This window comes from Leucoraja erinacea, chromosome 9, assembly GCF_028641065.1.
Source record: "Leucoraja erinacea ecotype New England chromosome 9, Leri_hhj_1, whole genome shotgun sequence".
Classification (NCBI taxonomy): domain Eukaryota; kingdom Metazoa; phylum Chordata; class Chondrichthyes; order Rajiformes; family Rajidae; genus Leucoraja; species Leucoraja erinaceus.
Window position 1 is genome coordinate 10549719 of NC_073385.1, and position 127791 is coordinate 10677509.

At 43.7% G+C, this 127791-nt stretch overlaps 3 protein-coding genes across 5 annotated transcripts in view; 2 read left to right on the plus strand and 1 right to left on the minus strand.

The window, feature by feature from the left end:
• Positions 1-13923, plus strand: part of LOC129699994 (ribosomal protein S6 kinase-like 1) — a 24844-nt gene extending 10921 nt beyond the window's left edge. The window contains exons 6-9 of one of the 2 annotated variants that reach the window (XM_055640118.1): positions 2242-2324; positions 4569-4664; positions 5968-7662; positions 8912-13923. In XM_055640118.1, coding sequence (XP_055496093.1) covers positions 2242-2324; positions 4569-4664; positions 5968-6084 — 296 coding nt within the window. In that variant the 3' untranslated portion in view covers positions 6085-7662; positions 8912-13923. The remainder of the gene's footprint in view (positions 1-2241; positions 2325-4568; positions 4665-5967; positions 7663-8911) is intronic. The other variant, XM_055640120.1, reaches the window with a different exon arrangement.
• An 18426-nt stretch (positions 13924-32349) lies between these two features.
• Positions 32350-70280, minus strand: dlst (dihydrolipoamide S-succinyltransferase). Of its 2 annotated transcripts, XM_055640121.1 has the most exons (15): positions 70147-70280; positions 59998-60034; positions 57681-57729; positions 55043-55104; positions 54178-54252; positions 51910-51965; positions 50877-50988; positions 50630-50782; positions 49153-49235; positions 48202-48299; positions 41653-41783; positions 39929-40002; positions 38880-38963; positions 35772-35939; positions 32350-35322 (listed from the first exon to the last, which is right to left on the minus strand). In XM_055640121.1, the coding sequence occupies exons 1-15, from the start codon at positions 70213-70215 to the stop codon at positions 35188-35190; spliced, it is 1386 nt and encodes a 461-aa protein (XP_055496096.1). In that variant the 5' UTR covers positions 70216-70280; the 3' UTR covers positions 32350-35187. The 2 variants fall into 2 exon arrangements, with proteins under 2 accessions (XP_055496096.1, XP_055496097.1); XM_055640122.1 differs by lacking the exons at positions 57681-57729; positions 59998-60034; positions 70147-70280 and adding an exon at positions 56836-56891.
• A 2012-nt stretch (positions 70281-72292) lies between these two features.
• On the plus strand, positions 72293-96806 carry LOC129699996 (prospero homeobox protein 1-like). Its single transcript, XM_055640123.1, has 4 exons — positions 72293-77889; positions 85675-85776; positions 89806-90000; positions 96131-96806. Exons 1-4 carry the CDS (start codon positions 76135-76137, stop codon positions 96314-96316), a joined length of 2238 nt encoding a protein of 745 aa, XP_055496098.1. The 5' UTR covers positions 72293-76134; the 3' UTR covers positions 96317-96806.
• The last annotated feature ends 30985 nt before the right edge of the window (positions 96807-127791 follow it).

Consider the following 127791-nt stretch of genomic DNA (forward strand, 5'->3'; position numbering starts at 1 on the left):
GATCGATCTCGGGTCTCTGGTACTTTAAGGCAGCAACTCCACCGTTCTGCCCTAATGTGAAGGGAAATACCAGCTGGAGATCATCATACATTGGTGTTGAGAGAGAATGAATCTTGGTATTTGGTTAAATCAAACCTCTTTCGGCTGCCTTCAATAATTAAAGGCATCTCCTCAAAGGATTTTATGTCGTTTAAATGTCAAGCGAGATGATCTCCAGATTCTAAGAAATGGCCCTCGAGATCTGATGTTAGTAATCTTACGTAATGCACAGAATTGTACACTGGACACTGTTTGGTGCATCAAGCCTCTGCATCCACTTTAAAGGAGCAATCCATCGCACTGTCCCTTTCACTGCCCCGCCTGAAACAATAGCGCAGAATAGTAATAAAAATAATATTTAAACTTAATATAAAGGTGACCACAGATACATGTACATTTGTAGATATTTGGACAGGTACATGGATAGGGAAGGTTTAGATGGGTACGGGCTTAACGCAGGAAGGTGGAACTAGAGTATAGGTGGAGCATCTTGGTCGGCAGGGGCATGTTAAGCTGAAGGGCCTGTTTCCATGCTGTATCTCAAAAGACTAAACATAGAACACTACAGCACAAGAATAGTCTGAAGAAGGGTCTCGACCCAAAACGTCACCCATTCCTTCTCTCCAGAGATGCTGCCTGTCCCACTGAGTTACTCCAGCATTTTGTGTCTTCCTTCAATTTAACCCAGCATCTGCAGTTCTTTCCTACACAAGAACAGGTCCTTTGGCTAACAATATCTGTGCCGAATGTGAAGCTAAGATCATCACTTATCTACCTGCACAAAACTCATTCCTGCATTCCCTGCAAAACCATTTCTAAATCCAAATCTACACCATCTACACGCATGACTGCACCCCCGCCCACCACAGCAACACCATTGTCAAATTTGCGGATGACACTACAGTGGTGGGACTCATCTCCGCGGGGAACGAGTACGCCTACCGGGATGAGGTGGAGCAGCTGACAGTGTGGTGCGAAGAAAATAACCTGCTCCTCAACACCTCAAAGACGAAGGAGGTAATAATAGACTTCAGGAAAAACAAAACGGACATGGTACCACTGACCATCAGAGGGGACTGTGTAGAGAGGGTGGCGGATTTCCGCTTCCTGGGAATCCACATTGAGGAGGACCTGACGTGGAGCGTGAACACCACTGCGCTGCTGAAAAAGGTCCAGCAGAGACTGCACTTCCTGAGGGTGCTCAGGAAGAACAACATCACTCAGAGGCTGCTGCTGTCCTTTTATCGGTGCTCCATTGAGAGCATACTAACATACTGTGTATGGGTGTGGTACACCAGCTGCACAGCGGCTCAGAGGAAAGCGCTCCAGAGGGCCATTGACAACGCCCAGAGGATTGTCGGCTGCCCTCTCCTTACCTTGGAGGACCTACACAGTTCCCGCTGCAATAAAAAAAACCCAGAATATAATAAAGGACATCTCCCACCCCGGACACTCCCTGTTTGAACTGTTGCCGTCAGGCAGACGGTACAGATCCACAAGGACAAGGACAAATAGACTAAAAAACAGTTTTTACCCCACTGCTATAAAAGTACTAAATGTGGCCGCCAAGGAACGCAGGGGCGATACAGACTAAGGGACTGTGGTAACGGTGAAATCGACAGAAGGATGGAGGGTTGGGTGTGTATGCGTGCTTTGTCTGTGATTTTTATTTATTTGCTTATCTTTATTATTTTACCGTGGATGTTTCGTTAGCTTTAGAAATGTTTGAATGCTGCACTGACTGGCTGACATTTTAAATTTCGTTGTACATGGCCCATGTTACAATGACAATAAAGAAACTATTCTATTCTATTCTATTCTATTTTATCTCTAAACTAAACAAAACTAAACTCTGAGTGATCTAGAATTATAATGTAAGGCTTTTTTTTGTTCGCCACAAATCCTAGTTGAATGTTAGAACAAACTTCTGCCCAGCTATGGATGTCACCCACCTGACGATAAACTAAAGAAAATATTGTCCGCAAAATAGTATTAGCTCCTTAAAGCATTGACTGAGGTAGTTAAATGGTTAATGAACAGCAGAATCTGCAAAAGGTAATGGGGAGAGTGGGTGTATGAAGGTGACAGAAGGGTTTTTAGTTTTGAGGTGGATTGTGCAAAGGACATGTGTACCATATTAAAGTATATAATTGCAATGTTGCTCTCTGTTGTTGTACCTCATAACTGTTTTGATTCTGCCAGAAGTCGGTGGGGTTGGAGAGGTAACAGAGGCCTGTGACTGGTGGAGTCTTGGCGCGTTGTTGTTCGAGCTTCTAACTGGGACGGTAACTGTTCTTGTTGATACTTTTGTCTTCTCCTGATCTCTTGTAAACATTTACTGTATTAGATTTTGTTTATTACCTTAGTATCAAAAATATCCCTTTCACATTTCAGCTCAAAGAGCTTTTCTCTTGATAAGGTTTTGCAGAGTAGGAAACTGAATAGTGGGCGGCACGGTGGCGCAGCGGTAGAGTTGCTGCCTTACAGCACCGGAGACCTGGGTTCGATCCTGATCACGGGTGCTGTCTGTACGGAGTTTGTACATTCTCCCTGTGACCGCGTGGGTTTTCTCCGGGTGCTCCGGTTTCCTCCCACATTCCAAAGACAGGTTTGTACAGGTTTGTACGTTGATTGGCTTCTGTAAATTGTCCCTAGTGTGTAGGATAGTGTCGGTGTACGAAGTGATCACTGGTTGGCGCGGACTCGGTAGGTCCACACTGTATCTCTAAAGCAGGGGTCTCCAAACTATGGCCCGCGGGCCACATCCGGCCCGCCACGAGATTTTATCAGGCCCGCAGCATGCTCTGAGCTCTGGGCTCCCCCGGGTCCTAAAGTCCGGTGACTCAGAGAATTTGTGGCGTGTTTGCAGCATTTTCTCTCCACACAACAGATCGGAACAGATCTTTGGAAGAATGTGTTCAAACCGAATTCCCAGTTCCAGGTGGGAGCCCGTTAGGCTCTGTCTCTCTCCCTGTAGTCAGAATACGTAGATCATTCCTTGTTTCAGTCGCCGCCAGACCCTTCCCTCACCTCTCTCTTAAGATGCATCATGTCTGTATCGGTGCTGCTTCCTGCTGCTTCACCGTTTTAACGCTCATCTCCCTCACTGCCAGTTTCCAACCAGCTCCCACTTTCCTCTGCTCGAGCCCCGACACTTCACTTCACTTTCTCCCCGTCTCTATCTATGACTCAGAGTAAACGCGAGTGACTAAAGTCCATTCCAAGCCCGCGGACGCCATCGGCTACCTTTTCTATCCACTACCCCTGTTTGTGCATCGGAACTGGAATATTCCCTCTAAGATCAGGTCCAAACAGCAAAACTGACATTTCTTTCCTTCTGCAGTTGTATAGGGCCCCAGTGAGACCACACCTGGAGTATTGTGTGCAGTTTTGGTCTCCAACTTTGAGGAAGGACATTCTTGCTATTGAGGGAGTGCAGCGTAGGCTCATGAGGTTAATTCCCGGGATGGTGGGACTGTCATATGTTGATAGAATGGAGCAGCTGGGCTTGTATACTCTCTAATTTAGAAGGATGAGAGGGAATCTTATTGAAGTATATAAGATTATTAAAGGTTGGACACGCTAGAGGCAGGAAACATGTTCCCGATGTTGGGGGACCAGGAACCAGGGGCCACTGTTTAAGAATAAGGGGTAGGCAATTTAGAACGGAGATGAGGGAAAACTTTTTCACACAGAGGGTTGTGAATCTGTGGAATTCTCTGCCTCGGAAGGCAGTGGAGGCCAATTCTCTGGATGTTTTCAAAAGAGAGTTAGATAGAGCTCTTAAAGATAGCGGAGTCAGGGGATATGGGGAGAAGGCAGGAACGGGGCACTGATTGTGGATGATCAGCCATGATCACAGTGAATGGCGGTGCTGGCTCGAAGGGCCGAATGGCCTACTCCTGCACCTATTGTCTATTGTCGTTTTTTCCTACAGCCCACTAAAATGTGCCAAATATATAATGTGGCCCTCATGCTGAAAAGTTTGGAGGCCCATGCTCTAAAGACTGTGCTGTGCTTTATGTTTTATAAGAAGCAGAATCTTAAGCAGCATATTTTGATCCACTTGCATGAACTTGACAGTAAACAAGAGTATCTGCTGAATGTTGTTTGACCACAATTAAAAATAGTTGTGGGGTTGATGTTGAGGTTTGAAATATCAAAAAAATGCAGTACTTCCTATTCTTCCTCAGAGATTCCTAAAGACCCATCTGTTTTCTACCCAGAAACAAATTCTTTATCCATTCCCAAATCCAAATCTTTAAACATTTCATTGAAGTGAAACTTTACCAAATGTCTTCAGAAGTCTTCATGTAAGTTGGTCTTAATCATTTTTAATTGAATAAGGAAAAAAAATCAATTGGTATAGTTTAGAGATACAGTGTGGAAACCAACACTTCGGCCCCACCCATTAATGGAAGGTAAAAACTTGTCCTGACTGAGCCAGTAAAATCAAATTATCATGAATCCTAATTTATGTGTTCCCCACTGTTGTATATTCATGTTCTATATCTCTCTGTGTGTGCCAGACCCTGTCTCAATGCTACCCATCCAGAATCCATCCTCACACCCAGCTCCGACTCCCAGACCATCTCAGTCCTGCAGCCGTGTCTCTTCTGCAACAGGTGAGGAAAATCATGAGCGTAATAGATCGGCTAGAAGCACAGTCTCTTGCCCAGAGTAGGGGAATTGAGAACCAGACAACATAGGTTTAAGGTGAAGGGGGAAAGATTTTATGGGAACCCGAGGCCTAACTTTTTCACACAAAGGGTGGTGGGTGTATGGAACGAGCTGCCAGAGCAGGTAGTTGAGGCAGGGTCTATCCCAACGTTTAAGAAGCAATTCAACAGGTACATGGATAGGACCAAAGGCAGGAAGGTGGGACTAGTGTAGATGGGACAGGTTGGTCGGTGTGGGTAAGTTGGGCCAAAGGGCCTGCTTCCACACTGTATCACTCTATGATTCTCTCTATGGGGAGACCAAGTGGCAATTCGTGCTGTGTGCAACCAGACTTTATGTGAGGAAACTGATATCTATTCCAGACGAGGTGATCAGGAAAAACCATGTTCCAGTTTCACTTGATGTAACTTGATCCAAAATGTAGGTGAAAGAAGAGACGTCCATTTATATATCAGGACGTCTGTGCTTCACGGTCAAGGGTGAAGAATTAAGTGTCGTCCCACCAATAGGTAGATGTTACAGGCAATTTGTGCATGGAAGCAACAAACATCGTGACCTGCTTTGGTACTGTAGGTTGAGATAAGAACATGTAAGAATCCTTGTCATTCCTCACGTAGCATGGGGTGTTTGTGTCGACAGCTGGAAGCACTGCGGCACTCGCCAACACTGATGAAATATCAGAGGATAAGAAGATTATAGACAGTTTACACAACCAGATTTTACTCCCAAGGTAAACACAAAAAAAATGCCGTAGTAACTCAGCGGATCAGGTAGCACTTCTGGAGAAAGGGAATAGGTGAAGTTTCGGGTTGAGACCCTTCACCACACAGTCTGAAGAAGGGTCTCAACCCGAAACGTCACCTATTCCTTCTCTCCGGGGATGCTGCCTGACCCGCTGAGTTACCCCAGCATTTTGCTTCTATCTTCGGTGTAAACCAGCATCTGCAGTTCCTTCTTAAGGACATCAAAGATTACAGTGTGAAGACAGGAGAATGGGATTGAGAGGGAAAAATTAGGTCAGCCATGATTGAATGGCAGAGCGGAGTTGATGGGCCGAATGGTCTAATTCTGCTCTTGTATCTTATGGTCTACTAACCCAGGAAGTGCTTTAGCTAGTTAATGAATATAGTCGCTGTAATGTGTTGCTGGTAATGGGCTGTATAGCGCAATGGTTATTACCAGTGATTATCTGCATTTTCCATGTGACTAAGACTAACCTGCTGCCTTGCATTTCTCCTCCTCCTCCAGTTGTTACAGTGGGATTATCGCTGTCGCCTTGGCTCCAGAGAGAACGGAACGCACAAGATAAAATCCCATCCCTTTTTCAGCTCTATACACTGGAACAAGTTGAATGGGTATCGATGAGTTACATGAGTGTGTGACGAACATCTCAACAAGAGCGGACCAAGCAGATCTGGAAACACAAGAGACTACGGGTTCCACAATCTGGAGCAAAGAACAGACGGGTGGAGCGAGCCAGCGGGTCGGGCAGCAACTGTGGAGGGAAACGGACAGGCAACATTTTGGGTTGTGGCCCTTCTTCAAGATTGGCGTAGACCATAAGACGTAGAAGCAGAATTGGGCCATTCTGCTCAGTAGAGGGGAGATAGCCAGTGGAAAGACGAGAGAGGAAGGAATAAGACGAGAGCTGGCAAGTAACGGGTGGATCCAAGAGAGAACAGGTTGATTGGCAAGTGAGTCATGTTTGAGGGAGAAGGGTGGAGATGGTGACGAAGGCCGGAGATGATAAATGGTGAAGCCTGGTGTGACTATCTCCCATCTCCTCCACCCGACTCATCTGAAATCAACCCTTTAGAGTCACAGTGATACAGTGTAGAAACAGGCCCTTCGGCCCAACTTGCCCACGCCAGCCAACATGTCCCAGCAACACTCGTCCCACCTGCCCGCGTTTGGTCCATATCCCTCCAACCCTTTCTTATCTGGATCTACTACCTGCCTTACTGGATTCACGGTTCCATTGGGAGCTCCCTTCCCCTCACTTCTTTCTACCAGCTATCTCCCCTCAGTTAAGTTTATTGTGTATTGTCACGTGTACTGAGGTACAGTGAAAAGCTTTTGTTGCGATATAACCAGTCAGCGGAAAGACAATACATGATTACAATCTATCCATTTATAGTGTATAGATACATGATAAGGGAATAACGTTTAGTGCAGGGTAAAGCCAGCAAAGTTTAATTAGGGATAGTCTGATGGTCACCAAAGAGGTAGATAGTAGTTCAGCACTGCTCTCTGGTTGTGGTAAGATGATTCAGTTGCCTGATAAGAACTGGGAAGAAACTGTCCCTGTATCATGTCGTGTGTGTTTTCACACTTTTATACCTTTTGCCTGATAGGAAAGGGGAGTAGAGGGAGTGGCCAGGGTACAACTCATCCTTGATTATGCTGCTGGCCTTGCCGAGGCAGCGTAAGGTATAAATGGAGTCAATAGAAGGGAGGTTGGTTTGTGTGATGATCTGGGCTGCGTCCACAATTTGCTGCAATTTCCTGCGGTCTTGGATGGAGCTGGACTCAGCTGTACCTCTACGCAGTCTCGAAGAGGGGTCCCAAGCCGAAACATCGTCTGTCCATTTCCCTCCATAGCTGCGTTCCTCCAGCAATTTGTTCTTTGGGAGCGGGTCTGGAACTTGTGTACCTGTCCTGAGCCACTAAGCAATTTGAGGAACTGAGAGCAAACACCATCAACAGAATTCAGTCTATTACCACCTACAAGCTGGTACACATGGTTCAATCAAGCTCAAGCACACTAGGAATGAGTGTTTGGTCCCATTGGGAGAGTAATGTGCTGTTGATAAAGAGCTTGTACAACACTTGTGTTAGGCAAACTCCTAACCTTGAATCGCTAACCGTGCAGACGTCTATGTTGTGTGGCACATTTAGTAGTGATGTATTTTCATGACTGACCTACACGGGTGGCTCGGGGGCGTAGCGGTAGAGTTGCTGCCATACAGCGCCAGAGACCCGGGTTCGATCCTGACTACGGGTGCTTGTCTGTACGGAGTTTGTACGTTCTATCCCGTGCCCTGCATGGGCTAAACCTGTCTTTGAGCTTTATCTACCTCTGATGTGGGGATTATTTCCTGCACTCTATCTATATCCCTCATAATTTAATATACTTCAATCCTGTCTTATTTTAACCTCCTCCATTCCAGGGAAAACAGATCTAGTTTCTCCAATCTCTCCTCATGTCTGAATTCCATCACAGGCAACATCCTCTGCACCGTCTCCAGTGCTGTCATGTCCTTCCTGTATTGAGGTGACCAAAACAGCGTGCAGCACTTTAGCTGAGGTCCAGCTAGTGTTTCACAATGGTCCTAAGTGGCAGAAGCAGAATTAGTCCATTCGGCTCCTCAAGTCTACTCTACCATTCAGTCATGGCTGATCTATCTCTCCCTCTTAACCCCATTCCCTAGCAATGTTACACAATTTTGAGATTTTAAAAATCAAGTCTGCAATTTATCCCATCAGATAAGGCACAAAAATGTGGTCCCTTGGCACAAGGCAGCAGTTTTTGAGAAGAGAAAGATTATCTTTCTCAGAAGAAAACATGATTTTCATGCTGAGTCCAAAAGGAGAAACAGTTGCGTTAGGTCCTCTAGTTAAGCATGAAATACATTTTCCAGAGTACTTTGCATTTCCCTTCTACATGTTTGAAAATGACTGCCAGGATACCCGACCAGGTTTAAACTCTGACCAAGGTGGATGAGACTTATGGGCTGTTATCTATGCTTCTTAATATCATATATTGAGCCTTTGGTGCCCAGCTGCTTCTTTAGACTTTAGAGATACAGCGCAGATACGGGCCCTTCGGCCCTTCAGATCCGCGCCAACCAGCGATTCCCGTACACTAGCACTATCCTACACACTAGGGACAATTTACAATTTTACTGAAGCCAATTAACGTATAAACCTGTGTAGGAAGGAATTGCAGATGCTGGTTTAAATCGAAGATCGGGAGAAAACGCTGGATACCCTTGAAGGGTCTCGACCCGAAATGTCACCCATTCCTTCTCTCCAGAGATGCTGCCTGTCCCGCTGAGTTACTCCAGCATTTCGTGTCTATCTTTAACCTACAAACCTGTACGTCTTTGGAGTGTGGTCACAGAGAGAACGTAAAACTCCGTACGGACAGCACCCGTAGTCAGGATCAAACCTGGGTCTCAGGCGCTGGAAGGCAGCAACTCTGCCACTATGCCACCCCACTGTACTTTTAATGAATTAACTTGAGCCTTGTTAACAAACTACTTGAACATGTGCAAATGGATGAAGAGCTGTACTGTTATGGCTATTAATGGTACAGGTACTATCATTGATTTCTCTCTGTGATTGCTCCTTTCAGGAGATGGGAATGATTGATATTGACCCTAATATTAATGGCCATACTATCTGTCCTTCATCTTTTGCGCTGTCCCCCCTACGTTGGCACTCTTGCAAGCAGATAGAATGCAAGATTTTATTTTAGCAAGTTCTGCCAGGACAGGACAGAAAAAAATAGTTTTAAACCAGTTTAGTTTAGAGATACAGCGTGGAAACAGGACCTCGCCCTCCGAGTCCGCGCCGACTAGCGATCCCTGCACACTAACACTATCCTACACACTAGGGACAATTTACAATTTTGCCAAGCCAATAAGCCTACAAACCTGTAGTTCTGTGGAGTGTGGGAGGAAACTGGGGCACCCGGAGAAAACTCACGCAGGTGATGGGGAGAACGTTCAAACTCCCGTAGTCAGGATTGAACCCAGGTATCTGGCACTGTAAGGCAGCAACTCTACCTCTGTGCCACCCTTTCTGTAGCTTGTCTTGGACAATACAGACCAGATGTAGACTGACCAAGCATCCCTGTCTTAGAAGCCAAAACATATGAACCACTTGTGCAAGTCTGCTCTGTGTTTGTGCAAGGAACCTTTTTACTTGTTGAGCATTGTATACCCGGAGTCTTTGTGTCTGCATCTGTGGTAAGGAATGATTCTTGTAATGGCTAATAAGTTATGGTGCACATCTCTGTATCCTCCCCTTTCTTATTCCTACCGTAACAATGTCTGTTGCAGTCTCATTGTATAACACAATTATTTCTAATTTTAACAATGTATTAATTGACGAAGTTCGGGGGAATCCCTTACAGAAAAATGACAGTTAAGAAAAAGTGCAACAGTGATGGCTCTCTGATTTAAGAGTCAGTCTACCTACCTCAGGTTGAGACCAATGTTAGCTGAGGTGGCCAACACTTCCATTCTGCCACTTATTATATTTTAACATGGTGTTATATAAAAGTTATGGTATCTAGTGTGATAGGCATGTTAATCGTGTGTTCTGCAATACATTGTTCTGCCTCCTACATTGAGTTAAAGTTATCCGTTCAATGTCTCAGAAGCTAATACCTGCTGCTGGGACTTGTTTGCAGATTAATAGTGATTTGTACTTTGGCACAAAGAAACCAAGAGGTATTCTCATTTTATATTTTTGTAATATGCTATTTGTCTCTAATCTGATGTGATTAGCTGCTATTTTATGACTGGTGCCATCAGGTGCAAGCATGCTATACACGTCCAAGTTTAGCACTTTGACCAATGCATGCGAGATATATATAAATATATTTAACGTCTATCCTGATAAAAATATTTTTTCTTCAGATTTTTTTAATAAGTTATTGACTTCTTCTAGTTGAGGAATGGTTATACCAGTTATTCATAGTGGCAGTTATTCATAGTTATCAGAGCTTTACACAACAGAATAGGTTCCTTCAGTCCAACTTGTCCATGACGATTATGGGCAGCACGGTGGCGCAGCGGTAGAGTTGCTGCCTTACAGCGCTTGCAGTGCCTGAGACCCGGGTTCGATCCCGACTACAGGTGCTGTCTGTACGGAGTTTGCATGTTCTCCCCGTGACCGTGTGGGTTCTCTCCGAGATCTTCGGTTTCCTTCCACACTCCAAAGACGTACATGTTTGTTGGTTAATTGGCTTGGTGTATGTGTACATTTATCCCTCGTGTGTGTAGATAAGGTTAGTGTGCAGGGGTCGCTGGGCTCAGTGGACCGAAGGGCCTCTATCTCTAAACTGAACTAAACCTACCTGACCAAGCTAGTTCCACTTGCCTGATCATGGCCCATATCTCTACAAACTTTTCCTATCCATGGAACTGTCCTGGTGGCTTTTAAATATCATTACTGCAAGTTAGTAGATGTGCTCTTCCTAAACCAGAGCCATTATGGACAGATTTGTGAGACATAGTGTCTCACTTCAGGAATTCACACTTGCTCTCTTGGTTAGCTAATAACCTTCCAGCTGCTTAATAACTTCCCGACCATTGATATAAAATTGACGTGCATATAGTTATCTGTCGAATCCCTTTTTAAATATGGACACCTGCGCTGAACAGAAAATTATAAGCATACCCTGGTCTTTGAAAGTACCCAGGCTAACTGCAACGGCCTCTTTTTGGAAGAAAATGGAAAGTTCCTTTACCCCTGCTATCCTACCCCGCACCCCTCAATCCATTCACTTCCTACCCATCCCTCCATTATCCTAGCCCTATTCCCTTCCACCATTATCCTTCCCTCTGGTTCTGCAGGTCACTCCCCATCTTCCTTTTCAGATTGCATTATCTGCACCCTTTTCTCCACATCACTCCAGCCTCAGTTAACTCCATTCATCTCTTCCCCCACCTGTCTCATCCGCTAATCAACTCCTCCTTATTTAAAATCAGGCATCACTTGCCAGTTCTTGCCCCCACCCCATCTCCACACTGCTGCCTAACCACTTTACTCCATCAGCCTATAGAAAGGTCCTGACCCGAAATATCTGTCCATTTCCCTCCAGAGATGCTGACTGACCTGGTGAGTTCCTCCAGCAGTTTGTTTTTTATAAATAAGGGAAACATTTGAAAGGGTGGCTTAGTCTGCTTGTGATCTCGCTGATGTAAAGGAGGCCACATCAGGAACATTAAAGGGTAGATGAGGTCTACCTGTCTCCCCTGGAAGGACTGCCGAGGTCCCTGGATAGATGTGAGGAGGAGGTATGGGGGCAGGTGTTACATCTCCTGCAATGGCAGGGGAAGGTACTTGGGGAGAGGGTGGTTTGGTTCGGGAGGGATGAGTGAACCAAGAAGTTGCGGAGGGAACAGACTGCAGAATGGGTTGGATGCAGAGGCTGGTGGGGTGAAAGTTAAGGAGCAGCGAAACACTATCCTTGGTACTGACATTGTCATCCTTTGAAATGACAGAAAATTCCACATCACGGCTTTGGGACTATTGGCCATGAAGAAAGATAAAACCAGAAGAGTTTAAAACACATCCAAGCCACTTCTACTCCCAGGTTGAAAATCTGTCAAAATGTCCTTCAGTGTCTCCAAGTTTAAATCCTGAAATTGTGTCCACAACACTTTTCCAAATGCACCATCATCAGAAAGAGAGCAGTGATTAGAAAACAGAAAAATAGATGCGGCCCTTTGAGCCAGCACCGCCATTCAATATGATTATGGCTAAATCTAACTCTTGAAAACATCCAGTGAATTGGCCTCCACTGCCTTCTGTGGGAGAGAATTCCACAGATTCACAACTCTGGGTGAAGAATTTTTTCCTCATCTCAGTCCTAAATGGCCTGCCCCTTATTCTTAAACTGTGACCCCTGGTTCTGGACTCCCCAAACATCGGGAACATTTTTTCTGCATCTAGCCTGTCCAATCCTTTAAAAATTATATATGTTTCTATAAGATCCCCTCACATCCTTCTAAATTCCAGTGAATACAAACCCAGTAGGTGACCTTCAAAGGCCATTACCTTTTCAGAACGTTAGGGCCGGGTGGCAAGTGAGATCCAGAGCTTGTAAATGAAAAGACTGAAATATAGGTTGAGTCGGCTAGGACTCTATTCTCAAGAGGACTCAAGGGTCTGAGCTGTAGGGAGAGGTTGAATAGGCTGGAGCTCTATTGCTTGGAGCGCAGAAGGGTGAGAGGTGATCTTATAGAGGTCTACAAAATCATGAGAGGAATGGATAGTATACCCACACAGAGTCTTGCCCAGAGAAAGGGAATCGAGAACTAGAGGACATACAGTGGCTTGCAAAAGTATTCATACCCCTTCAACATTTCCACATGTGTGCTGAGTTCCATCTTGTATACAATATACACTTATGACAGCACATCAACACACAGTACAAACAGGATCATCAAGTTTGTGGACGACACGACTGTGGTGGGACTGATAAACAACAAGGACGAGTCTGCCTACAGAGATGAAGTCCAAAAACTGACTGGTGTACCAAAAACAACCTGGTACTCAACCCATCGAAGACAAAAGAACTGGTCATTGACTTCAGGAGGAAGAGGAGAGAGGAACCTGCTCCTTTACGCATCAAAGGAGACATGGTGGAGAGAGTCACTGGCTTTAAGTTCCTGGGAATAAACATCTCCCAGGGCCTCAAATGGCAAATGAACACCGTCACTCTCGTGAAGAAGTCTCATCAGCGGCTGTATTTCCTGAGGTCTCTGTGGAGAGCAAACGTCTCACAGCCGCTGCTGCTTTCCTTCCACCGATGCGCCGTGGAAAGTATCCTCTCCTATGGCATCCTGGTGTGGTTTGCTAGCTGCACTGTGGCTGAGAGGAGGGCGCTGCAGAAAGTTATAAAAATGCACAGAGCATTACAAACGCTCAACTGCCCTCCTTGGATGATATATATAGGGCCCGATGCTTGCGCCCGGCCACAAACATCAAGCAGGACACATCGCACCCTGCCAACCACCTTTTCACTCTGCTACCCTCTGGGAGGCGATTCAGGTCTCTGAAGGCTCGCACCGGTAGACTAAAAAATAGTTTCTACCCATGTGTGATAAAAGAACTTAATTCCAACAGAGAACACTGGGGAAGCAAAATGTAATTCCAAGAAATGCAACATCCTTTTAAAATTATTTTTACTAAGTGTACATATGTGTCAATGGTTGTTGTGTTTGTATTTTTTAACCGGAGGAGATGCAATGGAATTTCGTTGCACAGTATTGTGCAATGACAATAAACTTATTCATTCATTCATTCATTTTGTCACGTTACAACCACAAACGTAAATGTATTTTATAGGGATTTTATGTGATAGACCAACACAAAGTGGCGCATAATTGTGAAGTGGAAGGAAAATGATACATGGTTTTGAAATATTTTTGCAAATAAAAAACTGAAAAGTGTGGCGCGCAAAAATATTCAGCCCCCTTTACTCTGATACCCCTAAATAAAATCCAGTGTAACCAATTGCCTTCAGAAGTCACCTAATTAGTAAATAAGAGTCCACTTGTGTGTAATCTAATCTCAGTATAAATACAGCTGTTCCGTGAAGGCCTCAGAGGTTTGTTAGAGAACATTAGTGAACAAACAGCATCATGAAGCCCAAGGAACACACCAGACAGGTCAGGGATAAAGTTGAGGAGAAGTTTAAAGCAGGGTTAGGTTATAAAAAAAATATCCCAAGCTTTGAACATCTCACGGAGCACTGTCCAATCCATCATCCAAAAATGGAAAGAGTATGGCACAACTGCAAACCTACCAAGACATGGCTGTCCACCTAAACTGACAGGCCGGGCAAGGAGAGCATTGATCAGAGAAGCAGCCAAGAGGCCCATGGTAACTCTGGAGGTGGTGCAGAGATCCACAGCTCAGGTGGGAGAATCTGTCCACAGGACAACTATTAGTCGTGCAGTCCACAGATCGGGCCTTTATGGAAGAGTGGCAAGTAGGAAGCCATTGTTGAAAAAAAGCCATAAGAAGTCCCGTTTGCACTTTGCCACAAGCCATGTGGGGGACACAGCAAGCATGTGGAGGAAGATGCTCTGGTCAGATGAGACCAAAATTGAAGTTTTTGGCCTAAATGCAAAACGCTATGTGTGGCGGAAAACTAACACTGCCCATCACCCTGAACACTGTGAAACGTGGTGGCAGCATCATGCTGTGGGGATGCTTTTCTTCAGCAGGGACAGGGAAGCTGGTCAGAGTTGATGTGAAGATAGATGGAGCCAAATACAGGGCAATCTTGGAGGAAAACCTGTTAGAATCTGCAAAAGACTCGAGACTGGGGCGTAGGTTCACCTTCCAGCAGGACAACGACCCTAAACATACAGCCAAAGCTACAATGGAATGGTTTAGATCAAAGTATATTCATGTGTTAGAATGGCCCAGTCAAAGTCCAGACCTAAATCCAATTGAGAATCTCTGGCAAGACTTGAAAATTGCTGTTCACAGACGCTCTCCATCCAATCTGACTGAGCGTGAGCTATTTTGCAAAGAAGAATGGGCAAAAATTTCAGTCTCTAGATGTGCAAAGCTGGTAGAGACATACTTGAAGCTGTAATTGCAGCGAAAGGTGGTTCTACAAAGTATTGACTCAGGGGGGCTGAATACTTTTGCACGCCACACTTTTCAGTTTTTTATTTGTAAAATAATTTGAAAACCATGTATCATTTTTCTTCCACTTCACAATTATGCACCACTTTGTGTTGGTCTATCACATAAAATCCCAATAAAATACATTTACGTTTGTGGTTGTAACGTGACAAAATATGGAAAAGTTCAAGGGGTATGAATACTTTTGCAAGCCACTGTAGGTTTAAGGTGGGAGTGGGGGGGGGGGGGGGGGGGGGGGGGGTGAAGATTTAATAGGAACCGGAGGGGTAACTTTTTCACGCAACGGGTGGTGGAGGTTTGGAACGAGCTGCCAGAGGACGTAGTTGAGGCAGGGATTATCACAACGTTTAAGAAACATTTGGACAGGTACATGTATAGTACAGATTTAGAGGTATATGGGCCAACTGCAGGCAGGTGGTAGGTGGGACATATTGGCCGGTGTGGGCAAGTTGGGTTGAAGGGCCTTTTTAAACGCCGTAAGACTTCAATGAGATCCGGTTGCTACCCTGTTCTCAGAGTCGGTTCCTGGCCTGCTGATCACAAATCAGCTCAAGAAGAGTTGAGGCCGGCATAGACCAGCTGCAATCATACTGAATGGCTTGTGAGGACTGGTGGTCTACACCTGCTCCTATTTTCTTGTGTTCTTGTCTTCAATCATCTACTAATTACCTTAAAGGGCCTGTCCCACTGTAAGAGGTAATTCAATAGCTCTCCCGAGTTTTAAAAAAAATCAAACTCATGGTAAGCACCTAGAATGTACGTAGCTGGTACATCGGAGGTCGGGACGTCTCTTAGCAGCTCGTAACGCTAACGGCAGGTACTCGGGAAACACGGTGAGCTTGTGAAGACTCGTGAAGATTTTTCAACATGTTGAAAAATGTCCACGAGAGCCCCGAGTACCTCCGAGAGGCCATTACCATAATTCTCCGAGTTTGAATCGGGGGGAAACCCGGGAGAATTTAATTAGCTCGTACAGTGGAATGTCACCCATAAGTCTAGGCCCATAACTTCCAAGTGTTCAGGTAAGTTTCTGCAACTGCGTTACTGAATTCAGAGACACAAGAAACTGGATGGAATCTTGAGCAAGGCACAAAGTTTTCACACAAAATGCTGGAGTAACTCAGCAGGTCAGGCAGCATCTCTGGAAAAAAGGAATAGGTGACATTTCAGCTCGAGATCCTTCAGACCTGAAGACCCTTCTGCAGAGTCTGAAGAAGTGTCTCATAGAAACATAGAAATTAGGTGCAGGAGTAGGCCATTCGGCCCTTCGAGCCTGCACCGCCATTCAATATGATCATGGCTGATCATCCAACTCAGTATCCCGTACCTGCCTTCTCTCCATACCCCCTGATCCCCTTAGCCACAAGGGCCGCATCTAACTCCCTCTTAAATATAGCCAATGAACTGGCCTCAACTACCCTCTGTGGCAGACAGTTCCAGAGATTCACCACTCTCTGTGTGAAAGGAAGTCTCGACCCAAAACGTCACGCATTCCTTATCTCCAAAGACGCTGCCTGACCCGCTGAGTTACTCCAGCTTTTTGTGTCTATCCTTGTTTTAAACCAGCATCTGCAACTCCTTCCTACACAATGAAAGTTTTGAGTTCCTCTGGCACTTTGGGTGTTACTGAATAAAGCTGCTTAGCCAGCAGAGGTCGCTGTGCCCTGCATATCCACTCAGAGAATCTCTGACTCAAACTGTTGATGCCTCTCCCTGACTAAGCTGCAGGCTCAGGATAGAAAGACGGAGGGGAGGGGGGGGGGGGATTGACAGAGATTTTAAAATCTAGAGCCTTGGGGAAAATTCAAGCTAACACAAAATAGCAAGGAAGTATCAATCTGTTGAGGCGTTGTAACGCATGAAATGCAAAACTGTGCCACCCCTACACATAAACACTGCTGCAATATTTACCAGGTCATTTGTTGTGATGGCATTGGCTGTGCGCTAGTTATTCGTCAGTTCACCGGGGATCTGTTGTCTGCATGCCTTCAAAATAATGCATCTGACTTTTTTTCATGCCTAGCTGGGACAGCAGACCAAGTTCAACATCTTATCTGAATGAAAGCAGCTCAACAGTACAGTAATGTTTTGTGGGAAGGAACTGCTAATGCTGGTTTACACTGAAGATCGACATAAAATGCCGGAGTAACTCAGCGGGTCAGGCAACATTCCTGGAGAAAAGGAATAGATTATGTTTCGGGGTCGAGACCCTACTTCATGCTCTCAGTTTGAGAGCCTATTCCTTTTGCTCCAGAGATGCTGCTTGACCTGCTGAGTTACTCCAGCATCTACTACAGTACTCTTCCAGTCCTGCAGAGAATTATCAGCTGGGATTTATGTACTGGTGTCTGACGAGAGATTTGAACCTTCAGACCTCTGCACCACGTCATTGGCCATTGCCCGACTTTTCAAAGCATTTCCAAAACAGTAGAAGTGTTTAAAACATATTTAAAACTGAATTCATTCATTTTCTTTAAGAATTAAAATAGAGTATATTAGAACACTTTAATTATTTCAAAAGCCAAGTCAAGTCAAGTCAAGTTTATTTGTCACATACACATACGAGATGTGCAGTGAAATGAAAGTGGCAATGCTCGCGGACTTTTGTGCAAAAGACAAACAACAAAACAACCAAACAAATTATAAACACAATCATAACACATATATTCTTTTACATAATAAATAATAGAAGGAAAAAACGTTCAGTAAAGTTAGTCCCTGGTGAGATGGGCGTTTACAGTCCGAATTGCCTCTGGGAAGAAACTCCTTCTCAACCTCTCCGTTCTCACTGCATGGCAACGGAGGCGTTTGCCTGACCATAGCGGCTGGAACAGTCCGTTGCAGGGGTGGAAGAGGTCTCTCGTGATTTTGAATTGAATATAAATACCTTACCATTGGGCTTGTCTGCTAAGTGCTTAGAATTGAAGGATTTCATTTTTCACCAGTGTATATTTTTGAACTATTTACAGGTTTAGATGTGTGCAGAGTATGGATCCTTAAAACCTTCATCAAAATATGTGTGCTTGTCAGTATTGCCCAGGTTGGAAACTTTGCTGGTTGTGATGGTGCTGCATGAATTGAATTTAGGCCTGTGCTAAGATGGCTCCCAGTCTACGAGTCACTAAGATAAATTAACAACAATTCCTATGTGACCTCTCGGTTGCTAAACACTTTAATTCTTCTTCCCATTCCCACACTGACCTTTCTGTCCTAGGCCTCCTCCAATGTCAGGGTGAGGCTAAACGCAAATTGGAGGAACAGCACCTCATATTTCACGGGTAGTGAAACGTTTTTTCCTCCTTTTATCCACAGTTGTTGAAGATTTTACTTTCAACTTGTTCTTTTAGTTTAGTTTAGAGATACAGCGTGGAAAGAGGCCATTCGGCCCACCAAGTCTGCACCAACCAGCGATCCCCGCACATTAACTCTATCCTACACACACTGGGAAAAATTTACATTTCTACCCAGCCAATTTACCAACAAACCTGTGCGCCTTTGGAATGGGGGAGGAAACTGAAGATCTCGGAGAAAACCCACACGGTCACAGAAGAACATACAAACTCCGTATGGACAGCACCCGTAGTCGGGATCGAATCCGAGTCTCTGCCGCTGCAAACGTTGTAAGGCAGCATCTCTACCGTTGCGCCACTGTGAACCATTGGATTTCAACTTTTTTCTCCTGTCTCTTACTGTTGGTACGTAAAGTAGTATTTCTTTGGTCTGCATCGCACACACATCCCTCTTGTTCTCCCCACTTCTTCATTCTGCAACTTAAAACAAGCCTGTTTCTCACTCTTTCCCATTCTGACAAAAGGTTATTGCTCTGAAAAGTTGATGGGTTTTCTCGGAACTGAAGCTACCTGACCCACTATGTGCTTCAGGCTGTTTGTTCGGTACCATTCAGATCAAATTAGTCATGCTTTTCTGAGAACTCGCTTCCTCTTTTAAGACGTTCCACAAAGCTCATCTCTTGACCAACATTTTAGTTACCTGCTTAATATATCTCACTGCGGCTAGGAGCTCAATTTTGTTGCTCGTTGCTATGAGAAGTTCTTGGGGCAGTTTCTTGCATTAAATAGGTCCACTGAGGATGCCATCGCCACTGCTCTTCACACTGCACTGACCCACCTTGAACACCAGGAGGAGATGAGACAGCCTACAGGGATGAAGTCCAAAGACTGGCAGCGTAGTGTTCAGACAACAACCTCATCCTAAACACCACAAAAACAAAGGAAATTATCATAGACTTCCGTAAGAACAGTGTAGCCTCCAAAACCCTATTCATCAATGGGGACTGTGTGGAAAGGGTCTCAGACTTCAGATTCCTGGGCACACAAATTACGGAGGATCTCTCCTGGACTACAAACACCACCACAGCAGTCAAGAAGGCCCAGCAGCGACTCTACTTTCTGAGGATCCTCAGGAAAAATAACCTGGAGGAGAAGTTGCTGGTGTCCTTCTACCGCTGCTCCATCGAGAGTGTGCTGGCGTACTGTATAACCACATGGTATGCCAGCTGCTCTGCAGCGGACAGGAGAGCCCTTCAAAGGGTCATCAACACCGCACAAAAAATCACTGGCTGCCCACCCTGAAGGACATCTTCAGCTCTCGCTGCCTTGGCAGGGCAGCCAACATCCTGAAGGACCCTTCCCACCCTGGACACAACCTGTTCCACCTGCTGCCCTCTGGCAGACGGTACAGGTCTTTCAAAACTCGCACAAACAGACTCAGAGACAGCTTCTACCCCATAGCCATACGTGAACTTAACAATGCAAAATAAGAAATAACACTCACATTCAACTGAATGGTTCTACCTCAGCTGCTATTGTTATTTATCTGTAATTCTTTTTTAAATTATATGTATATATTTTTACCTTTTCTTATATATTTAAAATTGCTCTTGTGAATCGCACCGTGGGATTGACTTTTAAATTTTGTTGTACCATGTGCAATGACAATAAAGAGATTCATTCATTAAAGAAGCTGCGTAAAGACAAAATGTGCAGGAAGACAGTGCAGATGCTGGTTTAAACCAAAGATAGACACAAAATGCTGGAGTAACTCAGTGGGTCAGGCAGCATCTCTTGAAAGGTACACAAAAATGCTGGAAAAACTTAGTAGGTGCAGCAGCATCTATGGAGCGAAGGAAATAGGTAACGTTTCGAGCCAAAACCCTTCTTCAGGCTGAAGAAGGGTTTTGGCCCGAAACGTTACCTATTTCCTTCGCTCCATAGATGCTGCTGCACCCGCTGAATTTCTCCTGCATTTTTGTGTACCTTCGATTTTCCAACATCTGCAGTTCCTACTTGAACACAGCATCACTAGAAAGATGGGATAGGTGACGTTTCAGGTAGAGACCCTTCTTCAGAGACTGAAGAAGGGTCTCGACCCGACACGTCACCCATTCCTTCTCTTCAGAGATACTGCCTGTCCTGCTGAGTTACGCCAACATTTTGTGTCTATCTTGCTGTATAAAGATGTTATTTTTATTAATTAGATTGGGCACATTATTGGTACTTAATTCATCTGAAGTGCTATGGTTTTTTGGATGAGAATTGAAGTGGTGCTATAAAAAAATGAGACACTTGGCAAGTCCGGCAGCATCTGTGCAAAGTGAAATAGTAAAATGGTTTCATGCTTCCGTTAACAGTGAATGGGAAGAGTAGATACATTTTCCCAGTGTTTTCAAATATAAAAACAGATTTCCTACTGCCATTTCAACCAATATAAGATTATAAGTAAACACAAGTGGGGTACAGATGGACAGATTCATTCACTACACAATGCTAAAGCATGCATACACACCCATACAAACACATCCTCATTCTACACACACAGCCACAAACACACACACACACACACACAGACCCCCCACTAAAAGTATGCACAAACACAGATTAATCAAAACTGTTGATGTCAGGCCTTACCCACAGAGTCATACAGCATGAAAACTGACCCTTCAGCACAACTTGCCCATGTTTGCCAAGAAGCCCCATCTACGCTAGTCCCACCTGCCAGCGTTTGGTCCATATCCGGTAGGCGGCGCGGCTCTGGCCAGCAGCGGCCTCTGCAGCCTGTCCGCGTTTTTATTATTTTTTGTCTGTGTTTCTGTGTAGTTTTTGTTATATTTTGTGTTGGGGGTGTGTGTGTGGGGGGGGCGGGGGTGGGGGGGGGGAGGGGGGGGGAAACTTTTTGAATCTCTCCCTGCACTGGAGACCCGACCTTTTTTCTCGTCGGTCTCAGGTGTCGTTGAGGCCGCAACGAGGAGCGGCCTCCAACAGGAGGAAGCCGGGGACTCAGGTGTCGACTCACCGTTGCCGTCGCGGAGCTGGCCGAGTCCGGAGCGGGTGGAGCGGTGGAGGAGCGCTGCTGCTGCTGCTGCTACCGGAGAGTCGGAGGCTCCAACGACGGGTCTGTGGACGACGGCACCGGGAGCCCACGGCTCCCTGGAGGGAGACCGCTTCTCAGGGCTCCTGCAACGGCGACTTCTCCCGCCCGAGTTGCGGGGTCGAACAGCTCCTGGAGCGGGGCCTGACACCACTGCCCCGCGCGGCTGGAATGGCCGCGGACTCTGCGAGCGCACACCGGGGGCTCTAACACCAAGACCCGGTGTGCGACCTCGCACCACCCGGCGTGGCTTTAATGGCCGCGGGACAATCGCCATCGCCAGCCGGGGGCTATGACTTTGACTCTGACATCGGGGGGGGGAGAGTGCAGTGGAGAGATAAGTTTATTTGGCCTTCCATCACAGCTATGTGATGGATGTTTATGTTAAATGTAATTATTGTTGTGTCTGGGGTCTATTTGTATGTAATGTATGGCTGCAGAAACGGCATTTCGTTTGGACCTCCAGGGGTCCAAATGACAATTAAATTGACTCTGACTCTGATCCCTCTAAACCTTTCCTATCCACACCCTCGACCAAATGTTGTTATTGTACTTGCCTCAACTACCTCCTCTCGCAGCTTGTTCCATTTACCCACCACCCTCTGTGTGGAAAAAGTTGCCCCTAAGGCATAGGGCGAGGGAGTGGGAAGTAATCAGACCAGCATGTGGAGGTCTTCAGCTTTGATCCCAGAGATCAAACCCCAAACGGCAGCAGCAAAGTTTGAATTTAAGTAATTAACTAAAGTGACTAGTTGGGTGCTGCAAGGCTCAGTGCTGGGACCCCAGCTGTTTACAATATATATTAACGATTTAGACAAAGCAATTAAATGTAATTTCTCCAAGTTTGCGGATGACACAAAGCTGGGTGGCAGTGTGAGCTGCCATGAGGCTGCCATGAGGCTGCAGGGTAACTTGGATAGGTTGGTTGAGTGGGCAGATGCAATGGATAAATGTGTATAAATATGAGGTTATCCACTTTGGTGGCAAGAACAAGAAGGCAGATTATTATCTGAATGGGGTCATTTAGGAAAAGAAGAGGTGCAAGGAGACCTGGGTGTCCTAGTACATCAGTCACTGAAAGTAAGCATGCAGGTACAGCAGGTAGTGAAGAAAGCAAATGGCATGTTGGCTTTCATAGCAAGAGGATTTGAGTATAGGAGCAAGGAGGTTCTACTGCAGTTGTACAGCGCCCTGGTGAGACTGCGCCTTGCACCTGCAGTTGTACAGCACCTGGTGAGACAGTATTGTGTGCAGTTTTGGTCTCCTAGTTTGAGGAAGGACATTCTTGCTATTAAGGGAGTGCAGCGTAGGTTCACCAGGTTAATTATATTCACTGGAATTTAGATGGGATGGGATCTTATAAAAACATATAAAATTCTTAAGGGAATGGACAGACTAGACAATATGTGCAGGAGTAGGCCATTCAGCCCTTCGAGCCAGCACCGCCATTCAATGTAATCATGGCTGATCATCCCCAATCAGTACCCCGTTCCTGCCTTCTCCCCATATCCCGACTCTGCTATAAGAGCCCTATCTAGCTCTCTCTTTAAAGCATCCAGAGAACCTGCCTCCACCACCCTCTGAGGCAGAGAATTCTACAGACTCACCCCTCTCTGTGAGAAAAAGTGTTTCCTCGTCTCCGTTCTAAATGTCTTACTTCTTATTCTTAAACTGTGGCCCCTGGTTCTGGACTCCCCAACTTTGGGAACATGTTTCCTGCCTCTAGCGTGTCCAAGCCCTTAACAATCTTATATGTTTCAATGAGATGCCCTCTCATCCTTCTAAACTCCAGAGTTTACAAGCCCAGCTGCTCCATTCTCTCAGCATATGACAGTCCTGCCATCCCGGGAATTAACCTTGTAAACCTACGCTGCGCTCCCTCAATAGCAAGAATGTCCTTCCTCAAATTAGGGGACCAAAACTGCACACAATACTCCAGGTGTGGTCTCACTAGGGCTCTGTACAACTGCAGAAGGACCTCTGCTCCTATATTCGATTCCTCTTGTTATAAAGGCCAACAAGCCATTCGCTTTCTTCACTGCCTGCTGTACCTGCGTGCTTACTTTCATAGACTGATGTACAAGGACCCCCAGATCCCGTTGTACTTCCCCTTTTCCCAACTTGACACCATTTAGATAGTAACCTGCCTTCTTGTTTTTGCTACCAAAGTAACCTCACATTTATCCACATTAAACTTCATCTGCCATGCATCTGTCCACTCCCCCAGCCTGTCCAAGTCACCCTGTATTCTCATAGCATCCTCCTCACAGTTCACACTGCCACCCAGCTTTGTGTCATCTGATGCAGGAAAAATGTTCCCCATGTAGGGGGAGTCCAGAACCAGGGGTCACAAATTCTTGGGATGGACCATTTAGGACAGAGATGAGGAAAACCTTTTTCACCCAGAGAGTTGTGAATCTGCGAAATTCTCTGCCACAGAAGGCAGTGGAGGCCAATTCACTGGGTGTATTCAAGAGAGAGTTGGATATAGCTCTTGGGGTTAATGGAATCAAGGGATATGGGAAGAAAGCAGGAACGGGTTACTGATTCTGGATGATCACCCATGATCATACTGAATGGCAGTGCTGGCTTGAAGGGCCGATTGGCCCACTCCTGCACCTATTTTCTATGTTTCTAAATCAGGAATAAGAATGTAAGGTCTGTAATAATGACCACAAAACTACCATAACCCTTCCATTTCATGAATACACCTCAGGAAAGGATCCTTAACTAGTCTGACTTGTATAATAATAATAATAAGAATACATTTTATTTATGGGCGCCTTTCAAGAGTCTCAAGGACACCTTACAAAAATTTAGCAAGTAGAGGAAAAACATGTAAGAGGAATGAAATAAATAGTAGAGACATGACTAGTACACAAATTAAATACTGAATTCAATTTGGAACACAATATGAGGCAATTCAAGCACAGATGAAAAGGGAGGGGGACATGGGGCTAAGGATAGGCAGAGGTGAAGAGATGGGTCTTGAGGCGGGACTGGAAGATGGTGAGGGACACGGAATTGCGGATCAGTTGGGGGAGGGAGTTCCAGAGCCTGGGAGCTGCCCTTGAGAAGGCTCTGTCCCCAAAACTGCGGAGGTTGGATTTGTGGATGGAGAGGAGACCGGCTGATGTGGATCTGAGGGACCGTGAGGGTTGGTAGGGGGAGAGGAGGTCAGTGAGATATGGGGGGGGGGGCAGATGGTGGAGGGCTTTGTAGGTGAGGACCAGGATTTTGTAGGTGATCCGGTGGGAGATGGGAAGCCAGTGAAGTTGTTTGAGGGCTGGAGTGATGTGATGCCAGGATTTGGTGTGGGTGATGAGTCGGGCGGCTGCGTTCTGGACCAGTTGGGGTCGGTTGATGTAGGTGGAGCTGATGCCAAGGAGAAGTGAGTTGCAGTAGTCCAGTCGGGAGGAGATGAAGGCATGGATGAGTCTTTCAGCAGCGGGAGGTGTGAGAGAGGGTCTGATTTTGGCAATGTTGCGGAGGTGAAAGAAGGAGGTTTTAATGACATGGCGGATGTGAGGCTCAAGGGAGAGGGTGGAATCAAAGATCACGCCAAGGTTGCGGGCCTGGGGAGATGGGGAGGCAGTGGTGCCGTCGATGGTGAGAGTGGGGTTATTGATTTTTCTGAGTGTGGATTTGGAGCCTATGAGGAGGAATTCTGTTTTATCGCTGTTGAGTTTGAGGAAGTTATGTTGCATCCAGGTTTTTATAGCTGACAAACAGGAGTATGCGTCTCCATTCATCCCAAAGCCGCAGCAAGCAGTGTTACAAGAGCAACAGTCCAATCTGCTGATTTCTCATCCAAAGGAAGAGATAAAACTCCAATCCAATCAACAAGGTACTGCTCCAACTAAATCTAATTTACATCAATGAACTGGTTAATCCTTGCAGATAATATTCTGGTACTTCTTTGATTCTTTCATTTTATTCCGAATGAGTAAAGGTAATTACCTTTATGTTTTGTGTGAACACAAACAAAATGTACAGGCATACTTGGATTAAATTTATGATACTGTTCCCTCTGCACAACATACTGAATTTGAGGGAACGGTTAAAACATGTTCGCACCCACTGACAATATTGAAAATATAGAATCATAGAGTATTACAGTGCGGAAACGGGCCCTTCAGCCCAACTTGCCCACACCAGCCAACATGTCCCAGCTACACTAGTCCCACCTGCCTGCGCTTGGTCCATATCCCTCTAAACTTGTCCTATCCATGTACCTGCCTAACTGTTTCTTAAATGTTGGGATAGTCCCAGCCTCAACTACCTCCTCTGGCAGCTTGTTCCATACACCCACCACCCTATGTGTGAAAAAGTTACCCCTCAGATTCCTATTAATCATATATTTTTATATTATATCATAGATCTTATATATCATATAGAAATTATATATTTTTCATTCTTTTCCTTCTGCCATACCTGGGTGACTACACTCTGAAGTCTATGCTTGAAGCCAATCTTGATACCGTCAGATTTTGCCCCTAATAAAATAGATGTGAATAATTATTTTCCTTATCTGCAAATTAAATGTTTTGAACCCAAGGTTGCAGGGGTGAAAAGGGCAAGGACTCCAAAACTCATTGTGCCATACATTCAAACCAAGTTCCATCATTGTTTGAAGACACAAGTAACTACAGTTACTGAAATCGTGAGCAGAACACAAAGTGCTGGAGGAACTTAGTGGGTCAAGAAGCATCTGGGGAGGCGATATTTCATGTCAATCTAAAGAAGGGTCCCAACCGGAAAATTGCCTGTTCTTTCCCACCCAGATGCTGTCTGGGTTCCTCCAGCACTTTGTGTTTTGCTCCTTAATTGTTGGCATGAATTCATGTGTTGATCTGAGATAAAGGGTTGCCGTCCAGTGCTTTAGTGAGGTCTTTATCTTGTGCACCTCAGGTGGACGCTCAGGTGGATAAGAGATGAAAGGGCAGAGTTCACCTTGTTACAATAAAATTAAACTTTGCATAATACAAAGGTTCTGAGTTGACACCAAACAATTTCCCGATCATTGATGTTGGCCTTCCATTTGGCATGAACAAAACCAGATACTTCCCACAGAAGTGCACATGAAAACACCATCATTGGATTGATTTCTTTTTTTTTTAAATGAATGGTTGATGCAATATTCTACCTTGGTGCCAATTTTTAAAAGAACACAGATGTTTAAATCAATAAATTAGTATCAAAAACACCTTAAGCTGCGATGGCCACATTAATTACCATCCCCTAGCTAATGGAACTTGAAGAGGTGCAATTGAAAAAGCTAAAACAACATATTGTTCATTCCACATGTCCATATAAGAGCTATATCTATTCTTATGCAGATTGAGTATTCATCTCTATACTGGGCCTAATGAATAGCGACCCTTTCTTTATCTGCCAGCACATTGTGTGCAACGGAGCAGTGTGGACTCTAGTGACAAAGGGATTCATTTGAATACATCAAATCTTTTTTTTTTAAGTACACAGATGATTCAGTTCACCTCACAGCTGTGTTCACTTGAGATGTATTTTGGGGAGGGTTAAGAAAGGAAACTTCTTTCTTGGAAAGGAAGTGGACTTGCTGTTCTTCATTGATATGCGTTTCAGAAGTGGTGCAATTATGCACTGCTCGCTCATGGACAACTGCTTTAAGTGATGTTGAAACAGAGAACTGCAGGTGCTAGTTCACCAAGGAAAGATGCAAAATGCTGGATTAACTCGGCGGGTCAGGCAGCATCCCTGGATAGGTGATGTTTCAGGTAGGGATCCTTCTTCAGACCAGTGATCCGAAGCGTCACCTATCCATTTTCTCCAGGGATGCTGCCTGGCCCACTCAGTTACACCAGCAATTTGTGTCTAACATTAGGGTGACAGAAGGGGAGTGCTGGATTGTAATTGATAGTTGTCCCTTCTCCATTCCTCTGCATCCACGTGCAACTAAGAAGGAATACCGTTCAGAGTTATAAGATCAAATTGACAAGAATAAAAACAGGACGCATCTTTCATAATTCAGCAAAAGAAGATGGGAAATTGACAAAAGGGAGGGAAAGTAGAATATGAGGGTAAACTGACGATAAATGTAACGCAGACAGAGAGCTTCAGCAACAAAACAAAATATGCTGGAACAAGGAATGGGGCAGACAACATCTGCAGGAAGAAAAAGAGAGTTAATGTTTCAGGTTGAAGAGAAAGTGGGAGAAGTGATGGATAGGAGAAAGAAAAGCTCTCTGGCAGGATCAGATGAGGAGACACAAGAGACTGCAGATTCTGGAATCTTGAGATAAACAAAACATGGTGGAGAAACTCAGAGGTCAGGTAGCATCTGTGGAGGGAATGGACAGGCAATGTTGGATCTGAGGAAAGGTTTTAGACCCAAAACATTGCTTGTCCATTTCCATCTGTTGATGCCGCCCAGCTCACTCCGTTCTTCCATCACTTTGTGTTTAGGGTAAGGGGAGGATGTAGTCATCCAGTCAATGGCTGATGGGAAAAATGGAGACACAAGTTGTAACTGATAGTAGTCATCCAGTCAATGGCTGATGGGAAAAATGGAGACACAAGTTGTGAAGTGAGGCTGATTAAAGAGTTAATCCACAGACAGAGAAATGTGAAAAGGTATGACGAGGGGGGAGGGCACATTTACTAAAGATAGGTGATATCTTGGATGTCTTAGAATGGAAAACCTTGTCTTGGGAGATGGTGCAGTGGAGACAGATAAATTGAGTAGGAGGTGGTGGCTTTGCATGAAGGTGAAGTGAAGTCCAGGGAAATGTGGTAGTCTGTGGACTTACTCCCTCGCACCTGTATTCACCTATCACTATGTCCTGTCCTTATCTCTCCTCCAGCTTTCTTCTCCACTCTCACACTGCAATCAGTCTGAAAAAGAGTCCTGATCTGAAACCTCACCTACGCACATTCTCCAGAGACGCTGCCTGACCCACTGAGTTACTCCAACATCTTGTCTTATTTTTAATACACTAGCATCTGTATGGTGACCACAAATTTCACTGTACCATATTGGTGCATGTAACAATAAATGTCTCTTGTCTCTTGTCTTGTCTTACAAAATAATCAACCTTGCATTATGAAGGTGAAGTTTCTAATTAATCCTTTGGGGAAATCAAAGTTTTCTATTTCTGAATGTTATCTTATGGAGAAGTGTTTTATATATATCATTAAAGAACAAGGTCTAGGCAGATTAATGCAACTCTCCAGACTCCCAAGAAAAAAACCGCACTTGCAGGATGTCCCAATCTCTGGATTACTGAGAATGAAAAATGCTACAGTTCCGGGATTACATGGCTTCAACCGTCTTTCAGTTTTGATCAATAGCTCAACTAATAACTGTACAGTATATTAGCCATTATTTAACTGAGGTGGAGATGGGAATGGGGTGAGGGCTGGAATTGAGGTGGCACAGCAGTAGAGCTACTGCCTTATAGCGCCACAGACCCAGGTTCGATCCTGACAATGGGTGCTGTCTGTATGAAGTTTGTACGTTCTCCCTGTGACTGCGTGGGTTTTCTATGGGTGCTCCGTGTTTCCTCCAACACTCCAAAGATGTGCAGGTTTGTAGGTTAATTGGCTTCTGTAAATTGTGTGTAGGAGTGCTAGTGTACGGTGTGATCAATGGTCGGTGCGGACTCGGTGGGCCGAAGGGCTTGTTTCCTCGCTGTATGTCTAAAGAATGGGAAGTCTTTATCTCTAACACTTTCTTTTCAGCACTGAATGAATGAATCAATTGTCACATTGTCACTGTCAGTTACACTGATAGTTTAAAGAAAGCGAATAGTTCTAAGAGATAGATATATAGATGATATGCCATTTATTGTCACTATACATGTACAATGAAATTAAAAGCTGCTCGTACTCAGTGCATACATATAATTTAGTACAAAAAAAACAAGAAACAGAAAACAAAAACAGAAGAGGTTCACATTGCAGATGTGGCTCTTCATTACAATACATTTTGAATGACCAGGACTTACCACTTGCATACTACATTAGTCCCTTACTTACCTAAAGCGACCCAGAATGATGATCTCGCTGGGCAACAGCCTCTTGTAACCATTGGGTTTGGCCATATGACACTACTCGTTACTAAGCCCCATTCATAAAACATGTTTGTGTAGGAAGGAACTGCAGATGCTGGTTTACACCAAAGATAGACACAAAATGCAGGTCAGGCAGCATCTCTGGAGAAAAGGAATAGGTGACATTTCGGGTCGAGACCCTACTTCAGAATGACGAGCCCAAACCCCAAACATCACTTTGACCCCAAACGTCACCAATTCCTTTTCTCCAGAGATGCTGCCTGATCTGCTGAGCTACTCCGGCTTTTTGTGTCCATTCATAATAGTTGGGTAAATCTGTTAGGTAGCGGCGGTGGCTACTGTGAAGTGTGTCAAACCCACTGAACTTTCTTCTGTGTTTCTGAATGATGAATTAAAATACAAACATTAAAACACACTTAAAAATCACAAATACCGTTACAATTCGAGAAAAACAACTAACGTATCACCTTTCTTCATCATGGGCAACTCTAATCCGGCTCAGCAGCGGGGCTCTGCCGCTGGGCTTGGTGCAGAGTCCATCAGCAGGAGACGGTTGCCCACCTCTTCACAGAGTGTGGATTTGCAAAGAGAGTCTGGAGAGGTTTGCAAGGATCCCTGTCACGATTTATTCCGAACAGCTCCATAACAGAGAACTTTGATTTACGGACTGTTTCCAGGGCCACATTCAGAGACTGACATCGAGTGCTGCTGGAAGGTCATCAACTCGGTGAAAGACGCCCTTTGGTCTGTCAGAACTTTGTTGACCTCCCTGCAGACCGAAGTGTCCATCGGGGAATATTGCCGACTGGGTTCCCCTCCAGACTGCAGGTGTACACGCAGAGGGATGCAGCCAACACCAAGGCTCTGTGGGGAGGACCACAGTCTAGGGTCCTTCCGCTGCTGCACATTTGGGGGCAGGGTGTGGTGGAGGTGCCCCTCTAATAAGGGAAGCGATTTCAAAATAAAATTGTGTGATTTTTGTAAACTGCATGGAATGTATGTACAGCCTCTGTTAATGTGGGAAGAATGTTTTGCACGGTTCCCTCCCGTATTGCACCTACTATGTACTTCAATAAAGTTCATTTTTATTTATTTTCCTAAGTGGCATTTTCACAGGCACACCGCAAGCTCAAGACCACGTTCTCGTTGACCCATAGGTTAAGACCTGACCTTCGGGCTGCAGAAGGGTCCTGACCCCAAACGTCGACTATCCATGTTCTCCAGAGATGCTGCCTGGCCCACAGAGTATCCCTAGCACGTTGTGTCCTCTGCTGTTGGTTATATTGGCTAAAACCCAAGCAAACTCTGCTTCATAAAAGAAGTTACCTTTGGATGAAGCAGACTGTGCCATAGAAAAACTCTTTCCTTTAGAGACGTTTTTAAGTTTAGCGTCACATACATGTGGAGTTCAAAGTGGGTTATTGTGTCATGTACCCAAAGGGAACAATGAAATTCTTACTTGCAGCTTTACAAGAACTTGACATCGAGTGCTGCTGGAAGGTCATCAACTCGGTGAAAGACGCCCTTTGGTCTGTCAGAACTTTGTTGACCTCCCTGCAGACCGAAGTGTCCATCGGGGAATATTGCCGACTGGGTTCCCCTCCAGACTGCAGGTGTACACGCAGAGGGATGCAGCCAACACCAAGGCTCTGTGGGGAGGACCACAGTCTAGGGTCCTTCCGCTGCTGCACATTTGGGGGCAGGGTGTGGTGGAAGGAAACTGCAGATGCTGGTTTACATTGAAGATAGACACAAAAAGCTGGAGTAATAGAGCAGGTCAGGCAGCATCTCTGGAGCAAAGGAATAGGTGTTGTTTCGGGTCGAGATCAAAGGTGTAGAGAGACGTGTGGGGATGGGGGGGGATTTGTAACTTTGTAAGTGCCCTTTATGGGTGACTATTTGCAAAGAATTTCACTGTGACTTGTCACACAGAGCCATAGAGTGATACAATGTGGAAACAGGCCCTTCGGCCCAACATGCCCACATCTTCCAGCTACTAGTCCCACCTGCCTGCGCTTGGTCCATATCCCTCCCAACCTGTCCTATCCATGTGTTTCTTAAACATTGGGATAGTCCCAGCCTCACTAACACCTCTGGCAGCTCGTTCCATACACCCACCACCCTTTGTGTGAAAAAGGAGGCAATATTCAATTCAATTCCTCAATCTAAATGTTCAACTTCAATCCCAGCTGAATGAAAGTCCAGTGCGCAGGAGGCCGAGGGGTGACCTTGGAGGTGTCCAAATCCTGAAGGGTGTGGATAAGATGGTCATTTTCCCAGGATAGGGAAGTGGAGAACTAGAAGGCAGAGGTTTAAGGGGAGAATTTAAGAGACCAGAGGGGCAATTTCCTCACAAAGATCATTGTTGATTTCTGTACATAGAACGGACTGCTAGGGGAATCTGTAGTGGTGCATGCAATGGTGACATTTAAAACACATTTCGACATGGATAGGAAAGGTTTAAAGGAGCAAATCTCTAACTGCTGGAGTAACTCAGTGTGTCAGACAGCATCCAAGGAGGGAATGGTTAGATGATATTTCAGTCAAGATCGTTCTACAGATGAGTCAGTGTAAGTGCATGATGTTATGAAACTTGATCACCATGGATGTGTTGGGATGAATGGCCTCATTTCGGCCGAATGACTGTAACAAAAATATAAACGATTTTAAATCAATGCCAACATGCAGGATTTTTACACGGTGCAAGAGTGAAAAGCAAAAAGGGGAAAGGAATTTCACCCACCTCCCATTCAGAATAGCCAGCACCCTCAGATCGAGACCAGCCGAAAGAGGATTTGAATAGTCATTTATTGATTTCAAATACCATTACATTGCCAATTCTCCTTTGTGACATTTCAACTTATTGCCTCATTTTTGGTTAAATGCTTTGAGCCGTTTGGAATAAAATTAACCGATACGAGTGCTGCAAAGTGAAGATGTACATCCGGGATATCTATAAATGCCCTGCCTGGAAAAGCACCCACCGGCTGTACAATCAACAATGAACCGTCACACAACTGTATCCAACTGACACAATGCTTAGGCTTGCATGGCAGCAACCCACAGTAGACCCACTAAGAATTTATTCTCTTTAGCTTATTTATTTAGTTTAGAAATGCGATGCGGAAAAAGGCTTTTCGACCCACCGAGTCCGCACCGACCAGCGATCCCCGCATATTAACACTATCCTACACACACCAGGAACAATTTACACTTCTACCAAGCCAATTAACCTACAAACTTGTACGTCTTTGGAGTGTGGGATGAAACCAAGGATCTCAGAGAAAACCCATGCGGTCACGGGGACAACATACGTACTTCGTACAGAGAGCACTAGAAGTCAGGATCGAACCTGGGTCTCTGGCGCTGTAAGTGCTGCAAGGCAGCAACTCTATCACCGCACCACCTTACGTAACTGATATATTTTTCAAGTATAGGTTATCGCTTCTCTTGCCAATGACTGCACTGCAGTGCAGGGCAGCATTTTTTGTTTAAAAGTACACATATCCAACTAGTGCTGGATGGAAACAGCCAGTGAGCTAGTGTCACAAATGAAATTAATGGTGTACAACATGCATCAAATTTTTCAAAGTTGTACAGGTTGAGAGAAGCAATATTAATCACCGTCAGGAAAGTCTGGGGAAAATGGATGCAAATCTGTAGGAGCAGCATCTCTGATTGCGTTCTCATGTATATTTGTGTCTCAGAAACACAAAGCCAAGGCTGGGGCTCACTAACACACAATAACTGCAAGGTCATTTGAATCTTGCTAGCTAAAAATACATTACTAACTCAAAATTATCGACACCTTTCCCACCACACTCACCTGGTTCTCATTCCTAATGCATATTGCCCTATGTAGTGTGAAACAGCCGACTGACAGTTCTGTAAAGAGAACAGGGTTAACTTTATTGTCAATTTGGAATTGTCTGCCCGCTACTCTGTAATCCATTTATATAGGAAGGACATTTCATGCCAGGAAGCTGCTTTCAATAAAATCACTTTTCTCGCTACAATACAGAAAGTTCCACATTGATTCATAATACATAATATCTGACCCGATCAATATGTTTACCAACACTTATATCGTGCTAACTCCAATACTGTCTGTACACACCAATAGAATATAGATTTTATAGATTGTGCTCACACCCATACTGTCTATAAACAGAGTACATTTCAAAAGAAAGTTGTGCACATTTTTCAATCTCAAAAGACTGCTTAATTCTCAGAGGGCAAGGAACTTCTTTGCTAAGGAAACAGGATTTGATTTGAACAGAATATGTTGTTGGCAAAGTCGGTTTGTATTAAGCTGGTCCCGTGATGCACATGCGGCAAAATTGGACAAACGTGATGCTGCACAGCTGGTAGCGAAACAGCGGCCTGCATTCTTGAACAAAGATACAACTGTAACAACATACTAGCTGGACAATTTGGGTTGTGAAGGGCGGTGAGAAAGGGAAAGATAAATGAACCTGGTACAAAGACATCAAATGGAGAATAGACCAAAACTTGCAAAGACATCTTAATATTTCAATTTACACCCATCTAAAAGCAACAGAAACACCTTATACTCTAAAGTTGTGCTCCTGCAGTCTTCGGCCATAGTTGTATAATTTAGGTTTCCAACTTTCTCAACTTCATATTGTGTTTGCGACAAGGGTTTATTTTCATTGTTTGTCTTCAAAGGCCGTGCTTGGCAACAGGTAGTAATTATTGGAACATGGTTAACCTGAAGCCTGGTGTTACGGGCATAAGGAAACTACCATATTCGGAATAAATCCTTTCATGGCCTCCACTCGAAAAAGTAAATAGATTTTTTGCGTCTAAAGTTGCTGAAATTAGTTCAAAGGGCTGCATTCGCTTTGACCTAGTTGGGCAGCAAATATTGTTGGAACAGTACTCTTTCAGAAAATCAGTGCATTTTTATGATCACGATGAAGATTTTAAAGGTGGGGAATGAAATTTGCTCTCACAGATGTGGAACACTCCCAAATCAAAAGCAGCATTTGTTAGAAGCAAGGACTCTGTAAACTGCCTTGGCAACATACATCACGATAAGTATCAGATAAGGAATTAGTATTGAAGGTAGACACAAAATGCTGGAGTAACTCAGCGGGGCAGGCAGCGTCTCTGGAGAGAAGGAATGGGTCTACCCATTCCTTCTCTCCAGAGATGCTGCCTGTCCCGCTGATTTACTCCAGCATTTTGTGTCTATCTTCGATTTAAACCAGCATCTGCAGTTCTTTCCTACACATAAGGAATTAGTATTTCCAGATCCAATACCAGTGAGTCTTGATTTCTTTTGTTGCAGTGCCAGTTCAGGCTCTTTAATACCAAATTGTGAACAAGACTACCCAAAGCTGCTCCCTCCATCTCAAATATCAGTGATGATTTACCCTCGCTAGTAAGCTCATTTGCTGACAATATAAATTCGCTGCCAAGTCTCGGACATGCCATCTCTTTCCGTTAAAATCGTTTCCTACAGAATTGCAATTCGTCCATAAAACATTAATTTATGATTTTTTTTTTTTAAACATCAAAAAGGTAGAACAATTATTTAATATGAAAATGCATATGACTTTGAGTATATGTGGGTTTTTTTTTAATAATTGTATATTAATTGAATTTAAATGTCAAGCAGCAGCAAACGAGGGTCTTCCACTGTAGCTTTAATTTTTCGGAGGAAAAGTACTGCTTCTCTGCCGTCTATCAAGCGATGGTCATAGGTTAGGGCCACATACATCATGGGACGGATCACAACCTACAGTAAGAGGAAAATAGTCATGAGATGTTGCAGCTTGAAATGACAATTATGTGGCATAAGTTAATTCAGTGTACTCAGCCAACAATAAATCTCCACAAGAGAGACACAAAATGCTGGAGTAACTCAGCGGGACAGGCAGCATCTCTGGAGAGAAAGAATGGGAATCATTCTTCTCTCCAGAGACGCTGCCTGTCCCGCTGAGTTACTCCAGCAGTTTGTTTCTATCTTTGGTGCAAGCCAGCATCTGCAGTTCCTTCCAACACAATAAATCTCCACAAAACAGGCCAATGCACCTAAACAGGTAGATTCAGATTAGTCAATACACATGAGTCTCCTAAAATTACATCAAACCAGCAACAGCAAGTTGCAATCTGATTTGTAACATAAGGAGCAATAAAATCGTTTCCGCTCAATAAATGTTACAATATAATGAGATTTATGCTTACCTGTCCCTTGATTGCAACCGGCCTCTCAAAGATACCATGCATACCCAGGATGGCAGACTGAGGCGGGTTGATAATTGGTGTTCCGAACATAGAGCCAAACACTCCGCCATTGCTGATTGTGAAAGTTCCTCCATCCATGTCTTCAATAGCCAACTCGTTCTTACGGGCCTAGAGAGGTGCAGAGTCAAGAATGTTTTATTGTCATATATCCCTGATAGAACAATTAAATTCTTGCTCGTAGCAGCACAACAGAATATGTAAACATAGTACATTGCAAAAAAATATAATAAACAAGGGAAAAACGTTCAATGTGTATATATACACACATATATAAAGATCACATATATATATATATATATATATATATATATATGTGTGTGTGTGTGTGTATATATATACACATGCAGACATACGTACAAACAAAAAACAAACAGCTCATTTGAGGTTGTAGTGTTTAATAGTCGAATGGTTGTAGGGAACAAGCTGTTCCTGAACCTGGACATCACAGTTTTCAGGCTCCTGTACTTTCTTCCCAACGGCAGGGGTGAAATAAGTGTGTGGCCAGGGTGATGTAGGTCTCTGATTATGCTGGCTGCCTTTTTGAGGTAACGTTACTGGTAAATCCCTTTGATGGTGGGGAGGGCAGAGCCAGTGATGGACTGGTTCACAACTTTTTGCAGTCTTCTTCACTTCTGGGCATTCAAGTTGCCGAACCAGGCCGTGACGCAACCAGTCAATATGCTCTCTACCGTCCACCTGTAGACGTTTAAGAGAATCCTCTCTGACATACCAAATCCCCATAATTTTCTCAGGAGGTAGAGGCGTTGCAGTGCTCATTAGGTCCTTTAAATATGCCAACTGCTTATTTGAATTTATCCCATCCCACTTTGGATCATTCAGGATTTCAGCATTGTAACAAAATTCAGCCTCAGTATTTTGTCTCTACTTTCCATTTGATATTTTAATACTCATTTCAGTTCTGCAAAAGCTACTTTGCTCCATAGAAAGAGAATCAATTCTAGCTGTAACATTTAGTCTGATTGTCTTGTTAATAAAGGCTTTGGTTTGTTGTTTCCAATGCAACTTCTGTTCAAAATATCAAAGCAGCATAATTTACATTGAGGAGAATCAGACACAAATTGTAACACTGTCCGAACAAACAGAACACCAAAGCTCAAACCACAAGGACTTAAGGGCCTGTCTCACTTAGGCGATTGCCGACGACTAGGCTGTCGCCGGGGTGTCGCCTGTATAATCGTGAGTAGTCTCCTCAGTCCTCAGTCGCCCAAAGAGTCGGAGACCGTGGGCTTGTCGTAGCTTGTCTTCTGCTGATGTAGGTGCTGTCGTAGTTGTCATCAGGATGGCGTAGGTTGTCGCCAGGTGCTGACATCGGTGAATTCCATTCTCGTATTCACCGGCAGTCGCCTAAAAAATCGCCTAAGTGTGACAGGCCCATAAGTTCAGTCGCCAGTTTATCAGCGACCTGCTACGACTATGACAGTCGCTGGCAGTAGCCTAATAAAACGCCTAGTGGGACAGGCCATTTAATAACAAAAAACAAAACACTAAACAATCTAAAAAATGTTGAAAACTTTGAATCAGGTAACAAGAAATAAGAGCGAATACTGGGGAAAAATTAGAGATTGAAAAACAGAATTTTAAAAATTGTGAATCTTACATTTCTCAGATAGAAAAAGGAAGAATGCAACATACAGCAGATCGAAACATACATGCAAAGAACTGGGTGGTAAGGTTGATGGGAATGTGGGTAGAGTAGGCTTCATGGAAAATTTGTGGGAGAATGGGATTATGCTATGAATCAACATAAACTCGACTGATTCAATGGCCAGTGTGGTAGGGAAATAAGCGATACGGTTCTTGACACTTTCAACAAAGATCTTAGAGCAGAGCAAGATGGCCTACTCCTACACAAAACACGTAGTACGGTCATGGGCAGATTCATGGGTGATTATAGGACCCATTTTAGCAAGCAGCCTCCACCATCTTGTTCCGCCATCTTGCTTCCAGCCAAAGATCGGATCTTTGCTTCCGCTTCCGCCCCCGTATCTTCGCAAGTCTTTTGACGCTTGGGGAGAGGGGGAGCGCGGCCCATGCAGGGGGGAGGCCTGGGGCCTAGGCGGGGAGAGGGGGGGTGAGCGGCCCGGGGCAGCGGGGAGAGGGAGATGCGCGGCCCGGGGCAGCAGGGAGAGGGAGGGAGGGGGGTGCGCGGCCCGGGGCAGCGGGGAGAGAGAGGAGGGGAGTAGTGCAAGTGGGGTAGTGGTGGTGCAGGAGAGTAGGGTAGGGGGGCCGGGGGAGGGAGAGAGCAAAGATCTTATGGCGGAGCGGGGGGAGGCAAGGGAATGCCGGGGGGGGGGGGGGGAAGGGAGAGTTGAGGGGTGGGATAGGGCCTAGTGTGTGTGGTTGCGGGGAGGTTTACAATGTTTACTATTTAATGTCCCTTGTCTAGTCTGAAATAAAGTTCATCATTGGATATAAAAATCAGAAGAAATATAATTGTGTGTGTTATATGATTATATACATTTATATCACATTCATGTATGTGTGTTTATAAACATTTTATTCTTTAACAAGAATTAACAGAAGTATGAACTAACAGAATTATGAATCTAACCCTATATCACGCACAAAAACTGTTCCCCTGCAACGTTGATTACACTACGAGTTGGGTCGGGTAGGTTCCGGTTACTAAAATGGGCGGGGAAAAATGCCCAGGATCCCCTCCGTAGTGTACTACACGTTAGCTCATTGCATTTCGCAGGAGTAGCCTATCTTGCTCGGCTATAGGATCTTTGCTTTCAGTGTGAAAAATTTCTCTACAGATAATTTGTTGATGCTGCTCACACATTTATATACCTTTCTAAGAGCTCCTCAATCCCCTCTGACCAAAGAACAATCACTTCAGTCTATTGGTCTATTCATGTAAATTAAGTCCTACATCATAGGAATTATTCCAGTAAATTTCTTCTACACCATTGCCAACATCTACACAGTTTTCCCCAAAGTACTGTTCCCAGAATTGGACAGTGGATGCCGTAAATGTGAACAAGTGCCTGATAATATTGGAACACAAAATGCTTTAACAATCACCTTCTCTCCTAGCTCATTGATTGCTTTCTCAATATCAGCATAGTTCATGTTTTCAACATTTCGGATTACAGGTACCACCAGCCCCTATGGATGGAAGATAAAATAAAATCACACATTGTTCTGCCTATTACTGAAGTAAACATTTCAAGCTCTTTCTACCTCAGAGATTTAAGAAAATGAACATGTAAAGCAAAATAAATAATTTTGGCCAGAACAAACAAAAAAGTCCATTCCTATCAATATAGCAATTAAAATGCAACTAGAGAAACAGCACCTCATATTTTCCCTGGCCTGCAACCCTTATACGGTGAACATCGAATTATCCCATTTCAGGTAACCATGGTCCTTATTGGTCTCTCTCTGTTAATTTCTTTACAGTTTAGTTTAGAGATACAGTGCGGAAACAGGCCCTTCGGCCCACCAAGTCCGTGCCGGCCAGCGATCCCCACACATTAACGCTATCATACACAAACTAGGGACAATTTACAATTTAACCAAGCCAATTAACTTACAAACCTATGCGTTTTTGGAGTATAGTAGGAAACCGGAGCTCTGGGGGAAATCCCATGCAGGTCACGGGGCGAACATACAAATTCCGTACAGACAAGCGCCCGTAGTCAAGATCGAACCTGGGTCACTGGCACTGTAAGGCAGCAACTCTACCGCTGAGCCACCGGTGTCTCCTCTCGTTCCTTTCTTTCCATAAAACCCCTATCACCACGATTCTTTTCCCACTAATCCATCTACCCACCCGCCCTCCCTCCTGCCACTGGATCCCCTCTCCCACTGCTCACCCCTCCTGTCCTCTGTTGTTCCCCTTTGCCAACCTCATTCAGCTCCATTCTTCACCTTCCCTTCCTAGAGATTCCAGAATCTGCAGCCCTTGGTTCTCCAATTATCACCTCCCAGCCTCTGTTACTACGTCCCCCCTCCCCCCCTTAATCTAACTGGTGCACAACATACTTCAAGCACAAACTGTGTTAATGCACAGAAGTTAATAACTATACTATCCCTCCCTATGACTAATTCAGACCAAAACAAATGCTTACCTTTGGTGTAGCTACGGCTACGCTGATGTCAATATAGTCCCTGTAGATCATTTCTTTGGTTGTATCATCAATAACTAGACAGCAACAATAAATAAAAACATTGAACTAATTCTTTAATTTTTTTTAAAGTGATACATTCCAATGGAATCATATGCTGAGGGGATAGTTTAGCTACATTGATGAAGAAACTTCCTACAAAACGGTCCAAGCTAAATATTTAAATTCTAAGATGAAGTCTATTCACGGCATTTTCCAAATATTCCGTTTTGAAAGTCTCCAATTTCTTTGCACTTCGAAATTTTCTCCCAGTGCTGTCCGTATCCTTGCATCGCTTCCTTATCACCTCTTCCCAACCGCCAATGGGTCATTATAGGCTCCACCCTCGGTTATCTGTTGCCGGCCCGGATTTGTTCTGGCCTTTTCCTACCTCCTGTTCCCTCCCCTTTACTTTCAGTCTGAAGAAAGGTCCCGATCCGAAACGTCACACATCCTTTTTTTCCAGAGATGCTGCCTGGTCCTTTGAGTTACTCCAGCAATTTGTGTCTATCTTAGCCACAATGTCAAAGTGATTCCAAGCCTCAACTCATTACTACAGAAATATCTTACCCTGTTTCTCAATTTGTTTTTGTTTCTAGCTTAAGCAGGAGGTCTAGGAATACATCTTGGTGTGCATCATGGTACAGGGCTTGGCATGGAACAGTTGCAGCAAGAAAAGGGCCAAAGGGGTTATTCTATATTTTAAATAAAAAGCTGCTGCCTTCAAAGACAAAAATTCCAGAGATCGATATTTGATTTTATATCACTAAGTCTAACAATAAAGAAAATATGCTGCTGCAAGGTGCAGTTTTACATTTAAAGTTTCACCAATAAACTGAACTTTATGGCTGTTTGAAATGGAAACAATAAATGCTGGAAAACCTAGGTCAGGGAGCATCTATGGAAAAATAAATAGTTAACGTTTCGGGTCAAAAACCTTTCTTCTGTACTCTGGCATTTGCCGTTTTTTATGTCAGATTTCCATATTCACAGTTTTTTGATTTTCATTATGGGTATCGCTCTGAGGATCAGTCAGAAATCTGCACCTTTCCACTGCTCACTTTCATTACCGATATCTCATTGTGAAGTACTGGCAGCTTTATGTTTCGAAATAGGAGGGGGAACACTTATTCCAGTCTAAATGGCTGGGAGGGATTACCCTGACAATTACAGTGGTTTATTTATTAGCCAACTCTTTTCTAAATTCACCCAACCTTTCTTCATTTAAACTACTGAACAACGACTCCACCTGCCTTGATGTAGATCCTTGGGTTCTACCATTACACTGGAGTGTTCTGAGAATCGGAAATAGACTTTAACTGCCTTTTGCTCAAATATTTATTTTCGAGATACAGTGCGGAAACAAAGCCTTCGACCCACCGACACTGCGCCAACCAGCGATCACCATTATCACTATCCTACACACACACACTAGGGACAATTTACAATTTTACCGAAGCCAATTAATCTACAAACCTGCACGTCTTTGGAGTGTGGGAGGAGAACGGAGATCCTGGAGAAAACCCACGCAGGTCACGGGGAGAAAGTACAAACTCCATACAGACAGCTTCCGTAGTCAGGATCGAACCCGGGTCGCTGGCGCTGTGAGGCAGCAACTCTACCGCTGCCCCACCTTGTCGCCCAAATATGTGTGGCAATATTAAACCCCATCCACTATGTTCACTCACCAGCGTTTACCACTGGCTGATTCTGCAGTGCAAAACTGGACGCTTTAACAAATGCAGACATGAAACCTAGCTTCATGTTGTGTTTCTTGAGGAAGGTTTCTTTGTGCAAGGTTCTCATTTCTTGGATGTTGCTGCAAAGAAAAGAAAAGCAATTTGCCAACAATGGTCTTTGGAACTAAACCGCTCCACGAAGCACGAGTGTCAGTAGGGTTTTCCCACACAGCGCTGACTAGCACGGCAACTCACGGCAGGCAGATTTCTACCCACTATTCAACATAAGATAATTGATTTGATGGTCAATCACAAGTTTAAACATTCTCCATACTTCGTTTTAAACAAAATGAGAGCATTTATAGGCTGTTTCAATAAATTAAGAAGTCTTCTGAAAACAAAATAAAGCTTGAGGTCGATTCATAGTAAGAGAAGTGAAGAGATTGAGTGCAGGCGCATGAGAACCCAACTTAAAAATGAACCAAACGAAAAAACGATGCCAATGTTATAAACAATCTAGATGGAAACAATATTGAAAACCAGCGGTGAGCATCTCTCTAGAACAATCAATATTTCAGGTGTAACTATTATCTCCGCCACAGTATATTCAAAATGACATATTTCAATTGCAGGTTCATTCACGATTCCACAAGGTTCGAACAATTTGGTTTTCACAATTGAATTAGATTTCATGCCAGGTCTTCTAATTAATCATGACCAATCATCCTTATTTGTTTCGGTAGGAACTGCAGATGCTGGTTTTAACCGTAGACACAAAAAGCTGAAGTAACTCAGCGGGTCAGACAGCATCTCTGGGGAAAAATAATAGGTGACCTTTCAGGTCGAGTCCTATTCCTTTTCTCCACTGATGCTGACTGACCCGCTGAGTTACTCCAGCTTTTTTTGCTATCGTTATTTGTTTGTTTAGTTTAAAGATACAGCATGGAGACAAGTCCTTCAGCCCATCGTGTTCACACCGACCACCGATTCACGCTAGTTCTACGTTATCCCACTTTCTCATCCACTCTTTACATACATGGGGAAATGAGCAACAGGCACACAGCAAAACAGAATACTTTGTGACACGGGGAATAAGACAGCTAATGAGAACCTGTAACGTCACATTATATTCGGAAGTGTTATAGGAAAATTAATCATATATAATCTAAAAATGATTTGATTTCCCAGATCAATTGATGCTGGTACATCAACCATGTCATGATTACTAACAAGACAGGCTGGTGATTTTAATTGCTGAAACTAATTTTGATGAGATTTTCAGGCCACTCATACACACTCTACAATTTCTAATGGGGTCTAGGTTTGCAATTGGCATTTCAAACAGCACAAGTGAGGAGTAGATAAGGGTGGCAGAGTATTCCCAGAAGGCACACTGGAGCTCTTTATTTACTCTTGGCTCCGTAAGAAATAGAAATGGAATCCTTAGGCACACAAGGTCTTTTCATTTTGATGCTTTTCATCTGTCCAAAAGAAACCTAGTCTGGTCAAGGTAAATAATAAATCTGTGACCCATCTCATATATATCAAAGAATATACATGCTACAAATGAAGACAAACAAGGCCCCAGCGATCTCAACTTACAATCCACAGCATTACTGGTGCCTGAATATTTGATGCCGGATTAAAACGTGAAAAGTGCAACGCTTGTTCCAAATCCTAGCGCTGAGGTGAAACCTTAAACTGACAAGAGTTCCCTGCAGATGCAGATAGTACGTGTGTCACAACATTTCAAATGAAACTAGCAATGAAATGGTTAAAAGCTGGTGAAAGTGGATAGTGTGCTCACTGGCCCAATAAAAAGGCATCTATGTCTGTGTTTTCACCTTAACCCTGTTTGTTTTCCTGCACTTAAGCTCATTAAATCTAGGATTACTTAACTAACACTATTATGCATCCCCAAGATGCAAGAACACCAGAAAAGGAGCCAGAAATGATAAAATCTTCTGGTCTAACAACATCAAAATTCCATTGCCTCATCATTAAACTGCTTTCATTTGAAGACCAAGGTTCTCCCTTGGGGGTTTATCTCTCTCCCCCATCTTTTCTTCCTTCTCTTCAGTCTCCATGCAGATGTTAGTCTTGCAAAATGCATTCTTCACTAATCTGTTTAAATAGGTATTGTTACAGAACACAACACTATCCAGAAGAGCTGTAACCAAAACTGGCTTATTAGACCCTTAAAAGAAATGTTAAAAGCATTATTTCTAACACAAGAGACAAATATTTTCCCAAATTAACATGATGCAATCTGTGCAACTTACAATAAAAAGCACTTTAGGAGCAAATATTTATACTTGCTTGTCGTTAAGTGGAGTTGATTTTCCCGTTAGCCATGGAGTTCACACAGCATTGGAAGAAAATTTCCTAATGACCTTTCAAGATGTAGCAGTTACTTTCAATTTGAAGCCAGCACATTGCCCTGTAACCTTCTGCGTGTGCATTTCCACAAGATTAATATGAAGACAGAAAGGCCAAGGAAAGAGGAGAGCAGAGGACCAAGCAGCAAAATCAGGGTTTAGATTAGTTCCTGGAGAAGGCCCATCATGTTGCACCACACTGCTGTGCCCAGCATGTCTTCGCTATCATGATTTACAACACATATTTGGCAATCACAGCTATTTTACCACAAAAAGTCAATGGTTGAGAATATTTACTGTATAATGCACCAGATATGAACCAGAAAAACTTACTGCAGCTTCACAGGCACAATAGACACAACAAGAATTTAATTGTCCTATCTGGGACACATGACAATAAACTCTCTTGACTAAATTATCTTTATTCTAAGAGCAAAAAACAAAGCATGCATCAGAACCATAGTGGTGCAAAGCACATTCTACTTTGGTGTTGAGATAGGGTTGTGCATGGAGGTTCAAGAACCTGATAATTAATGGGAATAAAGTGTTCTTGAACCTGAAGGTAATATCTTCCAGGATCCTGTAACTTCTTCCCGATGGTGGCAGCAAGAAGAGACTGTGGTCAGGGTGGTGCAGCTCTTATGATATTGCACACAATACTCCAGGTGTGGTCTCACTAGTACAACTGCAGAAGGACCTCTTTGCTCTTATACTCAATTCCTCTCGTTATGAAGCCCAATATGCCATTTGTATTACAGGTGCACAACCTTTTATCCGACGATCCAAATAACGAAAACCTCCGAATAACGACATTTTTTCGGTCCTTGAAGAAAGGTCCTTGAAAACGTTCACCGAGGGCGGCCCGCAGAGGTGACAGTTGAACCTCCGGTCGGTCCTCGAAGAAAGGGGAACTAAATCCCCATTCATAAAAGAGAAGATGAGGGTATATTGCGCGGGAGGGTTAATAATTGACAATATGCTGCTACCTGCCAGCTGCGTTAAAAAGTTCCCACGGTAGACTCACGATACACAGTGTATCGTGAGTCTTGCGTGGTAACTTTTTAACTCAGCGTGCAGGCAGCAGCAGATTGTCACTCCCTTCAGTTTCACCCCACCTACACCCCTCTGCTTCCCAGCCATGTGTGTGACCCCTTCCCTCCCCTCTCCAGCTCCCCGCTCATTCCACCAGCGCAGGGGCTTTGTACTGTCTTCACATCGCGATGCTAGCAGCACAGTGCCAGTCACCGGAGACGTCAGGACCAACGGAACACCGACCCCCAGGCCCACTGCAAGCACGGAGATCCCAGATCAGCAACTCCAGCCCAGCCCCGTTCCAACTCCAGAAGAACACGCTCCCCGTATGGGCAGAAGCTGATGGTGTGCAAGAATAACGTCTTGTTCTTGGGTCGCGCAGCTCGGGCTGTGGGCGAACTGCCACTTGTCGCCATAGCGGCCCATCGGGGAGCGGATTCCTCTGGAGTTGGAGGGGGGTATTGTGCTGTTTGATCGCCCCCTACTATTCCAGGGACAGGGAGACAGGACGTTCACCGAGGGCGGCCCGCAGAGGTGACAGCGGAACCTCCGGTCGGTCCTCGAAGAAAGGGGAACTAAATCCCCATCCATAAAAGAGGTGAGGGTATATTGCGCGGGAGGGTTAATAATTGACAATATGCTGCTGTCTGCCCGCTGAGTTAAAAGTTCCCACGGTAGACACGATACACAGTGTAGGCTGCAGCAGATTGTCGCTCCCTTCAGTTTCACCCCACCTACACCCCTCTGCTCCCCGGCCATGTGTGTGACCCCTTCCCTCCCCTCTCCAGCTCCCCGCTCATTGCACCGGCGCGGGGGCTTTGCACTGTCTTCAAGTCGGCGATGGCTGCAGGTCAGTGCAGTCACCGGAGACGTCAGGACCAATTGGACGTCGACCACCCGGTCCACCGCAAGCACGGAGATCCCAGAGACCCACAGCCAACAGCAGCCCAGCCCCGCTCCAACTACAGGGGAACCTGGGTTGCGGATGACGGGGCGCAGCTCGGGGCGTCGTAGGGGCCCATCGGGGAGCGGGTTCCTGTTGGTCCTGACGTCTCCGGCCACCTGCTATCCTCCGGGAACTGTACCGCCCTTGCAGGAGAGTGGGGTTGTTTGCAGTTGCAGAGGGAGGGGGCAAGGGCGGTACAGTTCCCAGTCTCAGCTCCAGTCCAGGGGGGTGGCCGGAGACGTCAGGACCAACGGGACAGCGACCCCCAGGCCCACTGCAAGCACGGAGATCTCAGAGACCCACAACCAGCAGCAACTCCAGCCCAGCCCCGCTCCAACTCCAGAGGAAAACGTAGGGGCAGAAGCTGATGGTGTGCAAGGTGTTCTTGGGGTGGCGCAGCTCGGGCTGTGGGCAAACTGCCACTTGTCGCCGTAGCGGCCCATCGGGGAGCGAATTCCTCTGGAGTTGGAGGGGGAGGGGAGTATTGTGCTGTTTGATCGCCCCCTGCTATCCCAGGGACAGGGAGACACAGCGGCTTTTTAGACTGATGGGCAATCACTTCCAAAGTTCTGCCCACACAGTCAGTACACCTCTCCTACACTGCATTTCATACAAACATTTATTCTGCAAAAAAAAACCACATTGAAGACTCAAGCTCGCGACCGAGTAACTGCCGGGATCAAGGCGCAAACTCGCGACCTTGCGGATATGAGCCGAACACTCTACCACTGAGCCAGCCATTAAAATCTACGCAAAAAAATTTCCATTCCGAAGACCGACAAATTCTGAATTACGAAAAGTGTCTGGTCCCAAGGCTTTCGGATAAAAGGTTGTGCACCTGTAGCTGCGTTATTGGGACAACACTTCATACAGATTGTTTGGAGGTCAGTTCTTGTCCTCCACTTTCCGCAGCCTCTTTCATTCTTGAACACCGAATTTCTACACCAAGCCATAATGCAACCTGTCAGTATACTTTCCACCGTACATCTCTAGACGTTCAATAGTGTATTTGGCAACATACTGAACACATAGAGATGTGCATGCCCAGGAACTTGAAGCTGCTGAAAATCTCCAGGTACATGACCCCACAGAATTCCCTTCATGAAATCAGCAAGCAGCTCCTTGGTCCAGACTAAGTTGAGAGCAAGATTGTTTTTTCTAGAACCACAACCAGAATCAGCGATCTCCCTCCTGTACTGACACATTGTCACCCATTGTTCATCCAACAACCAGGGTATCACTGGTGTTAGAGCTGTCTCTGGCTAGAGTTATGGATATGGAGTAGAGAATGATGCTGAGCACACAGCCTAGAGATGCTCCTCTATGGTCAATGAGGAGGTATTGCTGCCAATCCATATTGGTTGAGGTCTGCCGATGAGGAGGTTGAGGATCCAATTAAATAGGGAGCAGCAGAAACCAAGTTCCCCAGTTTGGAAGATACGATTCAATGCCAAGTTGTAGTCAATGCATAACAGCCTGATGTACATGCATTGTCCAAGCGGTGGAGAGCAAGGGAGATTGTATCTGCTGTTGATCTATTGTGATAGCAAGTGCATTAAATTGGGTCCAGGTCATTACTAATGCGTCATAACCAACCTCTCCAAACACTTCATCACGATGGATGCCAGTGCCACCATTCGACAGCGTTGTCACCTTGTCCTTACAAAACTGGAGGAAACCTTGAACCGTGCAGCGACAAGTTGAAGATCATGTCTATGAAAACTCCAGACAGTCCATCTGCATAATAGTGTGACCTCAGCAGTATCCATATAAATAGTCACAATGTTGAAGCTAAATTTGGTTACCGCCAATTACAATAGGAGAACCAGGAAAAGCATTAATGGATGTAAAAGAAAAAGTATAGAAACGTCACTCACAACCCTTCTATTCCCCAACACAATGTGACATGTTTCCTATGTCTGCTTATAAAGCAAAGAATGAATAGGTTTCGGCAGTTCTCGCTTATGCTTACAGAAGTGACACAATATAGTGGTGCCGAACCTCAATAGGAATAATGGGCATTCACAGCTCCACTATTCTCGGAGCAGAAAACTTGCTGTGCCTGACATCATGCAGTAAAGTGCACTTAAAAGCAATGGTTTTATATTTAATCTGTGCAATCAAACAAACAGGCGCACAAAAATAATGAAAATGATAGCCATGCATGACTTGTGCTGACTGTAGCTACAGAATCCATCTTACCTCATATCGATCTCATTAAATGTTGTCAGCATGGCACAAGTATTCTGAGCCTCCTTTAGTCGCTGCGCAATTCGCTGTCGCATTCTATTAATTTTTACCTAATTTGAAATTCAATTACGTAATCATTCAATTTTAAATGGTTAATAACTTGCACATACATAGCAACTTGCATGTTGCATTACATCCCAACGTGCTTCAAGGACAACATACCCAAATAAAATTTGATATTGTGTCACTCAATGAGATATTAAGGCATAGACACAAAATACTGGAGTAACTCAGCGGGAAAGGCAGCATCTCTGGAGAGAAGGAATGGGTGACGTTTCGGATCGAGACCCTTGTTCAGACAGAGTCAGGGGAGGGGGAGATACAGAGATAAGGAAGTGTACGTGTGAGAATAAGATATCAAAGGCGGTGGACATCAAGGAAACAGGGTAGAATAGATCATTATTAGCTAGAAGAAGGTAACAACAAAGCAAACAGAGATAAAATGTAATCAGGGAAAGTCAGACTGGTTAGAAAACTGGGAAGGGGTGGGATGGAGAGATAGGGAAAACAAGGGTTACTTGAAGTTAGAGGTCAATATTCATACTGCTAGGGTGTAAGCTGCTCCTCCAAATTGTTCCTCCAATTTGCACTGAGCAGCTTAAATACACCTGAGCAATTACAAATGCCTGTGAAGCCATGTGTCCCAAACAGTATGGTGCCCTGAAATGGGGGGGACTATGTATAAACACAGCTGTAATTTCTACATGGTGAAACCAAAATATGTAAAAATCGCCTTTAATAAAATCTGACAATGTGCACTTTAACCACATGTGATATTTTCTATTACAAATCTCAAATTGTGGAGTACAGAGGCAAATAAATAAATGATGGGTCTTTGTCCCAAACATTAGGGAGGGCACTGTATCTAATATCACACCATTTTATTTGGCTCGTCATACATACCCTCTGCTCTGTTCTGAAACCTTTTAGTCCCATGTCTGCGGCTGTGTGTGCAACAGGAGCGGCAGTAGGTTTCACTGCTGATACTGGGGGAAAAGAATTACAAGGCAATGTTAGAAACTAAATATTCATTCTACCCTCATTTAAATTCTGTTCATATTATCTCATATTTTGCAGATAACATTGCAAAACCCCATTTAAGCAATAAAGTTATAGCAAGCAACATAACCACGCTGCCACTATGTACAAACAAGTCTGTAAGCAAACGGTCTGAAAGAGGGTCCAGACCCTGAATATCGCCTGTCCAGTTTTCCTCCACAGATATTGCCTAACCTGCTGAGTTCCTCCAATAGTTTTTTTGCTTTAGTCACCAAATACATATGTTAGAAGTAATTGATGCATGACTGTAAAGAAAATATTCTAAACAGTCAATGGCAGCCAATTATCCAGACTAACAACCTTTTGTTTTCACTGTTTTGTCTCAACGGCATACGCCTGCAATTGGAAAGTTACATGTGGTTCAATGTCCGTCCCCAGATGGCCAACATAACCATACATTTTAAAAGGAAAATAACTGCTTGCATTAATGTCACACCTTTCACGACCTCAGCACACTCCAAGATAATATAAAAGCCATAGAAAACTTTTGAAGTGTGTTCTCTATTGAAAAATAGAATATGTAATTGCCAATGTGAACTTGTTAGAACGGGTGTAATGGGTTATGGTGAGAAGGCAGGAAAATAGGATTAGGAGGTAGAGATCTGCCATGATTGAATGGCGGAGTAGACTCGATAGGCCGAATTGCTTAATTCTACTCCTATAACTTGTGAACGTGCACACAGGCCCCCAGGTACAAAAATGAGACAACTAACCAGAAAGTCTGATTGCTTTCGATGATGTTATTAGAAAGATGATTGACTGTCAGGACAATCATACTTGTCTTTGAAAATGCATCCAACTGAGAAAAGATGGGCCTTGGCTTAACATTCCATCAGATCCATGACAATAGAGAATTATTTCAGGATTACATTGGAGTGTCATCCAAATTGCTAATAGCAATCTGCTCGAGGAACTTAGCGGGTCAGGCAGAATCCGCTGGGTGGAGAGAAATGGCCAAACTGATATTTCAGATTGGGAACATCCATCTGGTCCAGTACAGAAGACGAGTCTCATCCTGAAACACCATCTGTCCATTTCCCTCCACAGATGCTGCCTGACCCCAAGTTCCTTGAGCATATTATTTCTCATTCAAGATTGCTTCATATACAATCTCTCTTGTCAGTCATTGTAAATGACTGCACTTGAGACTGTAGTCTGAGACCTTTAATCTGAGGTGAGAGGGCAACCCACTGAGCCAACTCACAGGGGAATTCAGCATGCCACCCGAGGAGTCATTTTGCTTAAGATGCGACTTCGATTCAACGTGAAGGAGTACAAGATATTTGAGTTATGACGCTAATATATTTTCGTTAAAACTCACCGGGTTTACTATCCATGGGTTGTGTTTTTACAGGTGGCACGGGTGGCATTGTGGTCGGAATTGCCCCTGCAGTTGCCGCTGGGGTTGGGGGTGGGGTTGGAGCTTCTGGTTTGGGAGCAGAAGCGGCTGCTGATTTGGACTTTGCAGCACCACCTGGAAAAAAAAGAGGGAAATAAAATTATTTTAAAGCATATTTTTATCTCCAATTTATTTCAAAACATTGTACCACGTGCAGGATATACTCCACCTTCTATCTTCCTGAGTTTAAAAAGAGGGGTTCCTCCTTCCACTTTACCCCCGTCAGGGACCAGGAGCTCCTCGATGATACCAGCATGTGGAGCAGGAACCTGCATCGCTGTCTGCAAATAGGCAGTATTTATTTCAGAAGTTAAATAATGTAATAGTGAAGCTGACTTCATCAGATCCTCAGAACATTGCAATAAACAACAAACATTCTACTCGCAAACATCTGTTGAAGACAGAACAATCAATTGCAAATTTAGAAAGGAACTGCAGCGGCATCAGTACCCACACAAAACCAAGTCATGTTTATTTGCTAAACTGCAAATATTACAATTAATGCATTTGTATTCCATGGCTCTGCACCATCATTGTACTTGCGCTTCTGTCTTCTGGGGCAAATTGACCACTACTTACCAACAAATCAAAATGTTGCTCAAATCTCAGTGATAAACAGGAAGTATCTATATTATTGTCAAGTCTATATTTCACTTGGCGTCAACAGCTGATAGGCTTGGTTAATTATCAGCAACAACATGTGCCAAGGTGGCACGGTCTTAATGTGGAAGCGGCACTTCCTATGGTACAAAGGAAATTTCACAAACTTTTGAGTACAAAAAGAGAGCTTATTGTAGTGGAATTGTTTATCATTATAAAGTATGTTTTATTACGAGTTTGAAATGGTTTGAAATTTTAAATAGGGACCATTTGAAAGGCAACATTGATGATGGTAAGGATTACGTGGTTCAATACCCATCTCTGGATAAGTAAGTCTCCAACAATGCAAGGCCAGAGAGACAGAAACAGAGTCGGGAATGTACTTTGCGACAAGTTTTCACTTTATCTGCTCCAAATCTGCTAACAGATTCCTACTGGTGCAGCAAAATTCAAAGTTAATTCCCCAGTGAAGGGAAGTTGTGGATTACAAGGTCGTATGTTCTGCAGCTCACTTCCATTGTAACTTTCTCTTCAATACGTGTAAATAGATGGAGATCTATTAGATTATGTAATATTAATTTTTCTAGAAAAATATTACTAACCTTATCAGTTTCAATCTCACATACCACTTCATCCTCACCCACTTCATCACCAACAGCTGCAAAGAAACACAGGAATTAATGCAAGGGAAGAAAGATTGTAACTATGGTTAGCTGGATTGGGTATATTAAAATCAAAACCTCATCCTGAGTCTTAGATAGCTTCTGAAACAAATGCTTGTCAAATTTACAAATACTCTTCGTACAAATAGATTTCTACCTTTTAACTACATGCTAATTGCTTAGGTACACCAGGCAGTGAAGAAAGCGAATGGCATGTTGGCCTTCATAACAAGAGTTGAGTACAGGAGCAAAGAGGCCCTTCTGCAGTTGTATAGGGCTAATGAGACCACAGCTGGAGTATTGCGTGCAGTTTTGGTCCCCTAATTTGAGGAAGGACATTCTTCCTATTGAGGGAGTGCAGCGTAGGTTCACAAGGTTAATTCGCAGGATGGTGGGAATGTCATATGTTGAGAGAATGGAGCAGCTGGGCTTGTATACTCTGTAATTTAGAAGGATGAGAGGCAATCTTATTGAAACATATAAGATCATTAAGGGTTTGGACACGCTAGAGGCAGGAAACATGTCCCCGATGTTGGGGGAGTCCAGAACCAGTGGCCACAGTTTAAGAATAAGGGGCAAGGCATTTAAAACTGAGATGAGGGAGCACTTTTTTCACACAGAGAGTCGTGAGTCTGTGGAATTCTCTGCCTCAGAGGGCGTTGGAGGCCAGTTCTCTGGATACTTTCAAGAGAGAGCTTGATAGTGCGCTTAAAGATAGTGGAGTCAGGGGATATGGGGAAAAGGCAGGAACGGGGTACTGATTGTGGATGATCAGCCATGATCACATTGAATGGCGGTGATGGCTCGAAGGGCCGAATGGCCTCCTCCTGCACCCATTGTCTATTGATATTTTTACATTAAAAAATAAGGAATATGAGGAGTTGGCCATTCAGTTCCACAAGCCTGTTCTGCCTTCCAACACGATTACCAATGATCTACCTCAACATACTTCTCTTTCCTTTACCATAGCCCTTGTTTCTCTATTATCTAAATATACATCAGTTCTGAATGCAATCAGTGGCTGGGCCTTCTGGTCCACTGAAGTAGAGAACTCAGATTCACCAGTCCCTGCATGAAGACATTTCTCATTTCAATCCTACATGGCCTTGGTATTATTTTGAGAGTGTGCCCTCGTACCAGACTCCAAAGTCACAGGAAACATTCTCCAATTATTTACCCAGTACTGCCCTCTAAAAAGAAATTGGCACTTTTCAAGTGGTCATCTCTTCTTCCTCTTAACACTAGAAAATAGAAACATAGTCCAATCAATCTCTCTACATATGGCAGACCTGACGTGCCACAAGCCAGTTTAGTGAATTTTTGCTGTACACCTTCAGTAGCAGGCACAACGTGCCCGAAGAGAACCAAAAGTACACAATATTGTGTGTGTTGTGGCCTCATCAAGATCTTATATAATTGTACTCTACTCTTGAACAGGTTATCTTACAATAAAGGCCATCGTATAATCTTCATAACCTCCTGCTTCACCTAAATGTTAGCTCCATTCAAGTATTATCTCTACACTCATATTTCTATTGAGTGCATGCTGCCAAAAACCAGAACAAATACAAGACCTCCTCATCTCCAATTTTAATCAAATGTTGTCAAGAAACTCACAGATAGCTAAGAAAATAGCTTTGGCTAGCCCATTATTAATTCGGAAAAAAATCTGCCCATCTACAAGATGTCACACATGAAGAAATTGGAGGAAAAGTAAAACTAGGATATCAGCACATGTCAGATCTAACTTGTCTTACATTTATGTCACTATGGGGAAGCTTGCTAATAAGAAATTGAAGACAGTTAATCATAGAAGCTTCGAGAAGCTACAGAGGAAATAGAGTGAGCAGGATGTGGTAAATGATTTAATGTCTACCTTAAGATTGGTAAGAATTAAAGTAGATAACCTTACATCAGAAATGACCAATTCTGATACAAAATGGACATCTGAAATTGTTAAATTCAATGCAATAGTCCGTGGGACTCAATGTGTCTAGTGGGAAGGCCTTGTCCCACCTACATTAGATTTCACTGGAACAATACAAGAGGGGTCATTGTGGGAGTGAGATGTAACACTTGTTTTATAAGGAACACGTTTATGGCTGACGGTGGTAAATATTTAAAAGATGGTTTCAAACACTGAATCTAGTGTATATCAACTATTCAATCCGTACAACTCCATTCACATTACTGTAAAATGTACTGTACCTTTTTCCCACCTGACATCTCCCTCTGTGACAGACTCTGCAAATGCTGGTGTATTCACCGTCATCACGTCATCATCTGCGAAAGTAAGTCAGCAACGGTTCAAAACTAGCGTGGAAAAGGCACTAATTGCAAAATAGATAGTTTGACACACTACTTGTTCTTTAAACTTTTCAACAAAGATGATTTCAGGCACCGATATAATATATTACATTCTACATTTATATTAAAGATTACAGACTATAAACAGGAATATAAAAAATAATAATTTGAGAGGAAATTTCTACATACTTAATAGGCCCTTGAACAGCAGAAATCATTGCATAGCTAATGTTAAGTATATTAATGATCACATTGGTCAACAATATGACTCAATGGTAATAGTCTGGCAGAAGTAAGTTGCATGCAGAAGATACCAGCCAGATGAATGGAAGAATAAACATGATACAAGGAAAAAGGCCAAGACTGTATGTCAGATAAACATCCAATATGTGTTCTATCTCTCAATATCAGCTTGCCTTTAACACAAAAAATGAACAAACATACACAAAGGCTCTATACATTGAGTACCTGTTGGAAAGAGTTGTAAATAAAAGATTAAATTTGTGCAGATTAAGAATACAACTAAAATACAACGGAAGCACTTAAAATTAAGTGAAACAATTTAGGATCCTAAATTAGATCTTTTCAAAACTTGTGTCTTTTGGTAAAGAAAATTACAGGACAAAGTTTTTAGGTCACACTAACGATTCCCCATTCTGAATGGTGGAGATGCTTCTTGATGGAAGAGTAACATTAAAAAGGTCAGAGCACATGGATGGTCTCGAGTATACAAGGTGGCCTTTCACATAGAACAAATCATACTTACTGAAAACTGCTGATGTTCGGAAGTGCTGTATGTGGAAGATACTGAATTTGGAGCCATTTTCACTAAAGATAAATGAACGTAGTTAGAACAACAGTCTACAAATTGGTCGGATCCATGATAAAATTCAAGCTTCACTCACATCTATAGAAACTCAAAATATCTTAAAATCCTCCAAAGTATTCCCGATCTTGATACCAGACCTAACAGTGGCACAGATTGATATAGGAGGAGTAGCCATCTTGGTGAACGGCTGCTAACCAGCAGCCGTCCGTTTAATTCGCTTTTTTTAAAGGTTTTAGTTAGTTCTGTGTCTCGTCCATTTGGAGAAATGGACATTTAAATGTGGGGGGGTAGGGGGCAATTTTGTTTCTAGGTCCCTACCTGGTCGGTGAGGCAGCTTTTTCTCCGGGCTGCCCGTCGACCCGTCCTCGTGGCCTACCAGCGGGCTTGGAGCGCCGTTTCCTGGCGGGGACCACCCAGCACCTCGGCCTCGGTGGCGGCACAGCGCTGGAGCGCTATCGTGGAGCGGAGCGGGCGATGCCTTGCCTGGGTCGCCACGCTGGATCGACACGCTGGAGTTCCGGTAAGTTGAGACCGCCAAGTTCAACATCAGGAGCCTGGGAGCTCCAAACCGGCGCGGCCTTGTTGGCTTCGGAAGCCGCGGTCCCCAGTCAGGAAGCGGCTGTTCCAGGTGGCCCAGCCACTGAGTGGACTCTCCCGACGCCGGGGCAACAACACCCGGTGAGAACGGCCAGGAACATCGGGCCTCCATAGAGGCAACTGCGGTGGCCTCAATAGGCCTGACTTTGGGTGAACTTCGGGTTGGGGACTGGACAGTGTGCCTTCCCCCAAAGTGGTATCCATTGTGGGGGGATGATTTTTTTTGGCTGTACGTAATCCTGTTAGTCTTTGTCCAAGATGGCTGCCGTGAAGGGAGAGTGGACGCTGGCGCGCTTTAGCTGCCGCTGCTCTCTCTTCACATTGTGTTTTTGATTTTTTGTTTTTGGACTGAATTCTGTTTTTAATTTGTGTTTCTGTGATGTCTTTATTATTTATTTTATTCTGATTATATGTTTTTTATTCCTGTTAATCTTTGTAAGGTGTCCTTGAGATGTCTGAAAGGCGCCCAAAAATAAAATTTATTATTATTATTATTACAGATTATATTACTGGATATGAAAAGAGGCTCGAGAGACATTTGCTTATGCATAATCATATTTTATGGTTCTAAGAAAGCGATAGTGCTTATCAACTATAGGCATAAATTGTTTATCTAAAATTAAATACTCCATTAACAAAGTATTAGTTAGAGTTACAAAATCCATTCACTCCCTTTCACATAATGCAGCTTCATAAACAATCTAATCGTTTTGAGCAATTGCTTCCATTACTCTTCCTCTGAAGGTTTGTGATTCACTTTGTTTTAAACATATAAATGCTAATAAACTGTGTCAATTTTTCGCCATTCTATTTCTGTACATTCTGAAAGGACCAAGAATAAAAATGGCAAGTCCTAGGACATGCCGTAAATGCTTTAGCATCCTTGAAAAGTATTATTAGTTTGCATTCCATATCTGACAATTATTTTCAGAAACATTATCATGTCCTACTTGCCCCTTTTGTAAACCATTTTCTCTTTTACTGATGGATGTGAGTAGCAATGCAATAATTACCCAAGTATTTTGTGCATAGAGCATATGGAACTAAGCTCCTTTGTTATGTTATAATGTATGATGAACGGTTGACAGCTCCTGGAGTTTAGACGGGTGAGGGGGGATTTCATTGAAACTTACCAAATAGTGAAAGGCATGGATAGAGTGGATGTGGAGACGATGTTTCCACTAGTGGGAGAGTCTAGGACCAGAGGGTATAGCCTCAGAATAAAATGACGTACCTATAGAAAGGAGATGAGGAGGAATTTCTTTAGCCAATGGTTTGTGAATCGGTAAACTGACGCCTGTGGAGGCCAAGTCATTGGATATTTTTAAAGTGGAGATTGACAGGTTCTTGATTAGTAAGGATGTTAAAGATTATGGAAAGAAGGCAGGAGAATGGGGTTGAGAGGGAAAGATGGATCAGCCATGAGGCAGAGTGGACTCGATGGGCCGAATGGTCTAACTCTACCATGACTTATGAACGATTATCAGGGAAAGTACCCAAATTCATTCATGTTATAAAGAAACACCATCCTCTTTAAATTCAAAGCCTCAGCAAAGGATTAATATTCCTTTGGGCAGGGAACATCACAGAAAGTAGCAACAAAGAAACTAATCAGATCAGAGAAGGACACAAAGTACCGGAGTAACTCAGCAGGTCAGGCAGCATCTTTGACTGAAGGGTCCATACAACAAAATGTCATCTATCCATGTTCTCCAGGGACACTACCTGACCCGCTGAATTACTCCAGCACTTTGTATCCTTTTGTGTAAACCAGGATCTGCAGTTCCTTGTTTCTAAATAATCAGATCAGAACTTGGGTCAAAATTGCCTGCCATTTGCAGCTGATGAGAAGAAAAAATTCAAATTTGGGATGTTGGATTAATGGGCAGGGGCAACGAGGAAAAATAGATTCACAAATAAAGATCATGAGAACTGAGAGCTACGGCATTAATTTTCAATTCATAATTTTTGTACTTACAGAAGCTGCCTGCTTTTACCATAAATGGATCGATGGCACACTAAAAGACCTAGAAAAGACAAATTTGTTTGTCTTCATAGCAAACAATGTCACATGCAGTATTTAGCAACAAAAATGAAAGAATGACCCTTATAAAAGGATAATTAGTTCCTAATTTCATCAATTATTTGTGAAGTGCTTAGATTATTTTTAGACAGATTCAAAAATGCAATTTAGGCCTACTGCCGATTTTCTGGCAACTGGTGGTCCTGCACTTCCGTTAATCTGGACAAAATACCAAAGCACACTTGAACCCCCCCCACCCCCAGAAGTCCCCCTGAAAAAGGTGGCATCTAGGCCTGGTGAGGCAGCTGATCTCGACCTCGTCTTGACTTCTGTGGCCAGAGCCGGCATTTCCATTCCCATAGCTGACTTCCGTGACCAATTGGCGGGTAAAATTTTCCCTCTGGAACTACATCCCGACCGGAACCAGCAGATCCGTTCTCAATTCCAACTTCTGAGGCCAGGTTTGCCGGCTGGTATCTCGGCCCCTCGGCGGGCTGTTCCAGTACCGTTCGACTCCTCTCCGAGGCCGTGACCTCTGTTAGTTCAGCAAAACAGATAATCCATAAAGGCTCTGAAACGGAGGGTGCCGGAAATCTGTGGTGGACCTGTATTTAGTATATAACTTCTAAATGTCAGTTGGAGGGACATCACCAATGCCCTGCTCTATGGGGAGAATCCACCTCTGACCGAGAAGATCAGGTGGAGAAGGACGAGGCTCGCTGGTCAGAAATGCCAGCAAACAAGGTTGTTTTGTGGGAACCCACTCATGGAAGACGTGACCCGGGACAGCCAGTGAAGACAATGCTGAAGTCGTTGAAGGAAGACGCATGTGTAGAGACAAAAGAGGAGCTTGCCAGCTGCATGGAGGACAGAGATGTGTGGTGCGTCCATCACCATGCCCATCGGAAACCAGCACCACTGCGTCGCAAATGTTTTCAACGATGATGAATGAATTGATAACCTTTATGATTTAGAGAAAGATGATCAAAGTCTGCCAAAGAGACCAGGAAATAAAGGAGACCAACTCCACTGAAATGCTGTCACATTTTCAATGTTAAGAGCATGGAACGAGGCCTAATGATTCCTGTTGTTAATTATGCTCCACAAACATTACCCACTTTTTATTGCATCTAACCGTATCCAGGCAATGTGCAATATTTCTTACCCTTTCACCCACCTACATCATAAGGCATTTATGCTTTCGCCCTCACATTCTAATTTTTGTACAATTTATTTTTAATATGGCGATTTTGGACTGTTCCCACGATTATGAAACTTTCTACAAATTATTTAAACATGCCATTTTTATAGCTGAAGTTCAAAATATGGGTTTTTCCAAGATGCAGTTTACAGTACCCAAAGTAAAGCAATTTACACATTATGAACTTGAAAGCAACATTAATTTTATACACAGGATAGTGAGGAGAAGTGGCCTGACATTTATTCACCATCAATCTCATTATAAGGGGAGAGATTCACCTGCAATGCCTGCTCTAATTGAAAAGGTTAATGTTTTTAAATAATAAAGATACATGGTGGGATACTTGACTAGGTTGCAGCTTGTATTTCTTCTCAAGCAGGCTTTCTCTAGTGGAAAAGTACCAATTGACAAGAGAGAGGTGGATATATATTGAGACAATGACTAAATGCCTTTGGAAGTCCCAAACATTATGGTGCCCTGAAATGAGGGGGACTATGAATAAACACTGTTGTAATTTCTACATGGTGAAACCAAAATGTATAAAAATGGCCTTTATTAAAATCTGACAATGTGCACTTTAACCACATGTGTTTTTTTTAAATTACAAATCTCAAAATGTGGAGAACAGAGGCAAATAAATAAATAATGAGTCTTTGTCCCAAACATTATGGAGGGCACTGTATATCGGAGGGATATAGACTGAACAAAGATATTAAAACCATTTATACACATCAGTCTGGAATCTGAGAACTGATTAAATATTCAACCAAAAGACTTAACTTATGAATGTCATACCTATTTTCTGCTGTTTTATTAAAGAGTCGGCATTCAGATTTTTTATTCATTTCAGTTCAAAATCTAGTCCATCCTCTAACTTACATGAGTAAATCTTTCGACCATGAGGCTTTCAGATTTCTATAATTAGTAGTACTAATCCTAGGCAGGATATAATCACTGCAGGTTAGAAGAAACAGGACCAGAGAGAGAAAATGCTAATAAACAAAGAAAAAGTATAATGTAAAGAAAGTCAGAACTACTATATATATTTCCACTAAATAATATAAAACTTACCAGAGACACCTCTAGTGCCTTGTGAGCCATTACCACCCTGTGAAGAAAGAGGAAGGAAAAAATGTTTTATTCTGAATATGAAAAATTTTTGTTTTAGCTATCCAAAAATAATTGAATAATTAAATACCAATGCACTGTTTTAAGTACGTATCTTAACTCAATCCTTGAAATGTCTAACTAAAATTTCGAATTGGTCTTCTCTCCAATTCTGCACAGGATCTCAATTTTTTTCTTTGTAAATGTATTTCTACCTTTTGTATGCATCCACTAGCTTGTCCCTCGTTTAATATGGTGCAATCACTGAGTTTAAAAAAAAGTATAGAAGAGTCGGTGGCAGCTACTACACTTCCATGAAATACTGACTACTCAGTTTTGCTGAACACCTCCTCTCAGTCCACCTAAACCTACCTGATCTGCCGCTTGCAAAACACTTTTAACTCCCTCTCCCAATGCCACACTGACCTTTCTATCCTGGGCCTCTTCCAATTGTGAGGCCCAGCGTAAATTGGAGGAACAGCACCTCATATTTCACTTGAGCAGGTTACACCCCAGTGGTATGAATATTGACTTCTCTAACTTTAAGTAACCCTTGTTTTCCCTCTCTTCATCCCTCTCCCTTCCCAGTTCTCCAACCAGTCTGACTGTCCCCAATTATGATTTATATATATTCTACAGTTTCCTTGATCTCCATCTCTTTTGATGTCTTGTTGCCACACTATAACCCTTCCTTATGCCTGTGTCTCTCTCTCCCCTGACTCGCAGTCTGCAGAATGATCTTGACCCGAAACATCACTCATTCCTTCTATCCAGAGATGCTGCCTGTCTTGCTGAGTTACTCCAGCATTTTGTGTCTATCTCATTTTCTGAGTTTGTGGTACCCATTGTATTTCAGAGTTTCCAAATTCATGATCATTTGACTTCAATCTGTGTTACATCATTCATCCGTCACACACTATGGCATAGCCACTCCCTAATATTGTAAAAGCATTCTCACTTGGTTTGGTTGTCAAGGTCATGACTAATGTTATATAACTGCAAGAACGTTGTCAAGGAAATGTATGTCTTGATCCACCCAGTTCGACCATATAAGTCTTGCTAACTAATTTTCTTTACGTGTATATTACAAGTCTTGATGAGGTGGTTACAAGTAGTTGTGGGTTTGGAGGCCGGCACACCTAAACGGTGGCACAATGATGGGGGAGTTGTGTTAGCGCACGCCTGCACAGTTGCTTGCCCCACCAGCAACCTGAGCTGTTGAACTGTAGCAACCGATCTAACTGAAGTATCTACCTGGCTTACTCTCCAGTTCAGTACAGGGCCTCATTTTTTTCCACATAACATGCAGTTAGAGTCTCATTTTCACACATCTTGCTCCCAAAACATGGTCCAGTAAGAATTATTCTTTGTGTTAATTACGTAACTCCTTTAAACAATTTGACTACTTTGATGAGATCTCCCATGAATTTTTCTGAATACAGCTGTGTTTCTCGGTATTTTCCTAGCAATGCTTTTTGCAAATGGCTCTGATACCTTCCGCATAAGGGCATTGCCTGAACATCTCACAATATTTAAGCCATGCCCTAGGTAATACATCAATTTGTTTTTCCATTCAATACCCAGAACATTTACTTTGTTTAAATTCCGCATGTCACATACATATTGTTGTGCCAAAATTATAACTTTTAAAGCTGGCATCTGATGAAAAGATCTTAGCTTTATTGAAAATCTTGATTACAAAGTAAATGTAAAAATGCTTGCACCTTGCACAAAACACAACCCAGCAAGACACAAAGTGATCAATCGCAGTCAGACTCTCAGAAAGACTCCAAGTCTGACACTCGGGGACCTCAGATTATCATGCTTTTCCAGGATACACACAAAATGATGGAGTAACTCAGCGGGACAGGCAGCATCTCTGGAGAGAAGGAATGGGTGACATGTCGGGTCGACACCCTTCTTCAGACTGATAGTCAGGGGAGAGGGAGATACAGAGATAAGAAAGTGTAAGGTATGAAAACAAGACAAAGGGGATCGAGATCCTAGATCCTCTCCCAAAATGGCGGCGGCGCGGGCACACCGCGACGCCCTGTGTCTCCCTAGAATGGGAAAAATAGCGACGATCTGAATCAAGGAAAATGTAGAATAGATCATTGTTAGCTCGGAGAAGGTGACAACAAACCAAACAGAGATTATATGTAATTAAGGACAGTCAGACTGGTGGAGAACTGGGAAGGGGGAGGGAATGGAGAGAGAGGGAAAGCAAGGTTGAAGTTTGAGAAGTCAATATTCATACCGCTGGGGTTTAAGCTGCCCAAGCGACATGTTCTAACCCGTTTCCAGGGTTTGGTAAGGAATTAAAACCCATTTCCAAGAACCAACTCCCTTTTAATTCTGGAAAAAAGGAACAATGGATCCATGTTCTCGAGATATTGCCTGATCCACTGAGTTACTCCAGCACTCTGTATCTTCCCTCTTATTCCTTCTCTTCACCACTAAAGAGATAGTACCATCAACAGTCCAATCCATGCCTAATGCTTTCCATCCAGCTTTGCCTTGCTGCAGTTGGACTATTGCTTGGCACAGCATCACCTCCTATTTTCCACTTGTCGTACTGAATTAGGCAGTCACGGTGGCGCAGCGGTAGAGTTGCTGCCTTACAGCAAAATGCAGCACCCGAGACCCGTGTTCGATCCTGACTGCGGGTGCTGTCTGTATGGAGTTTGTACATTCTCCCCGTGATCCTCAGTTTCCTCCCATACACCAAAGGGTACAGATTTGTAGGTTAATTGACTTGATAAAAATGTAAAATTGTTCAAGTTGGCGATATGCAGAGTACTGCCCTGCCTACTACAAAATTCAGAAAGTTCAGAAGGGGACTTCTTATTTTCTGCATTCTGCCCAAGCAAGTTTGTCATGAAGATTTTACATAAATCATTCCAAAACATGCCTGGTTTATCCAAAAAATATCATATCAGATCAATCTCAGGATAAATAAGAATCTTGTAATCTCAGCAACACAAGCAATTAAGCAAAAGTAATGTGTCTGTCCTACTTAGGCGATTTTTCAGGCAACTGAAAAACTGGCGACTGGAACGGCGACTGTCAGTGTTCCACTGACACACACATCGCTTTTTTCACCAGCCCGTTATGCAGGCGGTGGACAGGGCAAGCGGGGGGAAACGCTGTCTGAGTGAAATTCACACGGTGCAAAGCCAATGTGATACAAACACTGTGATGAACAGGAAGATTGGTGCTGTAATTAAGACGGTGAAAGCACAGTGTATGGGAAGGGTCACGCAAGTCCTTTAAGAGGAGGGGGGGGGAGGAGGGGGTAGAAGGAGTGGAGACAACTTTTAAGAAGCCAGAGATACATGGCTGTGAAGCTTACCGGTCAGTTATCCTTGGTTCTGAAAACTACTGCTTACGTTTTTTTCCCCAATGAGCCAATGAAATTCACTGGTCAGCACAGGGCTACCACCTACAAGATCCTTCGTCCTTCTGGCAACCCACTAGGACGTCCTGGCGACCCATCTACCGCACGAGAATTCTCGCTACTCTCCATGGCGGCTTCATTCGGGTCATCGCTAATTTTTCAACATGTTGAAAAATTTGCGGCAACCATAATGAGGCCGTGACTAGTTCGCAGAACTCCTCACGACCATGAAGGCGACTACCCGGCAACCACCTGCGAACATGTGGCGACTGCATAGTCTCTTGCAGTCGCCTAAAAAGTCGCCTAAGTGGGACAGGCCCTTAAGTCAATTAAACAGTATTAACATTTTGGGATGGCATTTTTTTTTCAATCAGAGTATTTCCAACATCATCTTTATTTCAGATTCCAGCACTTGCCACTTTTTGTTTTGTCATTATACCTAGTCATGCTTATAGAAACATAGAAATTAGGTGCAGGAGTAGGGCCATTTGGCCCTTCGAGCCAGCACCGCCATTCAATATGATCATGGCTGATCATCCAACTCAGTATCCCGTACCTGCCTTCTCTCCATACCCCCTGATCCCCTTAGCCACAAGGGCCACATCTAACTCCCTCTTAAATATAGCCAATGAACTGGCCTCAACTACCCTCTGTGGCAGAGAGTTCCAGAGATTCACCACTCTCTGTGTGAAAAAAGTTCTTCTCATCTCGGTTTTAAAGGATTTCCCCCTTATCCTTAAGCTGTGACCCCTTGTCCTGGACTTCCCTAACATCGGGAACAATCTTCCTGCATCTAGCCTGTCCAACCCCTTAAGAATTTTGTAAGTTTCTATAAGATCCCCTCTCAATCTCCTAAATTCTAGAGAGTATAAACCAAGTCTATCCAGTCTTTCTTCATAAGACAGTCCTGACATCCCAGGAATCAGTCTGGTGAACCGTCTCTGCACTCCCTCTATGGCAATAATGTCCTTCCTCAGATTTGGAGACCAAAACTGTACGCAATACTCCAGGTGTGGTCTCACCAAGACCCTGCACAACTGCAGTAGAACCTCCCTGCTACTATACTCAAATCCTTTTGCAATGAAAGCTAACATACCATTCCCTTTCTTTACTGCCTGCTGCACCTGCATGCCTACCTTCAATGACTGGTGTACCATGACACCCAGGTCTCGCTGCATCTCCCCCTTTCCCAATCGGCCACCATTTAGATAATAGTCTGCTTTCCCGTTTTTGCCACCAAAATGGATAACCTCACATTTATCCACATTATACTGCATCTGCCAAACATTTGCCCACTCACCCAACCTATCCAAGTCACCTTGCAGTCTCCTAGCATCCTCCTCACAGCTAACACTGCCCCCCAGCTTAGTGTCATCCGCAAACTTGGAGATATTGCCTTCAATTCCCTCATCCAGATCATTAATATATATTGTAAATAGCTGGGGTCCCAGCACTGAGCCTTGCGGTACCCCACTAGTCACTGCCTGCCATTGTGAAAATATACAAGTATAGTCAGCTATAGGTCGTATGAACAGCTTGCTGGCAGCTGCATCACAGTCTTATTGTTAGAATAGTATTGATAAACTGCAAGATAGACAGAAAATACTGGAGTAATTGTACTCTTCAGATTGTCAGAGATCAGCAGTCTGGAGAAGGGTCTTCTTCATCTTGCGTATGGCGTGCACAGCCTAAAGTTATAGGGCAACTTGTTCTATTTGATCTATTTGATCTATTTTGATTGTGTACACCAGGTTGATTGCATTCGTCGAAACAGGGCGGACCACGTGAAGGTTGCAATCTCCCACCCCGGTCGAAGGGTCGAGACCCGAAAACGTCACTCATTCCTTCTCTCCAGGGATGCTGCCTGTCCCGCTGAGTTACTTCAGCATTTTGTGTCTATCTTTGATTTAAACCAGCATCTGCAGTTTCCTACACATTTTGATAAACTGCAAGGTAGACAAAAGTGCTGGAGAAACTCAGCGGCAGCATCTACGGAGCGAAGGAAATAGGCAACGTTTCGGGCCGAAACCCTTCTTCAGACTGATAAAATGCAATATTTGAATATGCAAATGTTATGATTTTGTTAAATGATAAGCAATGAATATTAAGGCTGATTCACAAAAATTAATATCATACTTTTATAATAATATATTAAATAGAGAATCACCCTCAACAGAAGCATTAAGGGAAGATTGGGAACAAGAGCTAATGATAAAGATCTCGAAGGATAGATGGGAAAAGTATTTGATGAATACACATAACTGTTCTATTAATGCAAGACATAATTTAATTCAATTCAAATTATTACATAGACTATATTATTCAAAAACGAGGTTGAATAAATTTTATCCAAACGTCTCTCCCAGATGCGATAAATGTTTGTTTCAAAACGCTAATATAACACACTCATTTGTTGGATGTACAAAGTTGAATAAATTTTGGAGTGATATATTTGATATATTTACAAAGATTTTCAAGTCAAGAATAGAACCCAAAACGGAATGGATTATATTTGGAATAATAGGAGAAGATACCAATTTAAATAAAGATCAAAATGTTTTTTTCAATTATGGGTTAATAATTGGAAAGAAATTGATACTTAAATTTTGGAAAAATACAACCACACCAACTGTTAAAATGTGGATTAGGAATATGATGGACATAGCACGCCTTGAAGAAATGAGACTCCGACTAATAGATAAATATGACCAATTCTTAAAGAGTTGGTCTCCTTTCATCGACTTTTTGGAATCATGTGATGCAGCGGTGCCGTAAGGATTGCTGATTTCAGTTCATGACGCGGATAGAGCTTCATCTCCGAATACAGATTTGAAAAATTCTCTTTTAAGGGGCCTTCTCTTCTATTTCTACTTTCCTCTTTCTCTCTTCCTTTTTTTATTTTTTATATACACACTTCACGTTTTTCTACTCTCTACCATCTATTTTTCCACTTTTTCCCCTTTCTATTGCTTTCTTTTTCTTGTTCTGCTTACTTCTTTCTTATAACATAAAACTAGAAGTCGTACATAGAATGGATTACGGTATTACATAGTTGGCACCTAAAATTAGGTGCCACTGTACTGTTTTGTGCTGTATTAACTTCTAATAAAATAAAAAAAAAAAAAAAAAAAAGCAATAATGACCCATGCTACGGCCATGTTATGATAATTTTCAGTACACAGAAAACATGCTTGCATCAATCTGTAGTGTGCATGGTTAAGCATATATGTTACCATGGTCCAGGATTTATTGACACAGGTTGATCATAGGCTGAATAATCCAACCACATTTTTGTTTGGAAGTGAAAAGAAATAAAAGAAATTGCATTAATTGCAATGTGTAAAAAGAGTTGAGACTATATTATAATTTTGCTGCATGTCATTGTGGTATATATCATGTCTTGATTGGTGAATATGTTTAGTTTGTGACTTTATTTTGAAGCAGAAATAATATGTGAATGCTCCACTGGACATAATTCTGACTGGTAACTACGCACTTTGTCCGAGCACATTATTGCACGCGTCATGCAAGCCGTCTTAAATGACCACCTAAACTGTCATTTGGCAACATAAAAAGCTGCCTAGGTTACCCGGCTGGCAACAGGGAAAAAAAGTTAAGTGAGAGCCCTGACTTTAAGTGACACACAGTATAAAACACTGTGCAAATCTTTGTTCATTGGTGGTGCGGTAAAGTCAAGTGTCTATTGCTTACTTGACTGGTGTATCCCCGTCACTTCCGCCGGCTGATGATGAGTAAAGCTTGAGTTGGTTTACCTAACGTTTTTGCGAGTTGTCTGTTTTTAAAGTAATGAACCGTATCAAGCTATGTAAAGTAATTGCCTCAACTTTGCCTGTGCAGTTAAGGGTTTGACTAAAATAACATATATCTTTCGGCAGCATCTCTAATAAATGCACAGATTTGGCAGAATAGTGGATAACTTTATATATTTCCACATTATATCAATTTGTATTGTCCGTATCCATTTATCTGGCCTATCTACAACTCCTTGTAACTTCTGTATCCTTGCTATGATTCACACTATTAACAATAATCAGAAAAACATCACCTTGATTCGTTGATAATCAACTCAGCTAATGGCATAATAGCTTAAATACGTGCATGTTTTCCCAGTGGCCACATGTTTTTGCCTTGGTATTCTTGTTTCTTCCTGTATGCCAAAAATGTGCCAGTAGATTAAATGGCTACCAATTATACACAACGTGGCTGGATGGCAGTTGAATCACAGGGTCATATAAAAGGAAACGGGTTACATGAAAATACGTATGCGAGAGGGAATATTGATGGGACATATGAAAGGGAATATGAATAGGTTATATAATATACACCTCCGGATTTAGGGACACTTTCATCCCAACCGTTATCAGGCACTATCAGTTCAGTTGTCAGTGGCGGGAAACAAAAGAGTTCCCGGCATGGGATACTTTGTAATTTTGGCGACCCCCTTTATGTCATGACTCTTTGCATACCTTGGGTGTGATAATAAAGCATTCATTCATTCTTTTATCCTTTCACCAACTAGAGAGCAGTCCTGACCAACCAGCAAACTGATTGGTGACCCTCGGACTATCATTAATCAAGTTTTACCTTGCATTAAACATTATTTCCTTTATCCTGTGGACGGCTTGATTGTAATCTTGTATAGTCTTTTCACTGACTGGGTAGCACGCAACAAAAGCTTTCCACTGTACCTTGGTATATATGACAATAAACTGAACTAAACTATTATATATATGGACTCTGGGGGGGGGGGGGGGGGGGGGGGGGGGGGGTTATGGGATTGCTTTCGAGACTGAAGGGAAAGACTGAATGGGTTCATCGGACATATGGCCATGGAACATTAAGTAAGCCATAGGTAGACACGAAATGCTGGAGTAACTCAGCGGGACTGGCTAGAGAATGAATGGGTGACGTTTCGGGTTGAGATCCTTCTTCAGACTGAAGAGCTGTCGACCCGAAACGTCATCCATTCCTTCTCTCCAGAGATGCTGCCTGTCCCGCTGAGTTATTCCAGCATTTTGTGTCTACCTTGGATTTAAACCAGCATCTGCAGTTCTTTCCTACACATTAAGTAAGCCATGGAGTGTTGCGTATGTGCTGGATATTCGTTATAGTAAATCCCACCAGCCCATGTCCTCCTCCACTCACACTTCTCTATGACTCGCCCACACGGACGAACATATTCCATCTATACTAGTACGTTGTTCCGGTGTTTGGCCCATATTCCTCCACACCTGTCCTATCAATGTATCTAATTGTTTCTTAAACATTGCGATAGTCCCTGCCTCAACTACCTTCCCTGGCACCTCTTTGTTTACATTCACCACCCTTTGTGTGAAAATGTTACCCCTCAGATTCCAATCAAATCCTCCCCCCTTCACCTTGAACCTATGTCTTCTGCATCTCAATTCCCCTACTCTGGGCAAGAGACCAAACATCTACCCGATCTATTCCTCCTATAATTTTGTACACTTCTATAAGATCACCCGTCATACTCCTGGACTCCGAGGAATAGAGTCCCAGCCTGTTCAACCTCTCCCTATAGCTCAGACCCTCGAGTCCTGGCAACACCCTCGTAAATCTTCTCTGTACCCTTTCCAACTGGGAATAGATCGGGTAGACGCACAGTCTCTTGCCCAGAGTAGGGAATCGAGAACCAGAGGACACAGGTGTGTTACATAGAAACACAGAAAATAGGTGCAGGAGTAGGTCATTCGGCCCTTCGAGCCTGCACCGCCATTCAATATGATCATGGCTGATCATCCGACTCAGTATCCCGTACCTGCTTTCTCCCCATACCCCCTGACCCCTTTAGCCACAAGAGCCACATCTAACTCCCTCTTAAATATAGCCAATGAACTGGCCTCAACTACATACAGTGGCAGAGAATTCCAGAGATTCACCACTCTCTGTGTGTCCACTGTTGAGAGGGAGAGATTTAATAGGAACCTGAGAGGGTGACCTTTTTTACACAAATGGGGGTAAGTGTATGGAACGAGCTGCCGGTGGAGGACATTGAGGCAACGTTTAAGAAACATTTCGACAGGTCTATGAATAGGACAGGTTTAGAGGGACGTGGGCAGGTGGGAGTAGTGTAGATGGGGCATGTTGGTCGGTGTGGGCAAGTTGTATGCTGTATGACTATAACTCGACAATGGACATTAATTCTTTCAAGTCCATTGCAAGCCAAGCTCAGGATCTCATCAGGCTCAAAGGGCGAAGGACAAGGGAGGCTGGCAAGCTGGTCTTCAACACGGCAGCTCCACAACACGGCGGGGGTGGAGAGAGGGGGGGTGGAGGGGAGGGATGGAGAGGGGGGGGGTGGAGGGGAGGGGAGGGATGGGGGGGGGGGGGAGGGAGGGATGGAGAGGAGGGGGGGGGAGGGGAGGGGAGGGATGGAGGGGAGGGGAGGGATGGAGGGGAGGGGAGGGGGGATGGGAGGGGAGGGGGGGGAGGGGAGGGGAGGGGAGGGATGGAGAGGAGGGGGGTGGAGGGGGAGGGGAGGAGAGTCTCGGGCGGTGGGGAGAGTGGGCTGAAGGAGACTCTTCCCCTCCCGTCTGCCCTTGAGCCGGGCTTCGGGCCTAGCGCTCCCGGTGACAGCGGCCGCGCTCTCCCGCCGGGCGGGCAGCCGACCCTCGCCTCGCCGTGCCTCCCCTCGCCGTGCCTCCCCTCCCCTGCCCTGCCCCACGGCCGCTCACCTGCAGGGCCGCGGCCAGGCGGCTCAGGCGGCTCAGGCTCCGGGGCAGCCACCGTGAGCGGGCGAACATGGCGACGCTGCAGCGAGAGCCGACTCCGGGCGGAAGTCAGCTGTGGCACGGCCCCGCCCGGAAACCCGGGGAGGAGGGAGGGAGGGAGGCGACAAATGCACATCTGACTCTGACACAAACTCCAGCACGATGGAAAATGCACCGTTATCAATGCACATCTGACACAAAACTACACTCCTCATGCATTGATGGAATGAATGCATCGCTATAAATGCATCTCCGACACAAACTCACACTCCTGCACTGAGGGAATGAATGCATCGCTATAAATGCACATCTGAAACAAACTCTGGCACCAAGGTAACAGATCATTATAAATGCATACCTGGCGCAAATTCACACTCCAGCACAAAGGGAATGAAAGCATATCTGACACAAACCCACACTCCTGCACGAAGGGAAATGCATCGTTATAAATGCATATCTGACACAAACTGAAACTTCTGCACTAAAGGGGGTGAATACATCGCTATAAATGCATATATTATGCGACTCAAACCCAAACTCCAGCATTAAGGGAATGCGTCGAGGTAAAAACATCGTTATAAATATGTTATAGACATCGTTATGTATATCTGACACAAACTGAAACTCCAGCACTGAGCATTGTTGTAAATGCTTCTATAAAGCATCTCTGGGAGTTTAGGGATTGCTTGCCAGAGGAATAAATGGACATTCTCACTGGGGTTAATCTAAATGTCAATATATTCACACTTTCCATATAAAAAAATAAAAGTGCGAGATGTCAAAATATCAAGTGTGCAAGTAAAACTATTTAGGCGTACTGCATTCTGGAAAGCCATTCCTCACATATTTCGCTGGGGCAGCTTATAACCCAGCGGTATGTTTGATTTCTCTAACTTCAAGTAACCCTTACATCCCCTCTCTCTCCGTCCCTCCCCCACCCGAGTCGTTGTGCACGTTTCATTGTCGTTTCACTGTTTTTATCACTCGTTATCTCCTTCCCAACAACCAACAATAGACTATTGTGGGCTCCACCTCCCCTTGGTCATCGTTGCCGGCTTTGGTCTGTCTTTTTACATTTCTTTCATTCATTTGTCTATTGTACCTTTTCAAATTTCTCGGTCCCCTCTCCCCTGACTCTCAGTCTGAAGAAGGGTGTCGACTCGAAATGTTACCTATTCCTTTTTCTTCCAGAGATGCTGCCTGACCCGTTGAGTTATTCCAATTTTTTTCTGTCTATCCTCCCACTACCCAGAATGGTTTGCTTCGAACCAAACTCTTTATTTGCAAATCTGTCTATCAGCTATCTTTCCTGTTCTTGGACTGGTCGACGGTGCCAGGCTCCTCCCTATCCTTATATGGTTTGAAAAGGCGTGACATTGAGGGTTGGCAATTGATGCAGACAGGTGCCGTGCCGAGTGACTGAGCCTCTAGCACGGAGGAAGTTGTAACGCTAATGTGTAGTATTATTATTATTATCATCATCATCATCATCTCTGTATTTTCCAATGCACAAAGCTATGTGTTGTTTTTTTTCCCCCTGTTTAGCAGCATTAAGTGTAGGGAGGGACTGCAGATGCTGTTTTAAACCGAAGATAAACACAACACGTTGGAGTAACTCAGCGGGACATGTAGCATCTCTGGAGGGAAGCAATTGGTGACAAGGTCTGAAAAGGGTCTCGACCCGAAACGTCACCCATTCCTTCGCTCCAGAGATGCTGCCTGACCCGCGGAGTTACTCCAGCATTTTGTGTCGATCGAGCAGAATTAAGTTTCAGGTTTCTTTCAGACCGAGTTTACAGCGTGAATAATAAATTTGTATCGTATGCTTCTCAAAACGGACACATTTATGTAAGGGAGAATGAACAGGATTTTGGCCTTGTTTCGTTGCATTCATTGCATTAACCTCTGTTCCTCTAGGTTAACGATAATGGAAAAATCTTGAATTTCATTCCTTAAAACAATAATTCTAGACGTTGTCCTACATTCGTTCTAACCCACCAAAGGGGTGTTTTTTTTTTTTCTGGTGAAGCATGATAATTCCTATTTTAATTATAATAAATAAAGGTTAATTAATCTTCAGAATGAGCAACTTTATTCTCATGCTGAATTTTGCAAAACCGTTCAATAGACTTGAGAATATAGATTTTTCTTAAATCGCCTTTGGTACATATATCAGGTTTGTGTGAGCGGATCGTTCATTAGTAATGATGAAGTAGTCTCCAAAATATGTTTGATATATACAGTAATTAAATGACTTTGTGCGATGGTATTCAACTCGATTAAAACAAAATAAACTGAAGTTGATAAACACCCGGTTATTATTGGGAGTGTTAAATCTCCGGTCAGAACCGATTTTTTTTTTGTTTAAATCTTGGTGCAATTGCACTGCTCGGTTTTATGAAATCGTCGTTCGTTTTGCATGCGATGCTATTTGAAGGCAGGAAATATTCGATGCATTGACAAGATCAAAATAATGGTCACGGATTAGTGCAGGAAGGCAGTGGTTAAAGGGGTTATTTTAGTTGGTTTGTGATCACTTTTATCTGCTACAGGTTTTGGATTTCTGATGCAACGAATAACAATCTGTTGCTGGTTCCATTTCTGGAAAATTCAGAGATTCGCTTGTTTTTAATAAATAGCTTGGGTATCTTGACGGCGCGGTGAAACATGCAGAATTTCAGGTGAAATGTTTGAAAGCGGAAACACCCGAAGACAGTGTAAATGTAGCAAACCGGTGTGTATGTTCTCTAAAGTTCGCGAAAATAAATGGTCCCCCCCCCTCATGATGTAGATCATTTGTGATTTGTAGGATCGGAAAAGGGCAGAATGCAATAATCACCATCCTTTTTGACTACATTGCAGAAGTAACCTGGTCTAATTATGGGGTCAACTGTGGCATTGGGATTGGGTCACGGATAAACATTTATCTTGTGTGTTTGCTAACATGGAGATAGCTTATTACTGAACATGGAGTTGGTTATTGTCCTATAGCATAAGGGTATATAGGTAGTTTAGATACTAAAGATAGACAGAAAATGCTGGAGTAACTCAGCGGGACAGGCAGCATCTCTGGAGAGAAAAAATGGGTGCGTTTCAGGTTGAGACTCTTCCTCGTCTCGACCTGAAAAGAGATGCTGCCTGTCCCGCTGAGTTACTCCAGCATGTTATGTTTATCTTCGGTTTAAACCAGTATCTGTAGTTCCTTCCTATACATAGCTTAGATACGACTTTGGCATTGGGGTTGGTTTGGTTGGTTGAGCGCTTGTGTTGGTGTTATAGCACGAGCACTTTGCGTTTTAACAGTAATCAGTAATATGTGTTCAACTGATTCTTCCATTTTACTCACGATTTTGTTAGTTAGTTGGGATATTATATTGTCACTTTATTATCACTTTAAAACAAGTGGTCGCTAGGTTGCTTGATTATAAAGAGCCTCAGGGTTGTTCACCAGCATCCTCTGTCTTTTCTGGCTGACTTCTTGCGTGGCTGTGAGTTTAAGCCCTGTTTATCCTAGGGCTCCCACACCACCGCCTTCCATTGTTAAGGGGAAATAGAGAAAGATGGCTTTTAGCAGTGGGTGCTAACAGGCTATTTGAGCCTGAATGGTGTTAGAACATCTTGTAAGTCTGATTTGGTCAGTTTATATCTAGATATGTAAGTGCTTCAAGTGGGGATCATTAACCGTCTGAATAATTTACACGAGACGCGAGCGCCTATCAAACTGCAGCTACTTTATTCACAACAACTTGTCAGCAAAGGCGAACAGCCAAGCGAAAGACTGCTCTCTCGATTCATAGCATGCAGAATTTGTATATTTTTGATAGCGTAGGAGAAAGGTTAGTCACGTATATACTTGTTTACAGGGTTAACTATTGTGATCCAGCATTCTGTAACCTTCCACTGAAAATCCGGCTATTGTCCGTGTGGAAAGATTAGGGTGCCTTGATTTATCCTTAAGTTCATATGTTATTTTTTTTGTCCTTTGCGGACTTGTTTTGTTTTATCTTAAGGGCCACTTGCAACAGGCATGTTTAGCCTAGTTCTCAGAGGGTACATTCACTGGAATAAAGTTTGATTCCTGTGTAAGAAGGAACTGCAAATGCTGGTTTAAACTTCAGATAGACACAAGAAGCTGGAGTAATTCAGCGGGACAGGCAGCATTTCTGGAGAGGAGGAATGGGTGATGTTTTGGGTCGAGACGGTCTGAAGAAGGGTCTGGACCCGAAACGTCACCCATTCCTTCTCTCCAGAGATGCTGCCTGTCCCGCTAAGTTACTCCAGCTTTTTGTGCCTATCTGAAGTTTGATTCCCACAGAGTGGAGTGCTGCCCAATGGAAGAACAGACCAGTTCTGCCCACAAAACCAACAAAACGGCACTTCCTAAGTCATAGTCCTGAACCAGCTCATTATTGGTGATGGTTCAAGGAAACATCAACTAAAATTAAGTAGAAAGTTTAACTAAGGACTTCACTATTATCAAAGAAATTATCAAAGAAATTTAGGACCGAGATGAGAATTAGGACCGAGATGAGGAAAACATTTTTCACACAGAGAGTGGTGAATCTGTGGAATTCTCTGCCACAGAAGGTAGTTGAGGCAAGTTCATTGGCTATATTTAAGAGGGAGTTCGATGTGACCCTTGTGGCTAAAGGGATCAGGTGGTATGGAGGGAAGGCAGGTACAGGATACTGAGTTCATCTTTATTTTCCTCCCACACTCCAAAGAGGTACAGGTTTGTAGTTTAATTGGCCTGGTATAAATGTAAATTATCCCTAGTGTGTGTAAGATAATGTTGATGTGTGGGGATTGCTGGTGGGCACAGACACGATGGTCCAAAGGCCTGTTTCCGTGCTGTATCACTAAACTAAATGAATGTAAGATTGATGTAAATGGTTGTCAATGTGGATTCGATGAGCTGAACAGTATGTTTCTATGGTGTATCTCTCCATGACTGCATCCTATTCACTGGGATTTAGAAGGATGAGAGGGAATCTTATAGAAACATTTTAAATTATTAATGGATTGGACAGGCTAGATCCAGGAAAAAATGTTCTCGATGTTGTGGGAGTCTAGAACCAGGGATCGCAGTTTAAGAATAAGGGGCAGGCCATTTAAGACTGAGATGAGGAAAAACCTTTTCACCCAGAGGGTTACAAATCTGTGGAATTTTCTGCCACAGTGGAGACCAATTCACTCCATGTATTCAACGGAGAGTTGGATACAGCTCTGAGGGCTAACGGAATCGAGGGATATTGTGAAAAAGCAGGAATGGGGCACTGATTCTCGATGATCAGCCATGATCATGTAGAATGGCGGTGCTGGGTCAAAGGGCCAAATGGCCTGCTCCTGCACCTATTTTCGATGTTTGTATGTCTCCACTTTAGAAAATGAAGACTGAGCTATGACCTGGGAGAGTTTGAGATTGAATAGGCATGGAGAACCCAAGCGGCAGCAGATGCTGGAATGTGGAGCAAAAATCCAATTGCTGGAGGAGCTCCAAGGGTCAGACAGCATTTGTGTAGGGAAATGGAAACATGATGCCATGAGTCGGGATCCTCAACTTGACTGTCCAGATGTAGAATCTCGACCCAAAACGTCGACTGTGCATTTGCCTCTACAGATGCTGCCTGACCAACAGAGTTCTTCCAGCAGTTTGTTTTTGGGCATGAAGAAAGGTTTTCATTGTCGGGTAGTTCAAAGATTTTGTGTTGCATAAGATGATCACTAATAATTCCAATACAAATTTCAGGAGAAACTTGTTATGGAACACAGGAAGGTTGCGAGCATAAATTACAGCCTGGATTTGTTGGGCTGAATGGTCTTGATGTGTGTTGCAGTTGATGTAAGTGCACAATACATTCTCACAGAAAATAACATTTCTTTTAAACCACCCAGGTCCCCTGGTTTTCTTCTTCCTGACTTTGGAAGGGTGTGTCAACAGTTGTCAAGTTCATGGCAATGCCTGAATACTGTAGTTCGTCTCTCCTGTCCTTGAAATCAGAACAAAGGAGCTTCAACTCTCAAGTCGGAACTCCCTTTAATCATTGTGTCTCCAGGCAAGGTGCTGAACCCTCAGCCTATGCAATGAACCTCAGCGTGCCTGAACAAGATGCAGCCAATCCCAACAACTGCTACAGAGAAGGAAATAAAATAAACCAGCTTCAAACACACCTGAAAAATAATTTCTTTCAAGACCCGGTGCCACCTTATCCCAGCAGGGCCATTATTTCACAGTTCCTGGAGAAAGCTTCGAAGAAGAGGAATACAGCAGATCAAGAGGTAACCTTCTCAGCGAGGAATCTCTCCCATTCCAATGCTGACTCCCTTCAGCAGGAGGGAAACACCAACTTCTCTGAAGACGGTGGGCAGGATCTCAGCTCGCCTCTCAGTCAGCATCACCCTGTGAACACGGGTGAAGGGGATCGATTGTTTAGTGAACACCTGCGAGCAAAGAGGGCAAGAGTAGAGAACATCATCCGAGGAATGAACAGTTCTCCAAATGCCAACCTTCCCAACAGTGAGGTGGAGAGGGAGAGTGATCATGGGCGAGAGAGTTTGATGAGCCTGTACAAAGAGAATAAGCGGAAGCAGAGACTTCCACAGCAGCAGCAACAGCGGGAGGAGAATCCCAGGAAGAGTCCCAGGCTAGCATCATCCCTGAAGCAGCTTAGAAAAGAAGAATGCCACAGGCTGAAGCAGCAACTCCAGGAAATGCAGGGAAAGCTCCTTGAACTTCAGGAAAAGTTTTTCCAAGTGTATGATGATGGTGAATCGGAGCATGAGGACCAAGACGATGCATCTGACTCCACTTTCCATTTGGGTGGCGTTGAGAATGTAGGAAACCCTTCAGAAAGGTATCATGGTGGCCTCTCCGATGTGGACCAAGGTCTCTATGGGGACTATATTCAGACAATTAACCATGCGGAAGAACCGAAAATGGGAAAAGAAGCAAATAAACATCATAATCTGGACCAAAAATTCAAGCATTGTAACCATTTTGGTTTCTCTTTAGTGGAGGGTGGATATCTGGCTGAATCTTTAAAGTATGAACTAACCAATGCAATGGCTCACATTGTTGACTCAGCGGTACAGTTGTTCTCTGTCAAACCTTCCACCGCTTCTTCGCAGGCACTTCAAAGCCTGCCAACCACCAGGCTCAAGAATATCACACAATACCAGAACACAAACCTGAAAACCACGAGTCATGAGTTTCAGTGCCCCCCAGATCCAGTGATGATGCACAAGTATTTTGACAACTGTCTCAACACTTGTCCCTTCAAAGTTTACGATCAGACGGAAGCAATACCATTGGTGGTGAGAAAGTCACCTCAAAGCCAGCCGAGTCTTGTCGGTCCGATTATTAAACAGACCTGTCAAATGCCTCACGATAAGCCACCTTTAACACTAGTCTTGGATTCCCAGATGTCTCTAACTGAATTGCCCAAGCCCATTTTGAGGTACAACATGCAGAATGACATGGGACGTACCCTCGCCGTAACTGCGAAGGACACTGTTGCTTTTAAGCCAACGTGTCTTTCATGGGACGCTGTCAAACTAAGGTCAAAAGTTACCTCGCATCATGTAGCGCATAAGTTGTACCCAAGCTTTCAACAAGAACCAGCAGAGAACCTCGATCTTTCTCACATCAAGTCAGAATGTGGGGAGCTGCAATCCATGGTGGAGGTCACGTCTTACTCCTCAGCTAATGTATCCTTTCTAAATGTGTAGGAAGGAACTGCAGATGCTGGTTTACACTGAAGATAGACACAAAATGTTGGAGCAACTCAACGGGTCAGGCAGCATCTCTGGAGAAAAGGAATAGGTGGCGTTTTGGGTCGAAGACATGTCTCAACCCAAAACATCACAGATTCCTTTTCTGCAGAGATGCTACCTGATCCGCTGAATTATTCCAGCTTTTTGTATCCATCCTTTTTAAATGTTACAGAATGCTACAAACACCTTCCATGTGTTAGACACCGTTGGAATTTCATTCTGCATATTATTGGGTGTAGGTTTATTATTTACGTGTGTAATGAGGTACTGTGAAAAGCTTTTGTTTGCGTGCTATGCAATTAAATCAGATATTACTAGACATGAATACAATCAAGACAAGTACAAAAAGTAGAGCCCCGAGGAAAACAAGAGTGTAGAATTTAGTTCTCTGTATTGTAGTGTAACAGTTCCAGAGAAAAAGTCAGACATCCGCATTGAGGTAGGTTGGAAGATGGGGACTGAACCCTAGCTTATAGAGCAAGGGTTCCCAACCTGGGGTAAATTCACCCACAGGGGTAAATTTCACCGACTCGGGGGGTAAATTTGTTGATTCTGGATTTGTACATATTTTTTCTCGATTTGACTGTGTTTGGTTCTGGTATACCAGTATCTGTTCATCATTAGTTGTTCATAAATAAGTTAAATAACTTTGTTATGTGCTATTAAAGTTGTCAGGAGTAAACTGGATGAAAAGGTTGTGAACCCCTGTTATAGAGGGACTGTTCAGCTGCTTGATAACAGAGGGGAAGCAGCTATTCCTAAGTCTGGTGGTATGCTTTTTCAAGTTTCTGTAAAGAGAATATTGTTAGAATAGCTAGAAATAATAATTTACAAGTTGAAAAGAGATTTAAAAGAGTGGGGTGATTGCATTAGATAATAGTAGATACTCCTCTGGGACCAGCATGCAAAGAGCCCAATCCTCTGGTGCCATCTTGCGCCTCCAACACGACTAAGAAATTCCATTTGCTTGCTAATCCACTTGCTTCTGAATCCCCAAGGCTTGGGCAATGATACCGAAAGTTCAGCACGTTGGCACAGCGGTAGAGTTGCTGCCTTGCAGTGCTTGCAGCACCAGAGATCCGGGTTCGATCCCGACTACGAGTGCTGTCGGTACCGAGTTTGCACGTTCTCCCCGTAACTGCGTGTGTTTTTTTCCGAGACCTTCAGTTTCCTCCCACACTCCAAAGACGTACAGGTATCTAGGTTAATTGGCTTGGTTTTACATAGAAACATAGAAACATAGAAATTAGGTGCAGGAGTAGGCCATTTGGCCCTTCAATATGATCATGGCTGATCATCCAACTCGGTATCCCGTACCTGCCTTCTCTCCATACCCCCTGATCCCCTTAGCCACAAGGGCCACATCTAACTCCCTCTTAAATATAGCTTTAAATGTAAATTGTCCCTAATTTGTGTAGAATAATGCTATCACTGGTCAGTGCAGACTCGGTGGGCCAAAGGGCCTGTTTCCTTACTGAATCTCTCGGCTAAATTTACCAAATGTGTGTATTTTATTTTTTTTAAAGCTGAAATTCACCTTTTTTCTGCAACTGAATCAGTGTATTGGCTAAATTAGATTAGATTAGATTAGATAGCCTTTATTGTCATTCAGACCGAAGTCTGAACGAAATTGCAGCAGTCATACATATAATACAATAAAAACAACACGTAGTAGTACTTGGTGACGTCGGCAGTTATCTGGCAGATGTGGAATTGGGCTTCGGCCTGTTCAAACCACACTTGGCGTTGTGATGTCCAGAAATTGGGCAGTTTGAGTGAAACCGCGTCCTGCTGATCTGGGTTGTCTCCTCCAGGTATGATGAAATCCAAAAGAGGCCGTTTTGGATCGTTGCCGTCACCACTGAAGAGGTTCACGGGTTGTATAAAAAATATATAAAAATATAATATTTAAACGATACAGCTCAACAATTAGTACAAAAGGGCAAGGTGTGTGTGTGTGTGTGTTAACGTGTTGACTGTGAAGTGAAGACTAGCCCCGTCATCTGCTGCACCCCCTCATGTTCACCTAGGTCAACATTGATTGGTCAGGCCAGATCACTGGATGGCGGGACTGTCATATGCTGAGAGAATGGAGCAGCTGGGCTTGTACACTCTGGAGTTTAGAAGGATGAGAGGGAATCTTATTGAAACATATAAGATTATTAAGGGTTTGGACAAGCTAGAGGCAGTAAACATGTTCCCGATGTTGGGAGTCCAGAACCAGGGAACACTGTTTAAGAATAAGGGGTAAGCCAATTAGAATGGAGATGAGGAAACGTTTTCTCACATAGTTGTGAGTCTGTGGAATTATCTGCCTCAGAGGGCGGTGGAGGCAGGTTCTCTGGATACTTTCAAGGGAGAGCTAGATAGGGCTCTTAAAGATTGCAGAGTCAGGGGATATTGGGAGAAGGCAGGAACGGGGTACTGATTGGGGATGATCAGCCATGTTCACATTGAATGGCGGTGCAGGCTCGAAGTGGCGAATGGCCTACTCTTGCACCTATTGTCTATTATCACGCCAGGTCCATGCGAGCTCGATGAACGACGGTTTGAGACCAAAGTGGCTCGGCTGCCACAACCAGATTTTTATGCAGCATCTTGCATTGAAGCTTCCACCACAAAACTGAATCATACCACTGCTTGCATTAATTGAACACATTTTGAAAATGTAAAACATGCTGAGAAGCTTAATCAGATAAAGTTAACATTAAATCAAATGAGCAGATATTAGGCTAGAGGGACGGAAGCATTGTGGCTATGTTACGAAATCCAGAGGACACAGCATTTGCATCACATGAATCAGTTAAAAAAAAAACAAAAAAAACACAACTGATAAATTTAAGAAGCTAACATTTCAGGGAGAGATGAGGGTTATAGTCTTAGACCTATTGTGTGCTGTACATTTCCTTGATTATCGAAGATAGACTCAAAATGCTGGAGTAACTCAGCGAGAGAAGGAATGGGTGACATTTCGGGTCGACCATCTGTGATTTTTCTTTGATTACCATTGCTTTTTGCGTATCTTCCATTCATTTCTACCGTCTATATCTCTCGTTCCCCTTTCCCCTGACTCTCAGTCAGAAGAAGGGTCTCAACCCGAAACGTCACCTATTCCTTTTCTCCAGAGATGCTGCCTGAGTTACTCCAGCCTTTTGTGTCTGTCATAGATTGGGATTGGCCTGACACAAATGGAAGACGTGACCATTTCTGATCTGGTCGGTCAATCCTAATCAAGTGGGGGAATGTAGTTTGTCTCGACGTGAATGACCATGGGTAGCATTGTTGAACCCCAACAGAAACTTTCCTCCTCTGCCTGTTCATCCTCCAGTCCATGGCTCCCTCAGAACCTCAACTCTCCACACACTCCCAGGTTGATGTTCCCATGTCTGACCCTTCTCTCAACCCATATGTGGGAACAGTCAGCTTACCTTGTGAGGTCAATTCAACCTGGCAGAAATCACAAAGGAGCCACATATTGAATGGCGGTGCAGGCTTGAAGGGCCGAATGGCCTACTCCTGCACCTAATTTCTATGTTTCTATGTAAAAGAGCCCATCCAGGGTGCACCTCCAGGACCTTCTCTTACCCACCAGCTTTTGAAGTCATTGCCAGGAGAGTTTGAGAGGTTAAAAAGAAAACCTCTTTTCCCAAAATAAAACGGTACTTGTTAAAACTAATGAGTCTAGAATGGAACTATCTTACTCCCTGATCGCAATGCTCTGAATGTTGACAGGGCTTATGTATAATGAAATCATCCTTTGAGTAGGACCACAACAAGCTCCCAACACGAAGCAAATGGTTATGCCAGGTTCTTTAGTCCGTTTAAATGGTACATGCCTGACTTCTTTCGTTCTGAAAAGGAAGTTACCTCTAAAGAAGCAGAGAGCTGCCCATTGTTGGCTGAGCCATTATGGACTCCACTCTTCTGAGGTCATCTGTTGCTGACCCTGATTTGTTCTGACCATTTCTCACCTCCAGTTACTTCCCCTCCCCTCTCAGTTTGAAGAAGAGTTCTGACCCAAAACAACACCTATTCCTTTTCTCCAGAGATGCTGCCTGACCTGCTGAGTTACTCCAGCTTTTTGTATCTATCTACCCATCATATACCTGCGGTCAGGAATTCAATGCCAGGAAGGAGGTTGACGTGGTTTGATCTCTCGCCATCCTGTGGTGCTGTTGGGACTGAGATTAGAAGAATTCTCTACACAATGGGCCATGGTGTCTGATTCACAGAATCAGAACATAGATGTGTACATTTTTGGAATGTATGCATGGGGATTGGGCAGTGGGGATAATGTATGAGAGTGGAGCTGAGGTAGGGGCCCAACTACGATCTAATTGAATGTGTAGCTGGAATGAGAGGCTAATTGGCTTAATCCACGTGCTCTTGCTTGGGTTTTTTCATTCTTACTCGGAGCTGGGAGCGTGGAGCAGGAAAGAAGGGAGAGGATTTTTTTCCAAGCAACCTCTCTTCTATTTACTCCATTTATAACTTGCGAGGCCAGCAGCATAGTCAAGGACGAGTCGCACCCCGGCCACTCCCTCTTCTCCCCTCTCCCATCTTGCAAAAGGTACAGAAGTCTGAAAACACACACCTCCAGATTCAGGGACAGTTTCTTCCCAGCTGTTATCAGGCAACTGAATCATCCTACCACAACCAGAGAGCAGTGCTGAACTACTATCTACCTCTTTGATGATCCTCAGATTATCCTTGATCGGGCTTGCTGGCTTTACCTTGCATAAAATGTTATTCCCTTATCATGTACCAGTACATTGTAAATGGATTGAATGTAATCATGTATTGTCATTCTGCTGACTAGTTGGCACGAAACAAAAAGCTTTTCACTGTACCTCAGTACACGTGACAATAAACTAACCTGAACTGAACATTCAACACTTCTTACAAACGGGAAGTTGTGCACCTGTTTGCTTCTGTCTAATTAAATATTTTCTTCACTCTTTGTATCGACAAAAGACCAATTTTCCTAAAGCAGTTTCCTGTGGGAACACTTTGGAAAGCAAATCTTTCATTTGTTTAAAGATGCAAATTTAATGAGGAGAATTCTATTGCAAATGTTTGGTCATGTTACTGGAGTTAGTAGTCATGTCAAACAAAAAAAACAGGCACTACTTATTTAGTGTCACTGCTGCTTATAAGTGTACAGATCAATTGTAAAACTCCTTTGCAAACGAGGTGGAAGTAATGACCCCCTTAGAGACGGGTCTTCTTTAGCATTAAAGACTTTTCAGCAAGCAGTAACATTTTAGTCCAGTGCTCGTGTAAAATTCAGTACGAAAGCTGGTTACATTGGGTCATAAGACTCGATTCAGTCAAAATGACCCTGAAAATACCTGAACCTGAGAGCATGTTATCCAACAGAAAAGAAAGACTCATTTTTGTAGTACTTTTGTCATCCATTTCATAATGCCCTACAGTGACTTACAAACAATGTAGGAAATATGATGAAAAATGTCATGGTGCTGGAGTAACTCAGTGGGTCAGGCAGTGTCTTTGGAGAACATGGAGAGGTGATCTTACTTCTGAATGAAGTCTATCCGTAATTTCCAGAGATGCTGCCTGACCTGCTGAGTTACTCCAGCATTTGGGGGCTTTTCCTTTTGTAAATCAGCGTCTGCAGTTCCTTGTTTCTCAGATATATGACCAGGTTTTTTAACAATATGTTCCTGCAAATAGCAATCTGATAACAAGCAAATCTTTCTCTTTTAGTTTTAACAAATGAAGGATAAATAATCTCCAGGTTACCGCAGATAATCTTTGTCAGTTTTTTAAATGAATAATTTTTCCAACTGTCTGAACGAGCAGGCAGGGCCTCGGTATAACATCTTGTCTGATAGCTGGCATATCTGACAAGTGAAGTTATTCCCCGCTGATGTACTGGAACAGCGGGGAACTGATGTAATGTGGCCAATGGCTGGATTGTGACAAACTGGCTTTCTCATTCCTTTCAGATACCACAACCCTAACAGGCAGCTTGATGGTCATGGAATAGATGGGGACAAATTCAGCTTTTTTGTTTTAGTCTTAGAGGTACAGAGCGAAAACATGTGTCGTCCAACTGAGTCCGAACCGACCAGCGATCCTACACACACAATTTACAATTCTACTGAAAATTAAATCACAAAGCTGTATATCTTGGAGTATGGGAGGAAACTGGAGCATCCAGTGAAAAGCGGAGAATATACAGCACCCTTAGTTGGGATCGAACCCTGGTCTTTGACGCTGTAAGGCAGCGACTCTACCGCTGTGCCGCCTCATGTTTCACATGAAACATTCTCTCAGCAATCTCTAGTCCTCTTACTTGTTTAGAACATAGAACATGGAACAATCACAGGAATAGGTCCCTCTTTCCACAATGTCTGTGTCAAGCATGATGCCTAGTTAAACTAATCTCCGCCTGCACGTATTCGATATCTCTCTATTGTCTGCATATCAATGTGCCTATCCATGAGCTTCTTAAACACCACTATCGTACCTACCTCCACCACCACTCCTGGCTTTGCATTTCAAGCACCTACCACTCTGTGAAATAAAAACTCGCCCTGCACATCTCCTTCAAATGTTATCCCTGTCACCTTAAAGGCTAATTGAAGACTTCACAGCAGATCCAGCTAATTAAATGTAAAGACAGCATAACATTCTATACTGCCAGGCCAACAACATGTTACATGCAAGAAGAATGGAAATATTTTTAATTTAACTTGACACTCCTGCACCCTGGTATGTACCCACCCAAAGTTTTTTTTTTTTTTGAAACTGCAAACGAAAGCAAGGAAACATTCAAGTGGGGAAAAAAAGAACAACTTAAAACAGAAATCCATTAAGTGAATTATATTCCCAAACTGATTTGCAAAGTCCTTTATTTTCTTGTTTGCTTAATATGTAAATAGACATCATTTCATTAAAGTGGATTGGGCATCTGTAAATGAATGGATTGTGTTGCTATATTAAAGAAGGTTCTCGGGTGCTCACAAGGAGATATGAGTGGTTGTGAGCCTTTCATTGCCACTTAGTACTCCAGGCCCACTATTGTTCCAAAGAGTTTCTGATACTAATGCAGGCAATATCCACTACCTCCCAGCTGCCAATATCCTCTTACACACTCAATTGCAGAGAAGCAATGTAAAAATATATGTGGCTACATTTTTCTTTGTTTGTAACGTAGCAGTCTCTGCATGACACTCATAAAGCCACTCATCATAAAGCCATATGTAAAAAAACTATAAGTGCATACGATATTAATATTTATCAAGTTGAAGTTAATATTTATCAAGCAAGAACAGCCCATTGAAACTTTCAGATGAATCACACTTAAACAGGACAAATCAAGTAAGAAACAAAATTTGACACAGAACCAAGTTTAAATAAACTTTAAATAAAAATTCATATGCTAATGTACCTGACGTTGTTGTTTTCTGGTTTGAATCTATTGCATGAGAATAACATGAAACCGAGTTTCCATATGTGTCCTGATGTTTGAAACAATATCTCTTCAGCCGTTCTACTATTTTTGGTTGGCATGGGCAAGATGGGGCGAAGTGCCTGGTTCTGCGCTGTATGACTCTATATTAGTGGAATGAAATCTTTGAAGCAGAGCATAATAGTTATATATGAACATACAGTAGTTAGAGATGTCAATTAATGCTCTCAAGCCAGGTTGACTACTTTGATTGAATGACCTTAACCAGTCTTCCAATTCAGGAGGGATTAACACCTAATCACCTGAAGAAAGCCAAGCTGATGTTTTTCTATACACGATACCCCAGCTCAACCACACTGAAAACATACTTCTCCGATGTTAAGGTAGGAAGAACAACTTTATCACTGTTTCCAAATAACAACAACTGAGGAGTATGAGAGTATTTCAAAGAGACTTGTGTGTTGGAGACTTGTATGATGAGGGACAGAGTCTTAGAGAATGGGTGGCATTGTGGCGCAGTGGTAGAGTTGCTGCCTTACAGAGCCAGAGAGCAGGGTTCTGTCTGTACGGAGTTTGTATGTTCTCTTTCTGACCGCGTGGGTTTGTAGGTTAAATCACATCTGTAAATTGCCCCTCTAGTTTGCAGGATAACATAGTAATATGAGGGGGAACTTCTTTACGCAGAGAGTGGTAGCGGTGTGGAATGAGCTCCCAGTGGAAGTGGTGGAGGCAGGTTCATTGGTATCATTTAAAAATTAATTGGATAAGCATATGGATGAGAAGGGAATGGAGGGTTATGGTATGAGTGCAGGCAGGTGGGACTAAGGGGAAAAAAATTTGTTCGGCATGGACTTGTAGGGCCGAGATGGCCTGTTTCCGTGCTGTAATTGTTATATGGTTATAGAACTAGTGTGATTATTGGTCAGTGTGGACCTGGTGGGCCGAAGGGCCTGTTTCCATGCTATACCACTGAACTAAATGATCATGTGTTGAGGAGTGTGTGCGGATATGTCACGTGCTGAGCTGTTCGTGGAATACCAGCATGTGGATGTGATAACCTACAAGACACAGGCTGAATGAAGGTGCCTCTTGGGAGGTGAAGGGATTTGGTTCAAACTGCACGGAACTACTGTACATTTCATTCCAGTCCCTGTGAATGACTACGGTCCTCAAAGCCCTTCCAGGAGGTCAAGGAGTGCCTGTGGATGAGAAGATGGAGTTAGTGCTTCAAGGAGATCATATAATGTGGGCACACGAGCCTAAAGCCACAGTTAGAGGAAGGCTTTAGGAGAACCCAAAGGAGAGAGTTTAAATATAGGTCTTTGGCTGTTGAAGGTCGCTGTCTATGGCATTGTGATCGCTCTCAACAAAAACAAGATAATTATTCCCTTTGATGATGCAGCTGATTACTAGATCCCTCTTCCTTTTGTGCAACTTTTTACCCCTTTTGAAAAGATGGTCCACCTCCAGGTAAAGCAAGAACGGAGATTGAGGATTAGATCTCCACTGGAGTACTTGCACTACAGGCCAAAAACAGCAAGGATGGGCTCAAACTAAATGAGATAAGATTTCACTAACTTCTTGGTGGCAGGAGAGAGATATCCCTAGCAAGAGAGGATACACAAGTTGTTTGCAGTGGATCTAAGAGAACAACCCGCAAAATTCCTCGCTAAATATTGAAAATGCATCGATGTTTGATCTTGATCTCTTCCTTCTCGACCTCCTGGCAGTGATCCCAATTTTTCTGCATCATCAACTCGCAAGGTCAATGCCAGGTCATGCATTAAGCTCACTTCCCTTCGTCATCCCTGCAATTCAGTGTGTGAGAGAATCTTTGAGTACAATGGGAAACTAATCCTGGGTGTCCGACTCAATTCCGTCATGGCTGTTTTACCTCACTGTTTCTTTATATCAAGGAGAAGACATCCACGGCTGTATTTTCGAAATATGAACAAGAATTTTTGCAGTCTCAAGCATTGCCCTTCATGCTCAATAATTTGTAACTGGGTAGGTACAAGTAATTGCTCGCCCCAGGCAGGTGCTGTTCTAGGATTCCTGGGTTTGAAGATCATGTTTATCTATGGGGGGAAAGCAGGTACTCTTTGCAACCCTTCCCAACATCTAGTTACCTTGAGGCCAATACATATATTGGGGTGGTAGCAAAATGCCCCACTAATGCTCGAATAGTTGTACAGTGCCAATCTTAGACACAAGGAACTGCAGATGAAGAGTACAACAATGTAGGAAATACGATGGGAAAAACCCCCCAAAAAGTGCTTCGGTAACGCAATACGTTACTGTAGAACATGGATAGGTAAGATTTTGGGATATCTCCGATGTTCCAGATTAACCAATCCAAATCTGATCAAACCCCTTAACCCAGGCATCATTCCAATAAATCTCTTCTGTACCTTCTCCTAAGGTTTGGCATCCTTTACTCTCCTGGGGCGACCAGAACTGCAACCCTCCAAATGTGGCCTAACCAAAGTCCTATAAAATTGCATCATGGCTTTCTGGCTCTTGTGCTCAAGATCTGGGATGAAAGATTTACTGCCTTATGGTCTTATTAAGCCAGTTCCTCTCATTCTATCCCAGCCCTGCGTCCTCTCCTACTGAAAATTAAATTGCATCTCTCTCTTTTCCAGTTGTGATAAAGGATTGGAATCCTGAAACTGTCAAAAGTTTCACTTTCGCACAGATGCTGCATGACCTGTTGAGATTTTCCAGCAATTTTTGTTTTACCTCAAAATCTATTTCTTGAGTTAAAGCAGTTGGGGTGTCCTGAGGTGTCCAAAGTTATTTTTTTTTTTCAATGTCTTTTTTGCATCCCAACCAAAACCCACATTAGAATAAAAGTCTTTCATTTCTAAAGCATTTCAGAACCTTTCAAATTCTCAAAGAATTTTACAGATGCTGATGTACTTTAGAAACTTTGTACTCTAAGGCAGAACAGTGGCGCAGCAGTAGAAGTTGCTTTTTGTTGTGTGCTATCCAGTCAGTGAAAAGACTATGTGATTACAATCGAGTCGTTCTTAGTGTACAGATCCAGGATAAAGGGATTAACATTTAGTGCAAAATAAAATCCAGTAAAGTCTGATTAAAGATAGCCCAAGGGTCTCCAACGAGGTGGATGGTAGCTCAGGACCGCTCTCTAGTTGGTGATAGGATGATTCAGTTGCATGATTGCAGCTGGGAAGAAACTGTCCGTGAATCAGGAGGTGTGTGTGCGTTCACACTTCTGTACATCTTGCTTGATGGGAGAGGGGAGAAGAGGGAGTGTCCGGGGTGAGACTTGGACATTCACAGGCCACTGACTATTTATTTCACGAGCCTTCCCATTTTGTGTCTGTGAAAACCTCAGACCACAGCATTCATTTCTGTGCTCAGTAGCCTCCATTTGCTGTTGTCCAGGGTTGGTAAGTGGCTGCAATACCCACATTTAATGAGAAGCAGTATAGCGCAGAGGGCCACTTTATACATGACGGTGTGAGTGTATATTTTTAAAATCTCGCAGAAAGAGCGTAAAGTTATTTTTACAGCAGTAAAATTGATGCAGAGTTGTAGTGAAATACCTTATGGTAAATTTAGTTAAGGATGTAGTTAAACCACGCAGCTAACTTTGCGTATGAGATTGCCACTTAAATCTAGACAAAAAAGCTAAAATCATGCTAAATTCAAGTTTCACATCGGTTTGAAAGGATAGGGCAGATCTTTTGTTGAGCCGAGCTTGTTAATCGCTTGCCCTTGGACTGTGCTGCTTCCTCTGATGCAGTCTCCAGCCTTCCTCTCCTGAGGAGACTCTCAAGTGATGGATATTTATTTATTTTCACATATGCAATTAAACATTACACGGCAAAATTAATTTTGCATGTAATGCCGGCACCCCCATTTCATCAAGTTCACAGCCCAGGCTGAGCCAAGCATAGCCGTGGTGTCCTCCGCCGCTGTATGCCGCGTCCGGTCCACGTGCTCGGCCACTTGGAGCAGCGTGCGGTCCAGCCGAGCCCCAGGCTGCTGCAGAGCCTCCAGCGGCCTACTCCTCTGTCGAGGCTGTGCACTCCCTCCCGCAGTCGGCCTGCTCACCGGCACTCACCCTTACATTAGTTCCATCCTACATCCTAGTGACAATTTATTGAAGCCAATTAACCTACAATGTGGAATGTTGAAAGAAACTGGAGCACCCGGGAAAAAACCCACACAATCACAGGGAGAACATACAGACTCTGTTCAGAGAGCACCCACGTCAGAATCGAACCAGGGTTTCTGGTGCTGTAAGGCAAACAACTCGACCGCTGTAACACTATGCCGCCCCAAACTTCAGTAATACGCATTTAATTAAAAAAGGATGCATCCTGCTACAGAGCAGAGCCAAGTCTGACATCCAATGGATTTTATCTTTGCTTCATCCCCAGTTTAACAGATGCATCACCTCTCAGCTTATCAAATGGTTCAGCAACTTCCGTGAGTTTTACTATATCCAGATGGAGAAGTTTGCTCGACAGGCTGTGAATGATGGTGTGACCAATGCCAAAGACCTCAAGGTGACCAGGGACTCTGATCTCTACCGAGCTCTCAATGGGCACTACAACAAGGCCAATGACTTCCAGGTCAGTGTTTCACATCTGCGTTCAACATGCAGTGCTTATTTTTACTTTGTATAAAAACTGTAGGCCACCATCCCATCACCCCACTCCGTTGCCCCAGGTCTCTTCATCAAACTGTCCAATGAACCCCCAATGAAACACAGCAATCAATGGACGAAGGATGGATAGGAGGATAAGAACAATATCTCACATGACATTGAAGTTGTAGCACAGAAATCGGTCACTGATGCATGCCGTGTTGATGCTTCACATGACCTTGCCGCCCAAACCACCAATCTTCATCTCACCCTATCAACATAATCATCCTGTCCTCCCGCATATTGCGGGTCAAACATCTTTAAATGCATGTTTGTTATTTGCCTCATGCTTGATAATAGGAGCAGGAGTAAACCACCAGCCCGTCAAGCCGAGAAATACCCCACCATTCAATCCAGGTTGATCTTCTCCAAGCCTCAACTCCTGTTCTGTGCCAGATCCCCAAAGCCCTCCATCTCCCGATCTTTCAGAAATGTATCTGCATCCATTTCAAATACTTCCAATGATCCACTCTCCTCAACTCTCTGGGATAGAATATTCCACAGGTTCACAACCCTCCGTGAGAATAAATTCCTGCATACATTGGTTTGAAATGGTTGCACCCTCATCTTTAAACTATGTCTCCTCATTCTCCCACTAGTGAATGTATCACAACATCTACACTGTCACACTCTCCTGGAATCGTGTATGCTTCAGTATGATCACCCTTCATTCTTCTAAACTCCAAAGAAAACAGTTCTAACCATTATACATCCTTTCTTGATATGAACATCCTCTTATTCCGGGGGTTATTCCTGGTGACTCACGTTTGGACTGCTTGTACTTTTATTACATCAGTTTGAGCGGATTTTGTTAGAAAATGGTAGTTTGAATTTAGTTTAGTTTAGAGATGCAGCGCAGAAACAGGCCCTTCGGCCCACCTAGTCCGCACCGACCGGCGATCCCCGCAACTTAACACTATCCCATGCACACTAGTGACAATTTACAACAACCAATTAAACTGCAAACCTGTACGTCTTTGGAGTGTGGGAGGAAAGTGAAGATCTCTGAGAAAACCCACGCAGGTCACGGGGAGAACATACAAAGTCCGGACGGACAGCACCCGTAGTCGGGATCGAACCCGGGTCTCCGGCGTTGCAAATGCAGTAAGGCAGCAACTCTATTACCAGGCAGCAACTGGCAGCCCAAAAATCTGAAACCTGGAGAATGCCACCAAGAGCACGTTCCCTTTGCCTCCCTCAGTGAAGAAGCTTAATGTGGACATTTATGTTTTGCTGGCTAAAGGTATCAGAATTAGTCCAGCCCTCACCCACTTAACACCAACTATCCCATACGCTGTAAGTAGATTGATACACTGTAAATGGATTGATTGTAATCCTGTTTTGTCTTTCTGCTGACTGGTTAGCACGCAACAAAAAGCTTTTCACTGTACCTCGGTACACGTGACAACAAACTAAACTGAACTCAACCCTGATCCATCCCTGTCCCCACTTTCTAGTCCCTCCTCAAACCCACTATCCTGTCCCCCCCCTCCGCCACACTTCTGTTCCTCCCCACTCCCATTCTCTGGCCCCTCCACCTCACTCTCCACTCCCCTCCACCACCAGTCCCGTCACCCCTACTTTCCTTTTCCTCTATCTCCATTCCTCCCCCATCGCCACCCTCCTGATCCTCCCGACCCCCATTCTCTGGCCCTACCACCCGTAGTCTCTTGTCGTCCCACCCCACTCCCCTGTCCACCCATCCCCATTTTCCATTCTATCCCCATTCTCCTCCTGTCCCGTGCACTACCAGTCTCCCATCCCTCCCCATCCTCACTCTGCTGTCTCCCCAACCCACATACATTCTCATATCCCCTCCATCCCCCATACCACCACCCTCATGTCGCTCCCCAACCCACATGTTCCTCCCCCCCCCCCCCCCCCCCACACCACACTCCTGTCTCTCCCTATTCCCACTATCTTGTCCCAACCCCGCTCCCCTATCCCTGTAAACCCCCCCTATCCACACTCTCGCATCCTCCACACCCCCACTCTTCCTATCCCCACTCCTTTCCCTATTCCCACTCTCCTCTCTCTTTCTATTCCCACTCTCCTGTCCCAACCCCCTTCTCCTGTGTCTCCCATTCCCACTCTCCTGTTCTCTCCCCCCCCACACCCACACTCTCCTCCTGTCTTCCCTGCTGTCTGGGACAGGGCTGCATCAGATAGCCAGCTCACTGATGTCAGGTCCGTTCCTGATAATTAGCCGCGATGCAGTCAACGGGCAAAGTGTGGGAATCGGAAGCCACACAATCACACTAAAACAACCCGGGATTAACCGATCCGCATGCCTGAGTGGGTCTGAAATAAGGATTGGCACCAGATGCTGAGAAACGACTCTGTGCATTCTTACAGTGGGAAGATTGCAGGCACAGATTAGGACTGTTTGCTTTAGCTCGATCTAAGACATTCCATTCCCAGGCACTGCTTTGTAAGAGCAAAGGGTGGACCGACGGCCTTTGCAGCAAACTGTCTGCACGTGTTAAAACAAATCCAGCGTGATGCATGTTGGAGCAGTGGCGAGGGTGGTGTACAGAGTGAAGATTCAACACATTGATCTCCAAAATATGTATTAAAAAAAAATATTTACAAGAAGAGAAAATGGAAAGAGTCCCATCCTAGAGACTTGAGCTTTGGCAGGAGGCGAAGGCTGCAGAGGCCAATGACAACCTCATCAGAAGGTCGACAACCTCATCAGGAAGGCTGGCTCCATCCTGGGGGCAGAGATGGATTGATGGGAGGTTGGTCTTGGAGGGGAGGATGCTCCTCAAACTGCGGAGCATCCCGGACAATACAGCTCACCCCTCCCATGACACACTGGTCAACCTAAGGAGCACCTTCAGCAACAGGCTGGTCCCACCAAGATGCAGGACAGAATGCCAGAGGAGATCCTTCTTCCCTGTGGCTATTAAACTGTACAACTCCTCCCCTTTCTTTCGTGGGGTAGACAGACTGACTCCCTTCCCGTTCCCCCCCTCCCCCCCCCCACCCCAATCTTTGCACATCCCCAATCCTTTTCACTCGTCACTTTAATTTCATGTTTCATGTATTTTGTGTTTTTCTGACCATTGGCAGATTAATTTCTCTCCTGGGATAAATAAAGTTTGATCGTATCATCTATCGCATCGTATACTTCAGTACAGGCCTGAGGGGGTTGGGAGTGGCATCTTTCGAATGAGATATTAATCTGGGGACCAGTCTAACCTGTCTACCCTGTAAGGTAGAAACAAGGAATTGCAGATGCTGATTTACAGAAAAGGACACAAAGTGCTGGAGTAACTCAGCTAGTCAGGCAGCATCTCCAGAGAACAGGGATAGGTGATATTTTGGATCAGGAACCTTCTACAGCCTGACCTGAAACACCAGTCTGAAGAAGCGTTCCAACCGGTCTGAGCATGGGTGGAAGACACAAGAAATTGAAGATAGAAACATAGAAAATAGGTGCAGGAGTAGGCCATTCGGCCCTTCGAGCCTGCACCGCCATTCAATATGATCATGGCTGATCATCCAACTCAGTATCCCGTACCTACCTAACTGGCATCAACTACCTTCTCTGGCAGAGAATTCCACAGATTCACCACTCTCTGTGTCAAATTTTTTTTTCTCATCTCGGGCCTAAAATATTTCCCCCTTATCCTTAAACTGTGACCCCTTGTTCTGGACTTCCCCAACATCGGGAACAATCTTCCTGCATCTAGCCTGTCCAACCCCTGAAGAATTTTGTAAGTTTCTATAAGATCCCCCCTCAATCTTCTAAATTCTAGCGAGTACAAGCAGAGTCTATCCAGTCTTTCTTCATATGAAAGTCCTGACATCTCAGGAATCAGTCTGGTGAACCTTCTCTGTACTCCCTCTACGGCAAGAATGTCTTTCCTCAGATTAGGAGACCAAAACTGTACGCAATACTCCAGGTGTGGTCTCACCAAGACCTTGTACAACTGCAGTAGAACCTCCCTGCTCCTATCCTCAAATCCTTTTGCTATGAATGTTAACATACCATTCGCTTCCTTCACTGCCTGCTGCACCTGCATGCCTACTTTCAATGACTGGTGTACCATGACACCCAGGTATCGTTGCATCTCCCCTTTTCCTAATCAGCCACCAATAAGATAATAGTCTACTTTCCTGTTTTTGCCACCAAAGTGGATAACCTCACATTTATCCACATTATACTGCATCTGCCATGCATTTGCCCACTTACCCAGCCTATCCAAGTCACCTTGCAGCCTCCTAGCAACCTCCTCACAGCTAACACTGCCCCCCAGCTTCGTGTCATCCGCAAACTTGGAGATGTTGCATTCAATTCCCTTGTCCAAATCATTAATATATATTGTAAATAGCTGAGGTCCCAGCACTGAGCCTTGTGGTACCCCACTAGTCACTGCCTGCCATTGTGAAAAGGACCCGTTTACTCCTACTCTTTGCTTCCTGTTTGCCAGCCAGTTCTCTATCCACATCAATACTGAACCCACAATACAGTGGATGCTGGAATCTTGAGCAAAACACAAAGTGCTGGAGAACTCAGAAGGTCACTCAGCATGTACTAATAAGGAACATCCAGATGCTAGTTTATACCAAAGAAAGGCACAAAATGCTGGAGGAACTCAGCGGGTCAGGCAGTAACGCTGCAGAACATGGGTAGGTGATGTTTCGGGTTGGGATCCTCTTTAGACTGATAGAACGGGTAAGAAAACAGGAAGAGAGGAGGGTCAGGACAAAGCATAGCCAGTAATATAGCAATGTTACAAAATTTTGAGATTTTAAAAATCAAGTCTGCAATTTATCCCATCAGATAAAGCATAACAATAAGTTTAATTTGACACCAAATTCACTTTCATATCTCAAGTATTAAAAAAGTTATGGCCATTTTCATACTCGGAAATTAGCATCTTGTTCCCTATTGATTTTCAATGGACATTACAAAAAAGCTGTGATCTTGGATAGTCAAAAGCCCATTTCTTAAGGAAAGATTAACATTTTTAAATAGCCTAAGTGTCCAAAGATTATTCCCAAATATTTCACAATATAACACGATTTTTATATCTAATTTACATTAATTTATAGGCCAAATGGAAGGAATTTAGTGTTCAATTGAAAGTGAATTAGGTGCCCATTTAAATTTCAACTCTATTGCCGCATGTGAACGCGCTGGTTTAGAACGTTCACATCGCGCTGGATTATAAAAAGCCCAAAATGAACTACTCGCTATAGATAACTTTATATACAGGGTTATATATATGCCCCATTTAATGTAAAACTGTGTACATATCTTTAAATAAAACCTTGGGGGAGGTTGCACATGTCCAGTAATTTTAAAACTTATAACTATATTATCGAGGACTAATAATACCTTTTGGTGGGTCTTGCAGCGATTTTTCACTGATTTACTAGGCTGAACATCTGCGGAACACACCGTTTTAAAAACCCGCCCCCGCCCAAAATCGCGGACATGGCTTTGGGCAGATTCCCAATGACGATTCAGGTAGCTTTTGTAACATACCTAAGTAATATGTAAACACAGGAGAGGGGGCCAGTCAGCATATGTGAAGGGAATGGATAGAGGACATTTCAGGTCGGGAATTTCTAAAGTCACAATGTTGTTGTGCAGTAGTTCAGTTGCAGAAGGCGGAAGGTGGAAAGTAAGTTACATGTTACTGCAAAAACATGTATCTGAGTGTAGACTGTGAATCAAACTTGGGACCACACAGTCCACAGTACTGTGTACTGACCAGCTAAGCTCACTGGTAGACACAAAATGATGGAGTAACTCAGCGGAACAACCAGCATCTCTGGTGAGAAGGTCTTCTTTCCTTCTCTCCAGAGATGCTGCTTGTCCTGCTGAGCTACTCCTCCAGCATTTTGTGTCTACCCGATTCAAACCAGCGTCTGCAGTTCTTTCCTACACAGGTAAGCTCACTCACTGAGTGGTCCCAATTCCGGGAAGAATCCAACAAGAGGGATGAAGTTACTTCTCACAGCCATGAGAGAGGCCGCTGTCTTGCAGAGTTTGTTGCGCTTAAATCGATTGCCTTTGCAACTCTGTTTTCTTTCCACAGATCCCGAAGGAGTTTCTGGAAGTTGCGGAAGTGACACTTCGAGAATTTTTCAATGCCGTCATATCCGGGAAAGACTTGGACCCTTCGTGGAAAAAAAGCATTTACAAGGTGATCAGCAAACTGGACAATGGGGTCCCTGAGATGTTCAGTTCTCAGGGGTGCCTGCAAGACATCCTGTATGACTAGAACTGTGGATTGCACCAGCCTTAAGCTCTGTTTTATAGCATTGGCCAAATGGTTGCTTTGCCATAGAACCTGACAGACAATTGGATCTTTCAACACTGTTTGTGTTAGGTAAGGGCAACAAGGAGAACTGATGTCAGAGAGGCATAGATAGTTTAGACAGTCACAACTTTTCTTTCCTAGGATAGAGGAATGACATACTAGAGGGCATAGCTTTGTGAGAAGGGGAAAGTTTAAAGGAGATGGGTGGAAACTCTTTTTGACCCAGAGGGTGGTGAGTGCCTGGAATGCACTGCCAGCATTTATGGTTGAGGCAGATATGATTGTGGCATTTAAGCGATTTTTGGATAGACAACGGGATATGTAAGATATGGAGGGATATGAATTATACACAAGTAGTTAAGAGATAGTCTTGGCATCATGGTCATTTTGGGTCGAAGATCTTGTTCTTGTGCTGTACTGGTTTATAATCCTACACTAATCCCACTTCACTCTCCCCACATTCCCATCAGCCCCCCCCCACCCCCCTCCCCAGTTTCTGCCACTTACCCTCACATTTGGGGTGATTTACAATAGCCAATTAACCTACCCATCTGCATGTCTTTAGGATGTGGGAGGAAGCTGCAAGAAACAGAAGGGACTTGCATGGTCACAGGGAGAACATGCAATCTCTACGCAGAAAGTTGGCTGTGATGGTGAGCACTTTGGAGGAGTTGAATGTATTAATCCTGTTGCGGTGTTCACCCTTCACAAGTAGGAGATCACATCACTAGGAATCTCCCTGCTTTAAAAGATGACAACTCAGTTTGTGAAAAAGAAGTCTCCAGTAGACTCTCAAGAAAGTTGTTATAAAAGCAGTTGTGCATTTTTAGTGATAACTATTAACGTTTGCCTTTTAATTAAGTTGTCTAGTGGGCAGAGCTGTGTATTCAAATACTCTTTAAGTGGTGATCAGGGTGGAATCATTGACTTCACCCCCATGGTGCCAGGTTCCTGATGGGAGACCAAACAAGGAAAGTGTCTGAAAATGAGGGAACATTAGACCTTGAATATATTAATGATTTGGACGAGAGGATTGAAGGCTTTGTGGCCAGGTTTGCGGATGATATGAAAATGGGTGGAGGGGCAGGTAATGCAGCGAAAGCAGGGACTCTGCAGAAGGACTTGGACAGGTTGAGAGGGAGGACAGAGAAGTGGCAGATGGAATATAGTGTAGCAAAATGGACATGCATTTTCATAATCATAATAGTACTTTATTAGCCAAGTATGTTTTGCAACATATGAGGAATTTGATTTTCCATACAGTCATACCAATAAAGAGCAAGACACCCAAATAAATGTTAAACATGAACATCCACCACAGCGACTCCCCCACATTCCTCAGTGTGATGGAAAGCAAAACAAGTGCAAACTTCTTCCCTTCTTTCTTCTCCCGCGGTCGGGGCACTCCAACCTTCTGTTGTCGGAGCGATCTTGGCTCCCGCAGACAGTGGTCGGGCCCTCTGCATCGGGGCGATCAAGCTCCCGCATCGGGGGATCTCAGCTCCCCCGCGCCGGGGGATCGGTCCCCAGGTTGGGGCTGGTCGAACCTTCTGCGACTTGGAGCTTCCCAACATCAGTCTCTACCCGAGACTGCGAGCTCCGTCGATGTTCAAATCCGGCGGATTTGAACATCGACGGAGCTCGCAGTCTCGGGCAGAGACTGATTTTGGGAAGCTCCAAGTCGCAGAAGGTTCGACCAGCCAGGGATCGCAGGCTCCGATGGTAAGTCCACCGCCCCGCGGTGGGGCTCAAAATCAGTCCTGAGCAAGGCCTCCAGCTCCATGATGTTAGGTCGTAGAGCGACCGGAGATATACGATCCGGAAAACAATCACATCCCCGGCAAGTTAAGAGAGTGGAAAAAAGTTTCCCCCGACCCCCACCCCCCACATAAAACAAACCAGAGAACATTAACACATACTTTTAAAACATACTAATAATAACAAAAAAGATGAAAAGACAGTCAGACTGTTGGTGAGGCTGCCATCGCTGACGGTGCTACCGGTGGAATGGCAGTAGGAATCACGGCGTAGAGTATTTTCTAAATGGGGAGAATCCAGAAATCGGAGGTGAAAAGGGACTGGGGAGTGCTGGTGCAGGATTCCCAAACAGTTCATCTGCAAGTCGAATCAGTCGTAAAGAAGGCAAATTCAATGCTAACATTTACTTCAAGAGTGCTAGAATACAAAAACAGGGATGTAATGCTGAGGCTCTATAAGGTGCTGGTTAGTGCGCATTTGGAGTAGTGTGAGCAATTGTGGACACCATATCTGAGGAAGGATGTGCTGGCCCTGGAGAGGGTCCAGAGGATGTTTACAAGAATGATCCCAGGAATGAGTGGGTGAACTAATGATGAGCGTTTGATGGCGCTGGAGTTTAGAAGAATGAGGGGGACCTCATTGAAACGTACCAAATAGTGAAAGGCTTGGATAGAGTGGATGTGGAGAGGATGTTTCCATTAGTGGGAGAGTCTAGGCCTAGCGGCCATAGCCTCAGAATTAAAGGATGTTCCTTTAGGAAGCAGATGAGAAGGAATTTCTTTATTCAGAGGGTGGTGAATCTGTGGAATTCTTTGCCACAGAAGGCTGAGGAGGCCAAGCAGAGATAAATTCTTGATTAGTATGGGTATCAGGGGTTATGGGGAGAAGGCAGGAGAATGGGGTTCGGAGGGAGAGATAGATCAGTCATAATTGAATGGCACAGACTTGATGGGCCAAATGGCTTAATTCTGCTCCTATCACTTATAACCTTAACGTAGGCTGCATGGCTCAGATCAATCAGGAAACTCCACATGTAAAGGAGAGGGTGTGGACCCTTCATCAGATACTCTTCCAAGTGGCAGCAAGGCGCCAACTTCTACCTGGGAAAGATGGCGAGAGTTGGAGCCTCATTCCAAGACAAACTCCCGGTTTCTGCTGAGAAACTCTGTGCACGACCTGGTGACAGGTTACGGAGTTTAGTTTAGTTTGAAATATAGAGCGCAAAACAGGCACTTTGGCCCACCAATTCTGCGCTGACCAGCGAACCCCATACACTAGCACTATCCTGCACATGAGGGACAATTTGCAATTTTTACCAAAGCTAATTAACCGGCAAACCTGGTAGGTCTTTGTAGTGTGGGAGGAAACCGGAACACCCCCAGAAAACCCAAGCAGGGCATGGGGAGAATATACAAACTCTGTACGGAAAGAACCCATAGTCAGGATTGAATGCTGGTCAATGGGGAAAGGCCAGTTCTAATCCAGGCTTCTTGGTTGAAGGAGACGAGATGAATCTCTGGAACTCTCTGCCACAGAGGGTAGTTGAGGCCAGTTCATTGGCTATGTTTAAGAGGGAGTTAGATGTGGCCCTTGTGGCTAAGGGGATCAGGGGGTATGGAGAGAAGGCAGGTACGGGATACTGAGTTGGATGATCAGCCATGATCATATTGAATGGCGGTGCAGGCTCGAAGGGCCGAATGGCCTACTCCTGCACCTAATTTCTATGTTTCTATGAATCGCCCATTGCTGGCACCATGGAAAATAGCAAGTGACACGGTCCTTCAATTCCTTCCTTAAGTAATGATCATTTCCAGAGTGCATGGTGAATATTAGCCAGTTCAATCGTTGCTCCTGATCTAACTCCTCTGCCCTTAATCCAGACGGGGGTGGTCAGAGGGAGTTCGTGGTTCCAAGTGTGAGGCCAATTTGGTATCAAGTAATCTTGTTCTGAAAACTGGGGCGATAACCACCCGTGCCACTCAACTATCGACTGGATACATACATGGGGTGGATTTGAGCCTTTTATCGCTTTTGAAGATGGTAGAAAGTACATCCAACATCAAACACAAAAGAAAGGAAATCATCTTTTGTTGAATATTGAAATAGCTTGTACAACAGGATTGCCCAATAAATTTACTGCCAGGGCAGATTACTCTGCATGATAGAACTTAAGTTAAATGGGTTTCTGAAAATCTTTTCATGCTATTTAGATGCAATTCTTGCAAATTCGTTTGACATATTTGTTTTCTCCAAGTAGGATATATTTCATCATAGATCAGCGCTAAATGGTGGAAAATGCTTGGGAGATGATATAGTCTATTATTGTTTTTTATACCCATTCTGCAAGTGACTATTGCATCATTGAATGGGGAGAGTTTTTTATTAAAATTGAGTAAATACAACGCATGTTCCTTGTGGGCCTATCAGCGTCACACTAGGAGCTATGAATGTTCCTTCAAAAAAAATAGTTGCAGGCGGTTGGTGTGATATGATTATAATATTGTAGTTAGTCCTAAAATCGTAATTTCTTTACTATTCTCTGCTAGTAACTGACCACTTTCTTTTCGCTCGTTATCCAATGGCAACACTCTCTGGCAATGGTTGCATGTTTTTCTGTGCGTGATTATTTTGTACTTTTAGACTTGCCTTGAATGAATTTACCTTCATTCAGTTCCATAAATCAATGTACAGTGGAACTAAGCAGAAATAAAGTCGATTCAACCAAACTTGCCATCTTGGAGTCCTTGCTGATTTCTGGGGCTGGTGCTTCTGTCTGTTTTGTTTGAATGGGGGAAGGCTTGAGTTTAGTTTAGTTTTGAACTGATAGTTTAGACTTTACCTAAATGAAAGACATGTCAGTGGAAGAACAGGAGAATTCTTTGGTTATGGCAGAAGCTGGATTCAGAATGGAATTTCGCCTCTTTCGTTTCAACAGTAAACCCAACTTTTTAAGTTCAGCTCCGGGTCATGACGCTAAATCTTTGTGACTGCTAATTCGGTGCTAAATTGTGTGTAGCTGTGAGAATGCTGTATGATGCCGAACTGCCCCAACGCTATTTTATAGTAATTCCAGCAATGAAAGAGCAGAGCAGAAACCTGTATATGTCTGTGCGCCACAGTTGATACGAGTCTTCCTTTTCGCAAGGTGACTCATAGAGTCATACAGTGTGGAAACAGGCCCTTCTGCCCAACTTGCCCACACTGGCCAACATGTCCCAGCCACACTAGTCCCACCTGCCTGCGCTTGGTCCATATATCACCAAACCTGTCCTATCCATGTACCTGTCTAACTGTTTCTTAAATGTTGGGATAATCCCAGCCTCAACTACCTCATCTGGCAGCTTGTCCCATACACCCACTGCCTTTTGTGTGAAAGTTACCTCTCAGATTTCTATTAAATCTTTTCCCCTTCACCTTGAACCTATGTCCTCTGGTCCTCAATTCTACTCTGGGCAAAAGACACTGTGCATCTATCTGATCTATTCCTCTCAAGATTTTGTACACCTCTATCTATAAGAAAACCCCTCATCCTCCTGTGCTCCAAGGAGTAGAGATCCAGCCTACTCAACCTCTCCCTATAGCTCACACCCTCTAGTCCTGGCAACATCCTCGTAAATCTTCTCCGAACCCTTTCAGGCTTGACAATATCTTTCCTATAATATGGTGCCCAGAACTGAACACAATATTCTAAATGCGATCTCGCCAATGTCTTATACAACTCCAACATGACCTCCCAACTTCTATACTCTGACTGATGAAAGTCAATGTGCCAAAATCCTTTTTGACCATCTTATCTACCTGCGGCACGACCTTCAAGGAACCATGCACCTGCACTCCTAGATCCCTCTGCTCTACAACACTCCCCAGAGGCCTATCATTCACTGTGTAGGTCCTGCCCTTGTTAGATGTCCCAAAATGGACAATTTAATTCTCTGTATTATATTCCATCACCCATTCCTAGGCCCACCTGACTAATTGATCCAGATCATGCTGCAATCGTTCACAACCATCTTCACTATCTGCAAAACCACCCACTTTTGTATCATCCACAAACTTGCTCATCTTGCCCTTTATGTTCTCATCCAAATCATTGATGTAGATGATAAACAGTAGCGGGCCCAGCACCAAACCCAGGCGCACACCACTAGTCACAGGCCTCCAGTCCGAGAAGCTACTGGCTGAGATCAAAATTAAAAAAATAGCTGCAGAGGCTGGAAACTTGAAATAAAAACATAAACTGCTGGTAACACTCAGCGTCTGTGGATAGAGAAGCATTTCAGATTGAACAGTAAAAGGGAGAAAGCAGTCTATACGTGACAGAGAAGGTCATGCCTTAGTCAAAACACACTCAAGGGCCAATTATATGCTCAGGTGCAAGAAGAGTATTTGAATCCATAATCACTTGAGGCTGAGGTGAGAGCACAACCATCAGAGAGGGCCAAAGCTTTGCTATGTAACATATTTGCAATCATTTTTCGAACAGCATCGCATACCTTTTGCATTTTAACTGATTGGAAGGTAAGATAAGAATAAGATATTTTTAACTCTAATTTGAATGGACACAATTTTTACTTTTTATGCATGTTGTTTCTGCAAAGGTTGCTCAGTTCTCGTTGATCTTGGCTCTGGGTTGTTATCTTGTTGAGTCAACATGTAAATAGGTTTTGCATCGGGTAATAAGAATTTGAATTCCAGCATACAGTGGAGTAGCACAGTCCAGCATTGCATATCAGGTGGCAGCAAATTATCGAGCTCTTTGCTTATTTGTTTGGAGTAAGAAAAGACAATAAAGCATTTGTAAACTGTAAGTCCTTATAGAAAAGGCTGAGCAAAAATAACCATTTGGTACTAGAACTCTTCCCAACAGAATCCAGAGAGAAATGGAAACAAGGAACATTTCAAATAATTGATGAACACAATGCTGAATTGCATTGTTATTTGAAGACAAATATCAACTACAATGATATGACTCTACTTAGAAAACGCAACGCTGAAATAAGAATTAATTTGGCCTAATTGATCCATCCTTATAATTATTCACAATTGAAGCCTTCCTTGCATTCTGATCTGTATCAATTCAATCTTTAATTCCTTTTCCTCCATATGAGGAAAGACATTCTTGCCGTAGAGGGAGTACAGAGAAGGTTCACCAGACTGATTCCTGGGATGTCAGGACTTTCATATGAAGAAAGACTGGATAGACTTGTCTTGTACTCGCTAGAATTTAGACGATTGAGGGGGGATCTTATAGAAACTTACAAAATTCTTAAGGGGTTGGACAGGCTAGATGCAGGAAGATTGTTCCCGATGTTAGGGAAGTCCAGAACAAGGGGTCACAGCTTAAGGATAAGGGGGAAGTCTTTTAGGACCGAGATGAGAAAAACATTTTTCACACAGAGAGTGGTGAATCTCTGGAATTCTCTGCCACAGAAGGTAGTTGAGGCCAGTTCATTGGCTATATTTAAGAGGGAGTTAGATGTGGCCCTTGTGGCTAAAGGGATCAGGGGGTATGGAGAGAAGGCAGGTACGGGATACTGAGTTGGATGATCAGCCATGATCATATTGAATGGCGGTGCAGGCTCGAAGGGCCGAATGGCCAACTCCTGCACCTATTTTCTATGTTTCTATGATAGATTGTATGTTATACTTATTGTCTCTACACTTGGCAGAAGGTCGCACATTTTTACCGCCCTGACCTAGAACCCCAACCCGTTCCCATTCACTGTCGTGCTCATTCACTTGGCTGAACATGTTCTGATATTGAACAACTTCTTCCATCCCACTCACCGTCTCCAGGTCAAAGATGTAGCTGTGGACTCTCTTGAGCCTAAGTTACCGTATATCTATCTTTTTACAGGAAACAGAGAATAGTGTTTGTATTAGTTTTATCTGAGCACATTCCCTCAATTCATAAGAGATGCACAGTACAGAAACAGGTCCAAAGTGTTCACACCAACCATAGCGCCTTACTCCCATTTATCTGCATTTGGCCATATCTTTTTAAGCCTTTCCTATTCAGACTCTGAAGAAGGGTCTCGACCCGAAATGTCACCCATTCCTTCTATCCAGAGATGCTGCCTGTCCCGCTGTTACTCCAGTATTTTGTGTCTATCCACCTATCATTTGCGAGCTCCTACCCCCTTTGTTTGAGTTTGAAGTGATTTCATGGGATTAGTGCAAAACTTAATTAAAAAAAGTACTGTTTAACACCAAAATAACACCAATGTGGTGCCTGTGGTTATGTTATTAATTATATAGATTTATAAATATTGAATGTACAGATTTGTTTAAGCTCGAAACTTTTAACATACTGGTGATAGTATTCAATGATATGATATAACCATATAACAATTACAGCACGGAAACAGGCCATCTCGGCCCTACAAGTCCATGTCGAACATCTTTTTTCCTTTAGTCCCACCTTAGTGCACTCATACCATAACCCTCCATTCCCTTCTCATCCATATGCCTATCCAATTTATTTTTAAATGATACCAACGAACCTGCCTCCACCACTTCCACTGGAAGTTCATTCCACACCGCTACCACTCTCTGAGTAAAGATGTTCCCCTCATGTTACCCCTAAACTTCTGTCCCTTAATTCTGAAGTCATGTCCTCTTGTTTGAATCTTCCCTATTCTCAAAGGGAAAAGCTGATCCACATCAACTCTGTCTATTCCTCTCATCATTTTAAAGACCTCTATCAAGTCCCCCCTTAACCTTCTGCGCTCCAGAGAATAAAGACCTAACCTATTCAACCTTTCTCTGTAACTTAGTTGTTGAAACCCAGGCAACATTCTAGTAAATCTCCTCTGTACTCTCTCTATTTTGTTGACATCCTTCCTATAATTGGGCGACCAAAATTGTACACCATACTCCAGATTTGGTCTCACCAATGCCTTGTACAATTTTAACATTACATCCCAGCTTCTATACTCAATGCTCTGATTTATAAAGCCTAGAATACCAAAAGCTTTCTTTACAACCCTATCTATATGAGATTCCACCTTCAAGGAACTATGCACGGTTATTCCCAGATCCCTCTGTTCAACTGTTTTCTTCAATCCCTACCATTTACCATGTACGTCCTATTTTGATTTGTCCTGCCAAGGTGTAGCACCTCACATTTATCAGCATTAAACTCCATCTGCCATCTTTCAGCCCATTCTTCCAAATGGCCTAAATCACTCTGTAGACTTTGGAAATCCTCTTCATTATCCACAACACCCCCTATCTTGGTATCATCTGCATACTTACTAATCCAATTTACCACACCTTCATCCAGATCATTGATATACATGACAAACAACAAAGGACCCAACACCGATCCCTGAGGCACCCCACTAGTCACCTGCCTCCAACCCGACAAACAACCATCCACCATTACCCTCTGGCTTCTCCCATTCAGCCACTGTTGAATCCATCTTGCTACTCCTGCATTTATACCCAACAGTTGAACCTTCTTAACCAACCTTCCATGAGGAACCTTGTCAAAGGCCTTACTAAAGTCCATATAGACAACATCCACTGCTTTACCCTCGTCAATTTCCCTAGTAACCTCTTCAAAAAATTCAAGAAGATTAGTCAAACATGACCTTCCAGGCACAAATCCATGCTGACTGTTCCTAATCAGACCCTGTTTATCCAGATGCTTATATATATTATCTCTAAGTATCCTTTCCATTAATTTGCCCACCACTGAAGTCAAACTAACGGGCCTATAATTGCTAGGTTTACTCTTAGAACCCCTTTTAAACAATGGAACAACATGCGCAGTACGCCAATCCTCGGGGACTATTCCCGTTTCTAATGACATTTGAAAAATTTCTGTCATAGCCCCGGCTATTTCTACACTAACTTTCCTCAATGTCCTAGGGAATATCCTGTCAGGAACTGGAGACTTATCCACTTTTATATTTTTCAAAAGTGTCAGTACTTCTTTTACTTTGAAACTCATAGTATCCATAGCTACTCTACTAGTTTCCCTTACCTCACATAATTCAATATCCTTCTCCTTGGTGAATACCGAAGAAAAGAAATTGTTCAATATCTCCCCCATCTCTTTTGGCTCTGCAGATAGCTGTCCACTCTGTCTCTCCAATGAACCAATTTTATCCCTCGTTATCCTTTTGCTATTAATATAGCTGTAGAAACCTGATGATTTTATAATATACATTTATGTTGCTTCAACCAAACAATTTATACCTGGGAAAACATCTGGGCAAAAACAAAATCTTAACACGAACATAGTCATAGAATGATACAGCATGGACACAGGCCCTTCAGCCCGACTTGCCCATACCGACCAACATGTCCAAGCTACACTATGTGGGATATGGCCCATGTTTGGTCCATATCCCTCTAACCAGTCCTATCCATGTACCTGTCTACCTGTTTTTTAAATACTCCTGCCTCAACTACCTCCTCTGGCAGCTTGTTCCATATACCCACCACCCTTTGTGTGAAAAAGTTACCCCTCAGATTCCTATTAAATCTTCTCCCCTTCACCTCAAACCTATGTCCTCTGGTCCTCGATTCATCCTACTTTGGGCAAGAGACTCTGTGCATCTACTCGATCTATTCCTCTCATGATTTTGTACACCTCTTAAGATTACCCCTCATTCTCCTACGCTTCAAGGAATACAGTCCCAGCTTACTCAACCTCTCCCTATAGCTCAGATCCTCAAGTCCTGACATCAATGATTATTTTTTTCACAAAGGGTATCTTAGCTTGCAAATGTTTTTCAATTCTGACAAGAGTCTTCACTGGAAATTTTATATTACCATTTTTAATTGCACTCGGCATCTAAAGTCACACAGCACCAATTAGACAAATGATCGGAACTTGCACATAAACTCTGAAGCCAGTGTTTATATTCGTTGAGGATATAAATAACATACTCAAGTCTTGCTCGGTGGAAACACGAGACGTTCAAAGACATCATGAAACACAGCAGAGCGCATGGAACAGATATATTTTCTGAAGTCATTTAAAATGTGAGAATCATTCAGCTAAACACAACTTTACACACAAATCATGATTAAAAGCAATTTTTAAGAAGGAACTGCAGATGCTGAAAAATAGAAGATAGACAAAAATGCTGGAGAAACTCAGCGCGTGAGGCAGCATCTATGGAGCTAAGGAAATAGGCAACGTTTCGGGTCAAAACCCTTCTTCAGACTGATGTGAGGGGGGTGGGGGGGGGGGGGGGGGGGGGGGGGGGGGGGGGGAGAAAGTAAGGACTACCTGAAATTAGAGAAGCCAATGATTAAAAGCAATGTAGCCTGGATTAGATTGTACAAGCCTCCTATAAAATTACCAAGGCTCGCCTTGTAATATCTCACAAGTAACAATGTGCGGAATCAAATTTGTCAAACCCACCCTGAAAAATGGAGACATGCCACGAATGACTGGCTGGGAATTTGAATTGCAAATACTGAGAGTTCACAATGCACCGAGACAGACACAGGGCATAGTGTATGTCAGCAAGCATCTTCCGAGCACCAGATCATTCTGCACCCACGTTAGAATGGGAATGTTTGCGTTGTGCAGTGAAGGATATTGATGCATTGTGATTTTTGGTTTGGACGAGGCAAAACAACAACTGCAAGCTTTGCAGTCCTGCAGCTGCTCTTTATATCAAGTAATCTGACAGATAACATCAGGCATCTTTCATAAGAGATAGGAGCACAATTAGGCAGCATCTGTGGAGGCAATGGGCAGATAGATTAGCAATAATTGAATGACCGAGTAGACCAGATGGGCCAAATGGCCTAATTCTGCTCCTACGACATGATATTATGAACTTATTCCATTTCGGGTTGGGTTCCTTATTCAGACAGATGGGAGTATAAGGGAGAATGCTGGAAAAGAGAGGTGCAGGCAGAACGAAGCCTGACGTCATAGGTGGATATAGGTGGATACACCTGATGTCATAGATGGGCACAGGTGGATACGCTTGATAAGTCATATGTGGGTACAGGTGGATATACCTGACAAGTCATAGGTGAGCGGAGTTTGATTGGCAGATTGGTGGAGGTGACCAAAGTTAAAGATGAAAAGGAGACAAAAGGGAGTCAGGTGAGAAAAGGAGTGAAATGTAAAGCTGGAGGGAGGGTTGTGTGTGGAAATGGACAGGGTGGGTGGGTGGAAAGAAAGGGGGACAAAGGGAAATGGAGGTGAGTGTGCAAAGGAGAGAAAAGTAGAAGGGTAACTGGGGAAGGGGTGGTTATACAAGACAGGAGACATGGGAATACACCAGGTTGGGGTTAGGGTGGGAGAGATAGATCATCCATGATTAAATGGCGGAGTAGACCCGATGGGCCAAATGACCTAATTCTGCTCCTATAACTTATGACATGAATGTTTCTTTATACATCTTGTAGGATCTGAATTAAACTTAATGTGAAATATGACTCTATACTTATAACATCTAAGGTGACAAAAACCACCATATTTAGATAATCACCTGCCCTTGACAGTTATTAGTGAAAATCGAACCACCATGAGGCTAACGATTATCAAAGCATGCAAACATTGTGGTTACAAGAACATAGAAACATAGAAACATAGAAAATAGGTGCAGGAGTAGGCCATTCGGCCCTTCGAGCCTGCACCGCCATTCAATATGATCATGGCTGATCATCCAACTCAGTATCCCTGTACCTGCCTTCTCTCCATACCCCCTGATACCTTTAGCCACAAGGGCCGCATTTACCTGCCTCTTACGTATAGCCAATGAACTGGCCTCACCTACCTTCTGTGGCAGAGAATTCCACAGATTCACCACTCTCTGTGTGAAAAATGTTTTTCTCATCTCGGTCCTAAAGGATTTCCCCCTTATCCTTAAGCTGTGACCCATTGTCCTAGACTTCCCCAACACCGGGAACAATCTTCCTGCATTTAACCTGTCCAACCCCTTAAGAATTTTGTAAGTTTCTATAAGATCTCCCCTCAATCTCCTAAATTCTAGCGAGTACATGCCAAGTTTATCCAGTCTTTCTTCATATGAAAGTCCTGACATCTCAGGAATCAGTCTGGTGAACGTTCTCTGCACTCCCTCTATGGCATTAATGTCCTTCCTCAGATTTGGAGACCAAAACTGTACGCAATACTCCAGGTGTGGTCTCACCAAGACCCTGTACAACTGCAGTAGAACCTCCCTGCTCCTATACTCAAATTCTTTTGCTATGAATGCTAACATATCATTCGCTTTCTTCACTGCCTGCTGCACCTGCATGCCTACTATCAATGACTGGTGTACCATGATACCCAGGTCTCGTTGCATCTCCCCTTTTCTTAATCGGCCAACATTTAGATAACAGTCTACTTTCCTGTTTTTGCCACCAAAGTGGTCAGTCAGAGGCACAGGTCAGAGGCTTGGATTATTTGGCAAGTGACTCACTTTATGATTCCCAGAGTCTCTATTGACCCTACAAGACAAAAGAGAGAAGTGTGACTCTTCTGAGCGAATACAGTTCAACAGCTCTCAATAGATTGAGCATCTAGACTCCAGAATCATACGTCATAGGAGCAGAATTAGGCCATTCGGTCCTTCGAGTCTACTCCACCATTCAATCATGGCTGATTCATCCTTCCCTCTCAACCCCATTCCCTGCCTTCTCCCCATTACCCTTGACACACTTACAAATCAGGAATCTCCACTTTAAAAATATCCTATGACTTGGCCTCCCCAGCTGTTATGGCAATGATTTCCACAGTTTCACCACCCACTGACTAAAGAAACTCCTCCTCATCCCCTTTCGAAAAGGATGCTGCCTGGCCCACTGAGTTATTCCAGGACTTTGTGCATTTTTTCTAAAACTGCAGTTACTTGTCTCTACAATCATACAACACAGCCTGGTTAAACAAGCATCCAATCCAAGATAGTAAATATTCACTGCTGCTGGAAAGAATGAATGTGTCCATAAATTAGACTTCACCAACAGCATTTTGCAAACTACTACTCTCCTACACCCCAAAAGTACCCCAGCAAAATCATGGGAATGCCATTAGTTTAGTTTAGAGATACAGAGCGGAAACAGGCCCTTTGGCCCACCGAGTCTGCACCGACCAGTGATCCCTGCACATTAACACTATCCAACACACACGAGGGACAATTTACACATATACCAAGCCAATTAATCTACAAACCTATACGTCTTTGGAGTGTGGGAGGAAACCGAAGATCTTGGAGAAAAAAACCCACATGGTCACGGGGAGAACATGCAAACTTTGTACAGACAGCACCCGTAGTTGGGATCAAACCCGGGTCTCCAGTGCTGTAAGCGCTGTAAGGCAGCAACTCTAGTGCCGTCCATTACTTTCAGCTTCTCTATCACATTTGACATGGAAATCGCCAGTGGTTGCAACTCCCTACCTAATACCACAGTGGAGGTACCTTCACCACATGGATTGCAACAGTTCTGGAACATCCTTCCACGCCACCTTGTCACAGGGAATTAGGGATGGGCAATAAATGCTGAATTTGCATTTATATCCCCGAGAGAATTAAAATAAAAGCATCATAGTCAATGCAGTCAAAGCCACAGTTTGCGCTATATAAGGGTATGCTATTAGCAAACCATTGAGCGAGTAGTGGTAGATTAATTAAAGAAACACTGGTAAAGTAGTGTGGTTTTTGTTCCATTGCATATTGCTCTCGAAGGTCACACATACTGCCGTCCAACATTGAGAAAAAATGCATCTCATAGTGGAAGATATTTCTTTTCAAACATCTATTTGAATTTGAATTGAAATTTGAATTTTGAATCAAATGTTGTGTAGAAAAAAAATGTTGAAATATAGCTCCTAATAAAAATAGGAATTAAACTAGGTATTGTCCTCAGAGAGACACAAAAAGTTGGAGTAACTCAGTGGGACAGGCAGCATCTCCGGAGAGAAGGAATGAGTGACGATTCGGGTCGAGACCCTTCTTCAGACTGGGCTAATTAAGGTTCTCTTCTAATCTTTCTTAGGTGTCTTTATTCCTTAGATTTCAAGTTACTTAAATATAAAATGCAGCTAAGGATAAAAGGCCAAAATATAGCGACACGAGGAACTGCAGATGCTGAAATCTTGAGGAAAACACAAAGTGTTGGAGGTGTTTATCGGGTCAGACAGCATCTGGGAAGGGAATGGACATGCAACGCTTTTGGTCGAGACCATTCTTGAAACAGATTAAATTGTCCTGACTCGAAATCGTCACTTATCCATTCCCTCTCCAGATGCTGCCTGATCTGCTGAGTTCCTCCAGCGATTGTGTTTTACTCAAGGGCCACAATATCCTCACTAAATATTAAAAAGCGAATAGAAGATACAAATCAATGAAAGTTATGCATTCAAAAATGTAGATGCATATGGTCAACTAATCATTTTATCTTCTTAATTTCCACCTCATCAATCCCCCTATTTCCGAACAAAACATATAAGCCTTACTAGATAATCGTGAATGTTCTGTGCAAATTAGTTGAAACTTTCCAGGTATTCAAAAAATAAAGAAATTATAATAAAATATTTAAGGATGAGCTCGTTTGGGATAAAAGGGCCAAAATATAGAGATGTGAAAGCAGTCACAGTCACACAGCACAGAAACAGGCCCTTCGGCCCAAACTTGTCCATGCGAATAAGGTGTCCATCTAAATTAGTCCCATTTGCCCACACTTGCCCCATAAACCTTTCCAATCCAAAAAGTATTTATCTTTTTCAAAGTCTGCTCACTCTCACTGCCTTGGAGTATGTTAAAACTACTTCCCCATCATCTAGTTTCAGATTAGCCACAGTTTCCTGCTGCTTTGCATTGGTAATATTTTCGTTAAAACAGGTATATTCTGACCATAAACTTCTTAATCTCTCAAGTCTAAATCGGACTGTTTGCATCCTCACGTCTAATTTGACCGAAGCCGAGCTCTTGAGCCAGTAGGACACAGTGGGTGAAAATGCTCGAAAGAGAGCCTAATATAGGCAAACATACATATTTTTTAGCTGATTTGAAGTCAGAGGGTGATGCTATATTTAAGAGGGAGTTAGATGTGGCCCTTGTGGCTAAGGGGATCAGGGGGTATGGAGAGAAGGCAGGTACGGGATACTGAGTTGGATGATCAGCCATGATCATATTGAATGGCGGTGCAGGCTCGAAGGGCCGAATGGCCTACTCCTGCACCTAATTTCTATGTTTCTATGTTTCTATGAAAAAGGGATGGAAAATGCGGTTGGTGGAATAATCACTTCATCATAAGGATTGATCCACAATGTTGGAAAATTATTATAGGACTTTGTTCTCCCCTACTTTTCACATTGGGAATGGAACATAATGGTGGTGGAATTTTGTTCGTTTCATATCTACAATGAAAAAACCTTACTTTAAGCCAAGTTGGCATGGACATGTTGCTGAACATCACAACACATCTAAGGTTGTTGCTGTTCTAATGACAAGACAGAGACCTCAAACATTATCTCTGTATCCCCGTCTTTCTTTCTGCCCCAAACCCTGCTGCGCACATATTTCTCCCACCATCTTCCGCTCCCCAGTCACTCTACACTTCACCCCCCACTTTGTACACTCAGCTTCCAACCCCGAGCCCCACCCATATCCCTTTTATACCAGCTCTCTCCAATATTTAATCATAGAATGAAAAAAGCCCTCAGAGCGAGATATCACAAATGCTTTAAATGATTTGAATAAGTGTTTTTTCTGACCTTCAATATCTCTAAACCAACGTCACTAATTGCAGATTATTCTTCTGTTGTGCCTCGGGAATGAGGGTAACCTGATATTGTGCATTCTGAGAAGGCTGATGAGGCTAAGATGTTGCAGGAGGTGCCTGATGGGGTGGCAGTGGGTAGATTGTGCAAGTGTGTGTTCTCTCCATGGCTTAACCAGGGCTTTCGTCTGCTTATGATCTGTGGATTCATGGTTCTTAATACCTGTCCAATCACTCCTTCATAAGTTTGATTAGGCTAAAGATCTCCATGATTCAGATTCAGATTCAGATTCAGATTCAGATTCAATTTTAATTGTCATTGTCAGTGTACAGTACAGAGACAACGAAATGCATTTAGCATCTCCCTTGAAGAGCGACATAGCAAACGAGGTTTTGATCAAAAAAATAATAAGTGTAGGCATATGGATGAGAAGGGGGGGGGGGGGGGGGGGGGGGGGGGGGGGAAAAAAGTTGGTGATTGGCAGTCACCGAGGTACGTTGTTGAGTACCGAGGTACGTTGTTGAGTACCGAGGTACGTTGTTGAGTAGTGAAGGTCTTGCAATCCTATTCAGTGAAGGTCTTGCAAGATTCAGTGAAGGTCTTGCAATCCTACAAATTCACAAGTTATAGGAGATTAGGCCATTCGGCCCATTGATTGTTTATTCAATCATGGCTGATCTCTGCCTCCTAATCCCATTTTCCTGCCTTTTCCCCATAACCCTTGACACCTTTTCAAATAAAGAATTTGTCTATCTCTGCCTTAAAAATATCCATTGGTCTCCACAGTAGCAATGAGTTCCACAGATTAACTACTCTCTGACTAAAGAAGTTCCTCCTCACCTTTCTAAAAGAGCACCCACTATGACCTTTGGTCCTAGACTCTCCCACCAGTGGAAACATCCTTTCCACATCCACTCTATTTATGTCTTTCATTATTCTTTCAGTTTCAATGAAGTACCAACTCAACCTTCTAAACTCAGGCCTAGTGCTGTCAAATGCTTATTATGTGCTAACCCACTCAACCCTGGAATCATTCTTGTAAACCTCCTCTGGACCCTCTCCAGCACATCCTTCCTCAGATATGTGGCCCAAATTTGCTCTCAGTGCTCCAATTGTGGCCTGACCGACGCCTTATAGAGCCTCATCTACAGAGAAGGTGCTTTCAGTCCACAATTGCTGTGGTTAATAGCTTCTACAAACGAGAATGGTTCACCAACGAGAGGCTGGCTGTCTTCGGGGCTGAGGCAGCGGTGGCCCGACTTGCTGGTTCTGGCTTTCGGCGGCGGCCTGGAGCTGATGCAGCGGGGCTCGGAGCTGAGACTGCGGGACCCGGAGCTGGGGCAGCGGCCTGGAGCGGAGACTGCGGGACCCGGAGCTGGGGCAGCGGCCCAGAGCGGAGACTGCGGGACCCGGAGCTGGGGCGGCTGCCCGGAGCTGATGCTGTGGCGGGCCGTCTCGGAGCGGAGACAGCGTTCTGGCTTTTGGAGGTGGCGACGGAGGTCCGCTGGACTGGAGGGCGGCATCTCCGGCCTGGATCGATCGCCTCAGCGCAGAGGAAGAACAAGGAGGGAAGAGACGGAGACTAAGACTTTGCCTCCATCACAGTGAGGATGTGCTTGGTGAACTCACTGTGGTGGATGTTTAATTTGTGTTTATTGTATGTTTTGTTTTTATTTGTTCTGTGTATGACTGCAGGAAACATAATTTCGTTCAGACCGAAAGGTCTGAATGACAATAAAGGAATCTAATCTAATTCCAAATTCTTTATCCCGATGGGAGGAGTGAAACGAGTGTTACCAGGGTGATGTGGTCCTTAGATGATATTGCCTGATATTGACCAGCCCTCGTTGTCCTGATAACCTTTGATGCAAGTGACTTGTTGCAGATCTTCGGTGTGGAAGTTAAAAAATAAACCACTGAAGTGTGGACTGGAATAACATGTTGGCCAGATGCAGCACTGATGGGTGTCCTTATATGAATGATCTAGTATTTTTACGACAATCCAATAGATTCATGAAAACTTCCAGTTTTCTTGTAATCGATCTTAAGAGATTCAACAACTCAGACTACGTTTATCTAATTTTCTTTGATTTATTCGTCCAAGACACTGGATTCAAAATATACTAATGTAATTAGCTTCTTACAGTATCCAATGGTGTGGCTCTCTACAATTCCCTTGTTATTCATAAACCTGCTTTGGGTTTGCAGCAAGCTATTTGTTCCTCTCCTCTTCAGTTCTCTGCAGGCCATCAGCTCTTTCCTGTAAAGATGGGCAGGTCATCTATCTCCTGGAAACATAGAAAATAGGTGCAGAAGTAGGCCATTCGGCCCTTCGAGCCAGGACCGCCATTCAATATGATCATGGCTGATCATCCAAAATCAGTACCCCGTTCCGGCTTTCCCCCCCATATCCCTTGATTCCCTTAGCCCTAAGAGCTAAATCTAACTCTCTCTTGAAAACATCCAGTGAATTGGCCTCCACTGCCTTCTGTATCAGAGAATTCCACATTCCCAACTCTCTGGGTGAAAACGGTTTTCATCATCTCAGTCCATACCCCATATTCTTTAACTGTGTCCCCTGGTTCTGGACTCCCCCAAAATCAGGAACATTTTTCCTGCATATACCCTGTCCAATCCTCTAAGAATTGTATATGTTTCTATAAGATCCCCTCTCATACTTCTAAATTCCAGTGAATATAAGCCCTGTCGACCCATTCTTTCATCATATGCCAGTCTCGCCATCCCGGGAATTAACCTGATGAACTTACGTTGCACCAAAATTGCACACAATACCCGAGGTGTGGTCTCACCAGGGCCAGGTACAACTGCAGTAGAACCTCCTTGCTTCTAAACTCAAATCCTCTCGCAATGAAGGCCAACATGCCATTAGCTTTCTTCACTGCCTGCTGTACCTACATGCTTACTTTCAGTGACCGATGTACAAACACACCCAGGTCTCTTTGCACCTCCCCTTCTCCTAATCCGACACCATTCAGATAATAATCTGCCTTCCTGTTCTTGCAACCAAAGTGGATAACCTCACATTTATCCACATTATACTGTATGCTTCTGCCCACTCACCTAACCTATCCAAGTCACCCTGCAGCATCATAGCATCCTCCTCGCAGCTCACACTGCCACCCAGCTTTGTGTCGTTCAAGTTACATTTATTGTCATACAACAATTGGTGCAGTGAAATTTGAGTTACCATGCAGCCACATAAATAACACAACACTATAGAATTTAACATAAACATCCCCCACAGTGGAATCAACGTTTCCCACTGTGAGGGAAGGCAACAAAGTTCAGTCACCTTCCTCTTGTTCACCTTCCTATTGAGGCCTCTGCAGTCGCCGCAACGGCGGCCCGATGTTTCTGGCCCTCTCGCCGGGATGATCGGAGCTCCGGTGTTGGAAGAACACTCTCAGCGGCCTGGAGTTCCGAATCGGCTGATCATCGGCAAACTTAGAGATGCTACATTTAATTCTCTCGTCTAAATCATTAGTATATATCGTCAACAACGAGGTCCCAGCACTGAGCCTTGTGGGACCCCATAAGTCACTGGCTGCCATTCTGAGAAGGACACATTAATTCCTATTCTTTGCTTCCTGTCTGCCAACCAGTTCTCTATCCATGTCCAGACAGGGCCGGCCCTAAGCCGATTGGACCGATTGCTCCCAATTGGGCCCCATGCCAATGGGGGGGCCCCGCGCAAATTTTCCGTATTTCGTACGGAAATACGAATTCGCGTTGCTCAATACCGTTTTTTTGTTTTGAAACATTCGACTTGTAAAATACGGATTTTTAAAAAAACGAACATGGATAAAAACCACTGCACCGGCCATCAGTCAAAAACGAACGATGTGTTAACTACTAGCACGTTAACAGCCAGTAGTTAACACGTAGTTATACAATGTGTCATCAATTAATCGATCCACATTCCTCAGTAAATGTAATTGTGTTTTGACGCCCTGTGAATTTTATTCAAAGGAACGCTACGTCATTAATACTTGGTCAAACACAATTACACTGAGGAATGTAGATTGATGCATTGACGACATTTAGAATTTCTTAAAACTCATCATCATGGTTGAGGGCTCAGACTGCGAGCTGCTTCTTGGTGTGCAGGTTAGTCATTCACCTACTGACCCACGTTGTGTCTCTGTCTTTCGCTCCCTCCCTCTCTCTCTCTATCTATCTACCTATCTCTCTCTCCCCCGCTCCCATTTCATCTCTCTCTCTCTCGCTCTCTCACTCCCTTTCTCTCTCACCCTGTCACCTCGGCATTCCCAGAATCATTGACGTTTTGCGATGACGGCTGCATCTGTGGTTCCTTCCCGTTGGGGGGAGGGTCATTAACTTTTGTTGCCAAGGTTTTATAGTAAAGCATAACTTACTTCCCCAATGTGCTGGACAAAACTAGAAGGTGCATTGCCCTACACTGTTTCACAGACCTCCAATGAACTGGTTCAATGGTTGAAGGGTCTGAAGAAGGGCCTCAACCCAAACGTCACCCATTCCTTGTATCCAGAGATGCTGCCTGTCCCACCGAGTTACTCCAGCATTTTGTGTCAATCTTCGTTTCAATGGTTCAAAGGTTTCCATATTATTAGGAAAACTAGAGGTGAGAAAAGGTACGGAACAGATCATTCTGTTCTGGGGTTTGTTCTGTATCTTTTCATACCTCTAGTTTCCCTCTCCCCTGACTCTGTCTGAAGAACTGTGTGCAGGATAGTGTCCGTGTGCAGGGGTTGGTGCGGACTCAGTGGGCCGAACGGCCTGTTTCCACACTGTGTCTCTCAACTAAACTAAACAGATAATCTATGGAAAGAAAATAGAGCATCTTTGTTGGTTCATTATGACTTGACGGGGATTTCAAATCTCGCATGAGAAACCTTTGCGGCACGGTGGCGCAGCGGTACAGTGGCTGCCTCACAGCGCCAGAGACCCGGGTTCTTTCCTGATGACTGGTGCTGTCTGTACGGAGTTTATACGTTCTCCCCGTGACCTGCATTGGTTTTCTCCGAGATCTTCCGTTTCCTCCCGCTCTCCAAAGACGTACAGGTTGTAGGTTAAGTGGCTTGGTACAAATGTAAATTGTCACTAGTGTGTGTGGGATAGTGTTTGTGTGTGGGGATTGCTGGTCGGTGCGGACTCGGTGGGCCGAAGGGCCTGTTTCCATGCTATATCACTAAACTAAACTAAAGCAGATAACCTATGGACAGAAAGTAGAGCGTCTTTATTGGTACATTATGACTTGACGGGGATTTCAAATCCCGAACGAGATACCTTCAAGAATGGAGCATGCATTTCTATCAGTCATAGAACCAGAAACATAGAAAATAGGTGCAGGAGTATTATTGTGTGGTGGGATGCCCCTTGCAGCACATTCAAAGAGAAAGCGCACTGAAATTGGATATTCCCTTTTGTGAACCTTGCAAATGAAATTCCTGCTTTTTACATGAATTATGTTGGCGTTACCCACAATGCTGCATTAATGCAAAAAAGGAAAGGTCAAAATAAATTTTGGATGTAAATAGAAACATCGAAAATAGGTGCAGGAGTAGGCCATTCGGCCCTTCGAGCCTGCACCGCCATTCAATATGATCATGGCTGATCATCCAACTCAGTATCCTGTTCCTGCCTTCTCTCCATCCCCCTGATCCCTTTAGCCACAAGGGCCACATCTAACTCCCTCTTAATATAGCCAATTAACTGGCCTCAACTATCTTCTGCGGCAGAGAATTCCAGAGATTCACCACTCTCTATGTGAAAAAAGTTTTCCTCATCTCGGTCCTAAAAGATTTCCCCCTTATCCTTAAACTATGACCCCTTGTTCTGGACTTCCCCAACATCGGGAACAATCTTCCTGCATCTAGCCTGTCCAACCCCTTAAGAATTTTGTAAGTTTCTATAAGATCCCCCCTCAATCTTCTAAATTCTAGCGAGTACAAACCGAGTCTATCCTGTCTTTCTTCACTTGAAAGTCCTGACATCCCAGGAATCAGTCTGGTGAACCTTCTCTGTACTCCCTCTATGGCAAGAATGTCTTTCCTCAGATTAGGAGACCAAAACTGTACGCAATACAGGCAGACACGAAATGCTGGAGTAACTCAGCATGTCAGGCAGCATCTCTGGAGAGAAGGAATGGGTGATGTTTCGGGTCGAGACCCCTCTTCAGATTTTTTGAAAGCATCAGCCTCAGCACTTCTAGTGGGGTGGTGGTCGCATAATTTAAAATGATGAGTGCCATTTTCCTACCAATTTACGTACGTTCCACAGCCATGTGTTATAATAAAGGCAATAAAACTGAAATCACTTCAATTTTTCTGAAATACTCCTATGTCCTCAAGGTGGCAGTGCATTCCTGTAAGAATTTTACAGAACATGGACAATATTGAAAACTACCTATCTTTATTTCTTTCCTGTGGGTAACCCAGGTGGAGTCCGAAACATGTCTAATTTCACAAGATTATTACCTGTAAATCTAGCACAGAGTCCGTGGGTGCTAATGACTGCTGTCACTTTCTTCGAATGGTATTCTTCAATTATTGAGATATCATAAAATATAACAGCAGAAGAGACACGAAAAAATGCATTTTCCAGAAAGTTTTTTATTTCACATTGCTGAACAAAGAATCAATTCCAATTACAGTTAATTTTCCAAAGTATATTTTCTTAAATCTAAATTTAACACGTGAAAAATGAATCTGAATTTAGAATGTTTATACCCAGGTGATATTTCAGAAATAAAAATATACATAAGTCAGTAGCCCATGTTTTCATATGTTACAGAGAACAATGGATCACTTGGAAAGGAAGGCAGGAATAAAAAATGACCGTCCAGCTTTGGGCACAATATTTTGTTCTTCTGCAGACTGGCAACTTCAATATTGGCTCATGAATACATCTGGGTGTGCTAATTCACAAATGATTGCAGGTTTATAAAGAAAGCATATGTATTTAGTTAGCCACAGAGAAAAAATTACTCAATCAATGTTTGCATGTTTCTATTCTCTCCAAAGTATTGTCTGTAACAAGGACAATAAAGGACTGTTGAGATTCGTGAATGTCGCAGGTTGGGTCTTGATTAAGAAGGGTGCTTATTGGGCACCAACATCAAAGTGTATCGAGTAATTAATTTTCACTGTCACAATGCCAATAAAATCCCATTCTGCATTTCTGTGACTTTTATATCATTCCCTCGACTAGAGCAAAGGGATCGATTATTTACTCTTATTTACGCAGTCAATAATCTTCCTGAATGTGAACAACCAACATTGTTGTATCCATGAGCAGGATCACGGGATAGCGGATGAGCAGGATCTCGGGATAGCGAATGAGCAGGAAGGAGGGATTGATACCTCGTATTACTTCATTCCCTTCCATGGATATTTGGTGTTTTAATGCATTTCGCCATCAAACGCCTTTTTGGTATTTAGCATGTCCTGCAACAACAGGCTTGCATGATTCACCTTATTATGTTTTCTTGCGGCCACCCATTTCATGTTGCACTGAACCTAAAGTGCTGGAGTAACTCAGCATGGTCAGGCAGCATCTCGGGAGGAAATGGATAGGTGATGTTTTGGATCGGGACCCTTGTTCAGACTCACGTTCATATTACATTTTGAAGAATGGAACAAAATAGACTGCTCATAAAACAACTGAGACTGTTGGACATCTAAATAGAGAGATGGGCACAGGAGGATGGTGAGAACTTGTTACCTGATTTCCCTGGACTTATCTTGCTGTTACATTGGGAATTCAGGACTGGCTGGGTACTCGATTAACAATCTCTCTTCCATTTGTAGACCAAAACTGTAGGCGTTCAGAAATAATTTGTTTCTTACAAACAGAAGTGTTCCAAATGATTAATTTATTTTGGTGTTAACTCATTAATACATTCAACACAGTTACGTGCCAGCTTTGATTGTTGAGTGCATTAGAATTTTCTTCAGATAATGTGCACTTAACCACTTCCCTACTTTTATCTGGCGACAGAAAATGACACCATTTCAAGAGTAAAGGAAAGTAAAGCCCCGTTTTAAATTTCCTTCACTTTCAGCATCTTGTTCTGGGATCACCTACCTCTGTATTAATTTTCCATCTCTTTGTAATCATATGATGTCCATCCGTTAACTCTGCATCATCTAAAAAGACAAATTGTTAAATGCTGTGACAATTTATACATTTTTCTTGAAACGATTTATTAATTAGAGGACAAAATTTTGCATGATTTTAAAATAAATATTTCTCTATTGGTGTCTCCCTTTTGCTGCCGTTCCAGGTTCATCCAAAATAGCGCAATATTAAAAAAAACACATTTTCATTACTACCATGAATCATCAGTAGGACTAATTAATGGAGCAGGAAGTATTTCCAGGGATCACTTACTACAGGAGATGCATGTCCAACCTAAATCTGTTTTGTGAACTAATGTAATTGTCCGTGTGCCAGGAAGGGATATTTTTATTCCCCTCAAGCTGGTTTGGGTTTACATCTGCTTCTTCACAAAGATTTTACATTTGTTCTGAGTGAAGAATATTTATTGTGATATTCAAGATAACCTCATTATATACACAATGGACTGGATGGATTGGTGGGTCTTTTAGGGTCAATTTTCACACAAATCAGGAGCATTCGGTTTATTTTTCCACAGGATGCCAGTAGGCCTCACAAGATACCTTTCTGTAAAACTGAGGTTAGCTAACGAGAAACACACGAGAAAAGCAAATAATTTTACAACATGGGACATGCTTCGTTCTTCTCACATTTTCTGTTTATATAGTGGGTGGTGGGTGGCGAGCGGCTGAAGTCTGGAGTCCATCTATCACCCATCAGGACCTACATGGATGACATGACAATCATAACAACTGGAGAAAACAGCACCTTGCACCAGGCCCTTTTAGGGAAGCTTCAAGAGAACATGGTATAACTCGAAACTGACGGACACTGATCAGGCTAACGAGTTTAGGCAAGTCATCAAAGGTCTGACGAACATCGACCGATCCATGCTGCCTGGAAAGCTGAAAATCTGGTGCCTGCAGTTTGGTTTACTACCTCGCCTTATGTGGCCACTAACCATGTATGACATCACCCTCACAAGAGTCGAGAAGATAGAAAGACCAATCAGCTCTTTCGTGAGAAAGTGGTTAGGTGTTCCTCGGTGCCTGAGCAGCGTAGGCCTTGTACGGTCAGGGGGTACTCCAGCTGCCTCTCTCTAGTCTCACAGAGGAGTTCAAGTGCACTAAAGTCAGACTAGAGATGACCCTGGCAGAATCAAGGGACACTGTCATCCGAGCTGCTGCTCCAACCCTGGCAACAGGAAAGAAGTGGACGGCTAAGAATGCGACACAGCAGGCAAAATCTGCTCTCCACCAAGGCGACATGGTAGGGCAAATCCAACATGGACGAAGTAGCTTGGGGCTTGGCAGAAAGCGACCTTGCTGGAACAAGGCATCGTCACTGGAACGCCGAACGTTGGTCGCGGCCGAAGTCTGCCGACAGGAGGAGTCGAGTAGGTGTGCCAAGGTTGTGTCGCAAGCTAAAGAGGGCCAGTGGATGGGATGGGAGAGTGTGGAAAAGAGGAAGATCAGCTGGAAGGACATGTGGGAGATGGAGGTGAGCAGGATAAGCAGGAAACCTATAAGTAAAGTAAGGTGGGTGTAAAGTAAGCCTCTCCCAAGGACGGTACACCTGGAGACATAATCAAGTGCTCAAATGCCGGACAGTGACTCTGGAAAGCAGGAGAACATGACGCGGAACATGAACAGTTCATGACGCGGATAGATTTACATCTCCGAATACAGATTTGAAAAATTCTCTTTTAAGGGGCCTTCTCTTCTATTTCTACTTTCCACTTTCTCTCTTCCTTTTTTATTTTTTATATACACACTTCACGTTTTTCTACTCTCTACCATCTATTTTTCCACTTTTTCCTCTTCCTATTGTTTTCTTTTTCTTGTCTTGCTTACTTCCTTCTCATAACATAAAACTAGAGGTTGTACATAGAATGGATTACGGTATTACATAGTTGGCACCTAAAATTAGGTTCTGTTTTCTGTTCTGTACTGTTTTGTGCTGTATTAACTTCTAATAAAATAAACAAAAAAAAAAAAAAAAAGGAAAGCAGGAGAACAACCAACAATGCCCTGCCGCCCAGAACAACCAACCCAGGTAAGGCAATTGCCTTTGTTCGGGGGGGGGGAACAAAGGCAATTCCACCAAGGACCAGGTTTGGACAGCTGGAGGCAGCCCAGGATTGGCAGATGCTGATGGATGTGGACCAACGACTTACAGTTCCATCAGAGATAGCCATCACCAACTTGAGGCCTGATCTTGTGCTCTGCTCGAACTCTCAGTGCATGGTGTATTTTGTGGAGCTCACAGTCCCTTGGGAGGATGCTGTGCAGGAAGCCTTCGAAAGAAAGAAGCTGCGATATACAGAGCTTGCAGCGGAGGCAGAACAGCGGGGCTGGAGAACTAAGATCTGCCCGGTAGAAGTTGGATGTCGAGGATTCGTGGCAACATCTCCCTTAAGACTGATGAAGGACCTGGGGATCAGCGGACAAGCCCTATGCCAGACCATCAAAGAAGCATCACGGGTGGCAGAGCGGAGTAGCCAGTGGTTCTGGCTGAAGAGGAAAGACCCCATTTGGTCTCCCAAATTACCGACGACAGATGCAGAGGGGGGTGGTTCTGGGATGCCAGAATGCACCGCTGAGCCGACTGGAGACGTCGTGGGTTCAATCAGCGAAATGTCGATTAAAATAGGTGCCCACTTGATAAACCCAATGACGTGTCTGCCCAGCCTTTCTCAACATCGGAGGAGCATAGGTGAGTGCAGAAGGCTCCCATCACCATTGGGAGTAAGTTGATATTTGGCACTTTGGACTTTTAACATCTGTGTCCTGTGTATTTGTGAACATTTATCCATTTTTTTAGAAAAGCTAATCAGATTTTCAGACTCTATTTTTGGTTCTTGCTATATCCCTGCACATTGGAAACTTTCTCCGATGAACATCCCTTTACTCTTTGATAATATTCTTAAATATTCAGTGGAGATTAGATTTCATAATTTCCCAATGCTTGACATTTAATAATTGTTTAAGACTAGTTAACCTTCTGGTAATAAAAGTATTGCCTTCCCCAACTTCTTCTAACGTCATAAATGTTATTGTCGTCCTTTTATGTTCCCTTTGATGGCCTTGACATTGTTTCTGAACATGAGTGCCCAAATTTGGACACAATAATCTAATAGCAACAACAAATGTTTTGCTTACATTTTGAGTTTGTTTTGGGATATGAATGAGGGTCCCGAGGGAGGGAGATTACTGGCAGATGGCTGGTGAAAGCAGACAAATTGGTGTGAAATAAGGAATGAAGAGGAGTGAAATGTAATGCTAGAAAGAAGAAAATGGGTGGAAAGAGGGGAGATAAAAGGGAAATGGAGAACTCGGGAAAGGAGCTGAGTGCAGGAGGGAACGGAAAGAAATAGGGTGACTGGGGGAAGGGTGGGAGAAATGGGTGCACACTGGGCTGGGGTGGAGGGGATAGAAACATAGAAAAATAGGTGCAGGGGTAAGCCATTCGGCCCTTTAGAGGTTCATGGCTGGTCATCTATCATCCAAGTCCCTTATTATTAAACTGTGACCCCCTGGTTTTGAACTCCCACAACATCGGGAACATTTTTTTCTGCATCAAGCCTGTCCAATCCTTTAAGAATTTTATATTCTTCTGTAAGATCCCCTCTCACCCTTCTAAATTCCAGTGAATACAAGCCCAGTCAACCCATTCTTTCATCATATGTCAGTCCACGCCATCCCGGGAATTAACCTGGTGAACCTACATTGCACGTCCTAAATAGCAATAATGTTCCTCAAATTCGGAGACCAAAATTGCACACAATACTCCAGGTGCGGTCTCACCAGGGCCCTGTACAACAGCAGTAGAAGTCAAGTCAAGTCACTTTTATTTCTTTAGCACATTTAAAAAACTCTCGTTGACCAAAGTGCTTTACATTGGAGGTATTAACGTTATGCAAAAGTGGTTCATAGATTAAGTACATACATAAATACATCCATATAGCCCCCCCTCAGAGGACGTCAAGAGAGGCTTGAGAGTAAAGATGAGTTTTAAGTCTCGACTTAAGAGTCGATGGAGGGGGCAGTTCTGATGGGAAGAGGGATGCTGCTGTTCCACAGTCTAGGAGCTGCAACCGCAAAGGCGCGGTCGCCCCCTGAGCTTATGCCTAGACCGCGGGATGTTCAGTAACTCCAAGTCGGCCGATCTGAGGGACCTGAAGGTGTTGTGGTGGTTAAGCAGACTTTTGATGTAGGTGGGGGCAAGCCCATTAAGGGCGTTGGAAACATAAAGAAGGGTCTTGAAATTTATTCGGAACTGCACAGGGAGCCAGTAGAGAGAGGCCAGAATCAGGGTGATGTGGTCCCTTTTTCAGGTGCCCATCAGGAATTTTGCTGCGGCGTTTTGGACCAGTTGCATGCGGGACAGGGAAGATTGGCTGATGCCAGTGTAAAGGGAGTTGCAGTAATCGAGGTGGGGGGAGATAAATGTGTGGATGAACTTTTCGAGGTCATCAAACTGGAGGAATTGTTTTATTTTAGCTATCGTCCGAAGCTGGAAGAATCTGGCTTTTACCACGGCATTGGCTTGTTTGTTAAATTTCACTGCCGAGTCAAATATCACGCCGAGGTTTTTGACGTGAGGTTTGAGTGATGGGGTAAGGCTTCCAAGGCTGCCTGCTATCGTTTTGATTGGGTCAGAGAGGTCGATAAGGATGACCTCAAGACTTACTCTCGTTTAGTTGGAGGAAGTTCTGGGCCATCCAACACTTTATATCCTCGAGGCAGTGGATAAGGTTAAGTAGATTTGATCCCCCTTGCTCTTAAACTCAAACCCTTTCGCAATGAAGGCCAACATGCCTGCTGTACCAACATGCTTACTTTCAGTGACTGATGTACAAGCACACCAGGTCTAGTTGCATCTCCCCTTTTTCTAATCTGACACCATTCAGATAATAATCGTCCTTCCTGTTCTTGCTTCCAAAGTGGATAACCTCACATTTATCCATATACTGCATCTGCCATACATCTGCCCACTCACCAAACCTATCCAAATCACCCTGCAGCCTCATAGCATCTTCATTGCTGCTCACACTGCCACCCAGCTTTGTGCCATCCGCAAACTTGGAGACGTCACATTTAATTCCCACCCACTTGAAATTGGAGAATTCAATATTCATACAGTTGGGCTGTAAGCTACCCAAGTGTAATATGAGGTGCTGTTCCTCCAGTTTATGTGTGGCCTCACTCTGGAAATGGAGGAGGCACAGGACAGAAAAGGGCCTGTCCCACTTTCATCACCTAATTCACGACTTTTTTTACTCGTGGACATTTTTCATCAGGCTAGAAAAACGCCCCAAACTACTTGATGCCACGAGTACCTACGACTAGCATCACGATCTACCTACGACCCTGCTGCGAGTACGAGTCAAGGGCAAACTCGGCAGAGGTTGTGAATGTGGGACAGGCCCTAAAGTCTTGGTATGAGATAGGGAGCCAGAATGATTCACAAACAGTAAATCAAATAACCTTCTCACCAGGTACTTTCCCCTGCAACTACAGAAGTAGCATCTGTTCCTACACCTCCACTTCCACTTCGAATCAGAGAACCCAGCAACTCTTCCAGGTGAGACAGAGGTTCATATGCATCTCTTCAAACCTCATCTGCTGCATTTGGTGTTTTCAATGTGGCCTCCTTTACATCGGCGAGACCAAACTTAAACAATTGCGCTGAGCACTTGCACTCTTTGCCAGTCAAGGCCGACTCAATTCCTATTTCCTCCACCCTGACTCTCAACACTGGTGCTCCTCAGGGTGGTCAAGTTTCCTGCTCTACTCTGTGAACACTCATGACTGAATGGCCAAATAGAGCACCAACTCAATCTTTAGGTTCACTGATGATACATCCATTGTTGGTAGGATCAATAACAATGATGAGATTGAGTACAGGAACGAGTACCTGGCATCATGATGTCTTGTCCTTAATGTAGGCAAGATGAAAGAGTGGGTGGTTGACCCAAGAAAGCGGAGAGGTGAATATAAATTTGCCCTCAACCACAAAGCTACTGCAGGCACGGTTGACAGTTTCAAGTTCCCGGGTATCCACATCACCAGCAACCTAACATGGACTCTTCACACCGATGTGGTGATCAACAAAATCCATTAGCAGATTTGTTTTCTTGGGCTTCCGAGAAGATTCGGCAAGTTCACGAGGATTCTCTCTAAAACTTCTACAGATGTGCTGTACACAGTATTCTGACGGGATACATCTCAGTGTGGCAGGGCAAGTGGTCTCTGAACCTGCAGAGAGTGGTGAACACTATCCAGTTCATCACAGGCTCATCACATCCATCAAATCTATCTTCATGGTACGTTGCATCGGGAAGGCCGTAAGTATGGTCAGGCATATCACCCTTTTCCAATTCCCTCCACTGCCTTCTGGGAGAAGATATGGGAGATTGAAAGCCCAGACCTCCATCTTAAGAACAGCTTCTTCCCCACAGCGATCAGACTCCTGAACCAATCACCTCTTTCAGACCCCATTCCTGGAGGTGCTCCCTGGTACTCTTACTCTTAACTCCACATAATTCAGTAATTGCATTTTGGTATTTTATTCATTGTATACTTCAGCATACACTACAATCTCTGCAGTAGTCTGCTTGTTGCATTCTTTGTTATATTTATTGTTGTATGGACCATAACTGCATACTTTTCACTCTATGAGCTTCATGCCAACAAGAAATTTCATGGCACTCTGGTCTATATGACAATAAACAAATCTGAACACGAATCGTCTGGCGTGTGATTTGAGACTCAATTTAAGACTTGGTGGGAGACATGGTTTAATAGCAATTTAACATAAAAAAATGGGTGCAGGAGTTGGCCATTTGGCC

Excerpts from the sequence above, each read along its gene's own strand:
- dlst (XM_055640121.1), bottom strand. The coding sequence starts at position 70,215 with ATGTTCGCCCGCTCACGGTGGCTGCCCCGGAGCCTGAGCCGCCTGAGC. Across the intron at positions 49,236-50,629 it reads ACCCATGGATAGTAAACCCG|TATCAGCAGTGAAACCTACT; the intron begins GTGAGTTTTAAC and ends CTTTTCCCCCAG. Across the intron at positions 40,003-41,652 it reads TCAGCCAGTGGTAAACGCTG|TTATTGATGATACAACCAAA; the intron begins GTGAGTGAACAT and ends GTTGCTGTCTAG.
- LOC129699996 (XM_055640123.1), top strand. The coding sequence starts at position 76,135 with ATGGCAATGCCTGAATACTGTAGTTCGTCTCTCCTGTCCTTGAAATCA. Across the intron at positions 77,890-85,674 it reads CGTCTTACTCCTCAGCTAAT|GAGGGATTAACACCTAATCA; the intron begins GTATCCTTTCTA and ends CTTCCAATTCAG. Across the intron at positions 85,777-89,805 it reads CATACTTCTCCGATGTTAAG|TTTAACAGATGCATCACCTC; the intron begins GTAGGAAGAACA and ends CTTCATCCCCAG.